The sequence below is a fragment of the Triplophysa rosa genome, linkage group LG10 (genome assembly GCF_024868665.1).
Source record: "Triplophysa rosa linkage group LG10, Trosa_1v2, whole genome shotgun sequence".
Taxonomy (NCBI): Eukaryota; Metazoa; Chordata; class Actinopteri; order Cypriniformes; family Nemacheilidae; genus Triplophysa; species Triplophysa rosa.
Window position 1 is genome coordinate 4,491,339 of NC_079899.1, and position 109,639 is coordinate 4,600,977.

At 37.1% G+C, this 109,639-nt stretch overlaps 2 protein-coding genes across 6 annotated transcripts; both read left to right on the forward strand.

The window, feature by feature from the left end:
* Positions 1 to 4,484: 4,484 nt before the first annotated feature.
* Positions 4,485 to 29,132, forward strand: LOC130560320 (apoptosis-resistant E3 ubiquitin protein ligase 1-like; the record flags this gene model as incomplete). The annotated part of the gene is made up of 13 exons (XM_057344035.1): positions 4,485 to 4,751; positions 4,845 to 4,922; positions 5,334 to 5,475; positions 5,559 to 5,680; positions 5,783 to 5,858; positions 6,031 to 6,140; positions 7,352 to 7,531; positions 8,381 to 8,506; positions 9,672 to 9,801; positions 9,893 to 9,951; positions 10,046 to 10,135; positions 10,249 to 10,424; positions 27,881 to 29,132. Coding segments are annotated over 13 exons (1,659 nt in total), but the record flags the coding sequence as incomplete, so codon positions are not given.
* A 16,199-nt stretch (positions 29,133 to 45,331) lies between these two features.
* mthfd1b (methylenetetrahydrofolate dehydrogenase (NADP+ dependent) 1b) lies at positions 45,332 to 103,507 on the forward strand. 5 transcript variants are annotated; one of them, XR_008963667.1, is made up of 28 exons: positions 45,332 to 45,468; positions 46,423 to 46,507; positions 51,556 to 51,615; positions 52,452 to 52,505; positions 52,664 to 52,800; positions 52,967 to 53,067; positions 63,513 to 63,649; positions 71,538 to 71,649; positions 71,983 to 72,110; positions 72,875 to 72,972; positions 75,031 to 75,204; positions 75,347 to 75,483; positions 77,051 to 77,097; positions 77,182 to 77,289; positions 77,835 to 77,909; positions 79,308 to 79,410; positions 79,559 to 79,635; positions 85,096 to 85,236; positions 85,313 to 85,381; positions 85,586 to 85,697; positions 86,613 to 86,752; positions 87,070 to 87,111; positions 87,343 to 87,443; positions 88,863 to 89,040; positions 89,157 to 89,264; positions 92,834 to 92,986; positions 100,770 to 102,904; positions 103,353 to 103,507. XR_008963667.1 is itself a non-coding variant. In XM_057343910.1 (27 exons), the coding sequence occupies exons 1-27, from the start codon at positions 45,431 to 45,433 to the stop codon at positions 93,133 to 93,135; spliced, it is 2,736 nt and encodes a 911-aa protein (XP_057199893.1). In that variant the 5' UTR covers positions 45,332 to 45,430; the 3' UTR covers positions 93,136 to 97,418. The 5 variants fall into 5 exon arrangements, 3 of the variants coding, with proteins under 3 accessions (XP_057199893.1, XP_057199892.1, XP_057199891.1); XM_057343910.1 differs by lacking the exons at positions 100,770 to 102,904; positions 103,353 to 103,507 and adding an exon at positions 93,115 to 97,418; XM_057343909.1 differs by lacking the exons at positions 100,770 to 102,904; positions 103,353 to 103,507 and adding an exon at positions 95,553 to 97,418.
* The last annotated feature ends 6,132 nt before the right edge of the window (positions 103,508 to 109,639 follow it).

Below are 109,639 nucleotides of genomic sequence, written 5' to 3' on the forward strand. Positions count from 1 at the left end.
TTGGGCTGAAAGAAACCAGCATACACTGTAAAAAATTATCCTGTAAAAAACAGTAATCTACTGGCAGCTGTGGTTGCCAGCTTTATACTGTTAAATAACAGCGGGTTACTGTTATTTGAATTAACAGCATGATACTGTTTTATTAGCTACAGCATACAACTGTTATTTAGCAGCCTGATACTGTTTTAAGAACAGCATACTAATGTTACTTAGCAGCATACAGCTGTTAATTTACATACTAGTCAACTTATTTTAATTGTAATGCAATTATACCCTGCATTTTATATTTGTGGATCAAAAAACTAATGAAGCCAACTTATTCTTTTTTCATCTTCTTTATTCCTATTCAACATCAGATTTTATATGCGTTGTTTGTTACGCCATAAAATAGGCAAAAATACAAGCCATGATTATAATGTTTAATGCACAAACTATGGTGCAACAAAAAAGCACCCATAACGTATAAAAATACAAAAATGGCTTTCGTAAAGCAACTAAACGAAAACAAATAAGACACAATAAGGCATTTAAATGCCTTAACATAAAATACAAATGTAGCTTCAAATCAATGTCACTAACCTAAAACGAAAAAAGTTAATAAAAATCATTTAATTAAAAAACAAAAAGGTTTAGTGATAGTTCGCCAAAAAAAATAATTCTGTCATCATTAGCTCACCCTCTGGTTATTTCAAACTTTTATGACTTTCTTTCTTCTGTAGAACAGAAGAAAGATTTTCAGATAATTGGAATATTTTACCATCAATGCATGCACACGGAAAGCTTACCAGCATGTATTACAACAGCTTGACTGAATCTTTATAACTTAGCGGTATTTTTAGACATACTTGATAGCATCACTGATCTATAATAAATCAGTGGGTAACATACTCTATATTAAATGGATTTTAAGATAACCCGAAAATCTGGCGAATTTGCAGACAATATAAAATATTTCTCACCTACATGGACAGAAAGCGCACATTAAAAGTGTAACTACACAAAAACAATAATTGATTTAGATTGTTCCCGATTCATCTTTTACAGAGATATTAGTAAAACGTACAGGTTGGATTAAATTTAGGGTAATTCTTACCTTTTAGTCACGAGCATTTGAATCTCCTGTTAGCTAACACTACCCAGTCACTGTTTCAGAAGTTTTCCGCTAACCAGCATATCTTAGCGTTGTTTTCAGAACTACTTTGCCTGATTAAAACAGGAAATGTTATTAAATAATAAAAACTTCACAGGATATTTAAGATCTAACATTTAATTTAAAGATATTACAACCATAGATAAAGGTGCAGACGTACCTCATGCTGATAATCCAAAATGGCTCAGATAGGAAAATATGGTATAATGCTGTTAAATAACAGTGACATACTGTGGTTGTTCGAAGTGAACAAGTCTTCCCACAATGCACTGTATAAAACAGTAACATACTGCTATTAAACGAAAACAGCATTTTGCTGTTAAATTTCCATGTAAATTAACAGGAATTTTTTACAGTGTAGGTTCATTTGAATTCATAACCCAACTGTTGGATCCGCCCCATTTTGACCCAGTCATGGGTTGAAAGTAACCCAGCGAATGACCCAGAGTGAGGTTAGTGGTAGTCAAATTATTATTGAAGATTTACAGTGTGATGCATAAAGTGTGAGATCTCATGCAATGGGAGTGAAGTAATGTGAATGAGTGTTTGTACCAAAGGGGAATCTGAACCAAAATCTTGGGGGTAAAAACGGAAATTCAAAATAGAGAGGGTGGGAACTAACCATTAAAATAGCTTAAGCTTTCCTCGTGATCTGATCCTTCAATTGATTTTCAGATAATTGGAAATTAGAAAATAGGTCACAACTGCTCTGCACAGGAATTAAGCAAGACCCTCTATGTTATCTATGCCCATCTAACCACTCCTTGGAATTTTGGATAAAGTGGAGTGTTGAGAACAGTACTACTGTCTTTATAATGTTCTGTAATGTTTCTAATGTGCCTTTATAATATCAGATATCCTCCATATTTGTTTTTCTTCACGTGTCATGTTTGTTCATGCGAGTTTCTGCAAGATCTCGTGCCACTCATTACTATCAGGTCTGCCTGATCCGTCGCTTCTGTGCACTCTGAGAATTCTAATGTTAAAAATCGGTCCTTATGTCTGTGGTTTTGAAAATCTGTTACGATTTGAAAATAATCTGTTGTCCCCCAAGCCTAACCTGCATGTCTTTGGACTGTGTGAGGAAACCCATGCTGACACGGAGAACATGCTAAGCCCACACATAAAGGCATCCTGGCACAGTCTCGAACCAGGAATCATCTTGCTGTGAGACAAGAAACGAACGTGGAGCCTGAGATTGATTTAGAAAAGCAGTTTAGCACTGGGATGGCTCTATCTATCAGTTTCAAACAATCTCCAAATCCAACGTTATATCCACCGTTTATATAACATCCATCACTGGAATGCCGTGAACAAACAAAGACACCTCAACTTCTCTCACTATTGCAAGAGTAACGAGCTGCAGCTGCAGGACCACAGTGCAGCCAATCTTGACGCAGCGCAGCCAATCTTGATGGTAAGCGGGTCTTCCTATCGCTCGGCGGTTGACGCGTGGGTGGGCTATTTCTTTCGCCTTTCTGTAGGCATGTTTTTCCGGGAGAATTGCCCGATCAGGGACTGAGAAAAGTTGTTGCTTAACGGTTTTTCATGTTCGAATAAAACTTTCCTAAACCTGTACGAACCTTGGGGGAGTGTATCGAGCAGAGAAATACTACGTAATACGGCCAACTCGTTTTTTGACAAGTTGACCATGTCAAGCATGAGAAGACGGCACCTTTAACATTGTAAAGAAGTCAGAATGCTGGAAACTCTGTTGCACATCCCCTTTAAAAAAGTTCCCTCATAGTTGCCTCATAATGCCATAGAAGAACCATTTTTGGCTGAATGGTTCCATAAAGAACTGTTTACTCCTCCCTAAGAACTAAAGAGTTATTTTTAGTGGAAACTAAAAATGAAGCCAAAAAATGTTTTTATACAGCCGCAGAAAAAAATAAGAGACCATTCCACATTTTCATCTTATCAGCATTTCTAGATGTATGTGGCCATTCCAGTCCAGTGTCTGTTGAATTTTAACAAAATCAAACCTCAGGAGTGACAAAGTCATCCAACAAGATGTGAAAGACTGACAGCATGATAAGACACATGAAAACTTAGGAAAATCCAGGTTATCACACAAAAAAGAATTTTGAAGAATATTCTTTTTTTTTTTAAGATTGAATTTTGGCAATTTTGCTTTATGTGTACAGTTAAGTGAGAGAGGGGACAGGAAGTGAAGTGGGAGAGAGAGAAGGGGGTGGGTTCAGGAAAGGACCACGAGAATCGAACCCGGGTTGCCTGATGCACGACCGCGCCACATGTCAGAGCACTGCCCACGAGTTCCTACTTGAAGAATATTCTTAAATGCATGTAGAAATATTACTGTTGCATTGCTTAAAAGTGGATATGAACTTATTTTTCTTTGCAGTATTTGAGGTCTGAAAAAATATAGAGCATCTCTTATTTTAACCTGTTTCTCTAGTTTTCTTTTTCTGCAAGTAAATGCAAAGAGAAACTTTTTTTTGACATTTTGTAGTAATATATTGTTAGTAGTTCACAGAAAAACACATACCTATAAATGGTCAATAGTAAATTCAGGAAAACTGATACTGAATGGTCTCTATTTTTTCTTTGGTTGTAAGAACCTTTGGGTAGCATTTGTAGCATCTCTGTAAACAGTGTTGGGTAAGTTACTCTGAAAAAGTAATTAATTACTAGTTACTAATTACATATTCAATAGTGTAATTAGATTACTGTACAAATTACTCTCTCCAAAAAGTTTTTAGTTACTTATTACTAATGACTTTCTATATCCACCTTGATTAGTTAAGTGATTCAAGGATAGACATGAAACGGCTCATATTCATTCAAATAAATAATATTAAACTACATAAAGTTCTCTTATTAACTGACCAAAGTATTACAAATGTGAGAATTATACATTAAAGCATGGATTTTAAAGTTAGACTTTGAATTTTGATGTCAATTCCACTATTGCACACACATATATTACACAAAGTATTTAGTTTAATTACATCAGAAGTAACCGTAATTAAATTACAGAAAAAATAAGAGTAATTCCTTACTTTACTTTTTCAAGGAAAAAGTAATTAAATTACAATAACTAATTACTTAGTAACTAGTTACACCCAACACTGTCTGTAAATAACCTTTTAAGAATTCATAATTACTGGCTGAGGACTTTTAATAGTCGTTCCCAGGCTTTGAAAAATCATTGAAGTTTATGTAGGAGTTTGAACCTTTCCACATATGCTGTAGTCTAAAATATTTTATGTAATCTTTGTAATTTTGTGAAGTACGTAATAGTATATTTTTTTGCTCATTTACGTATAGCTGTAGCAGTGTAAATGAATGAACACACCTAAATCATTTGTATAATCATCTCTATTATGTATCAGAAAACGAGAAGAACTGTGTGGAGAAAAACGTGTCTACCCCAGGTATCAGCATCTGCTTTGAGGCTTACCTCTACAACATGGGCAACTACAGTAGTTGTCCCTGGCAGTTCCCAGCATCCTCCCAGCTGGCTCCACAGAGACGGCCCTCTATGGGTGAGGAAGAGGAGGAACAGGACTCCACAGCAGAGGGTCAGTCAGAGAAGATCAAGAAACCCAAAAAAGTTTACTGCTATATTTCACCGAAGGTAAAGAATTTGCGGATAAATTGTTTTATGAAAGTGGTTATGTTTGTTCATATTTAGATACCGACATTTATCCCATATTTATATACGTTTTAGCAATTCTCTGTAAAGGAGTTTTACCTGAAAATTATTCCCTGGCGCCTTTTCACCTTTCGCGTGTGTCCTGGAACTAAGGTTAGACATCGAGTCTTAACATTGCTTACTACTTACAGTGAGTCTTTGAAGTCAACTTGAAAAATGTATTCTGTTTGAATTCTCAATTTTTATATTATGTTTGTTTATCCAAATATCTTATTTTGTAATATCATCTTATCATGTAATGATTGCTTTTAATTGGTCATACCATTTTTATAATTCCTAAAATCAGCTCACAAAGATGTGTATTGTAGTGCTTGCACCGTGAAATCCCTCTTTATTTCTTCTGCTCTTACCTCTACTTTTCTTCTTTATTTTTCCGGAAATAATTCAAGTCAATTTTGTACTTTCTGCTTTTCTGTGTTATTTAGTCAAAATGACTTTTTTTTGCTGCCTTGTGTATTCTTCCAGAAATATTTCTGATTTCTTTCGTTCTGTCGTCCTCCACAGTTCACATACCATGGGCCAGACCCTGTACACAAGTACTTGACACTGGTGGTGGATGATGGGATTCAGCCTCCAGTAGAGCTCAGCTGTAAGGACAGGAACATCATGGCTGCCACCTTTATACGGTTTCTTCACAAGAACATTGGTAAGTATGAGTCCTGTTGTGTGTGAATTTTCACACGTTCCTATGTGGTTGTGTTTATTTGATTGTTTTTCATGTGTTTGCAGGAGGATCAGAGACGTTTCAGGATAAGGTGAACTTCTTTCAGAGAGAGCTGAGAAACATTCACTCCAAAAGACCTCGTACTAAAACCTGCCTGAAAATCAACCGTCACTCCCTCCTCGAGTCGGTGAGTCTGAAATCTCTTCAAAACATTGTCTTTGCTATAAAACGGTATGTTTTGTATTTACTTGATTGTAAATCGGTGAGTGACGATTTTGTTCTTTTTCAGTCTCTGAAGGCCACAAGAAACTTTTCAGTGTCTGATTGGAGTAAGAACTTTGAAGTCGTGTTCCAGGATGAGGAAGGTAAGTTTACTGAATAATACTATTCATTTGTGCACGGATGGATCAGCAAATTCTAATTGACAAATACATGTTTTAAAATAAGTCTCAAGTCCGTTCAGCTAATATTGGTTGTGATATTCTGGAATTTTAGAGGTTCACTTAAATGTCTGAGTTGTTTGATGTGTGTGTTTAGCTTTGGACTGGGGAGGACCGAGGCGTGAATGGTTTGAGCTCATCTGTAAAGCTCTGTTTGACACCAGTAACCAGCTCTTTATACGCTTTAGTGACAACAACCAGGGTTTGGTAAGTCGCAAAAAATCCTACTTTAGTACACAAATGATCATGATTGTAATAACAATAAGATTGAATACATATACACATACTCGTACATATTCTACAGTTTTCAAGAAAGAGGATAAGCAATGTTGATGCTGATATTCATAGTAGGGCTGGGCATCGGTTCTGATGTTCCGATTCGATTCCGATTCATAAGCTCTCGAGTCGATTCGAGTCAATGATTATAGATTTAATACAAATCCTATAGATATTTCTAAAAAAAGATCAATATCACATTACAATGGTGAATTAACAAATGAAATGAAGACCCACTAACCTGTATACAGTATTAAACTTCTGATAAACACACTTGGGTATATTGAAACAGAACAGGTTATTTTACATTTAAGATACAGTATAACGAACAAAATTTCACAAAATTAGCTGTAAATCGTATGAACCGCTGCCTTTTATGTGAAGGTGATGTTAAATTCGACGACACACCCGCATCCGCCATGTTAATTAAGCAATGAAAAAAAATCGATTCACAGCTTTTGAGAGTCGATATTGAATCGACTGCATTTTAAAACACGATTCATCGATTTAAAAAAAAATGTGCCCAGCCCTAAACATAGTGTACTGTACGTGAAGGTACTATTTGTTGTGCTGCCTTGAATTTATGATGGTTCAAGAAGCATTGTGTTACAGTCTGAAGTAAAACGAACTTTTCTGCTTTTCTTATTTCTTGTTTTCTCATTCGTCCTTGATAAAGCTAAAATGGTAAAAAATGCCCATATTATTTTCATAATTTTATTTAAGGGGGATTTATTATAAAAAAATCAAAATAATTCAAAACATTATTTTCTCTCACCGTACATTCAAAGTGTCTAGCGTCTAGCCTGATTTGGAGTGTGTTTTGGAAATGTCTTGTCCTTGAACATAACCGTGAATTTCTGCTTCTTATGTTAAATGAGTAATGCCACAGTACCTCAGTTTTACTTCAGTAGCTGTGGTATTTTGGCAAATATACTATGTTGAGTTTTTGAAGTTTGAGTAATAGAACCATTACAAATATTTTTATTTATGAACTATTTGAGTATGTAACATGACATTACCTAAACCATTTACAACATGAACCGATACCGAACATTTTTTGCTTGGGTGTTGATTTCATTTATCAGCAACATAATATCGGCCATAGGATGGTGGTGGTATGTTGTCCTTTGTTTTTCGAGCAGGTCCATCCAAATGCTGAACGTTCCCCTCACTTAAGAGGGAAGATGTATGAGTTTGCTGGGCGAGTGGTGGGGAAGTGTCTATATGAGTCGGCTTTAGGTGGGGCCTACAAGCAGCTAGTACGGGCCAGGTTCACCCGCTCCTTCCTGGCCCAGATTATTGGTTTACGGATGAACTACAAGGTGAGAAAATGCTTTGATTCAAAGTCTGCAAATAAACGTACGTTATAACATACACGGATGCATGCAGGCTTACCACTATTTTGTTTAGTCTTCCTTTCTGTATTAATATGCTGAAACTTCACATACATTTATCATGTATACCCAAGGCTGGAAATGGGGGGGACACAGGGGGACTGAGTCTGTGGAGTCCATTTTAAGGGGGGACGGAGTTCCACTCACAATGCATAGGAATAGACTCTATGCACGTAGGGTGATGACGTACGTCCGCTAAAATCTCAGCTGGCTAAGCCACTTCCGCTCTCATAGGGCTGAGGTCATTTTTCACCAAGTGATAAGGATATGAAAACAAATTTCAGTGACTCCCCATTGTTGAGTGCCTAAGTGATCAAGCCTCAAGTAATGGCAAAAGTTGACTTCCTTTTTTTTAATCATATTTATTTGTGGATGTAGCTTGAAACGATAGCCTGAAGCCTTTCCTCTTTTTGGTTGTCGATGTATGGTGTAGTGTTTGGAGAATTTGACTCACGTCGTTGACTGTAACCCTGTGTACATCTTGAGTGAAAACGTCATTGTTCCTTATGGACACTACGTGCGCCGGATGTGACTGAGCGGACTGAGACCAAACGCGGAAGCGATCGTGCATAGAGTCTATTCCGTTTTTATTCCATGAAATAACATCTTAACATTGTGGAAATTGCATGATGTTCCAGCATATATTGTTTAAATATATAAATGTCCCCATCTAGAGTCTCCCCAGTGAGTCTTTGCCATTTTCAGCACTGTGTGTACTTATAGAGTTAGATGTGAATCTTGCATGTAGTTCGGCTCATTCTTTTGTTGTTTTGGCAGTACTTTGAAACTGACGATGAAGAATTTTACAAAACGAAGGTTTGCTTTATCCTGAACAACGATGTCAGTGAAATGGACTTGGTGTTTGCTGAGGAAAAATACAACAAGTCAGGACAGCTAGAGAAGGTAATGTACATCTATTTGGCCTGGAAATGAAATTGTAGATATTGGTTAAACAATACTTAACATTATGTGACATGACTGATCGCCCCAACATAATGTTTTCTGGCATAGTTTCTGTAGGCTTTGAGTACATGTGTGCAGTGCCAGGATAATGCTGACGTAATGATGCCTGGTTTCACTTGGAAATGTATAGCTAATGCATGACTTGAGAAAGACCAGGACCCAGAACATTCGAAATGTTGACATGTAAAGACATAACTGCAGTTTGCTACTACATACTTTTGTGAAAGTGAGATCTACACAGGGCCAAGGTTACAGGGTTATAAAAATGGAATGGTTGGAGTTTTCACAATGGTGTTTTCGTCCGAATTGGGACACATCTGAGTGAAACTCATCCCAGCTTCTGGAATGACAGAGCTTTGATTTCGTCCTTTAGGAGTTGATGGACTGAACTTTAGAAGTTAGAAGTCTGGCCATTGGACAGTCAATAATATAGTTTCATTCTCATGCCAAGACATACAGTATGTCATGCAGAAAAGAGACAACGTGAGGTTAAAGGGAGGTTCATGTTTTTGATGAACGATTATACGGATAAATCATTTATAATAAACACTGCGATATTACATAGAAAATAAGAATTGTTGGTTTTGATGTCAGTCACACCTACATGTTAAATATAGTTTGGCTCTTTTTTGCATGTGCAGCTTGAAAAACTGATCAAATTGCACATAGTTTCATTAAAACTATTAACTGTTGATAGACGTGACCCGAGTCACTTACTGTTCTTTCTCCTTGTCACCTTGACCTTACTAATGGCTGCTTTTGGGTAGGCTATGGAGTAGGGCTGGGCGGAATCACGGAATATTCCGTTACCGCGGAATAAAATGTCAACCGTAAGAGATTTTTCTATTCCGTGTATTCTGCCGAATGTAAATAAGTAGGCGTGGTTAACTCAGCGCTCTGCAAATTGGGCTTCATGATGAAAATTTGTTTTGGTCATTCCGCCCACCCCTACTATGGAGGTAACAAGGTAACATAGATATTGATGTGTTGACAATGTGAAGGAGGTAGAAATCAACCAGGCAAACCTTGAGCCCCTGGTCTAACCTTTTTACTATGTGGGTGTGTTTATTTCACTCACAGTAAAAACAGTGTCATAACGTTACAGGTGGTGGAATTGATAACTGGTGGTGCTCAGATTGTTGTGACCAATGAGAATAAAATTCACTATTTGAACCTGCTGGCCCAATATAGACTAGCCAGTCAAGTGCGAGATGAAGTAGAGCACTTTCTGAAAGGTAAGAACCCATAATTGAAGTATTCTCTGAGACTATTCTTTCCTGTTCTCTGAGAAGACTAGGTCTTGAGCAAAATTGAATCTTCTTTCAGGTTTGAATGAACTTGTACCCGAAAACCTTTTGGCTATTTTTGATGAGAATGAACTGGAGGTAATGTCTTTTTCTTGAAAGTACAACAAATCACATTTTTTACACATTCTCTAAAATCTAAGCATGATATCTGACTGTTCTCTCCTGTTTTTAGTTGTTAATGTGTGGTACAGGAGACATTAATGTGCAGGACTTCAAAGCTCATGCCATAATTGTTGGAGGGTCATGGCACTTCAGAGAAAAGGTGAGTGACAGGCATTTTATAATGTCGTGAATTGGTCCCATATATTAGCTAGAGGCTAGCTCACCGTTCATGAACCTTTTAACCAAGGGTTAATACAAGCCTCTACCGTTTAGGTGATGAAGTGGTTCTGGGCAGTTGTGTCGTCCTTCACACAGGAAGAGTTGGCACGTTTGTTGCAGTTCACTACTGGCTCTTCACAACTCCCACCCGGTGGCTTTAACACACTTTGCCCATCCTTCCAGATCATAGCAGCTCCCACACACAGTACGCTGCCCACCGCACATACCTGGTAAGCACACATGTATGCACTCAAAACATTTCCTCACTTCAGAGAAAGATTTAAAGCAGGGATGGGCACTTCTGGTCCTAAAGAGTCGCTGTCCTGCAGAGTTTAGCTCCAACACACCTGCCTTGAAGTTTTCTAGTAAATGCAGATTAAAATGGTCATTTAAGTGATTTTTGTGTTTTTAATTTATAAATTGGACATGAAAAAATGTCATGTGGTGTGACCGTGATTTATCTTAAAATTAATCAATTTCCTTGATTTGTATACAAATCTTTAGTAAGTCGCTTTGGATGAAAGCGTCTGCTAAATGACTAAATGTTAATGTAAATTTAGTATTTAAATTGCTAAGAATAGGGATGCACCGATATGTAAATTTCGGCCGATTACGATAACTGATAATTCTTTAACATTGGTAGCCGATAACCGATATATTTGCCGATATACAGTATGTAAATATTAATATCAAATTCCCTAAGACTGAAACAAAAGGCAAAAAGTGGACAACTGCTTTTATTTTAAAACGTTCACTGCAGAACAAGGTTCTTAAAATCATGTACCAAGCCTACTTTAACCTAGTTAGCGATTCTTTAACCTTCAAACTTTTCTGGTGTATTTTTTATTTAATAAACAAATTACAGATGTTCTTCCAGAGCAACCCAGAAAAATGTTCTCAATAGCCACAAGTCTAACAGGTCTCAAGACAGAAAGCATTCAGACAGCAGTCTGATTCAAGCAATATGCTTTTGTTCCTGTAATTTACACATTCATAAATACTGTATCTACATACTGTACCTAAATCAACAATGTTTTGCTAATAGCAGTAAGTGAATGATCATTGCTGAAAGACTGTACTGTACAGTAGTGTGCTGCTGAAGAAGTTTAACAAGAGGAAATGATTTATGATTGATCAGCTATAATATATCGGCCTAAATTTTACTTCCGGCCGATACCGATAACATTAAAAACAACCATTTATCGGCCGATACCGATATGGCTGATAATTTATCGTGCATCCCTAGTTTAGAAACAAAGTATTTGCATTTCTTTGAATTTTGATAAGTAATCATCTCATTATAATTTTACCGTCTTAACAAAACTTATTTTTCCTGAAAATCGCATACAAATGTTTTAAAAATACCATTCACTTAAGGATACTGTATCAGTGATTCATATTTCAGCCACAAAAATTAGATATATTTTATTTTTAATTTATTACAATTATTGATATTATTGGTCACACCACATGATAAGTGGTCATTATACGGCATTGCCCCTTGTATTAAAAACGCTTTTGGGCTGAACTCATAAAGCTAGGCTCTACAGTATATGGAGTTTATAAAGTGGTCAGTTGCAGATATTTGAGATATATGTGATTTTTTTGCTTTATCAAATATAAAACATTTGGGGTTTTTTAGGTTTATTTGTGGCTTTCTGTTTGCTTCTGGTTCTTAATTACTTTTTTACTTTACCTTCCAACACTATCACTTTCCAACACTGTCAGTGGCTCTTTCTTGTTCTAATGTTCCACTTAGATTTTGCCTGTTCTTGAAGTGATGGTTTCTGTCATCATTTACTCACCCTCTTGTCATTTCAAACCTGTGCATCTAAAATATTTAGGTTTTGGTCCAGAATTTTTATTTCGGTGCATCACTTATAGTAATAAAAGGGTTTATTTATATCAAACTTTTAAATATTGCTGTCAAATATTTCGATCAGAACTATATGCCTGTCATCAACTATATAAGCTGTATTGTCTTGATAAATCTGTTATTAATTAATCAGGTTCGTGAAATCTCAGACAAAACATGAGATAAACACATCGACAGGGTGTAGAATACCTATCTACACTAGGTAGCAAATAGTGCATGACATCATGACATGTTTATGTAGTCGTCTGAACTGTAATTTTGATGAACAAAACTGTATTATGATGAATGATGAATATACAGTATTATCAGATGTACTAATTTAGTTTGTTAGCATAAGACTTGAGCTAGGATAATTCCTTATAAATTAATCAGACATATTATACGTGAAATTAATGCAGACTAACTATGATTCCACTTGATACTAGAAATGATTACAAACACTCAAGTGATGGAATGTAGTACAGCAGTTCTTATTCTAGAGTTTTAGAATAATTACTGTTTCAGATATTCATTGTTTACTTCTATCTTCTAACAATCTGTCCTGTCACTGTTTCAGCTTTTAACTCAGCTACCGTCTAGTTACCTGCCTCAACATACGACTCCTACGAGGAGCTGCACAAGCTGCTGAAGCTGGCGATTAGTGAGGGGAGCGAAGGCTTTGGGATGCTCTGAACATCTGTCCACACTTTATGGACATCTCATTCCAGTGTATTCTTTAAAGTTAGGACTCTGATCATAAAATTCCTCTGGATGGATTCAAAAGTTGTGTATATATGTATTTTTAAAAAAATAAGTTTTTCATTTCTGTTGCCTCTCTTGCCATGTTCAGGCATAAATAAATGGCCTAACTAAGAGTCAAGATGCTTGTCCTGCATTTGTCTTAAACAGCTGGATTTCTTTTATGGAACATATTAGACTGAGATTTTGTGAATGACTGCATATATATATACCCCCTTTGGCCTTAACTGATCAGGAAAGGTTGTGTATATAACAGAATATATATATTTATTGCTTATTTGTTTTGTTTATACATTGTATACATCTTTTCTTTGTAATTGATAATTTTATATATTTGACAAAGAGACCTTAGACACGTTATCACTGCTCATAACTGTTAATCTCAAAGATGTTGATTCTGTTTTGGGGACTTGCATTCCAGAATCATTTGTTTGTTTTAGCTGACTTGCGTAGGCTGATGTGCCCTGTGCTTTTCTCATTAAGCCCCATACTGTTCAGGTGGACTTTTGTTAGACATTTAACTTATGATGAAAATAATAAACAAACACTTATGCTAAAAAGGCCATGTGCATTTAAAAAACCCTTCAAGCATTAATTCAGTTACACAATTTATCAAAAATCTGATAAAAGACTTTAACATCTGTCAAGTGTTTTGTGTTATTTTGACATCCACAGTATGTACCAATGTTTTCATGCCTAGTAAAAAAGGTTGGTTAATATCCGTTAACTGATGCTGTATATGGTTAATATTTGTTTTTAACAGAGGATATGGCAATACTGTAAGGAACGTTAACATCTGGAGGGTAGTTTTGTGACCACTACAAACCATTTACAGGGACAGGAAGTAATGCTGAAGCACTGACTACCCCAATTTTACTCTGTGCTCTTGCTTTTGTCCTGGTCGGTATTATTTTTTATGTATATAATGTAACATACTGTATTTGGGTTTGAATTTAAATATAATCGTTTTATTTTCCATTAGGTTAGCCTTTTCCAGACTGAACATTTGTGTGCAGATGACTACACTTTATGAGTTATTTATGCAACAAAAATTAAAAAGCAGAAAAGCTATCTATAAAAGTGGTGTTTTCATCCATTTTATCATGTAAAATTCATTTGTATCATTTATGAAGATATCATGTAACAGTGACTCAGCCTTACAAAAGGCAAACATTTTACATAGGAATTTATCTTGATATACTTCCAGGATTTTCTTTTATTGCTTCTTTACTACACTATAAAAATGCTGGGTTATTTTCAAGCTATGGTAGAACGAACCTAATCGTGGGTTAAACTAACCCCCGAAAATGTTCATATTTGACCCAGTCAGGTTGAAACAACCTACGTTTTGGGCTGAAAGAAACCAGCATACACTGTAAAAAATTATCCTGTAAAAAACAGTAATCTACTGGCAGCTGTGGTTGCCAGCTTTATACTGTTAAATAACAGCGGGTTACTGTTATTTGAATTAACAGCATGATACTGTTTTATTAGCTACAGCATACAACTGTTATTTAGCAGCCTGATACTGTTTTAAGAACAGCATACTAATGTTACTTAGCAGCATACAGCTGTTAATTTACATACTAGTCAACTTATTTTAATTGTAATGCAATTATACCCTGCATTTTATATTTGTGGATCAAAAAACTAATGAAGCCAACTTATTCTTTTTTCATCTTCTTTATTCCTATTCAACATCAGATTTTATATGCGTTGTTTGTTACGCCATAAAATAGGCAAAAATACAAGCCATGATTATAATGTTTAATGCACAAACTATGGTGCAACAAAAAAGCACCCATAACGTATAAAAATACAAAAATGGCTTTCGTAAAGCAACTAAACGAAAACAAATAAGACACAATAAGGCATTTAAATGCCTTAACATAAAATACAAATGTAGCTTCAAATCAATGTCACTAACCTAAAACGAAAAAAGTTAATAAAAATCATTTAATTAAAAAACAAAAAGNCAATGTTTTTAATTCAATACAATTTCGCAAAATGCTCAAAGCTTTGATCTTTTTGTTCGCAATATGGTATTTGATTTCAAGAGTCCGTAATCGGCATAATGTACTTTGCCCCCTTGCTACAAAGAATTCCAAAGATTAAAATGAACTGAGTCGAAGGTAAGATAAAAATTTTGCAAAAAAATTACTGTAAAAAAACTGCATTTATGGCTTGTGAATTCCATAAGGTACATAAGCATTGAAAAGTGTACAGTTTGCAAAATTTTGTAACATTTTATTTGCCAAAAATGCTATGTTGGATTCATGATAACATCTTGTTGAGTTTTATTTAAAACATAAAAAACCTTAATGACAAAGACAATGAAATACATTTTTGTTAGCAGTTTAATGAAAATAATAAATTTCTAAATGATTTATATAGCGTTTTCACTATTTGCATTGCTGCAAACAGCTTTACATTATATGCTTATTATTACAGGCACTAGATAATAATTGAAACATGAAATATATAATACATATTAGACATTAAAGGTTGCATTACTGAAACTGATTGATAAGATGCTCATTATTAAATGTTTAATTTCAATGTTTCCCAAATGCATACACTGGTAAGTTTATAAAATACATATCTGTCAAACTGGTCTTTATAAGGATGTTTATGAAAAAAATATGATCCTATATAAAAGTGGCTTTTGTGTGGTTGAATGATTTTCTGTGAAGACTGGTCATTAAATTAAAATATTATCTACCTTCTCACTATATAAATTATATAATAAATTATCTTATTGACTGCAATGGTTGCCCTGTTAATTTTTCAATGTTCTTTGTTGTTGTGAATTTGCTTGCAATCATCCTTTTTTTGTTTTGACAAATTACTTTTGCATTTTATGTGAATGTCTAAACATAATTTACTACTGGGATGTACTGATGATCATAGAAGCACGAGAAACATATCAGTGCATGCATACTGTTAATGTATTCTACATTAGGCTATTCTTCCTAGTCAAATTAAACGCACAAAACTGATAACTAACTAGTGTTTTAGTACTTGAGTCTTGGTCTCGATACCGGTCTCAAGACCATTTTTTGATGGTCTTTCTTAGTGCTGTCTCAGTCTTGACTGTCTTTGGTCTCGGCCTTGTCTTCGTCTCACACTTCGTGGTCTCGAGATTTTGATTCAAGACCGGTCAAGAACTTGATTCATTTTCTGATTTGCGTGTTAACATCATTAATGTGATTGGACGTAAAAGCATTCATTGGACTATTTCTTATTTGATTTCTTTTGTTATTGTTGTGCCGGTGAGAGATGAAGGGGGGATTGACCTAAAAGAAATCTGTCAACAAAATTAATACAAAGGCCCACGATATCCAAGATGTGACGGCACAAAAGTACTTGTATTACATCTTGTTTATTTATATAATAACATATGACATGATCATGTGACGTGATATTGATTTTATACAATAATTCAACACTCAAAAAAATGATTTTACGATACTGTTCACTTTATTTAAACAATTAATTTTGTTTTAACACCATTGTATTAGGTTTTATGTTCAAACACATTTCCATTGTGTTAAAGGGGCTAAAAACAGCAATGCTTTGGCTTAACTACATGTTTACATTTTAAATTAACTCAATCAATTTAAAATGAATGCTGTTTCTGTGTTCTGGATGCTCCTGTCACCAAAACAAATTCCTTGTTTGTGCAAACATACTTGGCAATAAAGCTCTTTCTGATTCTGATTCAAGTAGATCAAAACAATATTTGATGCTTGTTCAATTTACTTAAAAGAAATTTAGTTAAATTATGTTAATGTTTTTTGGGGGTTACCATTGTGGTACAGTGTAGAGCATGTGCTTGGGGACCTGCTAACCAGATTTTAAGTTGCTTTAATAAAAAAAAACAAGTTTTAGAGCAAGTTCTCTATAGGAATCTCAGGCTCTCCTCTCCGCTGGTTCAAATCCTACCTCTCCGGCAGATCCTTCAGGGTGTCATGGAAGGGGCTCGCTGTCCACTGCTCACCACATGATCACTGGGGTCCCTCAGGGATCGGTGCTTGGACCGCTGCTTTTTTCCATCTACACGAGTCACGACATCCTTGGGACCCATCATAAGGCTTCTCGTGTCACTGTTATGCTGACGACACCCAGATCTACATCTCGTTTCACCCAGACGATACCACTGTAGCAGCTCGCGTTACAGCCTGCCTAGAAGACATCTCAGCTTGGATGAAAGAGCATCACCTCCAGCTGAACCCTGCCAAGACAGAACTACTCATGTTTCTGGCACACCACATGGTGCAACACGATCTCACCATCCAACTTGGCAATACCACAATCACTCCTTCCAAAATAGTTAGGAACCTCGGAGTCATATTTGATGAACAATGTCCTCCAAACTGTCCTTCAATGATCACATTGCAAAGACAACGCGGTCATGCCGATATGCCTTATTCAACATTAGAAAGGTTAGACCCTATCTCACTTAGCATGCGGCACAACTCCTTGTCCAGGCCCTGGTAATCTCAAGGTTGGACTACTGCAATTCTCTCCTTGCTGGTCTTCCTGCAAAGGCTATCAAACCGCTCCAGCTGGTTCAGAATGCAGCAGCACACCTCATCTTCCAACAGCCCAAAAGGGCTCATGTGACACCCCTTTTCATCTCTCTCCACTGGCTACCGGTTGAAGCCCGTATCAGATTCAAGTCACTAATGCTTGCCTACAGGACTATCACTGGATCTGCACCGGCATACTTTCACACCCTCTTACACTCTTACACCCCATCAAGATCCCTGCGTTCAGCAAACCAGCAGCGTCTTGTATTGCCTTCCCATAAGGGCAGTAAATCGCTTTCCCGTTCATTCTCATTCACAACTCCTTCCTGGTGGAACATTCTTCCTAATTCGGTCCGGTCAACCACATCTCTCACAACATTCAAAAAACTACTTAAAACTATCTCTTCTGTGAATACTTGACAGACAAATAAAATAAAATAAACTCTAACACTAACCCTCTCTCTTTCTCTCAACATGTAGTGGTCTAGCTTTTGTTGAAACCAGTAACTTTGTATTGGCACCCATTGTATTATTGTTCCTTTATGACATGGAGCTTATTGCTCCCTAAACTCTTTGTAAGTCGCTTTGGATGAAAGCGTCTGCTAAATGACTAAATGTTAATGTAAGTACTTGGGTATGCCGGAAGTGTAACAAAACCAACTTCTGGCCAACTCCTAACAATAAGAGCTATATTTAGCTTATTTAGTGTGTGTTAAAAATAACATCTATATTAGAAAATATCTTACCTTAAACTAATTTCCTTTAATTATGGATAGTGGTTCCACTTAACGGAAACATGTTATCTCTACTTAAATGCTTTTAGTAGAATGAACTTAATTGATTCAAGTCATTTTATTTTATTATTTGGACATGGTTGTTTAAGTTTACTCAGTTCAGTTTAGTTCATCATACATTAAGTAATTGAGTAGAGATAACATTTATGTTGTGTGGAACCACTGTCTATTATTTAATTACTTGTAAGTTAAAGTATCATTTCTTTCAGTGAATAAACCATGGGTTAATAAGTGACAAACACAAGTTTGTGTTCTATTTTGGCTAGCCCCAAACAAAGCTAGAACCCATGATTCCGTAAATTATGACTTTTTTGTGTTATGTGGATTCAGGGATCTCCAACCTTGCTCCTGGAGAGCTGCCGTCCTGCAGACTCCAACCCTGTTTCAGCACACCTGTCTGTAATTATCAAGCAACCTTGAACCAGAGCCATTGAGAAAGAAAGTTCTGCCAATGGAAGTTCAAAACACTGGAGCGTCACGTGATTCATGGAGCCTTCAGATAGTTCCAGGAAGTTATGTTTTCTCTTTAAATGCTTTATTTCTTTCATTTTTTATTCATTAAATGGCTTTCGTCTTTAAATGGGTTAGAAGTTTACCTCAGTTGGTCTGTTTAGTCGCAGCTCCATGCGCTACTAGTAACTTCCGGGAACTATTGAGAGCCTCTATTGCTGTGAAAAAACTGTTCTATTGGAGTCAACGGAGTTGGCAGAACTCTCTCTCTCAATGGCTCTGCCCTGAACAAAGCCACTGGAAGGCAAGCCTGCAACCTTTAGTCAAAAAAGTGTAATGGGTAATGCTAATGCAGATGCTTCAGCGGAACGCAGGAAAGGAGACCAGAGGCTAGTTTTTTTAATGGATGTCAATCGATTTCAGCTGCAACAACAACATAAACAAACGTTATGTGGCCCAAACATAACTTACGGTATACCTCAGCAAATAATTAACTGTTCAGTAGTTTATATGCAATTGAATAGGCTACTATTAATATACGGTAAAATATTAATTAATACTAATATAAATTTAGATAAATAAAAAATTTAGACTGATATCCAAACACCAGTAAATCAACTTTGGGCCAGGTGCGTAGGTTTCCAATGAAACAAGGCATTTTCCAAACTGCATTTATGCGCCCTTGAAGGGCCCTTCGCGAAGGGGATGCCATTTGTAGGGGTTCCAAACGAAAGAGGTCACCTCAATCTCTTCGCGAAGGGCCCTTTCAGAAGTCCGTTAGCGAAGGGTACATTGTCACTTCAAGGAAGTGAGTTAGTTCCGTTTGTGATCACGTGATCTTGGATTATGAGTTCTCGTGACGCATTTTGAAGCAAATATGGAGCGGAATTTTGACGTTACCTACTAAGTATAATTTAGTTTGTATTTGTTAAATGTGACCTCTGCATTTAACCCATCCAGAGAGTAGTGAACACACGTGCCCCCGGAGCAGTGGGCAGCTATCACTACAGCGCCCGGGGAGCAAGTAGGGGTAAGGTGCCTTGCTCAAGGGCACCTCAGTTGTTACCCGCCGGCCCTGGGAATCGAACCGGCAACCTTCTGGTCATGAGTCCGACTCTCTAACCATTAGGCCACAACTGCCCTATATGCAATTGAATAGGCTACTATTAATATACGGTAAAATATTAATTAATACTAATATAAATTTAGATAAATAAAAAATTTAGACTGATATCCAAACACCAGTAAATCAACTTTGGGCCAGGTGCGTAGGTTTCCAATGAAACAAGGCATTTTCCAAATTGCATTTATGCGCCCTTGAAGGGCCCTTCGCGAAGGGGATGCCATTTGTAGGGGTTCCAAACGAAAGAGGTCACCTTAATCTCTTCGCGAAGGGCCCTTTCAGAAGTCCGTTAGCGAAGGGTACATTGTCACTTCAAGGAAGTGAGTTAGTTCCGTTTGTGATCACGTGATCTTGGATTATGAGTTCTCGTGACGCATTTTGAAGCAAATATGGAGCGGAATTTTGACGTTACCTACTAAGTATAATTTAGTTTGTATTTGTTTAACAGTTACACTATTTTTTATCAGTGATAAATATGATTTAAGATGGTTAAAATAGAGTATAAAAAATAATTTAGTTTATCTAAAATTATTTTTAATATGTTTAAAAATAGCAACTTGTTTATAGGTTTCCTTTATCATATATTTCTTTATTAATACCAAGTGGAGTGAAAAAACAAGGTGAAATAAAACATAATTACATAATATTCAACAAGAAATATTAAAAATGTTGTTTATTTTCAACAAACGATTCAGAATGCACCTGCGGTGTTGTCAAGGTTACATTTGGCCAGTCTTTCTAAAATGTTTTATTATAGTACAAAAGAGTACAACATACACAACTCATAACAACAAAAATAAAATAAAATAACAATTAGATAAATATAACTTGGTGTATAATTTGAAAAAAAATACAATTTATGTCAGGGAAAAAAAAAAAGTACATAAATTAAAATTACATAGTGCTTCTTAAGTCTTTTTTGCTTTTTATATTGCTTAAAGTTTGTCCATATTGTTTAATTTCTCTTACAAAATGTTCAAAATTTGGCTTAGCTTTAGCCCATTTTTTCACATAAATGTGATATTTACCAAGTAAAATAAAAAGTTGTACCAGAAAAGATATTGTACTTTTAGAATCAATGGTATCTTGCACAAAAATAAAGATGACATCATAAAGTTCAATTTGAACTAAAGTTAGAAGATGTCAAACCAAAACATTTTTGTATACATACAATCAAAGAAAAGATGTCTCACAGATTCTTTTGTTACATCACAAAGGTCGCAAGAATTCTCCAGATCTCATTTGAAACGTTCAAACAATACAGGATAAATTCTGTGTAATATTTTAAAGGATACCTCTCTAACTTTATTATTTATAAAAAAAATGATTTCTTATTACCATATTTTTGTTCCACTTGATATCTTCAAATTTGGAAGACCAATATACTGTTGAATGGAATAACATTTTGCATTTGTCTTTAACAATATTAATATCACCAACAAATATCATATTACGACAAATAATTTGTTGTTGGTCTACACTAATAGGGGCAACAATAGAATTACGTAACAATATTACAACTTTTCTTGATATTGCACCAATGATAGTGGCATAATCTTTTGGTTTCACAGGGAATCTAAATTTGTTAAGGAATTCCACATATGATAAAAGCAATCCTTGCTCATTAAGCAACTGACTAAGAGTAAGTATTCCATTGTCATACCATGTCTGATTAAAGATATGATTTATTTTTATACAAGATATCTCTATTATTCCATAAAAAGTACCGGTGTATATTTGGCCAGTCATTCACTTTGTGAAGGGAGTTACAAACGCATACACGAGAGACAGTAATGCCCGATACCCTTCAAACAGTTCACTTCAAGGGCTCAGCCCTTCGAAGGGAATAGGGCATAGGGATGCTCACTTCTGTTTGGAAAATGCCCACAGTCTATAAATGAAATCCTTATGTCTGTGGTTTTGAAAATCCGTTACGATTGGAAAATAATCTGTTGTCCCCCAAGCCGAACCTGCATGTTTCTTGGAAACGGTGCAACAGGGTTTGAGATACGTTTTCTCTTGTTTGGTGGGTGTGTCAAGAATGTCAGCCTAATCAGCAGCAACATGTATATAACCCACGCGGGTTTAAAGGGATAGCTCGCACAATGGGTCCAAGTAGTTTACAAATGTGTCCGCTGCAGCTCGGTATACGCAACAATTGAAGATATTAAAAGACATGTATTTTGCAGTATTCAACACGTATTTATACAGATTTCATCAGGCTTTTATCAGGCCTTCTCAGCTGCCATAGTTCAACTCTTGCATCCTCACAACAGGGTGTTTAACCACACCATCGTTTCCGTTTAAAAAAACCTTTTGCAACGTTTGGTCTTAGCTGGTCATGCTCTGGTTTAAGATGGTCATGTGCTGGTTCAGCACCAGTTCAGGACCATCTTGAACCAGCACAAACCAGCAAACCAGCATCAAAACATACCTATCCCAGCATTTGCTGTTTTTTTCAACAGGGATAGTAATCCGTGGATATAACGTTTTGTTATTTAGTGAAAATTGCTTCAAATACAGTCCACTGTCTGTCCCGCTTAAACCCATTCAAACAGTCTGGCAGTACTTTAGAATTATTGAGAGCTGCATGAGAGAGGCAACAAGCCAACCACACTGTTGTAAATGCATCTCAGCAATACGCCTCATGAAGATTAAGATAACTCAGCACAGCAGCTTTTGATGTAAAAAGAATGTCACTTTCGTGAAACAAAAAGACAAAAACATATTAAAAGTATAAAGCAAATCATATAATCGCTAAATGGGGCCCATTCCAAAGGCCGTGTTTGCCTTCTTGAAGGGCACTTCAGCACGAGGAATCGTTTAAAAGATAATAAACAAAATGCTAAAAAACTAAAGTGTTTTTCAAATAGCCAAATTATGAGACAAAATACTTCCCCATTGTTCCCAGTTCAATATCTCTGCCTCTCAGAGTACGCAGGGAACAGGGACACTACCGATTGGAATTCGATACCTCCACTGGGCATGCGCACTTCAATACCGCATAATTTTTGTCACGCTGAAAACAGTTGATTAATATTTTTTTATTATTGTAAGGTTAGTTTTAGGGTTGGGATAGGTGTAGGCGTTAGATAATGTACTTTATTGTAATTATATGGCGAGAGCACCACTTCCGGTCGTAGCTGTATCCCTTCTAGTCAAAACCCATGGCTGACGTCAATATACGCACAAGTTGGTATTCACAAACACTGACAACAGCTCTTACGACAGTTTTATTTCGTAACCACATGGGCAGAGTTCTCTCACGTGTTATCAGCACAAACTGCAGAACATCAAACAGTCTACTAATGTTACACGTTTTCGAAGACTCGGTAAAAGTGTCAAGATGACAGCCCAAATCATCAGCGGGAAGAATATTTCAGCGTAAGCGATTTTATTTCTTCGAAAGAAAAGATTTTAATTTACACGAGGTTAAGGCAGCCGTAACTCTGTTTTGTAACTTACTTAAAGATTTCACGAATCATGTTTGTTCGTGCTTTTAGGTTGCAGTTACGTTTTAAGCTGCTCAAGTTTGTTGTATTATAGGCTTTTGACATATAACTTATTTGATAGAAGTAGGCTACATATGTTGTGCTGAAACGGATGAATAGTGCGGTCATAGTTGAAATCTGCTTTTGTAAAGTTTACTTTTTTATTTTGATAGAGTACCAGAACATCCCTTAAGTGTTACTGTTAATGCACGTGTAACTTTAAATTTGTGGTGCACCAGCTGTTTTTTATTCAGCTTTTATATAAAACGTGGGCAAGGGGCAGTCTGCGTCTCGCGGGAACGCATGGGACAATGAACACTTCTACAGTGCACGCCCACCTCTAGCAATCATATTTGATTGTTTTAAAGGCTCCTAGTCGGTCTAAAATGTAATTTTGCATATGCATAATATGCTGTCTATCAGTAGTTGTTAGATGGGTGTGAAATAAGACTGGGACGGCGCAAGCCATGGGGATTAAGTTCACGAATGTCTGTAAATTGTAAATTCGCCATTTATCAAGCAAACATAAAAAATAGCCAGTTGAGTAGCTACCTTTGTTGAACGGATTTATATTTTAGAATAATTAGTGGAGGCCTTTAATAAAGATTGATTATAGATTTTGTACATACTGGCAAACTTGCCACTCTAAAAAAACAGCGAACTTTTAGGGGTGGGTGATCTATCTCTATGTTTTTTCATAATAATATAAATCATGATATTGTTCTGATTGCTGGAAGCACTACAGAAACTAATAATGTACATTTGCATGGTATTTTGTTGTGCATTGGCTTGCTTTGATGGCATTGTGTCAGATGGTAATAAGGGTTTGTAATTTTTATTTCTCCAGTCAGCTCAGAGAGAGGCTGAAGGATGAGGTGGATGCCATGAGGAATACACACCCAAATTTTAAACCAGGTCTTGTAGTCTTACAGGTCAGTGGGGACAGGTCAACTGTTTTTAAGTGAATCTTTTATGATCAAGTTTAATAGTTCTGAAGTGCTGGTAAACATACTGTATGTGGGTGTAAACATTTTGAATACTGAATATTTTAAATGATAACAGGTGTTGTTTGTAATATTGTTAAGCTATCTTTCTTAATGTGACTTTGTTTGGTTTAGTGTATTACATAAATATAGTTGTAATTTTAGTGTGATTTTACAAAGAGCCTTGCGTTTTTCTAGGGATTATTTAGGACAAACGCATGCAAGAAGAGGTCCTAATAATTTCCTTTGGATTATTTTTATATGAACAATGCCTAACTACTACTATAATTTACTACTATTAATTATTCTCCATAATGTCATATAAAGATTTGTGACAACTTTGCAAATTTATTAAAAATAAAAAATGTTTTAAATAATTGCTCTGCATAAATATTCATCCCCATTAATTTAGTTCTTGGTCAAAACACCATATTTTGGGTATGATGTGACAAGCTTTACACATCTGGATTTGGCGTTTTTCTTCCATTTTTCTCCTCAGATTCTCTCAAACTCTGCCAGGTTGGTTGGGGACCATCAGTAGACAGACAGATGTTCAATTGGGTTTTCATTCTCTGGTTTAGTGATAGTTCGCCAAAAAAAATAATTCTGTCATCATTAGCTCACCCTCTGGTTATTTCAAACTTTTATGACTTTCTTTCTTCTGTAGAACACAAAAGAAAATATTTTGAAGAAAGTTGCCGAACAGCGCCAACACCCAATCACATCTAAACAATGCAAGTGAATGGGGGCCGGTTACCAACATTATTCAAAATGTCTTCCTGTGTGTTCTGCAGAAAGAAAGAAAGTTATACAGGTTTACAATGACAAGAGGGTGAGTAAATGATGACAGAATTTTCATTTTTGGGTGAACTCTCACTTTAACAAACAAATGAAAACATGGTTTACAACATACAAGCCGGTTAAATAACAGTTAAAAGGTAGGTTTCTTGAAGCATCTTGGAGACGTTGCCACAGGTCTTCTGGATTTACTTTGTCTCAGTTTGTTCTGGTTCTTCATGTCATTTCAGACAGACTGGATGATGATGATGATGATGAGATCAGATCTCTATGTGGAGCACTGGCTGTTGTCAGACTCCTTGTGTGCAAACAAAAATCTCACTGGATTATTACAATTAATGGCAAAATGAATACTTTTAGTAAACTGATATTTCCTACTGACAGACTACAGCGAAAGATAGAAATAACTGACTTAAAACCTTTTTTTAGCTGGTAAAAAAACTAGTGTTCTTATAATTTTGGCCACCTCTGTAAATGGAATCAGACTGCTTTTGGACCAAAAAAATCACCAGAGTCTGAACCTATTGGTTTCCCTTGTGTCCATTTTAGAGTTTTAAGGTACCCTGCTTGTGTTGACGAAACAAACAGACATCATTTATCCATTCAAATAAAAATTATTCATTCTTCAAATGAAGAATTATGGTCATACGAATCATATGAGTAATAAATATGTCATATTTGATTGAAGCATTCCTACACATTTGTTCATATAAGAACTAACAACCACAATTAATTTAAAGAAAAACTTGCATTTTTTTGAAGAATAACTTTTTCTTGCTTCTCTGCAAAGTGAGCCATTAGACTTCCTCCTTGGAAAGAAATATATATTTTGGTCACATAGGTCACAGGGGTAGCACGTACATGTTTCCCCGAAGAAATAACAGGGAAACATTATTTAAAGAGCAGATTCAACCGATCAGTGTCTAGTTAATGATTTACCTATGCATTTGAGTCAAGCTAAAAAAGATAAAATTGTTAATGAAAGTGCAAGAGCAACACGCCCTGTTGTGCGGCTAATAGTTATGCAATCAAGCCAGCAGTGGTTTTGAAATTGACACATGCACAGTAATCAGACAACAATTAGGGATTTTACTTATATAGGCCTACCCAGTTACCAAAACATAAATATTTAATAAACTAACTATTTAATGTATCTTACCATCAATGCATGCACACGGAAAGCTTACCAGCATGTATTACAACAGCTTGACTGAATCTTTATAACTTAGCGGTATTTTTAGACATACTTGGTAAATATTAATATCAAATTCCCTAAGACTGAAACAAAAGGCAAAAAGTGGACAACTGCTTTTATTTTAAAACGTTCACTGCAGAACAAGGTTCTTAAAATCATGTACCAAGCCTACTTTAACCTAGTTAGCGATTCTTTAACCTTCAAACTTTTCTGGTGTATTTTTTATTTAATAAACAAATTACAGATGTTCTTCCAGAGCAACCCAGAAAAATGTTCTCAATAGCCACAAGTCTAACAGGTCTCAAGACAGAAAGCATTCAGACAGCAGTCTGATTCAAGCAATATGCTTTTGTTCCTGTAATTTACACATTCATAAATACTGTATCTACATACTGTACCTAAATCAACAATGTTTTGCTAATAGCAGTAAGTGAATGATCATTGCTGAAAGACTGTACTGTACAGTAGTGTGCTGCTGAAGAAGTTTAACAAGAGGAAATGATTTATGATTGATCAGCTATAATATATCGGCCTAAATTTTACTTCCGGCCGATACCGATAACATTAAAAACAACCATTTATCGGCCGATACCGATATGGCTGATAATTTATCGTGCATCCCTAGTTTAGAAACAAAGTATTTGCATTTCTTTGAATTTTGATAAGTAATCATCTCATTATAATTTTACCGTCTTAACAAAACTTATTTTTCCTGAAAATCGCATACAAATGTTTTAAAAATACCATTCACTTAAGGATACTGTATCAGTGATTCATATTTCAGCCACAAAAATTAGATATATTTTATTTTTAATTTATTACAATTATTGATATTATTGGTCACACCACATGATAAGTGGTCATTATACGGCATTGCCCCTTGTATTAAAAACGCTTTTGGGCTGAACTCATAAAGCTAGGCTCTACAGTATATGGAGTTTATAAAGTGGTCAGTTGCAGATATTTGAGATATATGTGATTTTTTTGCTTTATCAAATATAAAACATTTGGGGTTTTTTAGGTTTATTTGTGGCTTTCTGTTTGCTTCTGGTTCTTAATTACTTTTTTACTTTACCTTCCAACACTATCACTTTCCAACACTGTCAGTGGCTCTTTCTTGTTCTAATGTTCCACTTAGATTTTGCCTGTTCTTGAAGTGATGGTTTCTGTCATCATTTACTCACCCTCTTGTCATTTCAAACCTGTGCATCTAAAATATTTAGGTTTTGGTCCAGAATTTTTATTTCGGTGCATCACTTATAGTAATAAAAGGGTTTATTTATATCAAACTTTTAAAATATTGCTGTCAAATATTTCATCAAACTATAGCCTGTCACCTATTAAGTGATTGTCTTGAAAATCTGTTTTAATTACAGGTTGTAATCCAACAAAACAGGAAAAACATCACAGGGGTGAATACTATTCATAGTAGCTAGCTGAACAGATGTTTTGTATCGTAACTGTAATTTTGATGAAAAAACATAATAATGATGTATACAGATTATCAGATGTCATTTAGTTGTTAGCTAAATTGGCAGGATAATTCCTTTAAATTAATCAGCATATTATAGGAAATGCAGACTAACTGTTCCACTTGTCAGAAATGTTACAAACACAGTGATGAAGTGTACAGCAGTTTTATTTAGATTTTAGAAAATCTGTTTGAATTCATGTTTACCTTCTTCTCAATCTCCTGTCCTTTTCAGTTTTAACCAGCTGTGCCTCCCAACATACGACTCCTACGAGGAGCTGCACAAGCTGCTGAAGCTGGCGATTAGTGAGGGGAGCGAAGGCTTTGGGATGCTCTGAACATCTGTCCACACTTTATGGACATCTCATTCCAGTGTATTCTTTAAAGTTAGGACTCTGATCATAAAATTCCTCTGGATGGATTCAAAAGTTGTGTATATATGTATTTTTAAAAAAATAAGTTTTTCATTTCTGTTGCCTCTCTTGCCATGTTCAGGCATAAATAAATGGCCTAACTAAGAGTCAAGATGCTTGTCCTGCATTTGTCTTAAACAGCTGGATTTCTTTTATGGAACATATTAGACTGAGATTTTGTGAATGACTGCATATATATATACCCCCTTTGGCCTTAACTGATCAGGAAAGGTTGTGTATATAACAGAATATATATATTTATTGCTTATTTGTTTTGTTTATACATTGTATACATCTTTTCTTTGTAATTGATAATTTTATATATTTGACAAAGAGACCTTAGACACGTTATCACTGCTCATAACTGTTAATCTCAAAGATGTTGATTCTGTTTTGGGGACTTGCATTCCAGAATCATTTGTTTGTTTTAGCTGACTTGCGTAGGCTGATGTGCCCTGTGCTTTTCTCATTAAGCCCCATACTGTTCAGGTGGACTTTTGTTAGACATTTAACTTATGATGAAAATAATAAACAAACACTTATGCTAAAAAGGCCATGTGCATTTAAAAAACCCTTCAAGCATTAATTCAGTTACACAATTTATCAAAAATCTGATAAAAGACTTTAACATCTGTCAAGTGTTTTGTGTTATTTTGACATCCACAGTATGTACCAATGTTTTCATGCCTAGTAAAAAAGGTTGGTTAATATCCGTTAACTGATGCTGTATATGGTTAATATTTGTTTTTAACAGAGGATATGGCAATACTGTAAGGAACGTTAACATCTGGAGGGTAGTTTTGTGACCACTACAAACCATTTACAGGGACAGGAAGTAATGCTGAAGCACTGACTACCCCAATTTTACTCTGTGCTCTTGCTTTTGTCCTGGTCGGTATTATTTTTTATGTATATAATGTAACATACTGTATTTGGGTTTGAATTTAAATATAATCGTTTTATTTTCCATTAGGTTAGCCTTTTCCAGACTGAACATTTGTGTGCAGATGACTACACTTTATGAGTTATTTATGCAACAAAAATTAAAAAGCAGAAAAGCTATCTATAAAAGTGGTGTTTTCATCCATTTTATCATGTAAAATTCATTTGTATCATTTATGAAGATATCATGTAACAGTGACTCAGCCTTACAAAAGGCAAACATTTTACATAGGAATTTATCTTGATATACTTCCAGGATTTTCTTTTATTGCTTCTTTACTACACTATAAAAATGCTGGGTTATTTTCAAGCTATGGTAGAACGAACCTAATCGTGGGTTAAACTAACCCCCGAAAATGTTCATATTTGACCCAGTCAGGTTGAAACAACCTACGTTTTGGGCTGAAAGAAACCAGCATACACTGTAAAAAATTATCCTGTAAAAAACAGTAATCTACTGGCAGCTGTGGTTGCCAGCTTTATACTGTTAAATAACAGCGGGTTACTGTTATTTGAATTAACAGCATGATACTGTTTTATTAGCTACAGCATACAACTGTTATTTAGCAGCCTGATACTGTTTTAAGAACAGCATACTAATGTTACTTAGCAGCATACAGCTGTTAATTTACATACTAGTCAACTTATTTTAATTGTAATGCAATTATACCCTGCATTTTATATTTGTGGATCAAAAAACTAATGAAGCCAACTTATTCTTTTTTCATCTTCTTTATTCCTATTCAACATCAGATTTTATATGCGTTGTTTGTTACGCCATAAAATAGGCAAAAATACAAGCCATGATTATAATGTTTAATGCACAAACTATGGTGCAACAAAAAAGCACCCATAACGTATAAAAATACAAAAATGGCTTTCGTAAAGCAACTAAACGAAAACAAATAAGACACAATAAGGCATTTAAATGCCTTAACATAAAATACAAATGTAGCTTCAAATCAATGTCACTAACCTAAAACGAAAAAAGTTAATAAAAATCATTTAATTAAAAAACAAAAAGGTTTAGTGATAGTTCGCCAAAAAAAATAATTCTGTCATCATTAGCTCACCCTCTGGTTATTTCAAACTTTTATGACTTTCTTTCTTCTGTAGAACAGAAGAAAGATTTTCAGATAATTGGAATATTTTACCATCAATGCATGCACACGGAAAGCTTACCAGCATGTATTACAACAGCTTGACTGAATCTTTATAACTTAGCGGTATTTTTAGACATACTTGATAGCATCACTGATCTATAATAAATCAGTGGGTAACATACTCTATATTAAATGGATTTTAAGATAACCCGAAAATCTGGCGAATTTGCAGACAATATAAAATATTTCTCACCTACATGGACAGAAAGCGCACATTAAAAGTGTAACTACACAAAAACAATAATTGATTTAGATTGTTCCCGATTCATCTTTTACAGAGATATTAGTAAAACGTACAGGTTGGATTAAATTTAGGGTAATTCTTACCTTTTAGTCACGAGCATTTGAATCTCCTGTTAGCTAACACTACCCAGTCACTGTTTCAGAAGTTTTCCGCTAACCAGCATATCTTAGCGTTGTTTTCAGAACTACTTTGCCTGATTAAAACAGGAAATGTTATTAAATAATAAAAACTTCACAGGATATTTAAGATCTAACATTTAATTGAAAGATATTACAACCATAGATAAAGGTGCAGACGTACCTCATGCTGATAATCCAAAATGGCACAGATAGGAAAATATGGTATAATGCTGTTAAATAACAGTGACATACTGTGGTTGTTCGAAGTGAACAAGTCTTCCCACAATGCACTGTATAAAACAGTAACATACTGCTATTAAACGAAAACAGCATTTTGCTGTTAAATTTCCATGTAAATTAACAGGAATTTTTTACAGTGTAGGTTCATTTGAATTCATAACCCAACTGTTGGATCCGCCCCATTTTGACCCAGTCATGGGTTGAAAGTAACCCAGCGAATGACCCAGAGTGAGGTTAGTGGTAGTCAAATTATTATTGAAGATTTACAGTGTGATGCATAAAGTGTGAGATCTCATGCAATGGGAGTGAAGTAATGTGAATGAGTGTTTGTACCAAAGGGGAATCTGAACCAAAATCTTGGGGGTAAAAACGGAAATTCAAAATAGAGAGGGTGGGAACTAACCATTAAAATAGCTTAAGCTTTCCTCGTGATCTGATCCTTCAATTGATTTTCAGATAATTGGAAATTAGAAAATAGGTCACAACTGCTCTGCACAGGAATTAAGCAAGACCCTCTATGTTATCTATGCCCATCTAACTACTCCTTGGAATTTTGGATAAAGTGGAGTGTTGAGAACAGTACTACTGTCTTTATAATGTTCTGTAATGTTTCTAATGTGCCTTTATAATATCAGATATCCTCCATATTTGTTTTTCTTCACGTGTCATGTTTGTTCATGCGAGTTTCTGCAAGATCTCGTGCCACTCATTACTATCAGGTCTGCCTGATCCGTCGCTTCTGTGCACTCTGAGAATTCTAATGTTAAAAATCGGTCCTTATGTCTGTGGTTTTGAANATAGCATCACTGATCTATAATAAATCAGTGGGTAACATACTCTATATTAAATGGATTTTAAGATAACCCGAAAATCTGGCGAATTTGCAGACAATATAAAATATTTCTCACCTACATGGACAGAAAGCGCACATTAAAAGTGTAACTACACAAAAACAATAATTGATTTAGATTGTTCCCGATTCATCTTTTACAGAGATATTAGTAAAACGTACAGGTTGGATTAAATTTAGGGTAATTCTTACCTTTTAGTCACGAGCATTTGAATATCCTGTAGGATGTAATGCAGTCCCATGTTTACTGCATCGTCCACAGACCTGTTTGCTCGGTAAGCAAACTGGAGGGGATCAAGAAGTGGTCTGGTGATGTCCTTCAGGTGGGCCAGTACAAGTCTCTCAAATGACTTCATGACCACAGATGTTAAAGCAACAGGCCTGTAGTCATTAAGTCCAGATATTTTGGGTTTCTTCTGTACAGGGATGATGGTGGAGCGTTTGAAGCATGAAGGGACTTCACACTGCTCCAAAGATCTGTTAAAAATATTTGTGAAGATGGGCGACAGCTGCTCTGCACAGACTTTCAGGCAGGAGGGTGAGACATTGTCTGGGCCTGGTGCTTTTCTGATCTTTTGTTTGCGGAAAAGCTGGCAAACATCCTCTTCGCAGATCTTAAGTGCAGGTTGAGTGTCAAGAGGAGGTGTTAATGGTATAGCAGAGATAGGGTCAGGGCGGGTGTGAAGGGTGAGACTCTGCATTTCAAAACGACAATAGAAGTCGTTCAGGTCGTCAGCCAGTCGTTGATTACCCATAGACTGAGGGGATGATGGCTTGTAGTTGGTAATGTCTTTCAGGCCTTTCCACACCGATGCAGGGTCGTTGGCTGAAAACTGGTTCTTCAGCTTTTCAGAGTAGCTTCTCTTAGCTGCTCTTATCTCCTTTGTCAGTGTGTTTTTGGCCTGATTATACAAGACTTTGTCCCCACTTCTGTAAGCATCTTCTTTGGCCTGACGAAGCTGTCTCAGTTTCATTGTAAACCATGGTTTGTCATTGTTGTATGTTAAGCGAGTCCTGGTGGGAATACACATGTCCTCACAGAAGCTGATGTAGGATGTCACTGTGTCAGTTAACTCATCCAGATCAGTGGCTGCAGCTTCAAAGACACTCCAATCCGTGCAGTCGAAACAGGCTTGTAAGGCCCGCTCTGTTTCGCTGCTCCATCTCTTTGCTGTTCTTGCTACAGGCTTGGCAGATTTAAGCTTCTGTCTGTCTGTTTGTCGTAACACCTAGACAGACCAGGGACTTACGTCAGGATCCTGTTTGTAGACTTCAGCTCGGCCTTCAACACCATAATCCCAGACCTCCTCCTGCCCAAGCTTACCCAGCTCTCTGTGCCAACCTCTACCTGTCAGTGGATTATTAACTTCCTGTCGAACAGGCAGCAGCTAGTGAGGTTGGGAAAATTTAAATCCAGCACATGTACCATCAGCACCGGAGCTCCTCAAGGATGTGTTCTTTCTCCACTGCTATATTCACTCTACACAAACGAATGCACCTCTACAGACCCTTCTGTCAAACTCCTGAAGTTTGCAGATGACACCACAGTCATTGGCCTTATTCAAGACGGTGATGAATCTGCCTACAGAAAGGAGGTTGCTCAGCTGGCTGCCTGGTGTAGTCAAAACAACCTAGAGCTGAATGCATTCAAGACAGTGGAGATGATAGTGGATTTCAGAAGGAACCCTCCATCACTTCCTCCCCTCACCATCCTGGACAGCACTGTGGATACTGTGGAGTCATTCAGGTTCCTGGGCTCCACCATCTCTCAGGACCTGAAGTGGGAGTCCCACATAGACTCCATTGTAAAGAAGGCCCAGCAGAGGTTATACTTCCTCCGTCAATTGAGGAAGTTCAACCTACCACAGGAGCTACTGACCCAGTTCTACTCAGTGGTCATCGAATCTGTTCTGTGCACTTCAATTACTGTTTGGTATGGCTCGGCCACCAAATCAGACCTACGAAGACTACAACGGACAGTTCGTAGTGCTGAGAAAATTATTGGTGCTCCTCTGCCCACACTTCAGGACCTGTACGATTCCAGAGTGAAAAACAGGGCAAGAAAAATCATCATTGACTCCACACACCCAGCACACAAACTCTTTGATCTGCTGCCCTCTGGCCGGCGCTTTAGAGCACCAAACACCAGGACTTCCAGACACAGAAGCAGCTTCTTCCCCCAGGCAATCTCCCTCCTAAACAGATAACTGCTCCTTAAGAGCAATATTCCACTTCCACTACTCCTATAGTGTGCACTACTGTGCCTTATTATATCTACATCTTATGTATACATGTATATAACACTACCTCTACTTACTAAATTATCCATTTGCACAAGTGTACATACAATCTGTTAATATGTATATGCTACTATATACTACCCGGTACAATGTCTCTTATATGTTATTATCCCCCATTTTCTGTAAAATAGTCTTTATTTTATATATGCACAATTTAGAATCTTTTAGACTGTAAATCGTATTATATTGTATTGTCATTGTGTTAAATGTCTGTACTAGAAGCTTCCAACACCAAAGAAAATTCCTTGTGTGTGCAAGCACACTTGGCAATAAAGCTCTTCTGATTCTGATTCTGATTCTGAAACATTTGAATCTCCTGTTAGCTAACACTACCCAGTCACTGTTTCAGAAGTTTTCCGCTAACCAGCATATCTTAGCGTTGTTTTCAGAACTACTTTGCCTGATTAAAACAGGAAATGTTATTAAATAATAAAAACTTCACAGGATATTTAAGATCTAACATTTAATTGAAAGATATTACAACCATAGATAAAGGTGCAGACGTACCTCATGCTGATAATCCAAAATGGCACAGATAGGAAAATATGGTATAATGCTGTTAAATAACAGTGACATACTGTGGTTGTTCGAAGTGAACAAGTCTTCCCACAATGCACTGTATAAAACAGTAACATACTGCTATTAAACGAAAACAGCATTTTGCTGTTAAATTTCCATGTAAATTAACAGGAATTTTTTACAGTGTAGGTTCATTTGAATTCATAACCCAACTGTTGGATCCGCCCCATTTTGACCCAGTCATGGGTTGAAAGTAACCCAGCGAATGACCCAGAGTGAGGTTAGTGGTAGTCAAATTATTATTGAAGATTTACAGTGTGATGCATAAAGTGTGAGATCTCATGCAATGGGAGTGAAGTAATGTGAATGAGTGTTTGTACCAAAGGGGAATCTGAACCAAAATCTTGGGGGTAAAAACGGAAATTCAAAATAGAGAGGGTGGGAACTAACCATTAAAATAGCTTAAGCTTTCCTCGTGATCTGATCCTTCAATTGATTTTCAGATAATTGGAAATTAGAAAATAGGTCACAACTGCTCTGCACAGGAATTAAGCAAGACCCTCTATGTTATCTATGCCCATCTAACTACTCCTTGGAATTTTGGATAAAGTGGAGTGTTGAGAACAGTACTACTGTCTTTATAATGTTCTGTAATGTTTCTAATGTGCCTTTATAATATCAGATATCCTCCATATTTGTTTTTCTTCACGTGTCATGTTTGTTCATGCGAGTTTCTGCAAGATCTCGTGCCACTCATTACTATCAGGTCTGCCTGATCCGTCGCTTCTGTGCACTCTGAGAATTCTAATGTTAAAAATCGGTCCTTATGTCTGTGGTTTTGAAAATCTGTTACGATTTGAAAATAATCTGTTGTCCCCCAAGCCTAACCTGCATGTCTTTGGACTGTGTGAGGAAACCCATGCTGACACGGAGAACATGCTAAGCCCACACATAAAGGCATCCTGGCACAGTCTCGAACCAGGAATCATCTTGCTGTGAGACAAGAAACGACGTGGTATGGAGGACTAAACCTGCAAAAATTATAAATAAATGAATGTATAAATAAATAAATATATAAACGAATAAATGTAATAATATGAAAATAAATACAGGAATGAATGGTTTGATAAAACAAAATAATTCGTTTTAGCTATTATTGATCTTAGCTTTAACTTTTCTTTTCATTTTTAAATTGATTTATTATTTTTTGTGTCCATTTTATTTTTAGATTATTTTATTTATCATTTCCTTTTATTTTTACATTTATTTATTTATACGTTTATTTATTTTTATATTTATTTATTATCGCATGTATTTATTTCCACTTTTATTTATTTATTCTTGAATTTATTCTTACTTTTCTGTGTCTATTATGATAATTAGATGGGTTGGTCTTGCCTACTATTGGTTCAGCATAGATTGAAGCGTTTGATCGATTACTCTTGACTTGTTTTGGACTAACGTCACGTCACTCACTGATCGTTTGCTTCGTGTATAACGTTAAGTAACTGTGGCGGGCGCACAATTAGCTAGAGAGTTACAGCATTTAGCCAATGAAGTCGATAACCATGCATCAAATGACTGTGTGTCATTCAGATTAGATGCACTTATTGATGATTTATTACAGAATGAAGGCGAGATAAATGACAAAGTTCTTCCTCAGTTATTAGCCTCTTTGCAGCACATTCAAAGTCTGTGCGAGTCAGAGGGTGCTATGGTGGTGTTACAGTTCAACTGGTGAAAATCATAAAGCAAAAAATTTAATAAGGTTAAACTACACAGATGAGCTTGTAAACCGAAGTCGCAAGCTAACGCTTTGTCAAAGTGATAGTTATAAGCAGCCTTTCGGTTAGAAAAAGCGTAAAGATTTAATGTAACATAATGTAAATGAATTGAGACATAGTGAACTTAAGTCACAAGTTAACACGGTAGTAATGAGCATCGTTCTTTCACTACAGGGGCCATCAAATGGAAACCATTCCTTCTAAAAAGACGTGGTTACTAAACGGTACTCGTAAACTACATTCCATAAGAGATAAATAACACAGAGGTCACAAGTTAAAACGGGCATATTCCCTTGATTCATCCAGCTGCATATTGTTGTGTGACATCTTGATATTATTGCAAAGATCCGCAGCAGATAGCATAGAGAAATAGCTTAGTATGATTGTTACCGTAGTGACACGCTGCCTCGCTTTATTGTATGCGTACGAATCCCGTGTCAAATCGCTTTATTTATTTTTTCACCTCGCTTCAGCCGTTACGGGCGATCATACCAATAATTTGCAATCTTAACAAGAATGTCAAAATCATGTAACAAGAAAGTCTGTGTTTATTAGACATCTTAATATCAAGTCGTCTTGTGCTTTCAGAATCGACGAATCTGCTGAGGTCGTTCACGCACCTCTTTGGCAGAGGACCTGTAACCGGAACTTGGTCACCACCTTAGCACCCCCTGACTCGCACAGATTTTGAAGAACTTTGTAATTTATCTCTCCGTCAATCTGTAATAAATCCTCAATAAGTGCATCTAATCTAAATGACACACAGTCATTTGATGCATGGTTATCGACTTCATTGGCTAAATGCTGTAACTCTCTAGCTAATTGTGCGCCCGCCATAAACGTTATACACGAAGCAAACGATCAGTGAGTGACGTGACGTTAGTCCAAAACAAGTCAAGAGTAATCGATCAAACGCTTCAATCTACGCTGAACCAATAGTAGGCAAGACCAACCCATCTAATTATCATACAAGACACAGAAAAGTAAGAATAAATACAAGAATAAATAAATAAAAGTGGAAATAAATACATGCTATAATAAATAAATATAAAAATAAATAAACGTATAAATAAATAAAAAATAAAAGGAATCTGTTACGATTTGAAAATAATCTGTTGTCCCCCAAGCCTAACCTGCATGTCTTTGGACTGTGTGAGGAAACCCATGCTGACACGGAGAACATGCTAAGCCCACACATAAAGGCATCCTGGCACAGTCTCGAACCAGGAATCATCTTGCTGTGAGACAAGAAACGAACGTGGAGCCTGAGATTGATTTAGAAAAGCAGTCAATGTTTGTAATTCAATACAATTTCGCAAAATGCTCAAAGCTTTGATCTTTTTGTTCGCAATATGGTATTTGATTTCAAGAGTCCGTAATCGGCATAATGTACTTTGCCCCCTTGCTACAAAGAATTCCAAAGATTAAAATGAACTGAGTCGAAGGTAAGATAAAAATTTTGCAAAAAAATTACTGTAAAAAAACTGCATTTATGGCTTGTGAATTCCATAAGGTACATAAGCATTGAAAAGTGTACAGTTTGCAAAATTTTGTAACATTTTATTTGCCAAAAATGCTATGTTGGATTCATGATAACATCTTGTTGAGTTTTATTTAAAACATAAAAAACCTTAATGACAAAGACAATGAAATACATTTTTGTTAGCAGTTTAATGAAAATAATAAATTTCTAAATGATTTATATAGCGTTTTCACTATTTGCATTGCTGCAAACAGCTTTACATTATATGCTTATTATTACAGGCACTAGATAATAATTGAAACATGAAATATATAATACATATTAGACATTAAAGGTTGCATTACTGAAACTGATTGATAAGATGCTCATTATTAAATGTTTAATTTCAATGTTTCCCAAATGCATACACTGGTAAGTTTATAAAATACATATCTGTCAAACTGGTCTTTATAAGGATGTTTATGAAAAAAATATGATCCTATATAAAAGTGGCTTTTGTGTGGTTGAATGATTTTCTGTGAAGACTGGTCATTAAATTAAAATATTATCTACCTTCTCACTATATAAATTATATAATAAATTATCTTATTGACTGCAATGGTTGCCCTGTTAATTTTTCAATGTTCTTTGTTGTTGTGAATTTGCTTGCAATCATCCTTTTTTTGTTTTGACAAATTACTTTTGCATTTTATGTGAATGTCTAAACATAATTTACTACTGGGATGTACTGATGATCATAGAAGCACGAGAAACATATCAGTGCATGCATACTGTTAATGTATTCTACATTAGGCTATTCTTCCTAGTCAAATTAAACGCACAAAACTGATAACTAACTAGTGTTTTAGTACTTGAGTCTTGGTCTCGATACCGGTCTCAAGACCATTTTTTGATGGTCTTTCTTAGTGCTGTCTCAGTCTTGACTGTCTTTGGTCTCGGCCTTGTCTTCGTCTCACACTTCGTGGTCTCGAGATTTTGATTCAAGACCGGTCAAGAACTTGATTCATTTTCTGATTTGCGTGTTAACATCATTAATGTGATTGGACGTAAAAGCATTCATTGGACTATTTCTTATTTGATTTCTTTTGTTATTGTTGTGCCGGTGAGAGATGAAGGGGGGATTGACCTAAAAGAAATCTGTCAACAAAATTAATACAAAGGCCCACGATATCCAAGATGTGACGGCACAAAAGTACTTGTATTACATCTTGTTTATTTATATAATAACATATGACATGATCATGTGACGGGATATTGATTTTATACAATAATTCAACACTCAAAAAAATGATTTTACGATACTGTTCACTTTATTTAAACAATTAATTTTGTTTTAACACCATTGTATTAGGTTTTATGTTCAAACACATTTCCATTGTGTTAAAGGGGCTAAAAACAGCAATGCTTTGGCTTAACTACATGTTTACATTTTAAATTAACTCAATCAATTTAAAATGAATGCTGTTTCTGTGTTCTGGATGCTCCTGTCACCAAAACAAATTCCTTGTTTGTGCAAACATACTTGGCAATAAAGCTCTTTCTGATTCTGATTCAAGTAGATCAAAACAATATTTGATGCTTGTTCAATTTACTTAAAAGAAATTTAGTTAAATTATGTTAATGTTTTTTGGGGGTTACCATTGTGGTACAGTGTAGAGCATGTGCTTGGGGACCTGCTAACCAGATTTTAAGTTGCTTTAATAAAAAAAAACAAGTTTTAGAGCAAGTTCTCTATAGGAATCTCAGGCTCTCCTCTCCGCTGGTTCAAATCCTACCTCTCCGGCAGATCCTTCAGGGTGTCATGGAAGGGGCTCGCTGTCCACTGCTCACCACATGATCACTGGGGTCCCTCAGGGATCGGTGCTTGGACCGCTGCTTTTTTCCATCTACACGAGTCACGACATCCTTGGGACCCATCATAAGGCTTCTCGTGTCACTGTTATGCTGACGACACCCAGATCTACATCTCGTTTCACCCAGACGATACCACTGTAGCAGCTCGCGTTACAGCCTGCCTAGAAGACATCTCAGCTTGGATGAAAGAGCATCACCTCCAGCTGAACCCTGCCAAGACAGAACTACTCATGTTTCTGGCACACCACATGGTGCAACACGATCTCACCATCCAACTTGGCAATACCACAATCACTCCTTCCAAAATAGTTAGGAACCTCGGAGTCATATTTGATGAACAATGTCCTCCAAACTGTCCTTCAATGATCACATTGCAAAGACAACGCGGTCATGCCGATATGCCTTATTCAACATTAGAAAGGTTAGACCCTATCTCACTTAGCATGCGGCACAACTCCTTGTCCAGGCCCTGGTAATCTCAAGGTTGGACTACTGCAATTCTCTCCTTGCTGGTCTTCCTGCAAAGGCTATCAAACCGCTCCAGCTGGTTCAGAATGCAGCAGCACACCTCATCTTCCAACAGCCCAAAAGGGCTCATGTGACACCCCTTTTCATCTCTCTCCACTGGCTACCGGTTGAAGCCCGTATCAGATTCAAGTCACTAATGCTTGCCTACAGGACTATCACTGGATCTGCACCGGCATACTTTCACACCCTCCTACACTCTTACACCCCATCAAGATCCCTGCGTTCAGCAAACCAGCAGCGTCTTGTATTGCCTTCCCATAAGGGCAGTAAATCGCTTTCCCGTTCATTCTCATTCACAACTCCTTCCTGGTGGAACATTCTTCCTAATTCGGTCCGGTCAACCACATCTCTCACAACATTCAAAAAACTACTTAAAACTATCTCTTCTGTGAATACTTGACAGACAAATAAAATAAAATAAACTCTAACACTAACCCTCTCTCTTTCTCTCAACATGTAGTGGTCTAGCTTTTGTTGAAACCAGTAACTTTGTATTGGCACCCATTGTATTATTGTTCCTTTATGACATGGAGCTTATTGCTCCCTAAACTCTTTGTAAGTCGCTTTGGATGAAAGCGTCTGCTAAATGACTAAATGTTAATGTAAGTACTTGGGTATGCCGGAAGTGTAACAAAACCAACTTCTGGCCAACTCCTAACAATAAGAGCTATATTTAGCTTATTTAGTGTGTGTTAAAAATAACATCTATATTAGAAAATATCTTACCTTAAACTAATTTCCTTTAATTATGGATAGTGGTTCCACTTAACGGAAACATGTTATCTCTACTTAAATGCTTTTAGTAGAATGAACTTAATTGATTCAAGTCATTTTATTTTATTATTTGGACATGGTTGTTTAAGTTTACTCAGTTCAGTTTAGTTCATCATACATTAAGTAATTGAGTAGAGATAACATTTATGTTGTGTGGAACCACTGTCTATTATTTAATTACTTGTAAGTTAAAGTATCATTTCTTTCAGTGAATAAACCATGGGTTAATAAGTGACAAACACAAGTTTGTGTTCTATTTTGGCTAGCCCCAAACAAAGCTAGAACCCATGATTCCGTAAATTATGACTTTTTTGTGTTATGTGGATTCAGGGATCTCCAACCTTGCTCCTGGAGAGCTGCCGTCCTGCAGACTCCAACCCTGTTTCAGCACACCTGTCTGTAATTATCAAGCAACCTTGAACCAGAGCCATTGAGAAAGAAAGTTCTGCCAATGGAAGTTCAAAACACTGGAGCGTCACGTGATTCATGGAGCCTTCAGATAGTTCCAGGAAGTTATGTTTTCTCTTTAAATGCTTTATTTCTTTCATTTTTTATTCATTAAATGGCTTTCGTCTTTAAATGGGTTAGAAGTTTACCTCAGTTGGTCTGTTTAGTCGCAGCTCCATGCGCTACTAGTAACTTCCGGGAACTATTGAGAGCCTCTATTGCTGTGAAAAAACTGTTCTATTGGAGTCAACGGAGTTGGCAGAACTCTCTCTCTCAATGGCTCTGCCCTGAACAAAGCCACTGGAAGGCAAGCCTGCAACCTTTAGTCAAAAAAGTGTAATGGGTAATGCTAATGCAGATGCTTCAGCGGAACGCAGGAAAGGAGACCAGAGGCTAGTTTTTTTAATGGATGTCAATCGATTTCAGCTGCAACAACAACATAAACAAACGTTATGTGGCCCAAACATAACTTACGGTATACCTCAGCAAATAATTAACTGTTCAGTAGTTTATATTTAGATTTTTTTTAGATTTTAGATTTAGATTCAATTTATTGTCATTGCACATGTACAAGTACAAGGCAACAAAATGTGACCTCTGCATTTAACCCATCCAGAGAGTAGTGAACACACGTGCCCCCGGAGCAGTGGGCAGCTATCACTACAGCGCCCGGGGAGCAAGTAGGGGTAAGGTGCCTTGCTCAAGGGCACCTCAGTTGTTACCCGCCGGCCCTGGGAATCGAACCGGCAACCTTCTGGTCATGAGTCCGACTCTCTAACCATTAGGCCACAACTGCCCTATATGCAATTGAATAGGCTACTATTAATATACGGTAAAATATTAATTAATACTAATATAAATTTAGATAAATAAAAAATTTAGACTGATATCCAAACACCAGTAAATCAACTTTGGGCCAGGTGCGTAGGTTTCCAATGAAACAAGGCATTTTCCAAATTGCATTTATGCGCCCTTGAAGGGCCCTTCGCGAAGGGGATGCCATTTGTAGGGGTTCCAAACGAAAGAGGTCACCTTAATCTCTTCGCGAAGGGCCCTTTCAGAAGTCCGTTAGCGAAGGGTACATTGTCACTTCAAGGAAGTGAGTTAGTTCCGTTTGTGATCACGTGATCTTGGATTATGAGTTCTCGTGACGCATTTTGAAGCAAATATGGAGCGGAATTTTGACGTTACCTACTAAGTATAATTTAGTTTGTATTTGTTTAACAGTTACACTATTTTTTATCAGTGATAAATATGATTTAAGATGGTTAAAATAGAGTATAAAAAATAATTTAGTTTATCTAAAATTATTTTTAATATGTTTAAAAATAGCAACTTGTTTATAGGTTTCCTTTATCATATATTTCTTTATTAATACCAAGTGGAGTGAAAAAACAAGGTGAAATAAAACATAATTACATAATATTCAACAAGAAATATTAAAAATGTTGTTTATTTTCAACAAACGATTCAGAATGCACCTGCGGTGTTGTCAAGGTTACATTTGGCCAGTCTTTCTAAAATGTTTTATTATAGTACAAAAGAGTACAACATACACAACTCATAACAACAAAAATAAAATAAAATAACAATTAGATAAATATAACTTGGTGTATAATTTGAAAAAAAATACAATTTATGTCAGGGAAAAAAAAAAAGTACATAAATTAAAATTACATAGTGCTTCTTAAGTCTTTTTTGCTTTTTATATTGCTTAAAGTTTGTCCATATTGTTTAATTTCTCTTACAAAATGTTCAAAATTTGGCTTAGCTTTAGCCCATTTTTTCACATAAATGTGATATTTACCAAGTAAAATAAAAAGTTGTACCAGAAAAGATATTGTACTTTTAGAATCAATGGTATCTTGCACAAAAATAAAGATGACATCATAAAGTTTAATTTGAACTAAAGTTAGAAGATGTCAAACCAAAACATTTTTGTATACATACAATCAAAGAAAAGATGTCTCACAGATTCTTTTGTTACATCACAAAGGTCGCAAGAATTCTCCAGATCTCATTTGAAACGTTCAAACAATACAGGATAAATTCTGTGTAATATTTTAAAGGATACCTCTCTAACTTTATTATTTATAAAAAAAATGATTTCTTATTACCATATTTTTGTTCCACTTGATATCTTCAAATTTGGAAGACCAATATACTGTTGAATGGAATAACATTTTGCATTTGTCTTTAACAATATTAATATCACCAACAAATATCATATTACGACAAATAATTTGTTGTTGGTCTACACTAATAGGGGCAACAATAGAATTACGTAACAATATTACAACTTTTCTTGATATTGCACCAATGATAGTGGCATAATCTTTTGGTTTCACAGGGAATCTAAATTTGTTAAGGAATTCCACATATGATAAAAGCAATCCTTGCTCATTAAGCAACTGACTAAGAGTAAGTATTCCATTGTCATACCATGTCTGATTAAAGATATGATTTATTTTTATACAAGATATCTCTATTATTCCATAAAAAGTACCGGTGTATATTTGGCCAGTCATTCACTTTGTGAAGGGAGTTACAAACGCATACACGAGAGACAGTAATGCCCGATACCCTTCAAACAGTTCACTTCAAGGGCTCAGCCCTTCGAAGGGAATAGGGCATAGGGATGCTCACTTCTGTTTGGAAAATGCCCACAGTCTATAAATGAAATCCTTATGTCTGTGGTTTTGAAAATCCGTTACGATTGGAAAATAATCTGTTGTCCCCCAAGCCGAACCTGCATGTTTCTTGGAAACGGTGCAACAGGGTTTGAGATACGTTTTCTCTTGTTTGGTGGGTGTGTCAAGAATGTCAGCCTAATCAGCAGCAACATGTATATAACCCACGCGGGTTTAAAGGGATAGCTCGCACAATGGGTCCAAGTAGTTTACAAATGTGTCCGCTGCAGCTCGGTATACGCAACAATTGAAGATATTAAAAGACATGTATTTTGCAGTATTCAACACGTATTTATACAGATTTCATCAGGCTTTTATCAGGCCTTCTCAGCTGCCATAGTTCAACTCTTGCATCCTCACAACAGGGTGTTTAACCACACCATCGTTTCCGTTTAAAAAAACCTTTTGCAACGTTTGGTCTTAGCTGGTCATGCTCTGGTTTAAGATGGTCATGTGCTGGTTCAGCACCAGTTCAGGACCATCTTGAACCAGCACAAACCAGCAAACCAGCATCAAAACATACCTATCCCAGCATTTGCTGTTTTTTTCAACAGGGATAGTAATCCGTGGATATAACGTTTTGTTATTTAGTGAAAATTGCTTCAAATACAGTCCACTGTCTGTCCCGCTTAAACCCATTCAAACAGTCTGGCAGTACTTTAGAATTATTGAGAGCTGCATGAGAGAGGCAACAAGCCAACCACACTGTTGTAAATGCATCTCAGCAATACGCCTCATGAAGATTAAGATAACTCAGCACAGCAGCTTTTGATGTAAAAAGAATGTCACTTTCGTGAAACAAAAAGACAAAAACATATTAAAAGTATAAAGCAAATCATATAATCGCTAAATGGGGCCCATTCCAAAGGCCGTGTTTGCCTTCTTGAAGGGCACTTCAGCACGAGGAATCGTTTAAAAGATAATAAACAAAATGCTAAAAAACTAAAGTGTTTTTCAAATAGCCAAATTATGAGACAAAATACTTCCCCATTGTTCCCAGTTCAATATCTCTGCCTCTCAGAGTACGCAGGGAACAGGGACACTACCGATTGGAATTCGATACCTCCACTGGGCATGCGCACTTCAATACCGCATAATTTTTGTCACGCTGAAAACAGTTGATTAATATTTTTTTATTATTGTAAGGTTAGTTTTAGGGTTGGGATAGGTGTAGGCGTTAGATAATGTACTTTATTGTAATTATATGGCGAGAGCACCACTTCCGGTCGTAGCTGTATCCCTTCTAGTCAAAACCCATGGCTGACGTCAATATACGCACAAGTTGGTATTCACAAACACTGACAACAGCTCTTACGACAGTTTTATTTCGTAACCACATGGGCAGAGTTCTCTCACGTGTTATCAGCACAAACTGCAGAACATCAAACAGTCTACTAATGTTACACGTTTTCGAAGACTCGGTAAAAGTGTCAAGATGACAGCCCAAATCATCAGCGGGAAGAATATTTCAGCGTAAGCGATTTTATTTCTTCGAAAGAAAAGATTTTAATTTACACGAGGTTAAGGCAGCCGTAACTCTGTTTTGTAACTTACTTAAAGATTTCACGAATCATGTTTGTTCGTGCTTTTAGGTTGCAGTTACGTTTTAAGCTGCTCAAGTTTGTTGTATTATAGGCTTTTGACATATAACTTATTTGATAGAAGTAGGCTACATATGTTGTGCTGAAACGGATGAATAGTGCGGTCATAGTTGAAATCTGCTTTTGTAAAGTTTACTTTTTTATTTTGATAGAGTACCAGAACATCCCTTAAGTGTTACTGTTAATGCACGTGTAACTTTAAATTTGTGGTGCACCAGCTGTTTTTTATTCAGCTTTTATATAAAACGTGGGCAAGGGGCAGTCTGCGTCTCGCGGGAACGCATGGGACAATGAACACTTCTACAGTGCACGCCCACCTCTAGCAATCATATTTGATTGTTTTAAAGGCTCCTAGTCGGTCTAAAATGTAATTTTGCATATGCATAATATGCTGTCTATCAGTAGTTGTTAGATGGGTGTGAAATAAGACTGGGACGGCGCAAGCCATGGGGATTAAGTTCACGAATGTCTGTAAATTGTAAATTCGCCATTTATCAAGCAAACATAAAAAATAGCCAGTTGAGTAGCTACCTTTGTTGAACGGATTTATATTTTAGAATAATTAGTGGAGGCCTTTAATAAAGATTGATTATAGATTTTGTACATACTGGCAAACTTGCCACTCTAAAAAAACAGCGAACTTTTAGGGGTGGGTGATCTATCTCTATGTTTTTTCATAATAATATAAATCATGATATTGTTCTGATTGCTGGAAGCACTACAGAAACTAATAATGTACATTTGCATGGTATTTTGTTGTGCATTGGCTTGCTTTGATGGCATTGTGTCAGAAGGTAATAAGGGTTTGTAATTTTTATTTCTCCAGTCAGCTCAGAGAGAGGCTGAAGGATGAGGTGGATGCCATGAGGAATACACACCCAAATTTTAAACCAGGTCTTGTAGTCTTACAGGTCAGTGGGGACAGGTCAACTGTTTTTAAGTGAATCTTTTATGATCAAGTTTAATAGTTCTGAAGTGCTGGTAAACATACTGTATGTGGGTGTAAACATTTTGAATACTGAATATTTTAAATGATAACAGGTGTTGTTTGTAATATTGTTAAGCTATCTTTCTTAATGTGACTTTGTTTGGTTTAGTGTATTACATAAATATAGTTGTAATTTTAGTGTGATTTTACAAAGAGCCTTGCGTTTTTCTAGGGATTATTTAGGACAAACGCATGCAAGAAGAGGTCCTAATAATTTCCTTTGGATTATTTTTATATGAACAATGCCTAACTACTACTATAATTTACTACTATTAATTATTCTCCATAATGTCATATAAAGATTTGTGACAACTTTGCAAATTTATTAAAAATAAAAAATGTTTTAAATAATTGCTCTGCATAAATATTCATCCCCATTAATTTAGTTCTTGGTCAAAACACCATATTTTGGGTATGATGTGACAAGCTTTACACATCTGGATTTGGCGTTTTTCTTCCATTTTTCTCCTCAGATTCTCTCAAACTCTGCCAGGTTGGTTGGGGACCATCAGTAGACAGACAGATGTTCAATTGGGTTTTCATTCTCTGTATATTGTGCCGTTGAGCTTTTCTTCTACCCTGATAAGTCCCCCCCAGTCCATGTTGCACGTAACGTGGGACACGAAACTCATAAGTAAAACTTAGTTTATTTTAGTAAGCTCAGATGATCACCTTTAATGTTGGGCTGTAACTCGCCAAAAAAAACTAAAAGAAGAGTTCAGATAATACGTTACTGTTTGGCTAACTTAGATTAGGCTAGTCGCTAAGCAGTTCTTTAGACTAACTTTTAGACTAACTGGTTGCACTGGTGCGCTTAACTTTTTTTTCTTAGGTGCACCAGCACAAAAGTTAGGTGCACCCAAATTTTTGACCGCATCATATTTAACGTTTTACCACTCACTTTTTTTTTAATCGCTGTCCATATAGGCAAAATTGACTTGTAAATGATTAACTAACAATCTGGTCAACATGAAGTTCTTTATTTGAAGCACAATTCTACAAGAAAGGTAACTTACTGAAAAAGTGCTGATGCTTAAAGTGCTTCACTGAACTGAAATTTAAACTTAAACCATCTCAAGATAAATGGACCAGGGCTTGACATAACCTGGGAGGTTGATGGCTCCGTGTCAGAGCATTGCTTATGATTTTCGGACCGATCAGGCGTAGACGACGCCGTCGTGAACATTTATGGTTCTGCGTTGAGAGTATGCGTCGTACTGCAATTACACCGCCGAAACGCTAGTTGGCTCTTTGTGTTTTCACGGGTTTGCTCTTCTTCGCCGATGTTTTGTGTGTATGCTAGTGTATGCAAACGACAATGGAGGCTGATCGCATCTTAATGGAGTTGGAGCTGATCGAAACAGAAAAATGTGTAATCCGTTATATTATTAACCTTACTTTCATGTTAGAAGTTAAACAGATGTTATATTAAACTTAGTCTTGTCCACATTTTGGATTTTTATGTGTGTTCATTTAGATATTGTTGAAAAAAAGTATACTTTTCAAAGGGTTGTACTCATTTACGCAGATCACATACATAGATGTCAAAACTGTGTATTGAAATGATACCCTGATAGAATATCATATTTTGTCATGGACAACTCAGCCTATTAATTGTTTAGTTAAAAATGAAACGAAATGCAACCAAGATCTGGAAGTGTCACAATTTTGTTCTTTATTTGCAAAAGAGTCAAAGAACAGAATATATAAAAGTGCAAACTATGTATAGATGAGTATACAATGCAATATTAACACAAATATAAAACTTTCAAAAAACTAGTAACAATAAAAGGTAAAACAAAAAATAAAACTATAAAGCCAATAAAGTGCAAAAGATCGTGCACAGTGTTTATAAAGTGCGAAGTTCTTCATGTCTTTTGCTGACACTCTTCCAAACCGACGTTAGAGGAAATCTCTCTCCAAGAATTCGCCGCCATCTGACAGTCTTTATAGTCCGCCGAAGAGGAGTCATACAGATGCGTGAACCTCTTCAATCAGACGCTCAGTACTTGGTCGATGTCGATGCTCGCCATGTTGTTCTTTTGTGGACTCTGAACTTGCCGGAAGAAGACGCCAGAAATGCGTAGAAGGAAGTACGATGCTGCCAAACCGACCAATCACAGCGCTTGCAGTGATTGGTCGCGCTTGTAGGGTCCGCGTTGAGTTGACGCGTTGTTACATTTTTGGAGAGGTGCGCGTCAGGCTACGGCGTAGGGTACGCGTCAGGCTACGGCGTAGGGTACGCACAGGGTACGCGGCTCTGCGTAGGCTACGCCGTAGGTTACGGCGTAGGTCCTACGCAGAACCATTAATTGGCCTTAACTGTGTTTTTTTGCTCCTCACATACAGACAAAGACCCATCTTGAAATTTACTGCAATAGTGTAATGACAGTTTTACTGTATGTCAGGGGTTAAGCATCCTTTTTACTTGTGAACTCTCGTTTTTTGCACTTCAAATAAACATGAGGGTAATTGCATTTTGAGGTTGAATTGTGGAGTTTTCTATTTGGCTCTGTATAATAAATAGTTATAACTTCATGTTTTCAATGGTAATGCCAAAACTGTTGTCTACCATTAGATTTAAAGGTACAGTTTGTAACTTTTTTGCAGTAAAATATCCAAAACGACTAGGCCTGTGTTATATATTTTGTTCGGTTGAGTACTTTGAGAAAATTGTCATTTTAACCAGTGACACGGACCGTGTCTGGCAGGTGCCTGTCAATGGCGTCATATTCGCGTTACCAATGACACTAGATGGAAAGCCTGCAACCTTCAGCTGAATGCAGGAAAGGAGACTAGATGCTGTTATATGATTGGCTGAGGTGCCTCATATGATGTGTGTAAGCCGTTATGCTATCTCCAGACCTTGCATCTCCCTAATAACACAGTCTCTGGCGTTACCCTCGGTTTCTGCTTTTACTGCCATAGAAACCATGACAACACAGTCTTGTGGACAAATGTGAAAGTATTAGTTTGTAGCATCTATCAAGCAACTATCTTGTTTTGCGCAGTCGTTATGGAGCACAATTATTCTTAACCGTTTGCAGTTGGTTCTGTCAACAAAGACATACGGGTAAACCAAATGACCCAAGAAAAGTTTGGGACAAGAAGATATAATCGAGAGAGATCAAACTAGAATCAATATCGGTGTGGCATTTCCTAAATTTTAACTAGACCGAGATGCTGATCTTGCATGTGTTTTACTAGACAGGTGAGTAACTGTTTAGATTCTTTTACTGACAGAAAACGTATGATTATATCGATCAACAAGGTTAGTCTTATTGTTTGAATGTCTTTTTCTTAATGTAGCATGAGTGTCATGTATATATTTACTGAATTAGCAGTAATCGTTTTTAGATCATCTGACTAAATAGTAATAAATTTATTTTATTAATTGCGTCTAATGCGTCAAATTCATTATAATGAAATAAAATCATGCCATCAAACGCAACATTTTTAAAACTTTACTACTTTACATCATCCATAAATGTGATTTCTCATTCAAGTCTGATTGAGTCTTAGTGGTGGAGCTACTTCACAGTGTCATCAAGCTACGCCGTTGTTATTGTTTACACACTGCGCCTTTAAGCGTAGTACATTTTTGTATTGTGCCACCCTAACAATTATACTGGCCCCATTTTGGCCACCCCATAAAAAAATCCTGGGGCGCTAGTGGTGTTGCAGTGATGTTTGTCCTCCTGTAAGTTTCTCCCATCTCCATATATAATCATGGAGCTCAACCAGAGTGATCACCAGCTTCTTGGTCACCAGTCTAACAAAGACCCTTCTCCATTGATTGCTCAGTTTGGCCAGGAGGCCAGTGGAAGAAAGAAATCTGGTTGTTCCAAAGTTCTTCTATTAATGTTTAATGGAGGCTACATGCTTCTGTGAACCTTCAATACAACAGATTTATTTTGTAGTCTTTCTTAGAGCTGTATCTTGATATAATCCTGTCTGAGCTCTACTGGCAGTACCTCTGACCTCATGGCTTAGTTTTTGCTCTGATATACAGCAGATTTTCAGCAGTTCGACCTTTTATTGAGAGGTTGTGCCTTTCCAAATCATATCATTCAATTGAATTTGCCACAGGTTAACTCCACTCAAGTGTTGTAACATCAGCATGCAAAACTGAGCTAAATTTCAAGTGTCCCAGAAAAGGGGATGTATACTTCTGCAATGTACATTTACATTTATTCATTTGGCAGATGCCAAATGTAATTATTTGTTTTATTTTTAATACATTTGTAAAGTTCCCACACATTTCTTTTTTGCTTGTGTAGATTAATGTAAAAAAAGTAATTTATAGTAATTTTACATAAGGCAGTAGCATAACAACATTTGAGAATAATGAAGGGGGGGCTGAATACTTTTTATGGGCACAGTATATAACAAAAGGGGGGTAGCATAGCAAGTTTTTGAACAAGCCATAGCTAATTAAGATAAGCTAAATCTCTAGCTGAACTTTTGTGTGCATAAACTTTTGCATGGTGCTTTCATGTTTACTTTTTGCCTTTTGCTTACACTGTCCGACCAGATCGAAAAAGAAATGGGTCCGTTTGCAATCGCTGCCAATAAAGAGAGCATGACATTGTATGATTTCCAGTGCAGAGTTACGATTGCATCATCTGTGACTTTTGGGTGTATAACATGATAAAATTATGTCATGCATGATTCAAAAGCACCTTCAGATTGCGTTGTTAATTGTCTAAAAAGCAAGAACTGGCCAAACCCAGTCATATCCAGGCGATTTAGTCATTGCTATAAATTGAGATCCCTTCCTCTGCCATTCCCAGGTCATGGGTCGTTTATACTGACCCAACAGTGTCAGCATCGCTTTCATTCTCTGTGTCCCTATAAAGTTTACATACAAAAGACTACATTTATTTTGAATGTTTGGCTATAGACCAGTGTTGTTTTCTTGTACTTGTTCACTACCTGTTTGCATGTTGATTGATTTAACCTTTGTTGTAGGTGGGAGACAGAGAGGACTCTAACCTGTACATAAGTATGAAACTGAAAGCAGCTGCTGAGGTAAAGCCACACACTAGACTCTGTACACTTGGTGCAGTAGTTCACTCATCTCAGTGTGCAGTTAGCTGATGCGTCAGGATGTAGCAGGGCAGCACTATACTTAGTCTATGTTTGCTAACAGGTACATATATTGTACATACTCTGATCCACCACAATAAAACCACCGGCCTAATATCATGCAGATGCCCTACCAAAACAGATCTTACCAATAAACATGATGAAATTCTACATGAAATCAAGATGTTTAATTACTTCACACATGGTCGACCTCAGAACCTAGTGGTGTGTACTGCGATGTGTAAGTTTGGTTCAGGCCATAGGAGAAGACTTGAGTCGGCTGTAATTTTTCTGTTTAAGCCGGTAAATGCTGGATATGTGTTCTTATTTAAACAATACTTGGAATTATGACTGTCACAATATCATATCACATTTACTTCGTTTTATCTTGCCCAAAAGAATCTGTGGTAACGGTCTTATCGCGATGTCTACTTGAATGTGTTTTTTAAATGAACAAATAATGCCTGTCAGTCAAATGTTTTATTTTAAGTCTCTTAAAATTTGTGACTGTTAAAGCATTTTAATAGAATAGAAGAATATTAAAAGAAGAATATTATATGAATATAAGACTATTAAATGGATGCTGAATTATTTACGACAATATCATGTGTCTAGAATTAACACGGTATTATATCATAGTTATTAGCATACCGGTATATTGTGAGAGCATTTAGTTGGACTTTTAAGAGCCTTTAATTGCTCTCATGCCAAAGGACAGAACAAAAGAACACTGATATATGAAAGACACTGATAATAACAATAACTCTCTTGCTCTTAAGATTGGAATCAATGCTGTACATGTGAAGCTTCCACAGACCGCTACTGAAAATGAGGTACAACAGATAAGTCAAAAAAGTTTGCAAAGAAGTAATAACTTAATATTCAAAAGATCTGAGCTTTAGTATTTCTTATTATGTAGTCAAACTGTGTTATTTCGAGCAGTTATTTTATGTCTGTCTTCATTTTGCTGCTGTTTTTGTGCACTTTGAAGATTATGTCCAGGGTTCATGAAATCAATGAGAATTCCAGTGTTCATGGACTCATAGTGCAGCTGCCCCTCGACTCCATCCACACTATTAATACAGAGAGGGTCGTCAACGCTGTGGCTCCAGAGAAAGATGTGGATGGGTAAAAAGAGATTTAAAGCCTTTATGGAATTGTGTTTTTCTTCTTTTTATTTGTATTTCAACAAACTATGGCATTTTACTGTTTTCTGGCCCATCAAAAAAAAGCATACCAAATGAGAATGACAAAGATGTTTTGATATATCATTGTATATTTTTGCTTTCTTAAGGTTGACCAGTATAAATGCAGGAAAACTTGCTCGTGGTGATATTGGAGACTGTTTTATACCATGTACTCCCAAAGGATGTATGGAGCTCATCAAACAAACAGGTGGGAAACGCACCTCATATAACTTAACAACATTTTGAAGCGTTACTTAAGTTAGGGGGGTCGCACACCAGACAAGAACCGTGCTGTTGCTGCCCATTTTTAAAATTCAAACATATTTTACACTCAGAATCCAGAGTTTAACATTATATCCTATGATCGTTGTCTTTAAGGGATAGTTTACCCAAAAATGAAAATTCTGTCAGATTGTTTCAAACCTGTATTCATTTATTTGTTCTGCGAAACACAAAGGAAGATATCTGGAAAAATGTCAGTAATCAAACAGATCTTATCCCCCATTGACTCCCATAGTGTGTATTTTCCCTACTATGGTAGTAAATGGGGGATGCGATCTGTTTGGTTACTGACATTCTTCCAAATATATTACTTTGTGTTCAGCAGAACAAATAGATGAATACAGGTTTGGAACAACCTGGGGGTGAGTAAATGATGACAGAATTTTTATTTTTTTGGTAAACTATCCCTTTAAATTTTTGTTTTAGATACTAACTCTACCATACAGTGCAACTGACATAATATAATCACAGAAAGACAGTACATCAATGCAGAAAAAGCTTAGTCAATTCTACAATATAAATAACAGGTTCAAGAACATACCTGTAATGGATTTACCATCATGGTATGGAGCCTATTCATTGATTGTTCAAAAGCCACTTATTTTTCAACAAACATAGGCAAGGCAAGGCAAGTTTATTTATATAGCACATTTCATACACAAGGGCAATTCAAAGTGCTTTACATAAAATGATTGACAGAGAGAAATAAGACGTATCTTTAAAATGAAAATGATTTAAGATCACAAATACTTTAGATTTTAAGAGACAATAAAACAGCAATAAAATTGATTAAAAATGTGAGTATATATAAAAAGAATAAGAGCAAAATAAATTAGAAATAGAAGTGCAGTTGATGTAAACCAGTACAGTGCAGGTTGTAAATGCTCAGGTTGTAAATGCACAGCTAAAAAGGTGTGTTTTTAATCTGGATTTAAAAGTATCTACTGTTGGTGAACGTCTGATGTCTTCTGGAAGCAGATTCCAGCTATGGGTGGCGTAATGGCTAAACGCTGACTCGCCTTGTTTGGAGTGAACTCTTGTTATCTCTAGCTGACTTGATCCTAATGATCTGAGAAGTCTGTTTGGTTTATATTATGTAAGAATATCTGAAATGTATTTAGGTCCTAGACCATTGAGTGATTTATAGACAATTAATAATACTTTGAAGTTGATTCTAAAAGTAACTGGTAACCAGTGTAAGGACCTGAGGATTGGAGTGATATGCTCAGATTTTTTGGATTTGGTCAGAATCCTGGCAACAGCGTTCTGTTTGAGCTGCAGCTGTCTGATGGTGTTTTTGGGAATCAGTTAAACACTCTTTTGAAAAAGGATGTGGGAAGTGTGTCAAGGCTGCAAGTTGACACTTTAAGATGCTGTACCGTTTCCTCCGAGGTTTTGTTATCAGTTGTCTGAAATTCAGACAGCGTTACTAATTTCTGAAGTACTGAAGTCAGACTGACCTGACTGCCGCATGGAGCTTTGCTGATTTCCATTCTGATATTATTGATCTTCTCAAGGAAAAAAGTTGCAAACTCATTGCATTTGTCATCAGACAGCATTTCCCTGGGAACTTGCCTCGGGGGATTTGTTAGTCTCTCTACAGTTGCAAAAAGAGTGCGAGTGTTATTTATGTTGCAGTTTATCATGTTAAAGAAAAAGTTCTGTCTAGCTTTGCCTAAGTCAACATTGAAGGCATGCAGACTGTCTTTATAGATGTTATAGTGAACTTCAAGTTAGGGCTGTGCGATTTGTGGAAAATATCTAATTGCGATTTTTTTGACAGACATTGCGATTGCGATTTGATTTGCGATTTTAACTTTTCTAATTCAAGTTTCAGCTCAATATTGTTGTGTGGAGCACAGTATGGGTATAATTACCCTGCTGAAAGAAAACAACAAAAAAATTACAGAAATTCTAATTGTTTCCATTAAAACCATTACAAAATTCATTTTTGTATTGTGTTTTGGGCATTATTCAAATAAGGCTTACTGTTGTTCAATTGGTTCCCAGCTTCAAGATTACATCACACCATTAGAATCCAAATACCAGTGTACACTATTATAGTTTCCATTAAAACAAATACAACTCCCATTGTAACCCTTAAATCCATAACATTTTCTATTGTGTTAGTGAATTATTAAAATAGTTCATAGGTTACATAGGCTGATTTATAATTTTTTAAGTATGTGGGATTTTTTAAAACAAGTAGAAAATGTGCTGAATGTTTAATTTCATCCAAGTGAAATTAGCAAAACAGTTAGATAGAATTTACATTTGTTTGAAACGCGGAGCTAGGCGTGAGTTGACACAGGGTGCGCGCGTGCGTCAAGGCAACAGGCACAAGCGTAATTTATGGTTCTGCGTAGGACCTACGCCGTAACCTATGGCGTAGCCTACGCAGAGCCGCGTACCCTGTGCGTACCCTACGCCGTAGCCTGACGCGCACCTCTCCAAAAATGTAACTACGCGTCAACTCAACGCGGACCCTACGCGGACCGCAAACGCTGTGATTGGCAGCATCGTACTTCCTTCTACGCATTTCTGGCGTCTTCTTCTCTGGCGTCTTCTTCCGGCAAGTTCAGAGTCCACAAAAGAACAACTTGGCGAGCATCGACATCTCTGGTTTCTAGCTTTTTGTTTAAGTGATTTAATTAAAAGTAACTGTTTTTCTACTTCGATCAGCTCCAACTCCGTTAAGATGCGATCAGCTTCCATCGCTTGCAAACACTAGCATACACACAAAACATCGGCGAAGAAGAGCAACCCGGGAAAACACAAAGAGCCAACTAGCGTGGCGGCAGTACGACCCATATTCTCAATGCAGAACCATAAATGTTCACGACGTCGTCGTCTACGTACGTAGGCTACGCCGTAGGTTACGGCGTAGGTCCTACGCACGACTATAACTTAAGCTTGTGTGTGCGCATCAAGTTTAAACGGCTCGTCCACGAGACGCGCAAAGCGGGGCAGAGACGTGCGAGTATGAAACAGGCTATGTGTGCGCATCAAGTTTAAACGGCTCGTCCACGAGACGCACAACGCGGGGCAGAGACGTGCGAGTATGAAATAGGCTATGTGTGTGCATCAAGTTTAAACGGCTCGTCCGTGAGACACGCAACACGGGGAAGAGTCGCGTGAGTATGAAACAGGCTATGTGTGCGCATCAAGTTTAAACGGCTCGTCCGCGAGACGGGGAAGAGCCCCGCGAGTATGAAACAGGCTATGTGTGCGCATCAAGTTTAAACGGCTCGTCCGCGAGACGCGCAACACGGGGAAGAGTCGCGCGAGTATGAAACAGGCTATGTGTGCGCATCAAGTTTAAACGGCTCGTCCGCGAGACGAGCGAGTATGAAACGGGCTATGTGTGCGCGTCAAGTTTAAACGGCTCGTCCGCAAGACGCGCAACGCGGGGAAGAGAGCGAGTATAACACAGGCTGTGTGTGCGGTCTTCTGAATTGGATGGTTCTTTAGTATTTATTTTCCTAATATGATCGATCTGACTCTGCAGATGCCATAATAACACACACTCTCTATCACTTCTGCTTTCTGTTTTTTTTTTTTTTGATTAGGCATAACGGAGGTGCGCTCACTCTGTTGGTTAGCAAGAATGCCACTCAAAGCGGGCTTGGAACAGACGCGTTTCCTATATTTCACGTCGTTTCCACATCGCAGCCTCTTGCGATTAGCAAATCGCAACGTCTCACATCGCGATTGCGATTCGATTTCGATTAATCGTTCAGCCCTACTTCAAGTTTTGTTTTTCGCCACATACGCTCAGCTTTTCTGCATGTTCTTTTCATGCTTTGTACTGCTGGTGTGTTTCTCCAGGGTGCTTTAGGCCTGCCAGTTATCGCCTCGACCTTGAATGGAGCAATGGCATCGATAGCATTTTTTACTTTTGCATTAAAGCTACCGAGGAGAACATCAATAGAGTCTGCAGATATACTTGGTGACAAAAACATAGCATTCATAAATAGCTCACTGGTGTTCTCATTTATGAATCTCTTTTTTACAGAGACGGGTCTATCTTCAGTGGCAGGTCTGATTGATATATTAAAGAAAATACAGAAATGATCAGACAGCGCCATATCTCTAATAATAGTGGATGAAATGTTTAGGCCTTTGCTTATGAGCAGATCCAGAGTGTGTCCACGATTGTGTGTGGGACCGTGCACTTGTTGGATCAGATCAAAAGTGTTTAAAACATTTAAGAGTTTATTTGCAGTGTTGTTTTCTGTCTTGTCTACATGAATATTAAAATCTCCAGCAATAACAAAGCAGTCAAATTCTGAGGAAATAGCTGATAGCAGTTCTGAAAAGTCATCAACAAAGACTGAGGAGTATTTGGGAGGTCTGTAAATAATTGTAAACAGAGTGTGTGGTGCACCTTTTAAAGCAATACTCAAGTATTCAAAGGACAGGTAGTCACCAAGTAACACTTGCTTGCATTGAAAGAGATCTTTAAATAGAGCATCTATTCCTCCACCTCTCCTAATAGCTCTGCAAACATTTATAAAAGTAAAGTTTGGGGGGGCAGATTCATTGAAGATTGTAGCACTACAACTATCATCTAACCAAGTTTCATTTAGAAACATGAAGTCCAGTTTGTTACTGGTGATGAGGTCATTGACCAAAAAGGATTTGTTTTTTATTGAACGAATGTTTAAAAGTGCTAATTTAATAGTAACTGTTTTTAGTTTTTTATCCCTGTCATTCTCAGAGTGACGTCTAATAGGTAGTAGATTAGATAGGTTTGCCACACGACTGGAAAGGGCCTTAGTTTTTCGCTTACTTATCAGGACAGATATAGGGAAAACTAAAGGAACACTGGGTTCCCACTTGTTCTGTAAATATTTGAGATTGTTGCTGTTATCATAGCGGGGACCCAATTCATATCAGTTACCAGTGCTCTTTGCAGTCTTGTTTAGTCCACCTCCAGCAGATGGGGGTTGGTGTGATCCCTGGCGTTGTGGCAGAGGCCGGAGAGCTCTTTCAGAGGGAACGGGTTGGCTAGGTTAACCCAGAGGCTTTGGTGGTTGTGGGGCCTGTCGCTTTTTAGTTGAAACTTGTGGACTCGCGACAATAGAGTGGGAGAGTTTTGTTCCAGCAAACACTAGTTCCTCCATTTTCTCTGAGAAGCTCAAAAGAGATGATGTAGGAGAGAGGGAGAGAGTGTGTAGTGAGAGAGACTTATGTTGTGTCAGGATGTTGGACAGTTCCTTGCTTACATCAGCAATCATTACTTGAGGGAAATAGTATGTAAGTATAGCCCTGCTTCGAAGGTTTCTGATAATAGAGTCCCCCACTATCAGAGTATTGGGCTCGGCTGCTTTCTGAGCAGAGCGCCGTTGCCTGTTTGACACAGAGCGTCTGCCAGCTGCAGTGTCCACTTTTGATTTTTGCCTGACCACATTTGGGGATTCTTCACCCATATTCATTAGTGCCTCAAATCTATTTTCAAGATGTACAGGGGGTGGTAGAATACCAACATTGTCTTGTCGAGTCTTAGCCATATCTGGGGTAGATGAAGCTAATGCAGCAATTTTTGAAACTCTTGACAGTCTAATATTACGAGCACCTTTAGGTCTTGCGCCCTGTTTCTGTCAACGGTTTGTGTCCTCAGTTACCTTTGTTTGCATCTGTAAAGGTTTGTCTGAGCTCATTATAGTCTGTTGAGAAGTACTGGGTTCACAGAACTCACCTGCTATATGCTGAGGGGGTCCACGGCGAGGCTCAGCTGTGTGTTCCTTCAGAGACGAAAGTAACTTTGTTTCGAGAACTGCAATCTTTTGTAGAAGTTTGTGGCAGTTTGAGCAGCAGGTGGTTGTTGATCCAAAAGAAGGCATTTTCACACCAGTTTGAGTGTGGGCAGCGGAGTTATCCTTAAGAGTTTCAATTGTCGGCAGTAAGCTGGTAGACCACTATCCTAGAAAAAATCCTGGTTGCTGAGCATTCCAAAAGTTTTGAAGTATTTCCCAGAGTCTTTGGTTTTAGTTCCTAGTTGTTTAGTCTGAGCACTGTACTGAACCGCTGGTGTTTAAATAAGATAAAGCATAAAAGTAGAAGCGCAAAGTACGGAGAGCTAGTAAATGCGTCCAAACAGTAGCAAAGCCGGAAACAATCCCCGAATATTCCGAATAGAATAAAATTCGAAATAGTTAAAACAGGTCTTGCATCAGGATAGGGCTGCAACCAACGGTTATTTTGATAATTGATTAGTTGGACGATTATTTTTTTGATTAATTGATTAATTGGATATAAATGTAATTACATCTTTTGCTTATGGTAAGTAAATCAGATATGGGAAAAGTATACACAACTGAACTCATTTGCCTTCTCCCAAAATGTTGTGAATGTCTCTATAATTAATACACCTGGTGAGTTGATTCATGTGTGTCATATTAGAAGCAACTGACAATAGTCTCTCCCAAACGTGGGAGCGAGGGGAGGGTCGGCCAAGGAAATCATTTTTTGTGCCATGAAAAGTGAGATATTTGTCATTCATATGTAGTGAAGTACAGTAAAAAGTAAACAGAAAAAGTAATACTTAAGTACAAATACTCAAAAAGTGTACTTAAGTACAGTACTCAAGTAAATGTACTTCGTTACCCATCTCTGAACTAAATAAACCACCAAATCAGGGTATTTAGCCTATTATGTACTTTGCAAAGTGCAAACGCCACAAATTGGGTTTTACTAATATAATCTTTAATTTTGTCATTTAAACACCTCTCCCTTTTAAACTTTAAAACTGCGCAGCTTGAAGAGATGCATGCAGAACACGTCGGACAGGCCGCTTTCACATCTAGTTCGATTGCCTGGACCGAACCCTAGTTTGATTTCTCCTCCCTCCCCCGCAGGTCTGTGTTCACATTGTAATTTTTGCATACGAACCGCGGTGCGCTTGCGTCATCAAGCGGCGGCCACGTACTCATGTTGCTGGGTTACCGCTATGAAGGCGACAAGGCACCAAAATGGATGTAGCTGCTCGCATCACTTTTGTTGTTCTTTTTTTGAACCTTTGGATTTGCTTGCAAGGAAAAGATACTGAAACGCATTTGCATTTGTCTGCCGCAAAAGTATTACAATTGTTCCGAAGAGAGCGGGCTTTCCGCCAGAGATTTTTTTGGTGGAGGCAAGCAGAAATTATTCGCTGAGCAACAATGCCTCCTGGTTTTTGCAGTGTAATATTCCTCTGAAAATGATTCATGGTTGAAACAAAAATAAAATTAAGTGTAGAAGGGTTTTCACAGCCTGTTTGAGAAGCTCTGTGCAGTTGTTTTGTGTCTTACTTTAATCAAAATAAGGGTTATTTGAGTGGTAAAATTGGCTCTTCTGGTGTTATGGAGCGGCACTCTGACAAAAAATGTGAATTGTTACTTAAACTTGACGGTGTATAAACTTACACTGATAATCGCTGAAAGACAGATCTATATGCAACAGAAATCATTCCCTGCGTTCCATTCCAAAGTGATCATCCCTATGCCCTACTTTCTATGAACCGTAAAGCTCTTGATGCGGTGTGTCCAGCATTCTGACTTCTTTACAATGTTAAACGTGCTGTCTTCTCATGCTTAACATGGTCAACTTGTCAAAAAATGAGTTGGCCGTATTACGTAGTATTTCTGTGCTCGATTCACTCCCCCAGCGATCTTACAGGTTTCCGAAAGTTTTTTTCGAACATATAAAACTGTTTCGTAACAATTTTTCTTATTCCCTTATTGGACAATTCTCCCGGAAAAGCACGCGGCACGCCCCGCGGCAGCAAGGAGAGCAGGAGAAGGAGCATGCGCAGACTTCACTTTCACTTGTGTGAAGGAGAGAGAGAGAGAGAGAGAGCGCGAGCGCGTACGTTGGCGAAGTTCAGGTGTTTGTTTGTTCACTGCATTTGGGTGATGAATGTTATATAAACGGTGGATATAACGCTGGATTTGGAGATCGTTTGAAACTGATATATGGAGCCGTCCCAGCGCTAAAAGATGCCGGACATGAACCGCATGCGATGAGTGAAACTGATGTCTGTGTTTTGTTGGCAATGGATGTGCACGTGGTTTATTTCAGCCTACCCCTCCCCCCCGCACGTGCCGTATGCTTTTGGAAATAATCGTACAGCTGTATCTATCTTTTATAAATGTGATAAAACTAAATACTCTTTGAAGATACAAAGTATGCAGTACTACTCTATAGGTACTCAATATTAATATGAGATTGGCAGAAACCGCGTGTGTTAGGGCCGCTTTAAAATTCACTTGGCAAAAGGAGCAATAAAAACAACGTTGTTTTCTCTTTATTTGGACTAAGTGACGTTTTGTTTGGTGTCCCCTTCCCGAAGGTCCCTTCGGAGGGAGATATATTCTGTGTGTCTGCGCGCACTTGTGTCTCCTTTCTGCAGTGCAGAAACATTAAAACAACAGTGCGCACCGGACGAGAAGCGGCACCGCGCGTCAAATAGGCAGTGCCCAGCCGCACAATGCCTATTTGACGCGCGGTGCCGCTTCTCGTCTGGTGCGCACTGTTGTTTTAATGTTTCAAGTTTTAATGTTTCAAGTCATAATGATCTTTTGTGAAGAAAGGTTCGACTTCCAAATTATGTCATTTTAATCAAATTCAAGCATTTAAAGGGGCAATGAATTAAGACCTCAATTTTAATCCGAGATGTTGTTGTAAAAGAGGGAATCGTATTCAAGCGAACATCCTGTAAATGTCAGAACTGAAAACGCCCTTGTTACTGAAATTACAACTGTTATTGACACCAGGCTCAGCGAACGGCAGGTCCTGGAATGCACCTAGATAGGTTGAACACCGCCTCCACAGAAAAATATCAACAACTACTTCTGTAGCCCCGCCCACTAGTTCGCGAATGACTTTAGCCACACACAGTACACACTCCCGCATTTGTGATGATCGACAAACTGGTAACCATAGCGACATATTTTTCAGCTAAAGATTCGTTTTGTCTGTCAGTTTAAACTAAACTGCTAATATATGCGCTGCGTTGTGTTTATGCTCGGAAGGCTACATCACACAGCGCTCTTTTGCTGTGTTGCCATGTTTGTTATTAATAAGCGCTTTTATGCTTGTTGTTTGGTCTTAGATCAAAAAGCCTCGGCACTTAGGTCTTAATAAATGGTCTGTTGCAGATTTTAAGAATTTTTGGTCTTATAAAATATATAAACAATTTGCATTTTAAGGTTTGTTTTTGTCTTGTCTTTTTTTCTTATTTTTTCTGTGAAGATCTGGCAACCCTGTCACTTTAGCGAAGGGCTCTCGAGAGCGGCTAGCCACGTGTCATATGTGCAAAAGTGAGGACTTGTTTCACTGTTATTTTTATTTAGAGCGACCAAGTAACAAACATGCAACATTGTGCAGCGCCTGGTTGTGGAAGAACACAGTCGCTTCCTTCGGATTCTGATATTAAGAATGCGTGGTTGAAGTTTATTTTTAAGTACGTTCCTGCTCACGTGGGTGAAACATTGAGCATTTGTTTGCGTCATTTCACCATGGATTCCTTTGTGAACAAGGCACTGGATTTGCGGAGAGACTAAAATTAAAAAGCAGTGCTTTTTTCAATCTTATGTGAGTAAAACGTATTTGTACTATGCGTCACTATTGCTTTGTTAGAGATCGCTTGATATGTCCTGATAATGTGTAACCTAACATTACGTGTCTAACCAAATTCACAGAAGGCTCCAACTAAGTTTACTATGCAAACTGCTATCCAATCATAGCAGTGGGCGTTTACTTCCAACTCTTCAATCAGCACGACCATTAAAACAGAGCGTTTCTCCATCCGGCCTCAAAACCAGGGTAGAATTATTACCTGTTACTTATTGATTTTGATGTTTTCGAATGTAAAAACCACGCGAACGTCATAAGTAGACCTCAGACAACAGTATAAAATAATAAAAACAGCCAGTTCAGCACACCTTTAAAGCGGTTTGTTCATGGTGTGTGCGGCCAGCAACGATGCACAAGTTAACGGGTCATCTCAAACATTGTGAATGTTATATGAAGTTTTGACAGAATAGTGCTGGAAATACACAGGTCATACACACAATTCTGTGGACATTAATAAATGATGATATTTGATATTGACACAAGGAAAGGGCTCAGGCCTACAGAAAGATTTCTTATCACATGTAGCTTTGTAAACTGCTGGCATCTAGAATGAGTTTGATCAGCATTTTAATGTTCATAGCAAGTGCAATCTCAATTTATATTTTACAGTTTGTCAATGAATAAGATTATAATCTTCGTATACGCACCCCTCAAAATCCCCCACAGAGCCCCGGCACATAACAAATCCCAATTTAACCTCTGAATATAGCAGTGTGCATTACTGTATATTCACTCTGTATCTTTGTGTCTCAGGTGTGCCTTTGGCGGGAAAAAGGGCTGTGGTGATTGGCCGCAGTAAGATTGTGGGTGCACCAATGCATGACCTTCTTCTTTGGAATCATGCTACTGTGACAACCTGTCATTCCAAGACTGCAGACCTGCCCTCTGAGGTGACATCATTGTAGTTTGTGCTTATTACTGTGTTAGATATCTGTGCCTGAGTTTAGTTACTAAAGTAGGAAATGTGTACAGTTCATAAATGTACATACGTTTGGCCGATCAAAAGACTGTGTTTTACCACTTAATATTTATTTATTAAGTATTTATAATAAATACAGTGGGTAAGTATTGAACATGTCATTATGTTTCTCAGTAAATATATTTCTAAAGGTGCAGTTGACATAAAATTTTCACCAGATGTCAGTAACAACCCAAGTAATCCACACATGCAAAGAAAACAAAACAAACAAATTCAGTACTTAGTCTGAGTAAAGTGACATTGAAATAGTAAATCGTCTTTGCTATAACCAATCACATATTTAGAAACTACAATACTAATTTCTCGCTAGAAATGTAATCAAAAGTTATTGAAAATTGTGAAAATTAAGTGAAAATTAAACGTACATTTATACAAAACTATGCTCCAACGGGCGTTTCGGCTGCCATTTTATTTCGACCAATCACGTTCCTCGCATGTTGTTATGGAAACGACAGGTCTCCGTCATTGGTTAGCTGTGAAAATGGTGCTTGACAGGATGTTTTTTCAGAAAAGTTGAACTTTTTTCCATCCTCAAAAAAGTGCTCAGAGGACTTTTTTTGAAAACAAGCTTTACTCCATAGGATTATAATTTAAAACAGATGCTAGCAGCTTCAAAAAAGAAGTCAAGTGTGAACACAGACAGCTCTGTAGTGGTTCTCTCTTGAGCTGATGAGGTAGATGCTGAAATTGCTGATAGCAAACCAGCCGGGTGGATTGTCTGTTATTTGAGATTTGTTTAGTTGGTCAGAGTGAGAGACTGAAAGTGTGTGCAAAAAGCTTACAACCCTGAGCTCGTGATTGAGCAGACACCTGATGCTAGACGCTCTAGTGATAGTGGAGGGGCCATGCATGCTCGGACGCTCCATTGCGTCATCGATTCCCCGTTTAACCCCGCCCAAAAAATCCTGAAAAGAGAATTGGTGAAAAACTGTTTAACGGTTTAACTCCACAATTCAGTACTACATACTTCTGAGTCTTTGTATTGTGTTTCAGCAATACATTTCTAACATCTATAATGTGTTTAGAAACAATTCTCAGAATTCTCTTTACCCGGACTTTAAGTTATGTGTAATATAATGGATTGACTCGGGGAAATTTGAAATGTCTTTAATACTTTGTACAAAAGCCTTTGGCTGGTAATGACAGCTTCGAGACGCCTCCTGTGTGGAAATACTAGTCGTATGCATTGGTCTGGTGGGATTTTGGGCCATTCTTCCACACTGTCTTCAAATCTTGAAGGTTCCATGGGCCTCTTCTATGATCTTAAGTTCTTTCCATAGATTTTCTATTGGATTCAAGTCAAGTGATTGGCTGTGCCATTCTAGCAGCTTTATTTTCTTTCTCTGAAACCATCTGAGAGTTTCCTTGGCTGTGTGTTTGGGATCATTGTCTTGCTGAAATGTCCACCCTCATATCATCTTCATCATCCTGGTAGATGGTAACAGATTTCTATCAAGAATGTCTCTGTACATTTTTTCCAATCATGCTTCCTCAAATTATATGGTGTTTTGGGGTGATGTGCAGTGCCATTTAACCTCCAAACATAGTGTGTATTAAGGCATTCAGGGGCAGTTTCCCAGACAAGAATTAGCTTAAACCAAGACTATGCCATTGTCAATTTAAAAAACATACTTTACAAAAAAACATTACTGGTGTGCATCTTGAGACCATGCAACCACAGTGATATGTTTTAAGATATGTCAGTGTAAGTTGTTTTTGATCAAGACACCTCTGACATTTAAGTTAGTCTGGGACTAGGCTTAAGCCCTGTCAGAGAAACCGCCCCTCAAAGAGTTCAATTTTGGTCTCATCTGACCAGACTATATTCTCAGACAGTATTTCACAGGCTTGTCTAAATGTTGTGCAGCAAACTTTAAACGAGCTTCAACATGCATCTTCTTCAGCAATGGAGTCTTGCATTGTGGGCTACGGCGGCTGAGTACATTACTTATTGTTTTCTTTGAAACAGGTCTTTCCAAAGCTCTCCACAAGCGGTCCTTGGTCAATTTTTGTGATCATTCTTTTTACTCCATCAGAAATCTTGCTAGGAGCATCTGGTTGNGCTCGTGATTGAGCAGACACCTGATGCTAGACGCTCTAGTGATAGTGGAGGGGCCATGCATGCTCGGACGCTCCATTGCGTCATCGATTCCCCGTTTAACCCCGCCCAAAAAATCCTGAAAAGAGAATTGGTGAAAAACTGTTTAACGGTTTAACTCCACAATTCAGTACTACATACTTCTGAGTCTTTGTATTGTGTTTCAGCAATACATTTCTAACATCTATAATGTGTTTAGAAACAATTCTCAGAATTCTCTTTACCCGGACTTTAAGTTATGTGTAATATAATGGATTGACTCGGGGAAATTTGAAATGTCTTTAATACTTTGTACAAAAGCCTTTGGCTGGTAATGACAGCTTCGAGACGCCTCCTGTGTGGAAATACTAGTCGTATGCATTGGTCTGGTGGGATTTTGGGCCATTCTTCCACACTGTCTTCAAATCTTGAAGGTTCCATGGGCCTCTTCTATGATCTTAAGTTCTTTCCATAGATTTTCTATTGGATTCAAGTCAAGTGATTGGCTGTGCCATTCTAGCAGCTTTATTTTCTTTCTCTGAAACCATCTGAGAGTTTCCTTGGCTGTGTGTTTGGGATCATTGTCTTGCTGAAATGTCCACCCTCATATCATCTTCATCATCCTGGTAGATGGTAACAGATTTCTATCAAGAATGTCTCTGTACATTTTTTCCATTCATGCTTCCTCAAATTATATGGTGTTTTGGGGTGATGTGCAGTGCCATTTAACCTCCAAACATAGTGTGTATTAAGGCATTCAGGGGCAGTTTCCCAGACAAGAATTAGCTTAAACCAAGACTATGCCATTGTCAATTTAAAAAACATACTTTACAAAAAAACATTACTGGTGTGCATCTTGAGACCATGCAACCACAGTGATATGTTTTAAGATATGTCAGTGTAAGTTGTTTTTGATCAAGACACCTCTGACATTTAAGTTAGTCTGGGACTAGGCTTAAGCCCTGTCAGAGAAACCGCCCCTCAAAGAGTTCAATTTTGGTCTCATCTGACCAGACTATATTCTCAGACAGTATTTCACAGGCTTGTCTAAATGTTGTGCAGCAAACTTTAAACGAGCTTCAACATGCATCTTCTTCAGCAATGGAGTCTTGCATTGTGAGTGTGCATACGGGCTACGGCGGCTGAGTACATTACTTATTGTTTTCTTTGAAACAGGTCTTTCCAAAGCTCTCCACAAGCGGTCCTTGGTCAATTTTTGTGATCATTCTTTTTACTCCATCAGAAATCTTGCTAGGAGCATCTGGTTGTGGCCGGTTTATGGTGAAATGATTCCGGAATATGGCCCCAATAGTGCTCACTTGAACATTCAGAAGTTTAGTAATCCTTCTGTTACCAATGCCACCACTTTATTGACTTGATAGAGCTCTTAACCCATCATGAGATGTTTCTTGGGTAACACCTTGGTAATAAGACACCTTTTTATAGGCTATCAGTTGCGACTGAACCTGCTGATATTAATTTCCACTCACAAGGGGCGGGATTGATTTCTAATTACTGACAGATTTCAGCTGGTGTCTTGGCTTTCCATGCCTTTTTCCCTGTGTCATTCCTTTTTATTACACATAACTTAAGTACTGAACTTATTTGTTTTGTTTTCTTTGTATGTATGGATTTACTTGGGTTGTTACCAACATCTGGTCAAAGTTTCAAGTCAACAGCACCTTTAGAAACATATTAAAGCCATAATATGGAATATTTGGACCGCTAGATGGTGCACTTTCGAAACAACAACAAAAGGCGAAGCTAAATGACGTTATGTAGGAAAGTGGAATTATGAGACATGTCGTTTTCACCATCCAGAGGCGTATGGAGATCGCCCATCATGTTCACGGACGAGGTAATGAATGAATTTTATTTTATGTCATCGTAATGAATTAGCTTGCAAGAAACGTGGAATGTAATGCTATTTTAGCCTGCAACTGATATTGGACTTTGTCCATTGATTTGGTAGTGTAATGCTACACAGTTTTACCTGTTTAATACAGTCATACAGTCGTCGTTTAAAAAGTAAATTTGAACGAACCCACAGCATTTACAAGTAACGTTATTGGCTACATATTTTTGTGCGACATATACTGTATTTCATAGGGTAACTGCAGTCATAACTATTCAAATAATCTGTGCATGAGTATTTCGTGTACAATAAAAAAAATGTGCTTACCTGTCTATTAAAACACATGCGAGAGCAGAGTCTCTGTCGAGTCCAAGTTGGTTGCGAAGCTCTCTCCATTTAGAAAACGCCACACCGTTATTAATCCTTGTTTTATTTCTTCGTTTGTCCATAAGCCTGCTTGCCTCATTTGGCCTACGTTTACGCTTTTTTGGGTTTCCACATTGTGCAAGTGATTTTTGGATATTTCATAACAAAATTATTCCATATTGTGGCTTTAACTGAGAAAAATGGTGACGTGGCTTGTTCCAAAAGATTAGACAAATTTGTCGCCTTGGAATTATAAGGTTCTAGCTGCGTTTTTGAATTTCATATAACGTGCGGTTTATTTTCGATTTATTGTGCAGCCCTACTCACAAACGCATTTACAGAGAAGCCCTGCTGTATGAACAAAACCATGCTAGACTAAACTTGTTGTCTGTCACATCACCTGTTGTCTTCTGTCACTGTGTTAAGGTGCAGTGCATGAAAATGACTGATTTGATTGACAGGATTGATTCGTAAGGTTATACACAGTTGATCTTCTGACACCAAACACCTGCATCAACCAAGCGGCAACCTTCCGGTCTTTCTCGTGAAACCAACACGGAAGTGAATTAAACTGCAATTCATTGACAGCTTGAGACTGGTTCCAAAACAGAGCAGAATCTCATTGAGCCCCATTTTAAATTCCCAACTTTATAACAGAAAAAAGCATGTTTACAGCTTGGTACAAAAAAGGATTTTGGTCTATATAGCTAATTTTGCTCTTTATGACAACTCAGGGGGGGTACATTTTTTATAAATCCTCCGTTTAAATTATATTAAGCCTTAAAATTCATCATAATTAAGGGCGTGGCCACTTGAGTGACAGGTGGATTGATGTTGCTGTCTCTACATTCTATGGTCACTACCAGAGCCGTTGAGAGAGAGAGAGTTGCGTCAACTCTGTTGACTCCAGTGGAACAGTTTTTCACAGCAATGGCGGTTCATGGATTCTCTCAATAGTTCCCGGAAGTTAGTAATGCATGGAGCTACGGCTGAACAGACCAATTGAGGTAAACTTTTAACACATTTAAAGACGCAAGTCATTTAATTAATAAAAAATTAAAGAAACAATTAAAAGAAAAAATATAACTTGGAACTATCTGAAGGCTCCATGAATCACGTGACGCTTGGAAAATTTGTACTTCTTTTGTCGTGACTCTCTCTCTCGTTCAATGGCTCTAGTCAATATTAGCTTCAGCTCCACCCACGTCCCATCTCTTTGCCCATTTTTGATTATCCAGTGGTGACACCCATTTTGTGTGTCCATAGGGTTTATACATTACACCCCAGGTCAGTAACTCGATCTTTGTTCTGTAATGGGGACTAAATCCTGATTTCTCTGCAAAAGTGAACAAAATTGAGCTCAACAATGCTTTTCTTGTACTTTTTGCTTCCTTTTTTAGTATTTACAGGCAAATGTGAAATAGGTGGCACAAAGGGACAGTTTGCACCTGTAGGTCAGAACAGCTGCTTTTACATTAACATTTTCATAAATGAAATATTTAGTAATATTTCAAATGCAGTATTATGAAATAATTTAATTTTGACAAATTGTTTATTATACGTACCTGTAGGTGTTATAATGTTTGTGTGTTATCAACACACACAAACCGATAAATACTTGAATAATCTATTATAGATAACTGAATGCAGGAGATCATCAGAAATACAACAGGGAAACAAAACAAACACTAAACCAAAACAAGACGTGATCGAAAACCGAGTTGACAAAGGATTATAAATGCACAGGGTTAGAGGAGAGATCTAATCTAGACACAGGTGGGGTTATCATTAAGTGAGCAAAAATTTTGTTCCTTTGTATAATCGTTTTAAACAGAATTTCAGTCATTGATATTTCCTTTCTCTCTCAATGGGCTCATTCATGAAATGTTCATAAATATACGAGTAAACTCAGAGTAATTTGCACGTAAAACAGACCTACCCGAAAACTTTCATATGGATACACAAATACTTCGTAAACGTCAGATTTCGTAGTAAAATGTGTGTATGTTAATGAGTTCGTGATCATTCATTCGTGAACAGGGCACGCATGCACGCTCATTCACAATTAGAATAATCCCCGCCTATGAATTATTGCTACGCAAATTACGTATCTCGGAATGCTGGAATCCTCTGGACTTCATTCTCTGGTTTGGCTACATTATATTGCATAAATGCAAAATAGACTAATAAGGCTATATGCTTACAAATAAATTAATCAATTAAACTGTCCCCATCAAAGTGTTTTTAGCCAGCTAAAATAATAATACTTGGTGCTCTTCTGAAAACGACCAGCTAGCGCCTGAGAATGCTTTAGAGGCACTGCGCGTTATTCCGGAGATGTGGTTGCATACTTGTTACTAGTATCTTATTTCGAACAATATTACTTAATATGAAAATGCAGTAACCATTAATATTAACTTCTCGACTGTTGTGTATGATGGTTGGTCAATGTAGTGTTTGTCCCGCCTCTTCTCCACTGTGATTGGACGGCTGTGTTAAAAAGGACAGTGACGAGCTCTGCGTTTTACCCAAAGTTAAAAAGTATAAAATGATTAAGACAGGGCATAAGAATTCATGAAATATTATTATGATATATAGCGCAGCAAAATGCAGTGTCATCAGTTTGTCTAAAAGAATACAGAACGTCACGTGCGGTTTTACGCACTATTTACACGTGGTATGGAGCAGGTGTTCGTTTCTTTCGTACCAACTAACATTTTGAAAATACGAACATTTTCATGAATACAAAAATGTACGTCAAAACGACTTTACGAACGATTTACACTGAAAATCGTTCTGCTCGTGTTTCATGAATAAGGCCCAATGATTAATAGGGTTAACTCACAAAATTCGATATCTTTTTCCATTACTATTTTTTTATGTATATAAATATATGTAGCTCAGTGGTAAGAGCATGGCGCTAGCAATGCCAAGGTCGTGGGTTCGATCCCAGGGGATTGCACATACTTAGAAACAAAATGTATCGGATAATGCAATGTAAGTCGCTTTGGATAAAAGTGTCTGCCAAATGCATAAATGTAAATATATATGGAATGTTTCTCACAGCCACAGTCCTTTTCGTGTGAATGTTGTGTTTACATCTGTATTTCATCATGGCACTGATTTCTTCTAAATAAACTAAAGCTAAATCATGCGTTGAGTTTTGCAGCAGTGATCTTTACTACACTCAATGTATTCTTTAGTTTTACACAGAACATTATATACAACCCTCCAATTACTGAAAACGTAACTTTATTTATTTTAAGTCATTTACGATACATAAAATAGTGCCAGAATAACCAAGCACATTGCCTTATAAAATGTGTTCCTGGTTAAATGAAATTCAAGCTTTCATACTAGTGTGTTGTGACTAGCAATAAATAACTGATACTTGAGCCTGTGAATATGAATTTGTTTTACTGTTGTAGACAGTCTTTCTTATTTGAAATCAACACCTGGATTCAGTGTTAATTACTGAATGCATCTTGCTTCATTTTGTAGGTGGGAATGGCAGACATCCTGGTGACTGCGATTGGAAAACCAGAGATGGTTCGAGGAGACTGGCTAAAGAAGGGAGCCGTGGTCATTGACTGTGGTATTAACACCGTCCCTGGTGAGCGTTTTGAACATGTAGCCAGATGCCTTTTGTTTAGAACCTTCTGTAGATCTTATGATGCATTACGCATAAGCTTACATAAATATAGTTTACATATGCCTGTTATGTGATACTACCGTATTTATCATTATCAGAGATGCAGGATATAAATATCATTTCAAATGAATGCCACTGTCAGTATTTTAAACGCAGTGCATCCATTTATATTTTTGCCAATCTATGTTTATGCATTACAAAAATGTTATGTAATATTAGCTAGTACAGTTATTTAACTTGGATGATGTTACTTCTGATAAAATGCTTTTGATGTGAGTAATGATGTCCTCTCAGACAGCAACAGACCTAGCGGAAAGAAAGTCGTTGGGGACGTTCACTTTGATTCTGCCAAAGATCAGGCTGCATTCATCACACCTGTACCTGGAGGTGTCGGCCCTATGACCGTAGCCATGCTTATGGAGGTATTGTGGTCTTTGACTACTTTATCAAGTAACAGCACATTGGTTGTAGTAGGATTATACACTGGCTGTCCAAAAAAGTCACACGCTCTAATATTTCGTTGGACCGCCCTTAGCTTTGATTACGTATCATTTTGATGAGGGGAGAGTCGGACCGCTGCGCAAAGTCTTCTCCAGTACATCCCAAAGATTCTCAATGGGGTTAAGGCAGGGGTCGACAACCTTTGTGACCAAAAGAGCCTTTTTGGGCCCTCTCCCACCAAATAAAATTTGTCTAGAGCCGTAAAATATATGTAACCTTTAAATGACTAACACAGGTTGTTATGCATGTGAGGTAGTAGTAGTTACCCAGTTGCACCACTAGGTGGCAATATAGTGCGATTTTTATTGTATTGAGATGTTAGCAATTTATACTTTTTATATTTTCGTCCCTGGCAAGAAGTGGGAGTGTTGCAATAGGAGAGTTGCGTCGCGGTGTTGCACGTGCTGCTTTAGTTAGACTTCAGCTTTTTTCTGTGAACTTTTGTTTTGGCTTTTGTTTTCGTAACATTTTACGATACTGTCCATATAGTGGATGCAGTTGGTAGTTCTTTAACTTTTATGCAGCCAAATGACAGACAAGTAACAGCACCAGTGTAGAGTGACCTCGGGCAAAGGAATCATAGAAAAAAAGAAATATTTTTAATGTAAATTTAGTTATTTGCTTTTAAAACCATGTATTTTATGATAGAATCTTATAATTATAATTGTCTCTAATTTCTCATCAGAACACAGTTTTGAGTGCTAAACAATTCCTTCAAGCAAAAGAACCAGGGAAGTGGAACATAAGTTACACAAAACTCAACCTGCAATGTCCTGTTCCGAGGTTAGATGCATTTTCATTTTACTTCTCACTTTTAGTTTACTAATAGTTTTCTTGATCAACAGACGATAGCTCTGTGAAATACAAAAACAAATTGTCACCATCTTTTTTATGAACCTGATTACTTTGAATCTTCATTGCATTCTTAGATTGTGGCAAATCTGCTCACTGTATTTGAGACAATTTACAGTTTCAGTTCATTTGAAATTGATGGCAGTATTAAAATGCTACTTGGGACTTTCTTTTTTACTCCACATTTGATGGCATTGTAACGGCAATTAATAGGAAACCTTTGTCATGTGACCATGTCTTTACGAAGTGTTCATTAAATCAGTGGTTCTCAAACTTTTTTGTTGTAAGGCCTACTTTGTGTAGAGTGCATTGCTTTGCGGCCCCCCAAATAATGACTTATAATCTTAAACTTAAAATTTTAATTAAACCAAGAAAATATTCAGTTAAACAATGCTAAAACATCAATTCTTTTGGTTGGTGACGTTGTTTTTCTGATGTTTGATTGCACAAAATTTATGATAAATATGTATATTTCTAAAATGCCACAAAATCTGTGGTCCCCCTGGAACCATTTTGGGGCCCCCGAGGAGGCCACGGCCCCCAGTTTGAGAACCACTGCATTAAATACAGTTTGTTTTTAGGAGAATTATTTTTGAGGTTTAATTTGGAGTTTGTTTCTTGTGGTTACATTATCCAAATGTTTTGCTTGTCCATACATTGTCTATACTGTTGGGTTAAAAAAGGGGGTTTATGTCAAAACAAAATGTAGACATGTCTAAACATATTGCATATAGCAGGGATAGGGTTTTTCTGTATAAATACGAATTTCCGTATTTAATTTTTGATGGGATTGGGGGGTGGGGGTTTGGGGACGTGCGCGTAGTCCTCATACAACCGGCCAACAGGATCATTTCTACGCTCTCTACATCATGCACACGCTTGTTATAAATGCAGAGCGACCGCTTCATTCAGAACATCATTTTGCGAGTTATCTTTATGTATCCAGAGAGTCCGTGAAAAATTGACGCCAAACACCGTTGTTTTGGTACTCAAAAAAGCTTGTGGTGTGATTTTTATTTAAGTGGGGAACTGAACACCGTTTTGTAACGTATACAGAAAATCCCGAGTCTGGAAGTCGAGACGTCTATATGCTTTACATTATCTATATACAGAGACTAAAATTGGCCATTCCGCGCGATTTAATGACTTCAAACTATACAAATGGCCGATCTAGTCACTATCTTTACATAAACGCGTTGAAGTCTCTACTGAATGCATACATTTAAATGAACTTAAACCGCAACATGCATCGTTTGCAAATACCTTTATTACATGCAGATTAATGCGGACAAACACTGTATGAATGATGTAGATACGCCATCTAGTGACCAGAGTATTCTTTACTTTTTGTGTTCAATTATTGTTTAATGAATTATTGCTGATTACAATAAAAATAAAATTAGGCCTAATATAAACTACATACTGTAAGGGGTGCCACTTGTTAATCCCATTTTATTTGACATTGGCATAAGATATTTGCACAAAGCATCAACCTATTTTACTAAATATTGTTAAGGTGACTGTTAGACTAATCAACTTTTGAACTGATATTTCCAAAATTGCCAGTCAGAATTGGTAAACTATAATAGTTTGTTTTTGTGTTGCTAAGTGAAAAATATCTATTTTTGGCAAACAGTTGCATGTTTTAATCATGTAAAATTTAATTAATAACATTAAGGACTATTTTTGGGTGGGATTGGGGTTGGGTATGTGTTGTGCGTGCAGTCTTCCTTCTTTTTTGTCCTTTGCTGATCACATCCCTGATATGTGTTATGTATACATATGTATACACTTTCTAACATGGAAACAAAATGTTAAAATGTTAAACTCTTTTCTTATAAATATATTTAGTATATTTAAAATATATTTAAAAAAGCTTTTTTCCTTTGTTAATTTACTCTGGGGATGGTTTACTTTTTCACAGCATATCCATAAAATGTATACTGTCTTATAATTAAAGATAGTATATTTGTTTATTTTTCCCTGCAGCGATATTGTCATCTCTCGCTCCGGTGTACCCAAACCCATTGAGCTTCTTAGTAAGGAAATTGGTATTTTTCCGGACGAGGTTGAACTTTATGGTAAAACCAAGGCCAAAGTCCAGCTGAAAATGCTTGATCGGCTGCAGGCACAACCAAATGGCAAATATGTGGTCGTAACCGGGTAAAAATCTTTTTCATCTCTTTTTCACATGTGAAGTTGAATTCACATTGTGTGAGTTTGCATAGGTTTGTGTAGGGCTGGTGGCTTTGGGGTTTTTCTAATTGAATGAAACACTTATGCATGTATGCTATTTTAAATGTAGAATCACACCGACTCCTCTGGGTGAAGGAAAGAGCACAACTACAATAGGCTTGGTTCAGGCACTCGGGGCTCATCTCAAACATAATGCATTTGCATGTGTACGCCAACCATCACAAGGTCCAACATTTGGCATCAAAGGTAAATTAAACTGATATTCAGACATCGAACCTGCACTCACAGAACTACATAGCAACCTCTGCAGATTTTGAGGTTTTGCACACACGTCATAAGATTCTACACATCCTTACACATCTTATATGTTAAAAACCTTGGATCATTTTATAAAGCTTTCATCTTCCAATAAGAGTGTACCACATTGAAATAGGTTTTGCATTCCTCAGTTTTTATTACACATTTTACAGAATTTCTTGCAGAAAAGAGAAGTCTCAGCCTGATTGTAGCATACTGTACGGTTACTGTAAAGTTAGTTTAGTCAAAAAAAGGTACAACATGCAAAAATGACTGGATGTAACTTTTGTTCAACAAGCATGCGCTTGCTATTTTCATTTTACAGAAAAGGTAAGTAGCCTATACTTGATAAATGGAATCACTGTTTTGTTTGAAACATTTTTTTATTTGACTCCTGGATGTTGAATGATGTGTAGACCACTTCGCCAGATTTGTATTTTAGCTTAAAGATATCCGTTTAACATTTTGATTCAGGTGGTTGTATTTTGTTCAAACTTTTGTGCAGTTTTAAGAAACTGAAACAGGAAGTTCTTCCTGGACCAGCGATTGATCAAATTCCAGTTTGTTCTGATCAGCGGTTGCCTAATGTCATAGTATAATTGCAAAGTTATACTACAAACGGGTCATTCTCAAAAAACAGTGACTTTCTGACTTCAAAAAGTCAAAAAATGCATGATGAGGCATGCTGAAATCTATACATTGTACCGTTAACATGTCTTTTTTCCAATAAAAATCTATAATGACACAAACCAACGCAACACCGATGACGCTTTTAAAGAACCACACCAAAAACCGACATTTTAAACAAGATTTCTAACTTCTATTAAGGAAAGGGACACTCACCGTGTGTGTGCTTGAATAGAGCATCTTCTTTGTTGACCTATGACCTTGTAAGTACTTACTTGCATATTTTTATTCTTTCAAAATAATAGTTTGTTTCACCAATGACACAAAATCAAAGCACAGACATATTTTTTCACATTTTTTGTATTAATAAATAATTATTTTGGTTCGCATTTTTTAGACCCTATACTTATGTCATTGGTTAACTTCATTAAAAAAATTAATGAACAATTTTTTTTATACACCATACAAGAGAGTTAAACATAGGGAGGGGGGACATGTGTCTTTTCAAGTACAAATGAAATTCTAATTAATTTAGAAAAAAATATACAAAACTATAAAAACAATCATGATTATAAAAAGGCGCTGAGTATATTAATGGCTAAATCGGGTGGATTTTTTTCATTTGGAAGCTTTTTACATGCCTGTAAAGTGTAGGGACTGATTTGTGACCATTTTTTGAAAATGACCCAAACAAGTTCTGTGTATTTGCATGAACATTTTCAATCTAATTGCTTTTAGTTGCGTTTTTACATTTGTTATTGTGGTTTCCTTATTGTAATTTGACTTGCCATTTGTTGCTTTGTTTTGCTACTGCGTATTTTGTTCATTTCTCAATATATTCCGACAGAACATTACATGTACTACATAAAATATCCTACTGTATCTGTAGGTGGTGCTGCTGGAGGGGGCTACTCTCAAGTTATTCCTATGGAAGAGGTATTTGCTTGGTTATTTTTAATAGATTGATTAGTTCATATCAGTTTATGAAACTGTGTGGTTTGTGTTTTTTTTTTTTTTAAGTTCAATCTTCATTTGACTGGTGACATTCATGCCATAACAGCAGCCAATAACTTGGTTGCTGCTGCAATTGATGCTCGTATCTTCCATGAAGCCACTCAGTCTGATAAGGTAATACTTTTCAGTCATATCTGCAGTTACTCAGTTTAATTGCTTGTTGTTGGTGTTGATCGTTTTATCTAGTTGTTTAGGAAAAGAGTTACTTCAACATGTGTTGTGTGTTTATACTTCAACCTTTGTATTATTTTATCCTGTAGCTCAGCTGGTAGAGTATGGGATAGCAACCTCAAGGTTGTGGTTTAATTTCCATGAAATGCACGTATGGTTATGTGACTTGGAACAAAAATGTCTGCCACATGCATTTTTTTTTACGTCCAGCTACTGAGTCTTTCACTTGAGTGCTTCAATGTGCACAACCAAGTATTTGAAAATGCTTTAGTTTATTTGACGAAGGCAGCTTTTAAACTTTTTTAAGTTGAATTGTTTTTTAATAGTGTAGGTGCAAGGTGTAGGATGCATACTCTCCAGACATAGCACATCACCTACCATGTTATAATCAATGTCAAACTCGTGTTATAATCGATGTCAAACTCATGTCATGGTGTATTCCCCCAGCACCGGTGAATATGACTAAGTGATCTCTCTTTCTGCTGTAGGCTCTCTTTAATCGCTTGGTACCATTGACTGATGGTCAGAGAACGTTTTCTCCAGTCCAGATCAACAGACTTAAAGTAAGAATATATCATTATTTTTCTCCTTCCTAACATTGTTTTACCTCAGTCATAATCTTGAATATTTTAATTTAACATCCACGTCATCTCAAGCAGAAATGAATTCCTTCTCTTGAGAAGAAATTCGTAAATGATAGTGAAAGCCAAAATATCAAATACAATGGATGAATATTTACAATAAAATGTGACAATGTTGACAGTTCAAAAATCTGAAAGTGTGAAATGTTTAAATTAGGAATGCATCTTCTTTCCTATGGGATTATTTTTGTGCCTATGAAAACAAATGCAAACTTTTAAGGAAAAACAAAACTGGACAAAAAGAAAGAAGAAAAACACAAATTTGTATTAATCCGCTGCTAGTTTAGATTTGCTCTGTACTACCGTATAGTAGCAGTTCTGTCTTTACCTAGCACTCGTTCATGATGTGTTTTATTAATATTTTGTCAGGTATTATTTTGTATGGATTATCATAAATATTATTTTCTTAACCAGGAACAATATGATCCAATTCATAAAAGACAAGTTTTAAAAAGATTCATTTTTAATATGATCATAACAGTGAGAAATGTTCGGTGTAAATAAAACCATTGCTGCATACTGTACAGAAATAAAACTTAGTTACATTAACCTGAGGGTGACTTTCATGTCCAGCTGAGGAGGAGGGCGATTGTAATGTGAATAACAAAATTTTGAGAAAAATGTCTGACAAAACCTCATAATTCCATGGCGACGATATATTTGATCATTTGTTGAACTCACGGTGAACATCAGTGCATTCAAATACCTTTTAGACTTTATTAAATATAAACATAAAATGTCATTTAAAGTTTACTCAGTAGACATCTATAAAGATTATCTGAAAACATAACCCTTTATTATGCTATTATACCTCAAACCTCACTAGGCAACTCAATGCTCCAAAAGCATTGTTTCTCTGCTTTTTCTGACATCACTTTAAATATACTGTATATTCTAGCATAAAATTCATAAACCTTGATTTGCAAAAAAGAAAGAACAACTTTGCATTGGGTTTATTATTTTCTGAGTGTTTTTCTTTCTTTCTCACGGTTTCATTTAGTTAGTTTATTAAAAGTTTATACAAAAATAATCCCATTCTTTCCTCCCTTCAAATCAATTTGCTTTCAGTAGTAGATATTTGTATCTGTTTCAGAAACATTTGGAAAAGGGATTTTGTTAATAAATGGCCTGAACACTAATGGTGTTAAAAATAGTGGATTACTTGGCATTTATTTAGCCTTTCATAACTATTATTTATGTCTGTCATCATAGTTATAAATAAAACCAAAAAACAAAATGTGTTTGATTTGACGTGGAACGACCCAGTAGCATGTTATCTGTCTTTGATCTTTTGATGTTCCTTATACTTTTTACACACAGAATCTAGGCATAGAGAAAAATGACCCCAGTACATTAACAGAGAAGGAGATCACGCGCTTCGTCAGGCTAGACATTGACCCTGAATCCGTCACCTGGCAGCGAGGTGTGGTAAAACTGTATTCAATCACATTTCAAATTTTTCTTATTTAAACTTGGAACACTTTTGTATCGGCTTGGGTGACGGTGCTAAAAATTATGGTGAAGTGTACACTTAAGTTTTTTTTTTATTGTAAGATTTGTATTTTTAACAGTGGTGGACACAAATGATCGTTTCCTGAGACGAATCACCATTGGCCAGTCTCCAACTGAGAAGGGTTACACCAGAACTGTAAGCAGTGTCAGACACTTATGCACAGAGATGCTTCATTATACTAATGAATAAGATTCAGGACAGGAAAAATAAGAATTGCTCAAATATGTTATCATCTATAACAGGGAAACTGCTCACAAAAGAGCAAGTTTTGGTTGATTCTTTGTTGCTATAGGGTATATATCGAACGCCACATGACCAAACTGCAAAACAAGTCTCGTTTTCATCTGCTTGTTTGAGAAAGTGTTAACAGCCTTATGAAAATAACAGCCATTTTTATTTATTTTACAGGTAAGAAACTTTTCATTTTTAGTGTTTTATTCTATTTTTAAATTAAATGTCAGTGAAAATAATAGAAAACTTTTAATCTGCATGTATATATGTACATCAGTTAGCTCATATTTGGTATCTTTTCTTAAAGGCATTTGAGTAAAACCGCTCCATATGTAACGAAGGCGTACAAAAGACCTGAACCGAAGCGATGAGACCTGTTTTCCGGTTTCTGCATGTGCGTTGTGTGTTCTGTAATGTCCATGTCAGGACGATGTGACTTTGTGGTTGTGTGTCATTAATTCTGGATTAAAGATTATGATATTGTGTTTGTGTGCATGTAATGCTGATGTCAGAAGATGTGATGTTTGTGTGTGGTGTGCGTGTGTGTGTGTGTTCATGTTTGTATATCCCGGTGGGGACCTAAACCTGAATACACACCAACACATGGGGACTCGTGTCACCTGGGGACCAAAATTGAGGTCCCATGGGCAAAAAAGCTAATAAATTGTACAGAACAATATTTTTTACAAATCTAAAAATGCAAAAAGTGTTCTATGATCTTTAGGTTTAGGGATAGGGTTAGGGATAGGGGATAGAATATACAGTTTGTACAGTATAAAAACATTACGCCTATGGACTGTCCCACGGGGATAGTCAACCAAAGCGTGCGTGTGTGTGTGTGGTGGTGGTGGTGGTGGTGGTGGTGGTGGTGGTGCGTGCGTGCGTGCGTGCTGCGCGTGTGTGGTGTGTGTGTGTGTGCGCGCGTGTGTGTGCGTGTGTGTGTGTGTGCGTGTGTGTGTGTGCGTGTGTGTGTGCGTGTGTGTGTGTGCGTGTGTGTGTGTCGCGCGTGTGTGTGTCTGTGCGTGTGTGCGTGTCGTGTGTGTGTGTGTGTGCGTGTGTCCGCGTGTGTCCGTGCGTGTGTGCGTGTGTGTGTGCGTGTGTGCGTGTGTGTGTGGGTGTGTGTGCGTGTGGTGGGTGTGGGTGTGTGGGTGTGTGGGTGTGGGTGTGGGTGTGGGTGTGTGGGTGTGTGTGTGAAAGAGAGGAAAAGAAAGCACAGGGCATACAGGTTTTCAGGTTTACATCAGTCCTCCATGAATATAAACTTCATTCAATTAAACTCAAGGGTAAGACACCTGGTGAGCCATGTGTTGCTCCAGAGCCATTGTTTCCTGACCACTGGTCTATCATCAAGAATTGACTTTTTGATATTTAAAACGCACACAAAACATTTAGATAGACTATTAAATTGAATTTATTCAAACTCAATTGCATTTATTTATTTTATACAGATTTTATGTTGTAATTTTAGACTTTAGAATGTTTTTACCTCTGAGAATCTATTTTTTGTACTAAAACATATACTTTACACCAAAATGTGTGAAAGAACGCACTGCCACTTACATGCTATTTAGAAAAAAACGTTGTTGGTTGTGTGTGTATACTTATATTTACTAAACTAATATTTACTATAATAAGGTTCAAAGACACTGTTGTATCTGCAAAAGGAGGAATTCTACTGCAGTTTACCATAGTAAATAGTATAATAGTATAGTACAGTATGTGGACAAATATATAATTATTGTATAGTAAAAGAATGGAAAACACAGAACTCAGAAAAATTTAAACGGAAAAAAGGAACTTGAGAAAAACTAAATTATATGGTCATTATTTACCCAACTGTAACATTAATGTCTTTTCTCAGTTACCTGCCTATTTATGTGATAAACTACGCATAAATATTTTTTGTGTATATTTTTTTCTAATGTAACAGACGTTTTATACTTGTGCAACAAGTATACTACATGCAAAAGAAGTTAACGTACACCCCTGCCAATTTGTCTCTATAGTTGACCAAGCATGCTATTTGAGCAAAGTTGACACAGATCAGGTTCAGGCTAAATTTCACAAAAGTTTTTACGCTCGATTGAGGTTGTTTTTCTTTTTGCGAAAAACGGTTAATGTGAATAATGAAAGATGCGTTTGCCGAATAAATTCTGACGCAGCAAACATTAAACCCACAAAACTAAGCGACTGTTACCGTTGATGGTGTCTATTTTATTTACTGTTGGTTACTAGGTTACCAATACCACCATGATCTGCTCGAGGAACCTGATGGAAACGCACCAATTTTGCATTATTCTTTCCTCCTTTTATTGCGAACTTTGAAAAGATTTGAGTCATGTTTGGATGGAAACCCGGCTAGTGTTGCCAGATCGTCATAGAAAAAACAGCAAACAAAGACAAGCCGAAAATAATCCTTATAATAGTTTATATTTTCTATGACCAAAAAATCTCAGATATCCGCGACTGATCATTTTAACACCTAAAGTGCCAAATGTTATGATTTAAGAGAGAACAATAAGCAGAAAAGTACATAAAAGCAGCCTTCCGAGCAAGCAAAACACAACGCGTCTGTCAGCTGACAAAACCGGTCTTTAGCAGAAAAAGAGCAGATAAAATGGGTTATGTTCCTATTCACAGCTACGAGACGACAGAGCGTCGCTATGGTTACCTGTGTGTCAATAATCACATCATCGTAATAATTAAATTGCATAGTTTCAGATGTAAACCTTACTTTATAACAAAATTGTATAGCGATCGATCAACATGTGAGTGAAAGAAAAAGCAAAATGTAAATCCAATATGCCTTAGTGACTAGCCTAATCTCAGTTAGCAAAACAGTAACGTATTATCTGAGCTTCTTCTTCATTTTGTTTTTACTAAAGTTACAGCCCAGTATTAAAGGTGATTATATGAGCTTGATACAATAAACTAAGTTTAACTAATGAGTTTCGTTTTCTACGTTACTCCTCTCATAAACGTAAAAAAAATTTAGCGGCTGAACAGGACGTGCATGCTGTGGTATTGTGGCTGCGCGTGTGTGCTTAGTTGCAGCATCGTGGGTTAGGAAAGGGGTTGAGATCATATTCTACAGTACAAATAACACATTATACTGTACAAGTTTATTTTATTTGTAAGGGTGCTTTGTCAATGTCCATGTTAATTTAATAATAAAATACTAATAATGCTATTATTATAATAAAAAAATATATGTTTGCTTGGGGAAGCTTTGTCAGTGGGAATGAACAAAAAATCCAACAAATGCCTCCTAAACTACAAACCCGATTCCAAAAAAGTTGGTACACTGTACAAATTGTGAATAAAAACAGAATGCAATGATGTGGAAGTTTCAAATTTCAATATTTTATTCAGAATACAACATAGATGACATATCAAATGTTTAAACTGAGAGAATGTATCATTTTAAGGGAAAAATAAGTTGATTTTAAATTTCATGGCATCAACACATCTCAAAAAAGTTGGGACAAGGCCATGTTTACTACTGTGTGGCATCCCCTCTTCTTTTTATAACAGTCTGCAAACGTCTGGGGACTGAGGAGACAAGTTGCTCAAGTTTAGGAATAGGAATGTTGTCCCATTCTTGTCTAATACAGGCTTCTAGTTGCTCGACTGTCTTAGGTCTTCTTTGTCGCATCTTCCTCTTTATGATGCGCCAAATGTTTTCTATGGGTGAAAGATCTGGACTGCAGGCTGGCCATTTCAGTACCCGGATCCTTCTTCTACGCAGCCATGATGTTGTAATTGATGCAGTATGTGGTCTGGCATTGTCATGTTGGAAAATGCATGGTCTTCCCTGAAAGAGACGACGTCTGGATGGGAGCATATGTTGTTCTAGAACTTGGATATACCTTTCAGCATTGATGGTGCCTTTCCAGATGTGTAAGCTGCCCATGCCACACGCACTCATGCAACCCCATACCATCAGAGATGCAGGCTTCTGAACTGAGCGCTGATAACAACTTGGGTTGTCCTTGTCCTCTTTAGTCCGGATGACATGGCGTCCCAGTTTTCCAAAAAGAACTTCAAATTTTGATTCGTCTGACCACAGAACAGTTTTCCACTTTGCCACAGTCCATTTTAAATGAGCCTTGGCCCAGAGAAAACGCCTGCGCTTCTGGATCATGTTTAGATATGGCTTCTTTTTTGACCTATAGAGTTTTAGCCGGCAACGGCGAATGGCACGGTGGATTGTGTTCACCGACAATGTTTTCTGGAAGTATTCCTGAGCCCATGTTGTGATTTCCATTACAGTAGCATTCCTGTATGTGATGCAGTGCCGTCTAAGGGCCCGAAGATCACGGGCATCCAGTATGGTTTTCCGGCCTTGACCCTTACGCACAGAGATTGTTCCAGATTCTCTGAATCTTTGGATGATATTATGCACTGTAGATGATGATAACTTCAAACTCTTTGCAATTTTTCTCTGAGAAACTCCTTTCTGATATTGCTCCACTATTTTTCGCCGCAGCATTGGGGGAATTGGTGATCCTCTGCCCATCTTGACTTCTGAGAGACACTGCCACTCTGAGAGGCTCTTTTTATACCCGATCATGTTGCCAATTGACCTAATAAGTTGCAAATTGGTCCTCCAGCTGTTCCTTATATGTACATTTAACTTTTCCGGCCTCTTATTGCTACCTGTCCCAACTTTTTTGGAATGTGTAGCTCTCATGAAATCCAAAATGAGCCAATATTTGGCATGACATTTCAAAATGTCTCACTTTCAACATTTGATATGTTATCTATATTCTATTGTGAATAAAATATAAGTTTATGAGATTCGTAAATTATTGCATTCCTTTTTTATTCACAATTTGTACAGTGTCCCAACTTTTTTGGAATCGGGTTTGTACATCTGAAATAACCAATAAGCATGCATTGCAGAAATTCATAAACAATCACTAAAAAAAGGCTTTAAATGCACATTAAATGTAAATTGAATTGAAACATTTTTACAATTGCATGTTATGAAATAGTAGTTAAGTACACTTGAAAATAATAAACAAATACAACATTTTAATATAGACCTGACATATTTTACAGATTTTTTAAAATGCTGCTTTGCTTTCGCAGCCTAAACCATTAGGGGCACAAGGTAACATATCAAACCTCCTGTAATCTCAGATTCTAGTACTATAACATGGTATTTTTGATTACGATTCATTATTTTCAAATCCACAAACTTGAAGTGGGAGGTTTAGGTAGGAGGTACATGCATGTAACGGAAGACTATTTTGATCACGATCTTGTGGGAAAGCGGTTCCACAGAACTATACTGGCAGAATGGAATTTCATTTCAGTTTGTTGCTTGCTAAGGTTGAGTAACACCGTTATCTTCTGCAGGCTCAGTTTGACATCACCGTGGCCAGTGAGATTATGGCAGTTTTAGCTCTTACCACTAGTCTGGAGGATATGAGACAGAGACTTGCGAAAATGGTGGTGGCCACCAGCCGCAGCGGTCAGCCTGTTACCACAGAGGATTTGGTGTGCAGCTCTCTTTTTCACCTTGTATAAAACAATCTTCAGATGGTTTCTGTGTTTTTAATCATGTTTGTTTTAGGGAGTGTGTGGAGCTTTGACTGTACTCATGCGAGATGCTATCAAACCCAACCTCATGCAGACACTTGAGGTGAGAGGCGTCATCCTGTTTTGGGTGTTTATTCATAGATTCATCATTTTCTTAAGGTTTTATAGATCAGTTGTCTGTTGTTCTGATTAACAAAATTCAGCTTGACTAACATGTCTCTGCAATTGGATCAATCATCTGCTTAGATCAATACATTTCAGCAAGCAATCGGATATGTTTTAAGCCCTTAAATGAATATTTTATCAGGGAAACCCCGTGTTTGTTCACGCTGGACCTTTTGCAAACATTGCACATGGAAACTCATCAATCCTGGCTGATAAAATTGCTCTGAAACTAGTTGGGCCTCAGGGATTTGTGGGTAAGTTACACAGATCACAGGCAACATTGTTTTATTGTTAAAATATTTTTGTATTGTAATTGTAATTATACTTGAATTTAAGTGGGTTTATGTTTTTCAAGTATAAGATTAAAATCAGCTTGGATATGAAAGTGCTATTCGTTTTATGTAACAGATCAATTTAAAGGATGGACAAACACAATTAAGAATGATCATAGTACTCGTACCAAAACGGAAACAAAATGTACCATGAAACAAGCACCCTTACGTTTGGAAGACACAAATAATATCATAAATGTTGTTGTGTTCACTTGCAGCGAATGACAGATTTAGTTTTTATCATGCAAATTTTCATATTTACAAAAATCTATGTGCATATGTACAGACAAACTACATTCATGTTGCTATATGCTAGTGGCTAATAATATACCTATTTCATTTAATTTCTATTAATGCTCATTTCTATTAATATGTTGTATAATAATTTTATTAAATAAACAATTTGTTGAATTGTATTATATAAACAGGTTGTTGGATGGGTTGTGTAGATCATTTAAATTTAGCTAAGTAACGGTTCTTCTACTGATAACCTGAAATAATACTGGCTAGACGTACTTTAAACCTTCTAGCTAATGTAATTGACTTATTTCTTTTGTTTGTTGTCAGAAATAATCTGCAGGGAAAGTTAAGTTTGTTCACAAAATTTTTCCTTCAAATACCCCACTCTGCCAGCTCTGAAATATGTGGTTTTGCTGAAAGTAACGTAGGATGAAAAATGGAACATGCTCATATCAACGAAAAGTTGTTTTAGATTTAGAGGGCTTTGCATCTGAACTCTTTGTGTTCGTGCTTTAGAGGTGAAAGTCAAAAGAAACTTCCTTAAGGATTTTAGGAGGCAGTGCCATTTTACTGTAGTGTGTTGTTACTCATTTGCAGTCACTGAAGCCGGTTTTGGAGCAGATATCGGGATGGAGAAGTTTTTCAACATCAAGTGTCGTTATTCTGGCCTCAGACCTCATGTTGTGGTTCTGGTGGCCACGGTTCGAGCGCTGAAGATGCATGGAGGTGGACCAAAGGTATGTTTAATTCTTCTGTCAATTGTATCAAGTATCAAATACAACTCAAGAAAAAAATGAACCCCAAATGAACATTTGAATTTTCTCAGATTTATGCATTTGTCAAACAGAAGAAAATTCACAAATTGCGATTAAATGTCTGTGAATAGTGCAGACCGTGACCGCCCACAGTACTGTAAATGGTTGAACCCATTGTTCTCATTTACATTTTGGCAGTCGTTTTTCAAGCGTTTCTAATTCTGTACATCTCTGGAATGCATAATTTATACAGGAAATTGACAATTTTAGAAATATTTTTTGATTAAATCTCTCCATAGGTCACTGCAGGCATGCCTCTGCCTAAAGAGTATATTGAGGAGGTAAGATTGTTTTAAATGCTCTGTGAATGTTTGCCTGGTCTTTCAAAATTATTCTGGTCAGTATTGTTATTTGGGTTTAGATTGAAAAATAATTTCTACAAATAATAAATGTTTAGTTAAAGTACCATTTACCGTATAAAGTACCGTTTTAGCACATGTCCTGGACTGTGGCAACAGTTGAATAATAGACTCGACCATGAGTAATGATAAAAGTGGTACTGACTCTTTCAGAATCTGCCACTGCTGGAAGCTGGATGTGGTAACATGAAGAAGCAAGTGCAGAATGCTCAGCTTTTTGGAATTCCAGTAGTTGTGGCCGTCAATGCTTTCAAGTAAGACTGCATTTACTAGTTCAATATGTAGAGTAAATATATTTAAATCTGCTGTTTATGCTTCTGATAATGTGCAGAGACAGCTGTAGGGCTATTTCCCACATAGGTTGCTTTTTCAAGAGTTTGTGTCAGAATAAGAACTTTTCCAATATCAGTTTGTGATCTGTTGCCCGTAGTAAAACCTACTTTGACCTTTGTTTGCATTGTCTGACATATAATATTCAGCATGTTTTAAAAACCTTTGTAAAAGTTTGGTTCATGTATGTTTAGCATGTTTTGAGATCATTATGATTTGAGTTGACAAGGTTCGTAGGAATTGCATTCTCTATCAGAGAATGTCTCAAATGTGTTTATTGCGTCTGACTAGTGTTGGCTCGATACCAACATTTTTGCTTCGGTACGGTACCAGAATCTAATACCGGTAATATCGGTACCACATCGGTACCATAGGTGATTAATAACAGCTCCAAAGTAAATTATTTTTAAGATATTAAGGAAACTCCAGTAACTGCTTTAATGCATATTATTTTTATATTTTATATAACACCATTTTATTTTTACACTTACACTGTATTACTGAAAAATGCTTTGGTTCTATAGACTTATCATCATAATATGAACAATTAAATGTTTCAAGTAGGTCTATTTAACAGTAGCATTCAAGATGAAAACTGAATGATCAATAAAAATAAAACACTGCACAGTCTTCAACGTATAAAATAAATATGCAATGACTCTAAATAAAGCTACAAAAGTTTCATTTTCTCTTTAATATGTGACACAGATGTATTAGGTTACTGTCACTTTAAGGCAAATTCTTGTTTTGATGCGGACATACATTTAAAACACAACGGACTGTGCTTATGTGAACCTTTTGTGTTTTTGACATAACAGCGTGTGTATTTGACAGTATAAGAACATATACAAGACGCGAAAGAGAACTTCATGATGATTAGTAGAATAACTGAGATGTCTGGAACAGAGATAAAGTCATATATGCTATGTATGCCGTTGAATGGGGATGTACAGACGCATCGCAGCATGTAGAATATACGTTACACTGTAAAACAATCTAAAGATCTCTCAGCAAAAGTAGAAAGAGCCGAATTTGTAATAAATCACTCACAGTGTGTGTTTAAATGATCGCAAAAGTGCTTGTGGAGCGATTCATCTTGTTCTTCTATGTTGCCGGTTCTGCGTCAGTTCTGCGGCATACTGCCGCCTAGCGGTGAACTTTGGAACAGCAGCGTTTCAAGTACCGAAACGAGCAAAATTCTTGTATTGAACCGATTGAAATCTAACATGTACCGGTAAATTTCCCGAACCGGTTTACCGTGCAACCCTACGTCTGACCATGAAGAATGGAACGACTGGATAATATTCACATATTGTACAATATCATTGGCTGTATGTTTGCAGGACCGACACAGATTCTGAAGTAGATCTGGTCTGTAAATTGGCTAAAGAAGCAGGGGCATTTGATGCTGTGTGGTGCTCTCACTGGGCTAATGGAGGTGCCGGGGCTGTAGATCTTGCCAGAGCAGTGGAAAAAGCTGCAGAGTCACCCAGCTCCTTCAGATTGCTTTATGATACCGAGGTAACAAATAACACGAAAATGGGTTTGTTCAGCATCGTTTTCGTATGTTTGTTTTTTTCACATGTCACAAGTGTACATTATTGTCATTATAATCTGTTTGTACCTGTAACTTACAGCTACCCATTGTAGATAAGATCAGAATTATTGCGCAAAAGATCTATGGTGCAGATGACATTGAACTCTTGCCAGAGGTCCAACAGAAAGTGGACCTGTACAACAAACAGGTATGATTTCTTCACTTAGTTTTTGTGCTCTTTTTATTTGAGACTACAGAAAGTAATTAAAGTCTCCCTGCAGTCAATGTTCACTTCAAACTCATCCTGAGCATCAGAATGGGATAAATGTTTTTTTTCCTGTGATAGTTCTTCATGCCTGAAAATGACTTGAATCAATGCCGCTAAGGTGTCCTCACTCTCTACCTGCGTTTTCTTGCATACCTGTCAACGCTCCTGTTAGGTTATTTCTCCCATGAAGCTCACTTATTTCAGTTATTTCTACCGTGAAACTCCCGGAACACGATTGCGGAAAAAACAGACGTGGAACCCCGGACGCCCCCCGGAACGGGATTGCAGGTCTCTTTCGTATGGACAGTTTTGAAATCAGTACATACTATCCTGTTTTCCAAGCTGTTCTGCTATAAATTCTCAAAACACCTCTCAAAAATACTTGCTACGGATGCGAAAAAATGAATTTTTCATTTCATTTCACAGGCAGTGTAAATCTGATTGACACAACATGAGGTTGTATTTATTTTTTAACACGCTAAAATTTCGTATGAAAAACATCTTAAGCCGTATTTGTTGCTTATTCCATTAACTTGCTTATTCCATTAGCAATGACCCACCGGTAATGTAATGATTTTCCACTGATTCTCTGGTTATTCACTTTATTAATAACTATAAATAAAAAATAAATAAAAATATTATAGGCGACAATAATAAATGATAGAATGTAAAATATAGCTGCAAGCAGCAATTACGGGGTGAAGCCCTACAAGGTCACAAAGGGAAATACATGTGGTCATCAGAGGTTGCGGTAGACTTTTTTATGATGGACAGGCTCGTAAAAAATCTGTCATAATCTATTATTACCCGACATTATGGTGCAAGATGGCATTACGGGGTAATTGGCATGTTCGTGACATCATCACACTGTACTTGAGTTTACTCTAGGAACTTGCTGTATTTTAATACAACTGAATGCCGTTGTTGTTTATATTCATTTATATATTTAATGTTTCTGTTGTCAGATATAAAATAATAATTACAGACAAATGTTCATGTTCATATGTCTAGTCAGTAACAATGACAGGTGCTTGTAAATGGTGTTTTGTACTGACTCACAAGTAAGCTGCGGTTTGGTCATGAATGTGCTGCTTCTGTCACTCACTGAACAGAGAAGAGACCGCCAAGAGAGACCTTTTTTCCACTCACTGGAAGTTAAGGTTCATCCAAAAAGATGCTTGTCGCTTTTCTGAAGGAAAAAACTCTGTGAACACCGCACCACTGCACACCTGTCTGTATGCGTGCATGCGACGCGGGAGTCTGTGACAGATGCATCTGCACCTCGAGTCTTTGCTGACCGCACGCGCGTTTTCCAAAACGGAGCAGGCATAAGTTAATGAATAGGAAACGCGTCCCTTCGTGCTCTACAAGCCTACGATCACGCTCTAATGAAGGGAAATGTTACAAATTGTCTAATTGTAATCTGTCAAAATGACAGACGGCCTTCAGATTTTTCCCTGGCAAAAAAATCTGTCAATGACGGAGAATTTTCGGTTAACGCAACCTCTGGTGGTCATGTTTGATCATGAGTTTTTAAAAATCACACTTGAAATCATAAGGAAAAGTTCTAGAAACACAAGGAAATTGCTTATAACTTTTGACCACTTGGCAGCGCTGGTTTAAAATTAAGGGGAACAAGATGTTCTACTGATTTTGTATACAAAGTTTTGTCAATATTCCAAAGTATTGCAAAGATACAGCCATATGACCCTTTTGCATGCTCACCCTCAGATTCATTGATGAGGTATAAAATAACTGTTAAATCAATCAAAAAGCTTTAAATACGTTTTTGTCAGGAGTGTCTGTAGATGCTGTATACCAAATTATGTGCAAATTGGGACAAATTTTGTAGGAGGAGTTTGAAAAAGTATGTTTTTTATAGAATTCAATATGGCACACAAGAAGAAAAGGGGGAAATCTCAAATAGTAACAGTGAAGGACATTCACTCTGGCTTCCTTTCAAAAGCGAGGGACGTCCATGACTGGTGGGGAGGAACGTGACATCACCTTAAAAACCCAGGAGATTGACATCCGAGCCGGCCAATGAAACAACGGGGTGGATCTGAGAAGGTGACAGAGGCGGAGAAAGAACAGAGAGAAAGAGAGAGAAAAAAACACACAGACCACCGGGACACAACAGATAGTCAGACATTTTGCTGATAGCTGATGGACGATAGTACATTGTTTCCCAATGAATGTTGCAAATGAATGTGCATTGCGCATTTCTTGCAAGAGAGCTTGCAATGTACGTGGCTTATGTTTTTCCTCACGACAGATAGTTTGTAATGTACAGGGTTCTGGCTTTGCCTCGCACCTGATAGAGTTTATAATGTGCAGGGTTTTGAGTTTTCCATGCATGAGTGAGCTTGTAATGCGTGCGGCTGGGGCTTTTCCAGAACAGCCAGAAACCTGGGAGTGGTAATAGATGATCAGCTAAACTTCACGGATCATGTTGCCAGCACCACCCGGTCCTGTAGATTCATCCTCTACAACATTAGGAAAATGAGACCTTTCCTGTCCAAGCATGCAACGCAAGTACTAGTCGAGGCGTCCTGTCCAGACTGGACTATTGCAATGCGCTACTGGCTGGACTCCCAGCTTGCACAACCAAACCTCTACAGATGATCCAGAATGCAGTGGCAATAGTGGTCTTCAATGAACCGAAGAGAGCACAAGTCACTCCTCTCTTCATTAAGTTACATTGGCTCCCTATAGTCGTTCGCATCGAATTCAAAGCTCTGCTCTTGGCCTACAAGACCACCACTGGTTCGGCACCCCCTTATCTTCACTTGCTAATACAGACTTATGTACCCACCAGATCCCAACGCTCTGCAAACGAACGACGTCTTGTGGTGCCATCCCAAAAAGGGAAAACCTCTCACGTACCTTCTCTGGATCGGTTCCACATTTGTGGAATGATCTGCCCGCTGCTACAAGATCAGCAGATTCTGTGGCCATCTTTCAGAATCGGCTGAAAACACATCTCTTCCGTCAACACCTGACTGATCAGTTCTGACTTCTATCTCTTCTCTACTCTTTCTATCCTTAAAAAAATAAATAAACCTAAGCTTTGTATACTGTGGTTGGCTAAATGAGACCAGTTTTACTGCACTTATGCTTTTTGCTGTCCTAATGTTTTTCCGATTGCTTCTATTGTTTACCTCATTTGTAAGTCGCTTTGGATAAAAAGCATGTAAATACATTTAAATGTAAATGTACTCTAAAGCCATATGTCACAGTATCTTGTGTACAGGTTCCGAGTTCAAGTTTCAAAACTTTTTTAATGTGAGCAACAGAACACTGACCAAACATGCACATTTTCAGCCATTGTTGATGAAAGGGGAGTGACCATCAATTGTTTTGATGATCAATCATTTCAACTCCCAGTTAAAGGCTGTGTTCCTTATTTTGTCCACTAGACATTTGTAACTGTGTCCATATTATCCACAGGATCTGTTGAGGTTGACATGACGTTGGTGGGTTTATATTGTTTTTTGTCGCCCCCCAAGGGTTTTGGAAATTTACCCATATGCATGGCAAAGACCCATCTGTCTCTCTCACATGATGCTGAAAAGAAAGGTGTCCCCACTGGGTTTATTCTTCCCATCCGTGACATTCGTGCCAGTGTAGGGGCAGGCTTTCTCTACCCACTGGTTGGCACAGTAAGTATTATAATCTTTTTACTTACATTTTTTTTACATAGTATGCTAAAATGTAGACTACAGAAGCAATTGGAGTGTTCATAGTAAAAAGAAAACGTACAAATTTAGTTGAGTTTTTGGTGTTGCAGATTTTTAAAATTGTCATGTAAACTACAACTCGGAGTACAACTTTACAGTTGCTTGAAACGTCCGGACTCGGAGAGTGCAATGATGGAGAAACTTGGCTGACGAGCAAACTTAGAGCAAGCGCCTTTTGCTTGTACCTGTTTTAGTTTCTGCTAATATGACAGTTAACAGCAACTAGAGTGCTTGCGCTATAATTCTTGACTAACAAGGTGCAAATGCGATCGGGAAAATGGCCTGAGGGAAAACTTAGTTCACGACGACAGCACTCTTTACTGGTTCCGGAACAGTGTTCCTGAAATTACGGGTGGGAAAGCTGCTATTGATTAAGCCAGATGCCTATGATATGCAGAGCTGTCATTTTCTAGCATTGTAAATGACTTATGGTGTATCAATTATGTAGTGTGTAGCACACAAGGTACCAAATGTGTTTTGAGTGTTTGTCATGTATAAGTATTCATTGTGAAATGAGAAAATGTCAGCTGCACAGAGTTTATCATAACACAACACTGATCAGCGTATGATATCAAAGTACCCCAAAATAAGACTGCTCCATATGCTATCTTTTGGTACTTTGTTGTCATGTGTCCTTTGGTATTTGCAGCGGCGCTTAGTCAAAAAAACACGCAGGGCACTATGTATTCTGTGATGTGGAAAATGTGGATGGAATTGCAGAATCCAGAAAAAATGACATTAGATGTATAACCATTATTCGAATTGAAAGGGAGCTAAGAGGGGACTGGGGGTCCCGGACAGTGTTGGGTGTAACTAGTTACTAAGTAATTAGTTACTGTAATTTAATTACTTTTCCCTTGAAAAAGTAAAGTAAGGGATTACGCTTGTTTTTTCTGTAATTTGATTACAGTTACTTTTGATGTAATTAAACTAAATACTTTGTGTAATGCATGTAATAGTGCAATAGTGGAATTGACATCAAAATTCAAAGTCTAACTTTAAAATCTGTGCTTTAATGTATAATTCTCACATTTGTAATACTTTGATCAGTTAATAAGAGTACTTTATGTACTTTAATATTATTTATTTAAATGAATTAAAAGAGCAATTTCATGCCCATCCTTGAATCACTTAACTAATCAAGGTTGATGTAGGATATAGAAAGTAATTAGTAATAAGTAACTAACTACTTTTTGTAGAGAGTAATTTGTACAGTAATCTAATTGCACTATTGAATATGTAATTAGTAACTAGTAATTAATTACTTTTTCAGAGTAACTTACCCAACACTGGTCCCGGACCTCTCATAAGCATTGAGGGACCGCCGGTAAGGCCAGAAATAATGAACTTGGGGTCCCTGTTTTTTTTTTATATAACTAGAATACAAAAACACTTTTTTGTTAAATTATTGACAAAATATAAACATAAAGCAACATTGTCCATTTATTTCTCCCAATTTATCAGCTTTGGGGAGTAACAGATTACATGTAATGTCGTTACGTAATCAGGATAAAAAAAACTGGTAACTGTAATTCATTTGTAATTTAAAAAAACATAGTAATGAGATTACAGTTACATAACAGTGGTTTCATTTAAAACGGAAAAAAAAATCAGTACTTTGCCGTAAGAACACACACTTTTACAGTAGTTCCTGGTTCTGTTGTCAGTGATGACCAGTTTTGGGCAGTAACGCGTTACTTAGTAGTTACTGTAGTTTGAGGACTTTTTGGTAACGCGTAATTTAACTCGTTATAATTCCTAAAATAGTAATTGGATTATAATTCCAAGACAAGGTAACTAACAAACTCAGCATGGAGAGAGAAACATATGCGTTCTGTAGCTGGAAATACAATCATTATTTTGAGTTTATTTCTGTCAAAGGCAAGAACATTGTTGTGCGTTGTCGGTCATGTGGAGGTAAGCAAAACCCTCTCTCCCGCGAAAAACAACCTGAAAGGGGGCAGTACAGCATGGTTAAACTTCCGGAGAAAGTAACGTCACCGGGCACGGAGAGCAATGAATCAACTTCTACTGTCGAGTGCCAGGCTGCTATTAGCAACATGTTATGTTTTGTCAGACTAGTTTTTGCTGCTCTAACGCCGTTATATTTGTTATATGACGAAGAAATCATCATAGAAATATTAAGGAGAGACTTTTTACATTATGGAGTATGCAGGTTTAGATATACTAGTTAACATGAAAAATGTTTTAAGTTAAAATGTCACAGAGTTTAATTATTATTATTATTTATGACAGGCTTTAGTATGGAATAAGCAGAAAGAATGTATTAAAATAATTAAAGACGAGATAGAGTACAGTATGCACTTCCCAATAAAGTTTAGTCTTGAGAAGGCTAAAGAGGTTATTTTGAGGGGTGGGGGTAGTAATGTAACGAGTAGTGTAACTAATTACTTTTGAAATAAAGTAATCAGACCAGTAACTTGATTACTTTTAAAAGGAGTAATCAGTAATTTAATTACATTTCCAGAGTAACTTGCCCAACACTGGTGATGACTTGTGTGAGCCACATGCTGGCACGTGCGCAAATAACATGTCTACATATGCAGATTGAATCACAGCCAGTTGAGATGATGCTGCCAGCGGGAAGATTTTGCAGCTCTTTGTTTTCAAAGAAGAAAATGCAAACAACATGGTTGTAAACTATGCCAAAAACACTTTATCAAAGCTCATAACTAGCCTATACAACATTTTCTTAAATATGTAATACTTTTCATCAGATATTCAACATTTTGGGCCAAATCCTTAATAAATACATCAAGTTGTTTTTTAGTATTTATTCTTAATTGACTGTATTTATATATGTGACCTTGAAGGAATCCAAAAGTTATAAGATTACATTACTTTTATTTTTTTTGTTGCTTAGATTAAGTTACTGAATACGTTTTTATGAAGTAATTTGTAACTGTAACGGAATACGTTTTAAAAGTAAACCCCCACAAGTCTGCAATTTATAAGAAGCTTCTTAAAATATTTTCGTCAGAAAATGCATATGGCTCTCTCTTAATGGTTGGCCAACATTTTTTAAAAAGATTTAATGGCTTGTATTTGACCACTTAAAAAAGCGATATGTCCTGAATGTTGATTATACATAATAAGAGATGCGCTGAAAAAAATCCATTGGATTTACTTAATTTCAATGTGTACATCGGTCCCACATGATCAGATTGTGTTGAACTAACTTATATTTCCTTAATACATTTTTGTGTGTCAGACCTAAACATTTCATTTATATTAGACTACTTCAAACAATCATGTTGACTGAAGGTGTTATTTCTCATTAATGCAACACAAATTTATTTTGCAACGTTAAAGTAATTTCATCATGTCATAGGTACCAGATTTTCAACTGTAATCCCAATTTTGAATGCGAAATAATATTGTATTATTTAACTCTAAAACCATATCTTTATGTCTGTGGTACCAGAATAATTTAAATTGCATTATTAAGTTAACTTAAACCAAAAGGCATTGTTAATATCGGTTTAAATGTGTACATACAAATTTGCCGATTCCATGCCGATCCTTTGTTGCCAGCAAGGCATACATATGAACGAATACAGAATAAAAAAAGATTAATTTGAGCAAGAGAAGCAGGACGTATCATAGTCAAAGCTCAATAGCGGAGCTGTTCAACTGGAGCTGTCAGTTCTAAATGATCAAACAGTTAGTTCCGGTCCTTGATTGTGATTTGTTGTGCTGTGTTCTAAGCAGTTGTACATTTTCCAAAAGCATACAGCTGACCTCCACCAATGCCCCTGAGCTGAAATCACTTGAAATTATGAAATCACTATAAACCATGGCTTCTTGGGCCTTATTGCTATATAAAGCAATAATATATATATATATATATATATATATATATGGATATACCATTTTAAATTACTGCTCATGCAGATGTATTTGTTGCTGTTTGGGTTTGTCTACACGTCTGTTTAAAAGGTTAATTAATGGATTAACTGTTTATAGCCTGTTTATACGGTTTTTTTTTGCAAATCCATTGTAATTATATAAATATATAATGCACTTTTACATAAACATTTTCTTTGCTATTTTTTTAAAGATGCCAACTATTCCAGGCCTTCCCACTCGTCCCTGTTTCTATGACATTGATCTTGACCCTGAGAGTGGAAATGTAGTTGGTCTGTTCTAAATGACCCATTTTTATTTCGGATATCCACTTGATTAATATTGCAGGTTATGGTGGTCTGCACAGGAGTTATTGTGAACATCTGCTAATTTATCATAAATGTAATTCCATTATACTATGTTTTTGTTGTAAAACTATGTAATTGTTACTCGATTGGACCAGAAAATAAAGGATTACATGGCTAGGTCTGGACTAAATGTTTTTATTCTTGCCGTTAAGAACAAATCATCATTTCTCATTGTTTTGTCAATTGTCCTGTATGTTCTTGGTGTAAAAATCTGTTTTATTCTGGATGTATTAGTTTTTCATTAAACCTGCATATTAAAATCTGATGCAACATTTGCAGTTTGACCAAATAAACCATTTTAGGTGTCTCTGTATATATAAAATATTGCCTAATTTCTCTGAGAACTTTGATAAGTGTGTAAACAAGTTGAATAAAAAAAAAATACAAATTTAGAATATAGACAGCTTTGCAGTTGCTATTTGCCACTTTTGATAATGCTGAATAGCATTTCATACTTCCATATCGTCGCTGTCCTTCAGAAGCATTGGATGTCCAAATTTGCTGTTTTTCAGGAAATGAAAAAACCACTGTATTTTTTAAATGATACCGTGTTGAAATACCGTGTTGAAGTTGACAGCGCACTTTTTAATGGTTTTTATTGGTTATGTATTTTCAAAACCAAGTGACAAACATAAAGGGTGTAACTAATAATAATAAGGTGCGTCCCAAATCGCGCACATGTGCACTATTCTACGCCATTTTGTAGCATAAATAGTGTGAGTAGTGTGTTCACATTGAAAATTCTCAAAAAAGAAGTGCACTTTAAGTACCCGGATGATGCACTTTCAACCGAAAATATGAAGTGTTGACACTTCACGGACTCGACGGTTGCAGTTTCGATTGTGTAGCGGAAGGAAGGCAGAGCTATCGGACGCTACTTGTCATGCCGGGCAAAACCGATGAAAATTACAATAAATATACAATGTATAAATAGATTTTTATTTACACGCATTGTGCTGTGCGATTTGACGTCATTTGCACTCGCCTAGGAAACCGATATCTGTCCGGTTGGTATTAAACCATTTAGTTTTCCAATTGGGACCATACTACACTTCTAAAATTCATACACTAGATGGTTGAGTGCATAGTGCGTAGTTTTAGTGCATAGTATGTCGTTTGGGACACTGTCACACAACTAGTGATTTATGGCAATAAAAATGGACATTCAAGGTTTCAGTAGCACAGTAGTGATATGCAGAAACTAATGCAGAACATACAATAGCATTGTTGTAACTACTGATATAACTAATAAGGAAGAGTGAAATATCTGTATTATGTTTGGGGTAAGTAACAATTAGTGACTTTATTCTGACGTATTACTTAGTCATAAAAATGATTACTTAGTTATGAGTCACTTAAGTTTGTAAAGTCATACGGTTGTTTGTCATACAGTTGTCTGTCCAACTGCATTCTACTTTGTATGGAGTACGCACCCAAGACTTTCACTCATTACACATGGTGATGTGACCATAAAAGTGAGTTGAGTGAGTGTACTGTGTACTGAATTGATATGTATTACTGTGTGTATTACTTTTGTCAAAATACTCAGACCAACGTCTGAAATAACTTTGTCAGAGTGAGTTCTCCCTATTACCACAAATTACATGAATCCATCTTTTTTCGCAAGATGCAAAAATAGCCATTAAGCCTTGAGTAAACTCTAAAAAAAAAAAACGTTGGGTTATTTTTGCTACCCAATAGTTGGATTAAAGATATTCAGTCTTTATGTTGGGTTATTCCTCACGTTTATTGGGTTATTTCTGTAACAACTCAGCCAGTTGGGTTAAAATTGGGTTGAGCGAGCGGTTATTTTAAATTTCAACGGTCGACTGGTGCCACTGCTGTGCTGACAGACTAGAGGCAAGTTCAAATTAATAGTATGTGTGTATGCAATGTTTTTATTGAAACACAGTTCTTTCGCTGCTTTCATAAATTTACATCTCTGTCGACTGTTTTTGTCCATTTTACAATCTGCATGACTGTTGACGCCAACAGTCTGTATCAAACGTATAAAAAAAATCATTGGTTGGTATGCCCCCTCGCTTTGATTTTTCTTTGCCCGAAACTTTTAGGTAAGTTATAAATTGTTGGGGAAATCATATGTTAGATATTTAACTGCCACTTTCGGCTTTTGGACCCAGCGGAAGCACTTCCATGCGGTGTGGTGACTGTTGCTGCTGTGTGTCTACATCGGACGCGGCATGATAAAATAGATATACAGATACAATACAGAGATACAATAGATTGCATTAGAACCCATTAAAATTTTAATTACATTTTGTCCAAACTGAATGTGGCGTGACACGACAAACCCATTAAGAACAAGCCATTGTCGCATCGCGTCCGGTGTAGACACGGTGTAACTCAAAAGCACCTGAATTCAAATGACAAGTGATTTTATTTTGTTACTTTTATTACTTTTCTTTTTTTTTACCAAATATCCGCAAATTCATTTTGATGGTGTTCATTGACCCCATATCACGAGGGGGCTTCCTTAGTCGCAAAATGATTTTGCTTTTTAATTGGGCCCAAACGGGCAAAACCACTTGGGCCCTACATGGGCTAACCCATGTAGGTGTTTCCTAGCCATGCTGGCTAGGTTGACTTGGTGAATGTGACATAAATACATATGATTTTTCTTTTTAATGATGTGAATACTAAATAAAAGCTACCTAGCTTTACAGGAACAGTGTTGCTCCTCAATGTAGTGATTCTCGAACGCCAGTTGATGCAGTGCTCTCAGTTTTATAGGATTTATAGCTTCAATCTTTATTTTGTGAACTTTATCCTGAGTCACTTTCCCATCCTGAATATATTCTTCAAATGCATGTTGCAGACTTCCTTATTGCTTTTGGCTGAAAGTACGTCATTTTTCCCCAGAAATGATTATTTTCCGATAATAATTCTTTAGTGCAGTGGGAGCGCTTTGGCTGAGGTCGGACATAGCAAAAGGGGGCAGGCTTTGTGAAGGGTCAATTCCATTTCCCTGTAGTAACAGACTTGCATAATGGATTTTCAATGACAAGCTTTCAATTTACTTTATATTATCTACATTTTAGAGAGATTTCTATGGGAAGGATAAATCTAAGAAGTGGGACCTGGACCCCCTTAACTGACGAATTTGCAGGGGAGAGATGAATAAGTCTGAAAAAAACATGTAATACAGTCATGTGAAAAAGGACCTAAAATGTTTACTGCTTTGAAATTTAAACAAGCAAACATGTAATCCTCTTTGAAACGGTGCATAATAAATGAATGTTTTCTATCATATGATACGTGAAATTAACACTGCCACAATTAAAAACAGATCAGTCAATGGAAAAAGGATGACCCCTACAGTTCATCAGGCCAAGATGTAATGATGATCTATGAATTCTGGATCATGCTTGTACTTTTTTGACAATACAGTTTCAATACTCAATAATATAGTGTATATGTGCATATTTACAAATTAGGATATCTGTTTTTAGGTTGGAACAAATATCAGGAGGAGCAATGGAAGACAATTCCTTCACATTCTGCAGATTGGGGATAAAACCAATTGCTGTCAAGGCTTTATTTGTTTTTGTTTTTTGTCTGCTTTATTGTCAATTCTGCCACATGTACAGTACATACATATATTGGATTGAAATTGTGTTACTCTCATACCCTTGGTGCATACAGATAACACAACACACAGAATAAACATATATTTATAAAATACAGATTATACATATATAAAATACAACTTTACAAGCAGGGATGTTAAAAAACATGGGGGGGGGGGCGGAGTCGAAGGACCTTCGGATGCGGTCAGTGGTCATGGGGAAAGAGAGGGGGGCAGGGTGGAGAGGAAGTTTAGCTTCCTGACTGCCTGGTGGATGAAGCGCTCATGTCCTGGCCTGGAGACTCCGCAGTCTCCTCCCTTATGGCAGCAGCCTGAAGAAGCTGTGTGTTGTGGGTGGGATCACCTGCAATGCAGAGGGCTTTGCGGGTGAGACGGGTTCCATAATTGTCCTGGAGGGAGGGGAGAGAGCTCACCTGGCCTCATTTATCAGAAATCATCTTACGACAGGCAGATGTGTATTAAGACCTCATGGTGCCCCTGGGCAACAGCCCCAGAGGTGCCCCCCATCAACCCACCTACCCACACGCATGAATCCACTCATTAAAATATTTATATATTAAAAGATTTTATAAGAATGAAACTCAGCAATTTACAATATACTATTTTACAAGAATTACACATTAACATGACACTTTTGTAGAATAGAACACAAAAACAACTCTTTTCCATTAAGTATTTTTAACAATTAGGCCTACTGTAGTTAAGGGGCACCTGCTTTGTGTTGTAATGTTACATTTCAGGTTTTGATGTAGTGAAAAAAAATCACTAACATTTTTTTAACAGGTGTAAATGTTGTGCGTGCCACAAAGTGGGGGGTACAGGGACACACGCACACACATATAGTTTGCATGTATGTATTCACATTAGGGGGACAATGGAACAATGTACAGATTTTCAGGACATTGGGACTTTAATTCACCAAAGTGGCATTCACCAGATTACAATGTATAGCAAGGTTATTCAAATAACATGAAACGTTATTGTTACAATTTTAACTGCTATACAGCTATTCAAACGCTCTATTTAAGCACAGTATGTGTATATTCTTCTTACTAAACGATCACATAAGTACTAAGATAAAAGTGTACTCCACTAAAAAGGACATATGAATTGATTGCTATAGTGATGACACCGTTCTTCACTTTCACTTTAAAACCCAGGTTTGGACCTTAAATAGTGGCCTTTACCTCCACGTACTATTAGCATACATTATCGGCACTATAACATCTTATTTCTGAAGCATGCCATGTATATATACCTTTATTAATCAGTGCTAATCCCTGCATTTTAGTCGCCGCTACAACAATGCGCTCTGCATCGTTCCTGCTTCCATCTGTTTGAAGATTAAAGCGTACACGAAAGACGACGCGCCTCATAACACTTACTTGTGATTGGCTGAATGTTAATTCACTCAAATCTATGTAACTAACCAGATAACATGGGCGGGAATGTTGGCGTGTGTCGAAAAGTGCGGAGGACAGAACCATTTTTATCTGAAGTGGGGATATTCCCGCACATGGTGCCACCCCTATTTAGCGCAGATACGTGACTTAAGTCTTAAAAAACAAGTGCTTATGTACATTTATAAAAAATATATATTTTGTATTGCGGGTTTATTTGGCGCCCCTAAAGTCCTGGTGCCCCTGGGCACTTGCCCAATTGCCCATATGGTTAATCCGCCTCTGACGACAGGGTTTACGTGTGATTCATCAAACATTCGTATGCCGCCAATCTCAGTGTACGAATGATCGTACCTTGATAAATGCAGCGGCTGAAATCGGTCGTCATTTACATATCACGCCCCTATAAATTCAGAGTGTAGACGCCTCGCCCCTAGATTTTGAGAGAAACGGAATCCGGCCAAATAGAGGAACTTTTCCGATTTAGAAATTAAAGTGTAACTTGAAAAGCGGAATCACATGAAGTAAAAAAAAGGAAGTTTGGAAACAGATCGTTGCGGTCAACAGCGTTGGTGTAGTGAACCGAACTCCAGCTGAGGTTTGTATTTTTTATTGTATATTTATGTTTTGTAAATATGAGCGCAAATATTTTATTTTATTATTAGTGTATTTTACACTGAAAGTATTGTTGTTGCTTTAAATTAATTTGGTTGTATAATGCATTTAAATTTAAACAAAATTAATCTGACTTCAGTCTCGAAAAACTTTGTTTAAGTTACATGAATGTGTTAATGTAAAAACGAATGTAGATATAATTTACTGATCATATTTAGGGCGCAATTATAGAATAGGCTAATGTTTATATGTAAATGTTTTTATACCGTTTTCTTCATTTAGGTGAAGAAAAAATGATCTGTGGCGGAGTAGACAGATGCATGTTTATTATAAGCAGGATAAAGGTTTAAAATATAATGCTAATCTTGCATGGCTGCTTAAATCAAGCACACACAGTTTTATTTTCGCTTCATTTATTTTTTCTCTTTCAGTTCTGTCAGCGGCTGGACCAGCGGTCTTCAGCCCCCATGTACAAACCAGCCTGGAACCTGCCACACAAAGACAGGCAATCTCGAGCTGTGACCCAGTGCGCGTCCTCCACCCCATCGAACATCGCCGTTCGCACAAATAAAAAACCATCAATGCATGCGTGTTTTCTGTTTTTATTAAAACGCATATTTGTCAAACAAAGAAGCTATCATCTTGCAAATAGGTAAACTTACCAATTATAATTGATTATTGTAGGTTTTTAAATGTATGACTTTTAACTGTACATTTTAATGGTAGCCTAAAAGCTCGTGTTTTTACACCAAAGCCCCAGTCAGCAATGTAATTTCAAACAATTAAATGACCATAGGCTAGAAAGGAAAATACTTTATTAATGTAATGAAAATAAGAAATCGCATCGGAATCTATTTTTACATTTGTTACACAAAACGAAAAAAAACCCGAATCTTTTATTTGTCATTATTCCTTTTCAGGATTCAGGGTCAATCAAAAAAAAAAAAACTTGCGTACAGGTACTGAGACCTGTCGTGAGATTTGATCGTAGCAACCGCCCATATTGATAAATGCCAAGTTTTGCGTGGAAACGACCGTTTCATAAATGAGGCCCAATATGCGTTGGAGGGTGTTGCGGCAGGACGCGTTGCAGGGGCCATACCATACAATGATGCAGCTAGTCAGAATGCTCTTGATGGTGCCTCTGTAGGGTTCATGATGGGGGCTGGGGCTCTGGCTCTTCTCAGTTTGCGGAGGAAGTAGTCTTTTACAAGCAGTTTATTTTACAAAAGCAAAGCCTGTTTAGTAGTTTTTGTTAAGGTAGTTTATATAAGCTGGACTAGCCACTGTTCTGTTCTGTTTATTCATTTATTTGATTCTTGTAAATTGATTCTTAATTGCAAGTAACTTTATGATAAAAGGAAGTACATTCATAAAATTGCAACCAAAACGTATTGTATTAGAAATAAAGCATTGTAAAGATATTTCTATGTTGTGGATTATTAGTTTACACATCAATGAAATAATCACAAATAAATATATAACAATTAATAGGTTATCAGCATTCTTTTTTTACAATCTCAAATAAGAGCGGCATCACCATGAGTGACTTTCTATGGGATGCTCCTGAAGTCTGTAAAGTAATTGTTATCCGTTAGAGAATGTTACTGATAATGGTGGGTAGGAAAAGTTTTTGAATATTTTTTGCGGTTAAAGTCCGTCTAAACAGCTAACAAGGAAATTTCCTGTGTTACAACCACAAAAACACAAAATGTAAATGCCGTTTGAAGACATTCCACACCTCTCAAAAACATCACAGCATATTGTTTACTTGTTATTAACTTTATTGTTACTTATTAAGTAGAGAGTAAAAAATAGAAATTAGGGATGCATGATAAATTATCGGCCATATCGGTGTCGGCCAATAAATGGTCATTTTTAATGTTATCAGTACCGTCCGGTAATACAATTTAGGCCGATATATTATAGCCAATGAATCATAATCACTTCCTCTGGTTAAACTTCTTCAGCTGCACGCTGCAGTTAAAATACAGTAGAGTACTGTCTTTCTGTCATGATCATTCACTTACTGCTATTAGCAAAACATTGTTGATGTAGGTAGGTACAGTATGTAGATTTATATATGTATGTAAATTACAGGAACAAAAGAATATTGCTTGAATCAGACTGCTGTCTGAATGCTTTCTGTCTTGAGACCTGTTAGACATGTGGCTATTAAGACATTTTTTCTGGGTTGCTCTGGAAGAACATGAAATTTGTTTATTAAATAAAAAATACACCAGAAAAGTTTGAAGGTTAAAGAATCGTTAACTAGTGTAAAGCAGGCTTGGTACATGAGTTTCAGGGAAAAAAAGAGAACTAATGGTTACCCTGTTTTCTGCAGTCAATGTTTTCAAATAAAAGCAGTTGTCCACTTTTTTGGCTTTTGTTTAAGTAGGGAACTTTATATTAATATTTAGATACTGTATATCGGCCATATATCAGTTATCGCCTTCCAATGTTAAAGAATTATTGGTTATCGGACAAAATTTACATATCGGTGCATCCCTATAATTGAAATAAAGCAAAATATATGAAAAATACAAAAACTTCAGAGGAAACCTCAGAGTAAGAGCTAAATCACTATTTCACACTATTTTACTGACAGCACATCTCTTATTGTAGGTTAAAAAACATCACACACTGCACTTTGTGCATTTCCATCTGTGCTGCTGTGACTGCCTGACTTTGTCTGTTAATATGAAGGTCCAAAAAATGAATAATGTATAGTAAAAAAAACCTACCTCCTGAGAAAAAACAGCATCGTTCTAAAAGCAAAATATTACACAATAAATACAAAAAGCTCTGCTTATTTTTTGTGCACCTTGCTCAACAAGTTGCTTTTGTAAAAATTAAGTAGATTTTTATTATGACTCAAATACATATTGTTACTGCTTACAGTAAGTTTTGGTTGAGCTGTTATCGAATTAATTTCAACATTTTAGTTGTTTACTTGCAGCTTAAATGCCACATAAGTGTTGATGTATTAGTTCTAAACAGCTTTTTAGTTGATTCCTATAGTTGGTTCATTCTCAACTCAACTCAACTCAACTCAACTCAACTCAACTCAACTCAACTCAACTTTATTTATATAGCGCTTTTTACAGTTTTCATTGTTACAAAGCAGCTGTACATGAGACATATTGACTATAAGCAAAACAATTAAAGTTGTACCTATAAAAACAAGAAAAAGGTGAAAACACAGAAGACAGACACACCCACATACAAAACACTCCACACACACAATATGCACACGTACTAACACACATAGACATAGACACACACACACACACACGGAAGCACAGTCACACGGACGCGCACGCATGCACACACTCACACAGACAAGCACGCACACGCACACACACACACACGCACGCACGCACGCACGCACGCACGCACGCACGCACGCACACACACGCAGACACGCACACACACACGCACACACACGCACGCACGCACGCACGCACACACACACACACACACACACACAGCGAAAGCACACATTTAAGATAAAGGAGAGAAAAACACAGGTCAAATAAATAACTATATATTATAAATTCCTATATGCAATATTAATTACAGTTTTTTACGATTGCTTAAGCACAATTTTGAAAACAGGGCCCGGTTTGTCAAAACACTACACACAATTAACACAACCCTACACCAACGTAGCACAACACTTCAGATCATTTGCAAAATGGAACACTTTTGTCAAAACTATCCACAACTTTTTAAAAACAATATTTTGTTACCATACGGAACACACACATTTCATATGACTTTAATCTTTTTGAACCAGTTACACACTGCTGTTGCTAACCTAAAACACTTTTAGCAAGTCTAATTCTCAGTGATTAGAGTACTGTAAATGAAGTACACAGAGAAAGTGCAACTATACAATAGTTCACCAAACACTACACAAGACCAATGCTGCAGACTGAGGAAAATATCATTGATTTCTTTCCATATACCCAAATCAGTCAACATGGAGAATCACAACAAAACATGTCCCAGTTGTCATGCTACTACAGTAGTGTGCATAACACTGTTAGCTCAGCAAACAACAGACAAATGTAAAATACTGTATCCAGTACAGGTTACAATTACAGTAAATAACAACAACAACAAACATAAATAATCTGAAAAAACTGACAATATTGTACAGAAAATACTACAGTAAACATACTATACATTATCTCTTCGCCTAGCTGGATCTGGCCAGAGAATTTCATCAACATCACAAGCAATATCCTCATTAGCAAGACAACGCGGGAAGAACCGTCTTGAATGTCGAATCCATCCTTGCACAGCTGCGGCGTCGACTTGGTCACAGGCTTCCTCCATGGCCTGAATGAGGGGTACCTGAGCCTGGGGCTGGAGATCGTAAACCTTCCACCGCCATGCAGAGAAAAACTCTTCGATAGGGTTTAGAAACGGAGAGTATGGTGGAAGGTATAGTACTGTCAACTGTGGATGGTGTTGAAACCAGTTCTGGACCAAAGCAGAGCGGTGGAATGACACATTGTCCCAGATGACAGTGTATTGTATCTGGTGCATTTCATTACCTGCTGTGATGATGTGGTGCAATCGGTCCAAAAATGCGAGAATGTGAGGTGTGTTGTAAGGGCCCATTTTGGCATGATGGAGGAGAACCCCATGCTGTGAAATGGCAGCGCAAAGGGTGATGTTACCCCCACGTTGCCCTGGGACATTGATTATAGCCCTGTGGCCAATGATATTTCTGCCTCTCCTTCTTGCTTTTGTGAGGTTGAACCCTGCCTCATCAATATATACGAATTCATGCACGATTTCCTCAGCATCCATCTGCAAAACTCTCTGAAATACAGTGAAAGACAACATTGTGTAGTTCAGGATAGGTCTAGTATATTACAGTCAATTTAAAAAAGTAATGTGTGGAGTATGCATCATCACAGTGCTAAAGTGAACAATACAAACCTCCACATACTCATGCCGCAGCCGTTTGACCCTCTCTGAATTCTGCTCAAAAGGCACTCGATACAGTTGTTTCATTTGAACTTGATGTCTTTTTAGGATGCGTGCCAGTGTTGACTGAGAGACCTGATGGACATTATTGATAATGGCATGGTCACCGATAATGTTTGCTTGTAGTTCTCTGAGCCTAATAGCATTATTGGCCAAAACCATGTTTATTATCTCTCTCTCTTGTTCTTGCGTGAATATGGGCCCCCTTCCTCCTTGTTGTTCCCGACCCTCAATCCTATGTAGAGAATAATACATGTAACTTACTGTACAATGTCACAGGAAGGGGTATCACAAGTGCTTATATGGTGCATACAATAAGCTTCTGATTACTTTAACTGTAGACAGATCTTCTTTTACCTGTTTTCCTGTCGAAAAGTCCTTATGACAGATGCCACTGTATATCTGCTAAGATTTGGCTGAACTCTCAGTCCAGCTTCCCTCAGCATCAATCCGTGTTTCACAACATGGTCCACTAGTGTTGCACGAATGTCATTTGATAAGTTTGGTCCTCTTCTTCTTTGTGCACATTCTCCTCCTGCTTCAGGTCTTCCTCTGCCTCTGCCTCTTCCTCTACCTCTACCTCTACCTCTACCTCCTCCTCCTCCTCCTCCTCCTCCTCCTCCTCCTCTGTGTAGTCCTCCTCTCACCCTCACTCTTCTTCTGACTCCTTCCATTTTGGTTGAAGGCAGGTGAACCTACCTGCTGCATTTTTATAGTGCTTAAACCTGATTGTTGTGTCTACAATTTAGCAATCATGTGTTTGTGCACCTGATGGCTGTGTTTAACAGATTGGCTCATAGGTGTGGTAATTTGACAGTCAGTGCTTTGGAATTGCAAGGAAGTGACATCATGATATACTTCTGTGTCTGATGTATACAAGTGTGTTTAGTGTTTTGCAAATCACTGTGTGTAATGTTTTGCAAATAGTGTGAAGCTGACAATGTGCTTACAGTTGTGCAAATCTAGCCTTGTGTTTTGCTCCTTGAGTGTAAGGTTTTGCTAATTGTGGGAAAAGTTTAATTTTAGTGTGTAAGCAATCGTAAAAAACTGTAAGTAAAACTTTAAAATTCTAAAGCAGCCCCCCCCTGGCCAGGCAAATAGTGCAAAACAGTATGCAAACGGTGTCGAGGAACCCAAAACTCCAATCGAGAAAAAAAACCTCAGGAGAACCCAGGCCCCCTCTGGCAAAAGTTGCTGCCTCTGCACAAGCTCGACAGTGCTTGCACAACAAGGCTAAACACAAACAAATAAGCTTACTATTAAGGTAAATTATAGTTTTAAGATTATCATTAATGATCTAGTAGCATTTGAAATTTTGTAGTGAAGACGTGTCAGGTGACCGCGTCCTTCTTTATCCAGCTCTATCATCTCAGCTCTTGTCAGGTCGCCGCTTCCCATTCTCCGCTCTACCATCAGGTCAGGCCATGAAGACGTGTCAGGTGACCGCGTCCTTCTTTATCCAGCTCTATCATCTCAGCTCTTGTCAGGTCGCCGCTTCCCATTCTCCGCTCTACCATCAGGTCTGGCCATGAACTGCATCCTGCTCGCTGTGGTAACCTTGGAACAATGAGACAAGACTGGCTGAGAGTAGAGTACTGTTCTGCACTCTTTGATGCAACAAGTACATCAGTTGTGTTTTTGGTTCCGGTTGATCTAACTAATGCAGCCTAAACCCTCTCTTGCATACACTACACTTCCATAATATAAATCCTCT

Coding starts and splice junctions, on each gene's coding strand:
- mthfd1b (XM_057343908.1), top strand. CDS start 45,431: ATGACAGCCCAAATCATCAGCGGGAAGAATATTTCAGC. Junction 72,973..75,030: donor CTGCAATGTCCTGTTCCGAG/GTTAGATGCATT, acceptor TTTTCCCTGCAG/CGATATTGTCATCTCTCGCT. Junction 85,237..85,312: donor CTGTTACCACAGAGGATTTG/GTGTGCAGCTCT, acceptor TGTTTGTTTTAG/GGAGTGTGTGGAGCTTTGAC.